This window comes from Pleurodeles waltl, chromosome 4_2 (genome assembly GCF_031143425.1).
Source record: "Pleurodeles waltl isolate 20211129_DDA chromosome 4_2, aPleWal1.hap1.20221129, whole genome shotgun sequence".
Lineage (NCBI taxonomy): Eukaryota > Metazoa > Chordata > Amphibia > Caudata > Salamandridae > Pleurodeles > Pleurodeles waltl.
In genome coordinates this window covers 998278801-998422979 of record NC_090443.1, presented here as the reverse complement: position 1 = coordinate 998422979, position 144179 = coordinate 998278801, and positions in this window count along the sequence as shown.

The following is a 144179-nucleotide window of genomic DNA, read 5'->3' as shown; positions in this document are numbered from 1 at the left end:
GAAACAGAGGTGCTGCTGGCACACTGGACTGCTCTGAGTGGCCAGTGCCAGCAGGTGACGTCAGAGACTCCTTCTGATAGGCTCCTTCAGGTGTTGCTAGCCTATCCTCTCTCCTAGGTAGCCAACCTCCTTTTCTGGCTATTTAGGTTCTCTGCTTTGGGGAATTCCCTAGATAATGAATGCAAGAGCTCATCAGAGTTCCTCTGCATCTCTCTCTTCACCTTCTGCCAAGGAATCGACTGCTGACCGCGCTGGAAGCCTGCAAAACTGCAACAAAGTAGCAAAGACGACTACTGTGACATTGTAACGCTGATCCTGCCGCCCTCTCGACTGTTTTCCTGGTGGTGCATGCTGTGGGGGTAGTCTGCCTCCTCTCTGCACTAGAAGCTCCAAAGAAATCTCCTGTGGGTCGACGGAATCTTCCTCCTGCAAACGCAGGCATCACCGGTCCTCTGGGTCTCCTCTCAGCACGACGAGCGAGGTCCCTTGAACTCAGCAACTCTGTCCAAGTGACTCCCACAGTCCAGTGACTCTTCAGTCCAAGTTTGGTGGAGGTAAGTCCTTGCCTCCCCACGCCAGACTGCATTGCTGGGAACCGCGTGGTTTGCAGCTACTCCAGCTCCTGTGCACTCACCGAGGTTTTCCTTTGTGCACAGCCAAGCCTGGGTCCCCGGCACTCTAACCTGCATTGCACGACCTCCTGAGTTGTCCTCCGGCGGCGTGGAACTCTCTTGTGCAACTTCGGGTGAGCACTGACTCACTCCACTTTGTAGTGCCTGTTCCGGCACTTCTGCAGGTGCTGCTTGCTTCTGAGTGGGCTCCTTCTCTTGCTGGGCGCCCCCTCTGTCTCTTCACACAATTGGCGACATCCTGGTCCCTCCTGGGCCACAGCAGCATCCAAAAACCCTAACCGCGACCCTTGCAGCTAGCAAGGCTTGCTTGCGGTCTTTCTGCGGGAAAACCCTTCTGGACGACTCTTCATGACGTGGGACATCCATCTTCCAAAGGGGAAATTTCTAGCCCTTGTCGTTTGTGCAGAATCCTCAGCTTCTACCATCCGGTGGCAGCTTTTTTGCACCCACAGCTGGCATTTCCTGGGCATCTGCCCTCTCCCGACTTGATCGTGACTTTTGGACTTTGTCCCCTTGTTCCACAGGTACTCTCGTCTGGAAATCCATCATTGTTGCATTGCTGGTGTTGGTCTTTCCTGCAGAATTCCCCTATCACGACTTCTGTGCTCTTTGGGGAACTTAGGTGCTCTTTGCATCCACTTTTCAGGGTCTTGGGGTGGGCTATTTTTCTAACCCTCACTGTTTTCTTACAGTCCCAGCGACCCTCTACGAGGTCACATAGGTTTGGGGTCCATTCGTAGTTCGCATTCCACTTCTAGAGTATATGGTTTGTGTTGCCCCTATCCCTATGTGCCCCCATTGCATTCTATTGTGACTATACATTGTTTGCACTGTTTTCTATTGCTATTACTGCATATTTTGGTATTGTGTACATATATCTTGTGTATATTTGCTATCCTCATACTGAGGGTACTCACTGAGATACTTTTGGCATATTGTCATAAAAATAAAGTACCTTTATTTTTTGTATATCTGTGTATTGTGTTTTCATATGATATTGTGCATATGACACTAGTGGTACTGTAGGAGCTTCACTCGTCTCCTAGTTCAGCCTAAGCTGCTCTGCTAAGCTACCTTTTCTATCAGCCTAAGCTGCTAGACACCCCTCTACACTAATAAGGGATACCTGGGCCTGGTGCAAGGTGTAAGTACCCCTTGGTACTCACTACAAGCCAGTCCAGCCTCCTACACCTGCCCCCTGCCTGGATCATGAGCGGCAAGAAATGTGTAACCAGCCAGATGAAGCCTCCCAACTCCTCTTCCCCCATCCTGCCAAGACGTGGCCTACCAGACATACTTATAGAAGAAGATAAGGAATAGGGGTAAAAGAAAAAGAAAGGGGAAATGGGTGAAAGTAGGGGTAAAAAGACAGAAAAAAGGTAAACCTAAACACTAAAAGAGCCCAACTATCGCCAAATTAACACTACCCAGAACAGACTCCCACAAACAAGAAATACACAAGATAAATGGACAAATGTAGACAAAAAACAGTACTACAGTATACACAAACAAAATTTATTTCACAAAAAGACTTTGCAGATAGCACAAAGGACAAATACAGCACAAAATCTCTGGACAACACTCTCTACACAGCCACACAGTCTAGAAGGATCATAGACTGCAAAGTGAAAGTGAAAGTACATGATCTGTAAACAGGATATCCTATTACATCACTTCCTGAATGAAAAGTCCCGCCTTTTTCGAGTTATGCGTAATTTTTTGTTGCACAAAACTGTATTTGCGTAATTTTTTTGTTAAGCACAGACGTGAATATTAACCCGCATCCATATAATGATACATGGACTGTACAAATATCTGGATGCGGGCTATATTTCACTCCTGTGCGTCAAAAAAAACGACGCAAAAACAGTTTTGTGCAACAAAAAATGACGCACTCTGCTAGGGACGTCAAAATCACAGTGCATTAACTGGTTTGGGGCATTTGTACATTTTTTTTGGTTATTTTACTTTTGGAACACATCAGAGATTGGCTAATTGAAGACAGTATCGTGTTGATGGTGTATGCTCACATGTGTGACATCATACTGCAGCGGAACATCATCCACTACACCCTTCACAGTATGTTTACAGTTGGCTGACGTCATAGATGGTCATATGTGTGGCCCACTTATATGTATGGCACAAATTGTGCATGTTTGCTATAAGGATAGGATAGCAATGTGACGCACATTTGTACAATACCTAATTGCCTTTGGCTCAAAGTGTGTGCTTTGACAACTAATTTGTTGGTTGACCAGGTGTGTGTGTACATCACATGCAGCATTATTGTACATTTGGTTGTATGAATGTGACGTCCATGTGTCCAACCCTGAGATGCAAGTAAATATTGGAATGAGCAAGGGCATGTGTTAGTCATACATGGAACAACACCCACAAAGTATACTTCCAAGTTTTAGGGTCACGTAGACACCACATGTGACATAGCATGCACCAGATGGATGGCAGACACATGTTCATGTCAAAGGTCCACAATTTCTACATCCTATGTCCTAGACTATTGGTAAGAGCTTCCTAGGCACTAGTTGATGAATCCCACAGTGAGTCATACACATGCATTGATGAAGTGGGTACCATGTTGTTTGCACAGACAGACAAGGGTCAATCTCATATGTATGATGACACCACAGTTGAGGCCATAGAAGTAAGCCCCAACTATCAAGTGGCTGTGGTGGACCAGCATACAAGACAGCACGTGTCCACATATTTCCAGTGATCAATTGCACATAGGTGTCTTGTTCATGTGTGTGGTCCAATGATGATCCTGTAGATTGTTTGAGATTTAATTTGTCACAGTTCGGACCAGGACTCATCATGTGTCAGTGGCAGCTATTCCTGTAACTACTGAGTATCCTTTGTTGATCAATGTGAGTATAGTAGATGTGGACATGTGAACCAACATGTGGATGGTCCCACCCTGTCAGTAAAGACGTGTAATGAGACAGTCAACAGGGCAACCTTGGTGTGCTGAGTGAGATAATGTCTCAATTGTCATGTTCCAGCAGGTGTCAATACAAAATTTGTACACAGGTTGGCCTCTGCACTTCCCACTGCATCTGGGAACATCATAGCCTCTGTGCTGTTTATTCTCGCAGCTATTCAGCACACACGGCCCATCACTATGTTGTGCGCACTGTGATGCTGTGTGTGAAGTGTCATGGTCCTGACATTTGTGTATTAGTCATGTACATTATCAGAGGTTGCTGGTTGTGCTGAAAGCCCCGTACCCAAGCCCTGCCTATGACCCTGGGACACTGTCACACTTTGTCATTCATGCATAAATGCAACCCAGAAATGGGATGGGCCATGAATTTTGCATTTCCAAGAGGATTGAACTCAAATGGTACAGTTAGAAGGCAGATGATGCTATATAATGTATTTGTTTATGCATGGTAGAAGCCCATGCCACATGCCCCCTGATGAATGGCAGGTTTGACAACGCAAGTGTGGTACATATGTAGACACAGGGATACTTTAGTGTGACGCACTGACAGTTGACAGAATGCAAGATGATTCAGGAGCCAGCTACTGGACAAGTTACATAATCAGTGGTCTGACTGAGACTGTTTGGAGGACAAACCAGACAGTTGACATGTCCATCTGTGTATGTCCTGTGTTTTTGAAGGTGACAAATGAACCCAGTGGCTGTGTTACATGGCTTAATTACTATAAATGGTTGACAATGTATTCGACATCATGGCTACTACTATGCTATTCCAGGCATCATCAGGGGCAGTGCTTTTTGTAATGGGTGGGGTGCATGGAGGTATTCACAGGTGTGGGCTGCATCTATTTCTCACCAGTCGTGTAGGTGAGACTTGCATTCTAAAGGCCAACAGATATTTTCACAAGGGGAAGCAATCTACATGTGCTAAAAGGGCTTTGAAACTAGGAGACAGTGTATAAATTAACCTGACGTCCATGCAGTCAGATGTTCTTTGACAATGGCATACCTTAGGAAAGGGTGTAGCACCCTGGTTTGCTAATCTTGGTCTGTGTTTGTAGAGGAGGTATTATCAGGGTACACATCTTAGTATTCCAGGGACCTCTTCTGACAGGTGGGTTGTGACCGGGTGCATGGGTGTGTGATGAGTTAGGAAATGGGCTGACATGTACATGGAATGTCATGTGCGCAATGCATGTCATATGTGTGGCACTTGTGCTGTCTATGTTCTGCTTCTATGGAACTCTAGTCACAGATATTCCTTGCAAATATTGGATGCAGTTGGACTAAGTGCTGTCAAGGGTCTTGTCAGACATTCCTGTTAGTGATGCCAAAGCACATTGACTGCCTCATGTATGAGGCTTGTATTCCCCTTATTGAGTGATAGTGCCATAGTTGTGTGCCATATGCTGCGTTGGACCTTGCTTTCAACATGTATGTGTGAAATAGTTGTGGTCCTCTGCTATAGGCCTTCAAAGGAGATATGTACATGATATATGTCATTAAGAGTGTGTGTGTAGGTGACCATTGTATGTTAGGCATCACATAAGCTCTGGGATGTTCCGTGTCCTACTTAGTATCTCAGCAATGCTGCATGAGGCAACACTCCTATTCTGATAAGTAGAGATGAAGCTGTGTAAAAAGGAATAGCCAGACCATGATATGGTGATTATAATAGGTATTTATTTAAAATAGTTAACTAAAGTGGTGAAGGTGATCATATTCAGAAGAAATTATTTACAATCTGTTGCCGCCTGCGTATACCAGCAGCTGTGTTCTGTAGTTCCCCCTCCTGTTGCAGGCCATCATCCTCCTCTTCAGGCATGTGTGGCTCTGGTTCCAGGAGGGGAATGTTTCTTCTGACACAAATGTGCAATATTGCACATGTGAGGATGATCCTACAGAACATCTCAGGGGAATATAGGAGGCTACCACCAGTGATGTCGAGGCAGCGGAACCTTGACTTGAGGATGCCGAAGGTCCGCTCGACAATGCTGCGTGTCCTCCTATGGGCCTCGTTGTATGCACGCTCTGCAGCTGTACTCGGGTTGCCAAATGGTGTCATAATCCATGGCTGGATGCCATACCCCTGATCAGCTGCAATAGAAAATGAATGAGATCATGTTGCTGTAGCTGGCACTATTGAAAATACCTTTAATGGCAGTAGTTGTCTTGTGTTGTCTGTGTCTCTTTTGTGTACTAATGTGACATCCTATGCTTGTAGGCTATACCATCTGCATTGTGTTGTTTCCTTGGCTGAACAAGTGTTTGTCTGCTAACCGTTTGTCAGAAATATGTTTTGGGATTTTCAGTACAGTGTGCCCTCCCTAGCATTGTGACTTGTGATACAGGTGTCCGTGTGTCTTCACTGGGGGTGAGATGATAGTTCCATGCAGAGTTAAAATTGAAAGTGTTGTTAGCACGTTCATATGAAAGTACCCTGGACATCCCATACCTTTAGACTTAGGCAATGTATTAATGTAAAGGTCATTGGGACACTTACAATTTGCAAGGTGACATTTAGGCAACCACACTCATTGACGTATTCACATTAGGCTGTACAGTAATTTCCGATGTGTGACAGGTTCAATGGTGAGTTAAGAAACATGGCTAGCGATGTCCCGACCTCAGTGTGTTCCTGTTGACATGTTGCTGTTGTGGTGTATGTGTTGTGTGTCCTAGTGGGTTGCTGTGCAGTGTATAAATATGTAGGTTTTTGTACTTACCAACAAGTAGTCCATTGCCATACCGTCCATCCTGGAAGTGTTGATTGATGGTGCAGTGACGGAAGATGTATGAGTCATGTACACTCCCAGGATATTTATCCACGATGTTGGTGATCAGTCCTTGGTGATCGACAATGGCCTGCATGTTGATGGAATGTGTGTGCTTCCTGTTGCGGTAGAGGTGTTCAGTTGAAGCAGGTGGCACAAGGCGTACATGTGTGCAGTCAAGTGCACCAAGGACGTGTGGGAAGCCACTGATTGCGTAGAACCCCTGTTTAGTTTCCTTTTGCTTCTGCAGTGTGTTAGGGAAGCAGATGTGGAGGGGTGTCAGTCGAATGATGGCATCCAGTACTTCGGGCAAAAAGGCGGAGAATGATGGTTGTGATATTCCGGCAACCAGGGCACCAGTTGTTTGAAAAGAGCCACTTGCCAGCATATGAAGTACGGCAAGCAGCTTGGTTTCTGTTGGGATGGTGCGGGGTGTCACCAAAGTGGGGGCCAACTGCTGTTCAATGTTTCGCAGCATCTGCTGAATGGCCTGCCAGTTCAACCGGTACCTCTGTATGATGTTGTGTTCCCTGAGGCCCTGAAGGGTTGTTCTTGGGTGGAATATCCTCTCCTGCCTTCTGCTCTGCCTTTGGGGTCCCTGCTGGTGTTGTTGTAGCTGCTGCTGTTGTTGCTGGGCTCTGCGTCTGCGTGCATGCTGGATTAGAATTACCTCCATGGCTCCCTGTTGCTTCTCTGCTGCTCTGCTGCTCTGCTGCTCTGCTGTTTGTTCTTTGTGTTCTGATTAAATACAGGTGTGTTTGCCCCATTTTAACGCCTGCCCTGACCCAGGCGTGAATTTTTTACGCAAATCAGGCTGCAGTCATTTTCTGGCTCCGCCTCCCGACCATCCGTCATTTTTGCCCGAAAGCATAAATACGACGCGCGGCCGCTTAAGCCATTTTTTGTCTGGGAACGCCTACCTTGCATATAATTAATGCAAGGCGGGTTGCCGCATCCAAAAAATGACACACACAGCAGAACTTTGTCGTCCGCCGGCTCGGGCGTCAAAGTTTAAATACGGGGCAATGTTTGCGCTGATTGTGCGTCAACATTTTTTACGCACAATCGGCGCAGACGCAGTATAAATATGCCCCTAAATGGCAAAGGCAGGAAAATGCCAACTTTCTAAAAGTCTCGTAAACTACAACAAAGGCTGCCCTGCCATCTAAGAACCTGGGCTAAATTACTATATTCAAAACAATGGTTCTTATCTGTGATGCATATATAATATTAATAGAAAACGCACAATGGCTCCGATTAGCTTTGAAACAGAACATACAGCCAGAAGGGCACCTCTCTTATTTAAATGCAAGGAGTGATCTTGACATCTCAAAATAAATGTGAACACATATGTTTATATAAAGTGCATACACGAACATATAATAGAATACATCCCAACACAATTCTGATAATCTAAGGTATCCTAACACATTTTAAAATGTCTCAACACCTCAAACCTGAAACATACAATGGGGTACATATAAAATATATGGCACAACAGGTTTTCAACATGTGGCCGTACAAATCTCAACATGAAATAATGTCCATTCCTATGTCATGAATCACAAAGGTAATTTTCTTGAGTTTGTTACGGCTTAGTCAACGACATTTCAACCCTCTTTGCAATGTGGGGTCTCATCAGGACAAAGCAAAGGTAAAAGGGACACTTAAAAAGAATGCAAACCTTTATAAACCATGAACCAATAATACACAGTGTAAGTGACCTTACATAAAAAAGTTTTTTCGATGCTCCCACCTCCTAATAAATGAAAAAACACGTTCACCAAGTGCATCCACCAAAGTGCATAGAAGTAAAGGTTTACTTATAGGAGAGGCCTTTGCACTGTTTCTAATAGACACAAACATATATATCATTATAAATGCAGATCCACTCCATGACAGATCACCACAATAAGGAATTATGACAAGGGAAAATAGAGAAGTAGGGAATTGGAACTACCCCCCTTGATAAAAATAAATCTGAGTCGGCGGTCATTTGAGATCAGGAAGCTTGAAAAAACTCCAAAATCATGCTGTCTCTAGATGATGTAAAAATAGATGTTAACAAAAATAAAATTAAAATACATGGAGGTACTTGCCAGGAGTCTGTTCTCAAAGTATGGGTCCTCCAGCCTTCTTCAGGGCAAAAACGTATTCTAAACCATACTGTTTGGTGCATGCCAGTTGCATGCCTGTTATATCTAGCACGCATATAGGTAAGACAAATTCCTGCCTGTTTCCTCTATGTGTCTCCATGTGAGTGTCAGGGAAGTTTCCCCTGTTGTCATACTTTCATCAAAGGGAATCCTCTGTTCCAACACCTATCGTGGGAAGTTCCATAGGACTGCTGCTGCAATCAGGGAAACTCCCCCACCTAGAGATTGATGAGGCCCTTCCATTACAGTCACAGGGAGATGCATAGAGGACACAGGTCCTAGTTAGTTTTATCTATATGCATGCTAGATATGACAGGCACGCAACAGACAGTAGGGATTAGAAGACTTTTTCACCAAAACATGTTGGCAGTGTGAAGGCAACATGGAAAGGGTTTAGAGATCCATTACAGATCCTCAGACACCTGGATCCCCCATCGATCAGGAAGGGGAGAACTGGTTTTACTCCTACCAATTATCATCCTGAATCAAGATAACATTTGGAAAGATATTGATATAGTTTTAACTTGAATGCTCATTTACCACAATGGTACCCTTCTGACCAGCAGACAATTTAACTACCTCTCCCTACTCCAAGTGGAGCTGGCTCTCCCCTAGAGTTACGTTTCAGATCGCTGAATTAGTATATTTTGAACCCGGTGGATTGGACTAGCCAATGATGAAGCATGCCACGATTATGTGAGTGCAACTTTTCCAACCATAAAGGGAATGCCCCCTAAAGGACGGAAGGATTGAAGGTGGCATACGAGGTATCAGACAAAAATATGACAGTGAATGAATTTCCTGATCCTTTTTTGTGAACCTGTGCTATGAATTGAGAGTGAGTGGGGTTGGTTTGTTTCTCCTACCTCTCTGTAGTGATCCTTTTCGAGGAGTTCCCTGGATGTTGCTCTTGATGGGGACAACGCTGTTGGTGCAATTGGTGATCCAGGTGTTGAAGTTTTTCACTCCCTGTTCAAGGTTGGCAGCAGTAGCGGGGATGGGGGTGTTGAGGGCATCCGCCCAGTTGGTCGCTGAGATTTTGTTCCACCTCCAGTGGGGGATACTGGTCATCATGGGGGTGGAGGTGTAGGGCCTGGAGATGCTGAAGATGGAGTGATCGCTCCATGTGAGTTCTGTGACTTGACTGTATTTGATGCGGTTTCTGGTGGTGACAATGGAGTCCAGCATGTGTCCTGTGGTGTGTTTAGGGTCGTGGATGATCTGGGTCAATCCGAGGCTGTTCATACTGTCAAGGAGGTGTGCAGTGTTAAAAGGGGGCATACCATTATTTGTAATGGGCCCCTATATACACTGCAGGAGTAGCGTCAAAATTGTGGTGCTACTCCAGCAGAGTACATCAATAGCATAAAACAATTACGCTATTGCACCCTACCTAGCTCCATGGTGCGCTGTATTTTAAATATGGCACACACATCGTGGCGGTAAGGGGATGCAATGAAAGTGGCGCTGCACAAGGTGCAGCGCCACTTTCCTCAAATCTGCTCCTAATTTTATTGCTTTTTGGTATTCACAAAGGTAAAGTTAAACCAAAAGTCTGACTTTAGCACTAAAACATATGTAAAACAGCACATGACCCTGCATCAGTCCTAGAGACCTCTGAATGCATGATTCCCTGGGAACAAACCATAATTACTGAGTTTGTGGTTTTGCATGTTGTGAGTATCAAGGTACCAAGCGCCGAACTTAGGGCCCAAAGCAGCAGAGGTGGTAGGACGTCTCATCTGCAGTGCATCCTCTTGTACAGGGCTTCGACCGGTTGAGCCTTCTTGCATGCACAAAGGCTCTCACTGGCAGGCTTCCTTGGATGACTATCCAGGTGATGACTTTGAGTTTGTTGGTCAGGTGATTAGAGACAGCATTCTTCCACATGTCATTCGCTGTTGCAGAGGAAAAGGTGCCAATCTGGATGCTCCACTGAAGATCTTCATGAAATTCTGCTTGATGGGGAATGGCAGTGGGTCGCTAACTTGCGCTCTGCCATCACATTTTTCACATTAATAATTTAATTGCAAATGTTGTAGTGATATTATAGAAGATGTCATGTAATATGTTGGGCACATAGCAGGGCAGAACAAAATTGTGTATTATAGTTACCTTAGGGCTAAAATTGTAGGTACTTGAAATAACTATAACTTGTGAATTTCACTGGTTTTGTATGTTTCAAATGTTATGTTGTCACTGAAATTGTCTCCAAAATATAACGTTAGATGTGTGTGGTAGGAGTTGGCCAGAGGGCCAGGCCCGACTCCTCACAGCTAGCCAACCCTATGCCACGAACAGCCTTTGGCAGTGTGCAGCGTGGGATTGGCCTCAGCGTTAGGCACTGCGTCAGGCCCTGTGTACATTAGCACAGCCCCCTCCCAAGTCACTTCGGGTCTCTGGGTCACCATCGCTGAGGCCTGTTATTTTAAAGGGAAGGGAGAGTACAACCCCCTCCCCGAGACACCTAAGGCCCCAAGGTCCCTATCCCACAAGGCCAAAAGATATTTGTACAGAGCAAGGGGATGCATGCCTCCCCTCTGAGAGCCACCAAGAGACCCGGGTGACCCCAACCTCCAGGATTTTTAAGGGAAGGGGCGAACATACCCCCTCCCTGGCCAATAATGACCCCCAGGACCCCACTCTCCTGGGGATGAGGGGTGGCGTAGGGGCTAGGGACTCCATCCCTAGGCCTGAACTGCATTAAAAAAGATATGGGGGCTGCCCACGCCCCCTCACCAAGCCTTAATAGGCACCGTGGACCCCATCCCTGGGGCCTTTATTTCTTTTAGGTGGGCACCCCAGTGCCCAGCCAGGGAACATAGCAAACAGCCAGTTGAGGGACTCGGGGGAGCTGCCATTGCTCTTACCTGGCGGGAGCAACTGTTCTTGATTGAGGGAGCGAAGGCATGGAAACAGAAGTCTGCTCCCATCTGGTGGTAGCATTTTTAAAGCACCCATTGAGTGAGAGCGGATATGCCTTCCCTACCTGTGCTTCTGCAAGCAGGGAAGGCATGTTTGTTCCCACCTGGCGGTAGATTTAAATCCCAGGTCCCTACAATGCAATGTCTTCTAAATAATAAAAAATGACATCGATTTTTACAACTTTTTAAAAAACTGCCTTGTGGGGACCTGTGTTTCATAAAGTGTGTTTATATTTTTCCTCAGCTCTGGCCCTGTAGACAGGAGGCGGTAAAGCAGCAAATGCTGATGCGGGCAGGGAAACTACTGTGTCCCATGGGTGGGCTCCCCAGCACTCAGTCCCAGGAGTTGGTGTCCCTATGGCCTTAATAGATCAGGGAGAGGGGATATGCTGTCCCACTCCCATTTAAGTTCTGTTTGGCGCCTGGGAGATGAGGTTCCCAGGGACTTTTGAGTGGGCAATTGTGCATTTTCATATTGAAAAAACTGCCTTGTGAGGACCTGTGTTTCATTAAGTGTGTTTATATTTTTGCTCAGCTCTGGCCCTGTAGACAGGAGGCAGTAAAGCAGCCTTAAGCACACTTTGTATTTAAACACAGTTTGCTCACCAGAAACATACACTAGCAATGGAAAGGACATCCATTTCAAAGGAAAGCTGCATAACCTGATGTTTATAAAGATATTTTTCATCAAATTAACATTAAATGAAAAGGCAGGGGGCAATAGCCAAGCCCCTCTGCCTATTCGCTGCTGGATTCAGGGGCGGGAGCAGCCCCTTTAAAGGACTTTCGCGCGCCCGCTGCTGCGGGACGCGCTTTTCATTCACGTTGAGGCAGGGGGCAGGAGCCAAGCCCCTCTGCCTATTCGCTGCTTGAGTCGGGGGCGGGAGCAGCCCCTTTAAAGGACTTTCGCGTGCCCGCTTCCGCGGGACGCGCTTTTCATTCACATTGAGGCAGGGGGCAGGAGCCAAGCCCCTCTGCCTATTCCCTGCTTGAGTTGGGGGCGGGAGCAGCCTCTTTAAAGGACTTTCGCGTGCCCGCTGCCACGGGACGCGCCCTGGCAAAGCCGGGCCATGGGCGGGCCCGTCCTGCGCCCATCAGCGACCGGAAGAGGCCGGGCCGGGGTTCGCCTTACACTCGCCAGCAGCAGGGACTGAGGAGTTCACAAGTGAGGTGAGGGATTGTTAGCAGACCTATAGCAGGTGGGGCCCGTAGGCCAAGCACGCCACGAACCTAGGGCCTGCTGGAGGTTCCCGGATTTAAGAAGGCAAGATGGGCAGACGGCGAGGGGGGGGCTGAAGAAAAGCACGGGTCTAACAAAACCCTAGATGTTTTTTTACAAAAGGCCGTCGAGGCACTCGAAAAAGAAATAGAGTTGGTGCAGCGTCGCCTAGCTGTTCCCTCCTCTCCAGTCACCAGTCTAGCCCACGCTGATGATGCCCTACAGACCCCTTTGCGAATGGAATCACAGACTGTGTTGTCCACTGCTCTCTCCTCTCCCACTAGAATCCCCCAGGAGCACCTGGGTAAAATGTTTAATGAATTTAACGCCCTCCCCGTGCCATCCAGGCCAACTCGGAGCCCCTCTATAGGAGGACCCTCAATTATTGTAGATCCCAACACTAAAGGAAAAAGGAAACGAAGGGAGCCTGTCATCAAAAACAAACGATCTAGGACTTCAAGTCCCCCTAATCCGGCCCTGCCCTTTAACAAGGATGTGATTCTAACCCCCTCAGAAAACATCAATGGTCAACAGGCAAATGAGTATACCAGGGATCTCATAAGAGAAGAGCTTTCCAAGCTGCTTCTTCCCATCGCAGCCCGCCTCCAAACGATAGAGGACAAACTGGAAGGTTTCATTAAGAGCCAACAGCCAGCACCTCTCCCTAATGTAGATATCCATTCCTATCCCCACCACTCTCACCTTAACCAAGAGCACATTGATGACAGCAGACCATCTGCTCAAATGGGCAAGAGTCTTCTTTTCCCCAAAAACCAAGAATGGATCAGTTCTGTTAAAGCAGTCAACATCTCAAAGAACACGCCTTCCAAGGTCTCAGCCCCTCTTTTAGAAGGTACTGCTTCCTCCAACAACACAGCATCCAACATCGGTGATCCCAATTCAACCCTTGACTATTTACCAATAGGCCCCCAGAAGAGGGCCCAGATCAATGGTTCGATTGGATTGAGAGTATTGCACCTTCCACCGGAGTCATGCCCATATGTTCTCGTAATTACCAATGTACCTGTACTTAAAACCAAGACCCCGGAATCTTTCACTGAACTCATAAATAAGGTCATACATTGGTTGCATATCAATGCGGGGCTTGCATTTTCCATGATACCTTCGATACTCATGGTGAGAAGGGTAGGGTGGGTGTTTTCTCTAGAAAAAACTGGCACAGGGGACTGTATTGTTATCAACTTTAATTCTCCTGATCTTGTACAGCTGTTTTTTTCAAATGCTAACAGACCTTATCCTTTAGCAAATAAAGTCTCCCTGTGCAGACTACAAGTGTTCTACGCTCCCTCTCTGCCATCCGAGAACAGGCAATTGCAAAGAGTTTCCTCCGATACTCAGATTCAGCCTATCCCCGAGTTTGGCCTCAGACACTCTCCGGTGTCTCTCTCTGAGATAGATTGATTAAGTGAAGGACCTCAGGAGGTGGTTTTGAGTAGTCTTGAAACTGAGCACATCAGCCATCCTGCCCTTAGTGATTTCACCTCTGTAATCTCAGCGATTTTGACAACCCGTCCCTGCAACCCTGGGCCTACCTTCCCGGATACCTTACCAGACAGGAATATGACTGGTGTAATATCTAGTGAGGTGAACAACCTACAGGGTGAGAAAGACATAGATTACTGTATGTTTGTGGGGAATAGCATGGCTTCTAGCCGTACCTCTCCCAGTAGGAAACACTCCCTGAAAGAAGCTGGGTATACTAAAACAATTGACTCTGATTTGGTTCTTAGCTGGAACATAGCAGGGCTGGAAAGTAAATTGCAGAGCCTGGGATGGGGCCAATTTATTGATGAGCATCAAATTTGTCTTTTTCAAGAAACATGGGCACTGGGACCCAAATATAGACTAGGCTTCAAAAGCTACTGGGTTGCAGCACGCAAGACACCCTGTGGGAGATCATCGGGAGGGCTTCTTATATGGCTAAGTAGTTCTTTTAGGTGCAATGCTGAAGCAATAGACATGGGCTGCCCAGATTTACAGGCCTTATTAGTAACGATTTCTGAGGAGAGATCTTTATTAATAATTAACATCTACAATAGGAGCGTGGGCAGCCACTATGACTCTGATGCTCTGTCCTTATTGGACAACTTCCTTAAAAACAATTCATCCTATTTCATCTTGTTTGGAGGGGATTTTAATGTTACATTTGAGCCCAATCCCCTGGTCCAAGAGATATGTAAAGAAGAGGATGCCTATTGGGGTATCCCCCAACTAGTTTCCAACAAAAGACCAAGACTAAATAAAATAGCTCGCCTAGTGGCTGACATCACATTATCGCATGTTCTTCGAGCTTGTAATGGTCGCTCCCGCTCGATACTAACTTGCACCCTACCTTTAGGCGTGGAGGGCACAGGAGTCAGATTGATTATATACTCCTCGACATCCGTCTGTGGGGCCATATGTCTGACATGAGGGTACAAGAACATGATGAGAGTGACCACGATCCGTTGATTTTATTGACTAGAGGCCTCTTCCCTTCGCTTGAAGCACCCCATTCTAAGGCCATTGCTCAGCAGCTTACCCTAACAAATAATAGACGCAATATCAAATGGGAGTCTGTTATTTCATCACCCGAACATCTTACAACAATATATAACCTGTTAGCTAACCAAATGGAGTGTATGCTTCGATACAATGAGTCCAGTGATGGTGATAGGCTTTTAGCAGCCCACGCAGCACTATTTAATTCTTTAAAATATCTCTTCACGAAAGAGATTATTAGCAACCCCAACCCCAAGAAAAAGTGCAGTGCACGTTGGTTCAGCAACTCATGCAGGGAAGCGCAGCTCAACCTATTGAAAGCTTTAAAAGAAGGCCATGTTCTGCCCATAAGAAAAACTAGGAAGGATTACAAGAAGGAATGCTCTAAGGCACGTAGAAGCTGGGAAGAGGCTAGATGGGACGCTATCCTAGAGACTGCCAAATCCAACGATACTTCCAGGTTCTGGAAATTAATAGCTGGTGACTGTAGAGATTCTGCCTTTGTTCCCTGTACCTCAATTCTCTCTGCAGCATGGGTTGACCACTTCAGTCTACTATAGGAAGGCCCATCTGAAATATCTCCCAGGACCCTCGATGTTCCCATATTACTAGGGGCCACATCGATCAAATTCACTCTATCTGAAACAAGATCCGCAATAGACTCATCGAAGTGGGGAAAGGCCCCTGGTCCAGATAAGATTCCAGGCGATTTATATAAGTCAAGACCGGATGTATGGGCACCTTATCTTAACCTAATCTGCAATGCAATCGCAGCGGGAGCCCCTGCCCCATCCTCTTGGAAAGCAGCTGAGATAGTTCCCAACTTCAAAAAAGTTAGCCCCAATAACCCTGCTAATTATCGACCTACATGTCTTCTTGACAATTCCCAAAAAATCTATGCAAAACATCTTCTGTTCCATCTTGATGAATGGATTCTGGAGACTGAAGCTCTGTCTAATTTACAAGCAGGGTTCAGACCAGCTGTGAGCACCATAGACCAAGCACTGAGATTCCTGGCAATCAAATGGAAGAACGTGGACCTGGGGGGGGGAATCTGTATGTGGTCTTTATAGACCTCAGAGCTGCATTCCCCAGGAATATGTTATGGTCAACACTCTCTAACATGGGGGTTCCATCTGGCCTTCTGAAACTCATTACCCGATTGCACGACAACACCTATGCTCAAATTAGATGCGGTAAGGAGGGTGAGCTGACAGATCCTGTAGCCATCAAAAGAGGAGTCAGACAGGGTTGTGTCCTGGCCCCCACTCTTTTCTTACTCTACATAAACAACTGTATCCATTATTTAGAGAACTGCATAAACGACTCGCCCAAATCAGCTGGAAAGAAAATCCCGTGTCTGCTATATGCGGACGACACAATCTTGTTAGCTAAATCTCCAATGGGAATGCAAAATCTGGTAAACCAATTCTGCGTTTTTGGCAGAGACAATGGGCTGGACATCAATGCCAAAAAAATGAAACTCTTGATATACAGTACCTCAAGGAAACTTCCTTGTGCCAGAATAGAAATGAATTCAACCCCGTTAGAGAAAGTGGAAGAATTTGATTACCTAGGTATTAGACTCTCGAACACAGGTAATTGGAAGGCAGCTATTGACAAAGGGGCACTTATTATAAGTCAAAGAGGTGGGTCCCTAGTACGCAGGTCTAGAAAGGCCCGAGTCCCCCTCTGAATACAATCGCAGAGATTTATAATGTCCAAATCCGTGCGGCGGCCCTGTATGGAGCGGAACTTTGGGGTTTGCACAGAAAATTGGACATTCTACAAACCAAAGAAAATCAATTCCTCAGACAGATTTCTTGGCTGGGGATGTGCACACCAATTATCCCTCTCAGGCTCGACCTAGGTCTTAATAGTATTAAAACTATAGCGGGCCTGAGACCACTCTCCTACTGGATCCATCTATGGAAAACAACTGAACTTCAGCCGTTCAGGGAGGTGATAAGAGATCTCATAGCTTCTCCCCAGGGCCCGGAAAAAATCCTCTGGCTGAAGGAGATGAAATCTGCCTGGGACGAAATAGGATTTCCCCACTATTGGAAACACCCGGAACTGATTCCCAATAATGCAAGGCAACTTGTTAAACAAAGATACTGGGAGAAAATCAATGAAGATTCCATGCACAATAATGGGGTGGGCAGGCTAACAACAGAATTTCTCCTACTCAAGCATGAACCCTGGCCTGAGAACTTTATGAATCTCTCTATCCCTCCACATGCCCGTGCCCTATATCTCCAGTTAAGATATGATACCTTGCCTATCAACAGCTACACAGCTTGCTGGTCACCAAGCAACTTTCCAACTGACAAATTTATATTTTGCCATTATTGTAAAGAAACAATTGACCATTTGCTGTTTTTCTGCCCTTTATACAGGAGACCTAGAGGGAGGTGGATTATTCCCCTCTGTAAAAATCTATCACTGCAGGATAGAGCCAACGCCACTAGAATTTGTAAATATGATACATCTACACTGGTACCGAGTTCAGTCACAAAGGCCCATATTTATACTTTTTGACGCTAAACTGCGCTAACGCAGTTTAGCGCAAAAAAATTTTGCGCCGTCTAACGCCATTCTGAAGCGCCATGCGGGCGCCGTATTTATGGAATGGCGTTAGCCGGCGCTAGCAGACCGGCGCTGCCTGGTGTACGTGGAAAAAAAACACGTACACCAGGCAGCGCCGGCGTAGGGGGAAAATGGCGTTAGGGCGTCTTAAAATGGGGCAAGTCAGGATGAGGCAAAAAAATCGCCTCAACCCGATTTGCGCCATTATTTTCGACGCCCAGACGCCATTTAAATGACTCCTGTCTTAGTAAAGACAGGAGTCATGCCCCCTTGCCCAATGGCCATGCCCAGGGGACTTATGTCCCCTGGGCATGGTCATTGGGCATAGTGGCATGTAGGGGGGCACAAATAAGGCCCCCCTATGCCACCCCAAAAAAATTAAAAAATATAAAAAATTATACTTACCTGAACTTACCTGAATGTCCCTGGGGTGGGTCCCTCCATCCTTGGGTGTCCTCCTGGGGTGGGCAGGGGTGGCAGGGGGGGTCCCTGGGGGCAGGGGAGGGCACCTGTGGGCTCATTTTGAGCCCACAGGCCCCTTAACGCCTACCCTGACTCAGGCGTTAAATAGTGGCGCAAATGCGGGGTTTTTTGACCCGCCACCTCCCGGGCGTGATTTTTGCCCGGGAGTATAAATAGGACGCATTTGCGTCGCCGTCATTTTTTTAGACGGGAACGCCTTCCTTGCATCTCATTAACGCAAGGAAGGCGTTCACGCAAAAAAATGACGCTATTTGCCCATACTTTGGCGCTAGACGCGTCTAACGCCAAAGTATAAATATGGCGTTAGTTTTGCGCCTAATTTGCGTCGAAAAAAACAACGCTAATTCGGCGCAAACGGAGTATAAATACAGGCCAAAATATCTATCTGGGGCTTGGTCTATCCGTCGCAGGTTCATTTCAGCCAAGGGTTCTTGAGTCGGTTGGGCACCTGCCCACAGAAGGAGATTTTACCAAGTCATACTTTTCTCAGTTTTTTTATTTTTAGAGGTGGCCTGAACTCTGATATTGACGTGTATAGCCTTAACTTTTATATGGTATTTCTAGGAATCTTACTAGGAACTCGTGGCACCTCATACGAGTAGCAGAGACTCCACAAGTTTATGGAGATGATCTTCCACTCGCAATTTGCCACGCTACCCGATAAAGCATTTCATATACGACAATGAATTTTATTACTCATAAAATGACCAAGATACTGAGTAAAAATTCCATGGAAGGCAACAGCTGCATATATTTGCATGATAGACATAAGTTTTTATCAAAGTTCTTTTTATCTTATGTACGTCTAATTTATTGTATTTTAAGCATGATTATAGCCTCAGTTCCGAGGATTTTACCGTAACATTTTTACTTGACTGTTGGCCACCAGCTCCTATTAATACTATGTATGACTGCTATTTTGAATTTTAACGGTATTAACCTACTGTGTAAGACTGTTACTTTCTCGAATTTTAATGGTCTAAATTTTTAGACCGAATGAATTTAAATAAATAAATAAATAGCATTTTCTCTGTTTATTAAAATAAAACTTTATTGACATGAAGCTATTGAATTTAGACTTTTTGGGTCTTAAAATTGCTAGTTGTTTTACAACATATCTAAAAGCAATTTGGGTCAGTTTTGAATCCCAGAATACTATGCTATTGCCATTTGATCCTTATCTGCAATTAAAGAATTATGGTGCAATACAATGCGATACAATGTAATCGATTTAATCATTTTTGGCAAGTAACCTAGAGGTATTAATGCCTATTGTTATATTTAAATGCTTGTACCAGAAATACAGAGTGTCAGATTTATACTTTTTGACGCAAAACTGCGCAAACCCAGTTTTGCGTCGAAAACTTAATGCTGGCTATACCCTTTAAACCATGACGCTAGACAGCGCAAAAAAAGGGTTAGAGTCAATTTTTTATGTTAACCATTGCACCTTGTGGTAAGGCAAAATGACGTTAATGCCGCAAAAATTACTCTAGCCTGTTTTATGACATGTAAATTTATTTGAAAACAAAAATGCACCATTTTTAACCGCATTAGCGTCAACTTCAGAAACAAATGCAGAAAACAGTGCAAAGGAGAAGCAAAATGGACCCAGAAAGCTAGGAGAGACCCCAGGGTGACCCCAATTAACCAGGAACCAGCCAGGAGGACACACACAAGTCCCAGGGGAGGGAGAAGAAAAAGAGAAAGTGTTGTTTCAGTGCGGAGGAGCAATACTTGTGAGAGAGGTGACGGAGCACCAACATCAACTCTTCATCGCCTCAAAATTGGCAGTAGAGTGGCAATCTGGCAGCAGATAGTTGACACGATCAACATTGTGGCAAAGGTGAGGAGAACCGTAACTGAGTGCAAGAAATGCTGGCATGATTGCAAGCGAAGGACAAAGAAAAAAATGGAAAGGAACAGGAAGGCATCACTGAAAACTGGAGGTGGTAGTCCAGCATCACAAGAGGACCTGGACCAGATGGAGGAGATGGTTGCAGCAGTCATCCCAGAGGAACTGGTCACTGGATTCACAGGACAGGACAGCGCAGAATACCAGGAAACACCACAAATGCAGGATAAGTTGCATGGGGGAAATTAATACTAAATTGCCAAGTGCAAGAAGAGGGAGGCACATAGGACACACACAATGCAGGTCAAAGGAGCGCAGAGGGACACATTGCACATGAAGCAAGTTGCGCCTTGCAGACATAAGCTACACATGTACCTACGCCTTGGTTGTGTCATGCACCACAACACATACACAACCTGGACATAGGTCAATCACCAGGCCTAGATACCTACATGTACATATGCAGCACATAGGATAGATGGCATTGTCTAATGATTGTGCCTCTGGTTGTTTCATCACAACATCCCTTGCATATAGTCAAATAAACCCAATTAACATGACCAAGACATCAGAGACTCGGAAGTCAGTCAATACCATTTCTGGGGTTACGTCATGGTGGTGTCCCTTGCAGTAGCACCTTGCAACTGCCTTCCCTCATTGCCCAAACATGTGTGCTGCATCTTAGAGCACACAATTCATTGCAGCCGTTCCCATCAGTACCCAGACATGTCCCGGTAACACCACCACCCCACACATTAACAACACATTCACATAAGGCAGCCACCACTCCATCATGCAGTAAGGATGCCCCCTGGTGCAGGGAAAAATAATCTGAGCAGGCGCTGGGGGAATAGTCGGTGGTCCAGTATCACTGGAAACATGCCATTACCCAGAGCAGCTAAACTGGTTTAGTGTGAAGCCACACATCTTGATGCTGATCAGAACTTTGCCACTACAGAAAATATGTACCACTGATAGCAAACTGTAGGTCACAACAGATACAGGCTTAGCCCACAGCTACTCTGACACAACCATGTGAGACAAATAGGAATGGGGAAAGAAACACACACATACAACACATTGGCCCTCATTATGAACATAGCGGTCCGTACCGCCGGTGGTGGCGGCAGAAACCGCCAACAGAGGAGTGGGCCGGACCGCCAAATAATGACGCAAACGAGACACACGCATCCCGCGCACCACCCACGCCAGGAAAGGAGTCCCGCTGACTACAGCAGAGTCCGCCCACAGCCCATCAGAAAGACCCAACCCGCCGATCAAATAATGAACCATCATTCCGCCGCCAGTTCCGGGGCGGAAACCACCGCCACACAAAGTCAGGCAGAAAAGAAACACATAGAAGGAAACACTCACCAGAGTTCCACAAAACGTGCAGCGGCAGCCATGGACAGAGAGCTGCAGATCATGCCAGCATTGCTCCTTGCCATATTTCTATACGACGAGACTGCTGACGAAGATGACGACGGTAAGTACCGCAACCTACGACAAAAGGAAGGAAAGGGCAAAGTTACATAACCACCCACTCCACCCACTCTGTAACGCACCCACAACCCTTCCCAGCAGCACAAGTCAGATACCCCACACCAAGAGGGACGTACCCGACCGAAGGCCACTGCAACTTGACCATAGTACATACAATAGCCCAACACCCATAAATAAGGTAAACAAACACCAGGGTGGAACTGCGTGCAGCCCAAACACGGGCCACACATGAAACTTTAATGTGTAGCTCACTGAGCAAAACAGTGCCAACAGGGCTAATGGCTAGTCCATAAAAAGTCCTTAGTCCTCGGCCATAACTGGCCCCACCTGACTCCCACAAGTGCTGGGTACTCCACTGAACAGGGCACCATATGGGGATCCAGGCACCTCATGGAAAAGGGTGGGGATTTAAGATGGGGGTGGGACTTTGACTTGTGTGAGGAGGGAGTGGGGTGCTGGAAGGGGTAGAAGAGGTTGGAGGGGGGACGGAATGGCCAAGGAAACTGGCTGCAGTCCAAGAGGAGGCCAGAGCCTGAAAAGATCTCTGTATGACAGACACAGCATCGTAAATGCCATCCAGATAGGCATTGGTCTGCTGCACCTCAGAAGCCAGACCCTGGATGGCATTGATGATGGTTGTCTGCCCCACAGAGATGGTTCTCAGGAGGTCAATAGCCTCCTCTGTGAGGGCAGCAGGGCTGACAGGGGCAGGGGAGGAGGTGCCTGGGGCGAAGAAGATGCCCACCTTCCTGGGTAGGTGGGCACGGGCAACTCAGTGGGGAACAGAAGGGAGGGCGCTGATGGTATGGGGGTGGCGAAAGATGTTACGGTAAAGGTGTGTGCACTAGGGTCCGCCACAGCCGGAGGACCACCATCGGAGGAGGTCTCAGAGTCACTACCCCCTGTGGTAGTAGCCTCCCCAGTGGAAGTCTCCTCGCCCTCCCACTCACTGGTCCTCTGGGCATCCGTTGTCTCCGCCTCGGAGGATCCGTGGGCTGCTGCCTCCCCACTTGCCGGTGCCTCAGCTCCCTCGCCTGATGTTGATGCTGTACCAGACAAACACGAGAGGACAGGGATGGGGAGACAAAACAGGAGAGACACTTGTAAGTAGCTGAATGCTGATACACAATTGCCAGACATACACCTACCCAGCAGACACACCGAACAGGCACCACCGTGCACCATCCCCATGGCCAGGGCCCTGACTACTGAGCAGTATACTGAACTACACCCATCCCCTGAAATTGTATCTGAGCTGAGGTAGGTGAAACCTGACATGGACACCCCTACACCCTTTGGGGAGCAGACAGTAGCTGGACACCAGTCAAATTCCTTGCTCTAAGCACCATTAGCCCTATCGCACACACACTCTTCCTTCCAGGCTGAAGTATGGGCTGTGAGTACTCACCCCCTTGTGACTGCTGTGCAGCCTTCAAGCGCCCATCCAGGTCTGGGTAAGCCACCGCCAGGATCCTTTGCATGAGGGGGGTCAGTGCCCGACAGGCACCCCTACCATGTTGGGAGGACTTCCCTAGATGGGCCTCAATGATCTTCCTCGCCCAGTGCCGCAGGTCCTCCCACCTCTTTCGACAGTGGGTGCTCCGCTGGTTGTAGACCCCCAGGGTCCGTACCTCCTTGGTGATGGAATGCCAATGTGCCCTCTTCTGGTGGGCTCTGACCTAGTAGGATGACACAGGAATAGAACACAGAGGTCAGGCACATGCACGATGCCAACAGCTGGCAGATTGTCAGACATAGGACATACAGTACTCCCAGACAGCAAGGACAGTGGCACGCAGCATTCCATGCACCAGGGCCCATCCTGGCTCACAGGAGCACACATCTGTGCCATCCACTCCATCCATTACTTACCCAGTGCCCCCCAAACCCAGACTCACCTGTTCCTCTGGCCGTCCGTAGAGTCTTCCGTAGAAGGGCAGGACCCCTTCCACCAGTTTCTCCAGTTCTTCCTGCACCACGTGGAAACTCCATAGCCAGAGGCAGGCCACAGCAGTACACAGAGTGGAGTACCTGTCCGTACAAGATGAGGGAGTCAAGTGTGCAGACGATGATGAACGCGCAGACGTTCCGCGGCGGTATGTACCGTAACCACCGGCGCCGATCATGATACGCCAGGATTCCCCATTGGCATCCATGTTAGCCAATGAGGGTGCCAACAGCGGTCAACACTGCCGTCTGCTGTGACGTCAACCGCTAGCGGTGTTAGGTCACTTCCACAACGAAGGGGCAGAACTACAGTGGGCAGACATTTTGCCATTACCTACGCATCTTGAAATTCATATTACTCACAATGCTGGGCCTACTAGCCATAAGAAGCACCTAGGCCTCTATACATTGAGTATATAATCACACATGATTTACTCTGTTCCCTCCTAGTGATGCACATGTACATCTGTCAGGTTTCAGTTGTTGTACAGATACTCCTATGAACAATGCACTGCATGTATTTAGCATATCTGCCAATGTATGTGTGCCCATCACTCCTTTCTCTTACCCCTCACAGATACCGATCCTTGTGGCGAGGAAGGGCACCCTCTGTGTACAGACCACTTGTGGATATGGGGACCATGGTGGAGCGTCAGATCATAATCATCTACAGACTCACACGTGTTACTATTCAGGACCTATGTGCATTACTGGATCCTGCACTGACTCCCGGAAATGGTTATCAGCATGCCATTCCAACCGAGGTCCAGGTGCTCTCCGCACTTCATTTCCTGGCCACAGGCTCATTTCAAGTGACAGTGGGCATGGGTGCTGGTTTCTCACAGCCAATGTTCAGCCAGGTACTGGCAAGATTTCTGAATGCATTTGTACTACATCTGCAATCCTATGTGCGATTCCACCAAAGTGCTGACCTCCCTGCCATCAAGTCTGACTTCTATGCCTTTTCAAACATTCCCCATGTCATAGGTGCCATCGATGGCACCCACATACCCATCATCCCCCCAAGAGTGAGTGAACAGGTATACAGAAACAGGAAGAGCTTTCACTCCATGAACATCCAATTGGTATGTACTACAGATCAGTACATTTCCCATGTGAATGCCATGTTTCTGGGTTCTGTCCATGATTCATTTGTTTTGAGGAACAGTAGTGTGCCACAGAAGATGGAACAACTACAAGAGGGCAGAGGGTGGATCATAGGTAAGTTTGCATGTCAATAACTGATGCATTGCAGAACACCAGCCTGTCTGACTAAGGACATTTCAATGACGGCTCTGTATTGACCATTTCCCTAGGTGATTCTGGCTATCCAAACTTGCGTTGGCTCCTGACACCAATGAGGAATTCCAGGACGGATGCAGAGAGGAAATACAATGAGGCCCATGGACGTACTAGGAGGGAGATAGACCGTACTATAGGTCTCCTGAAGGCTCTATTCTGGTGCCTACATATCTCTGGGAGTTCCCTGGCCTATGGGTCTGATAAGGTGTGTAGAATAGTGGTTGCATACTGCATGCTGCACAACGTGGCTGTGAGACATTCAATCCCCTTTTTGGAGGTGGAGGGTGCTATAGGTCCTGATCAGTTACCTCAGAGAGGTGAGGAGAGTGATAGTGAGGATGAGGAAGGGGAAGATGTCAATTCCAGGAACCAACTGATACAACTCTACTTCCAATAACTGTGTGGGACTAAAGCCTGTCATTGGGGTTAGTGACTGATACTGTAAGTGTGCCATGTCATATAGGGGGAATTGGTCATGATAGGCAAGACATGGACCTCTTCAGGATGGAACTGACAGACAATATATGCATTCCCTCCTTGCATTATTTGAAACACACATTACCACCACCAAGCACAAATTGACAATAAAGTTGTTCCCTTCCAGGTGCATCCATACTCCACTTTGTTCAACATTGAAGACAGGGGACAGTGTTACAGGTGAGAAATGTTGTTTTTTTGGTGGAATACAGTGAAATGTACAGTGATGGAAGTCATAAGGGTTGGGTGTCCTCAGAACCGACTTGGTGGCAGCCCTGTTGGATGTCATAGGTGGGTCCTATTTGTAGTATAGTACTTTTTTAGCCCTTAGCTAAGTATAGTTGGTGAATGGGTGGGATGGTTGCCTTTCAGTAGTAGCAGTGTCAATTGTTGGAGTGGGGCTTGTTCTTAGTTGGGTTTCCAGTGCCTTATCTTGGCCTAAGGCTACATTTGGGTGCCTGCTGTGGAGCTTCTTGAGGTGGCATGGTTGGCCCTTGGGAGGGTATTTCCAGTGCTGTTTCTGCAGCTTGGGTCATGTGTTGCTGGTTGTCCGGGGCTGTTGTGGGGGCCTCTTGTCCGGTTTGGGTGTCTGACTGTTTGTTGACCAACTGCAGCAGTGCTCCAGCAATGGTGGCCATTGTGGCATTGTATTCTTTCCACTGCTCCATGGCCTGTTGGTGTTGTTCCAGCTGCATCCCCTGACTTTGCTCCAAGGTGGATACAATCTGTTCCAACCTGTCTTGGGTATGTTGGTAGGCCCCCAAAACCTCTGCAATGACGTCCTGGGCTGCTGCATCCATCCGGTGCCCTACCCCCTGACCCACTGGGGCACTTGACCTTGGCCTGGCCCCCTGTGCCTGTGTCCTCTGCGCAGGTCTTGACGTGCCACTTGTACTGGGGCCCTCGCCTTCCTGCATGTTGGGAGTAGGCGACTGTGGCCTCTGTAGCTGTGTTCCACCTGTCTGTGCCCTGGGTCCACTGGTGTGGGTACGCCTCCCCTGGCCTGCTGGTCTTGACTGGGTGTTAGGGGTTACAGTGTTTTCCTGGGTAGGGCTGCTGCATGGTGAGCATCCAGGGCTGTGTGAGGGGCCTGCCTGCTCATCAGTGTCCAGGGGTCCTTCGCCAGGGTCTTGTGATGTGCCTCTGTCTCCCTGGAGTGCTGTGGCACTCCTTGTCCCCTCCATTAGGATTGCATGGGTGGTGGTGCCTGTTGGGGGGACATAGACATGTCTGTTACAAATGCATGAGGGATTGAGGTGTACTGAACTGTGCAATTTTGTGCTGGTGTGCCTTTCAGTGGCCTTCCAGGGTGACTTTGTGATGTGGTCATTGCATTTAGAGACAGTGGTGGGGTTACATTGTGGTGGGGGTTATTATTCCATTGTGGGTACGTGCAGGGGTGGGTGGCTGTGCACAGCCGGAGTGATGTGGGCCTGGTAGTGAATTGTGGGTGATGCAGGGTGGTGGATGTGGTGGGTAATGAGTGGGTGGAGTGTGGGTCTAGGTGGGCGGGGTGGAGTGGGGTGGTGCATGCATTACAGGTATGGTGTATAGGGGGTAATTGTAGATGACTTGCCCGAGTCCATTCCTCCAGTGAGTCCAGTGAGTCCCTCTGGGTGCAGGATGGCGAGTACCTTTTCATCCCAGTCGGTGTAGTCGGGTGGTGTTGGTAGTGGTCCTCCCTCAGTCTTCTTCACGGCGATGTGGTGCCTGGATGCCATGGCCCTGACCTTCCTCCGCAGGTCGTTCCATCTGTTCCGGCTGTCGTCCCTGGTGCATGGATGGTGTCCCACTGCATTCACCCTGTTAACAATGGTCTGCCACAGCTCCATTTTCCGCACAATGGGTGTGTGATGCACCTCGGACCCAAAAATTTGTGGCTCCACCTTTAGGATCTCGTCCACCATGGTCCTTAGCTCCCTTTTGGTGAAGCATGGATTTTTGGGGGGGGACATGGTGAGGGTGGTGGATGGCGTCGGGACTGGGGACGGGGTTTGGGTGCTCTGCATGGCCTGTCTGCTGCCGTTCTCTCTGTCTGGCTCTGGTGCTCTCCGTCTTCTGGTCCTGGTTTCATTGCAAGGGATTGTGGGGTGTTTTATGGTGTTGTGGATGTTTGTCAGGTGTGTGGGTGCTAAGCCTAGCCAATGTGTGCACTGGTTGCTGTTGGGCCCACTTGCCACCCATGGCCGTCGCAGCCGCCAATGGTTGTCCGGCCTCCACTGTCCGCTGAGCTGATTTGTACATCATTATTTGGAGGGCAGGATGTGGGTGTGCTTGGCGGTGGTGGGGTGGGCAGGAATTCCTGCCGACAGGGTCCTAGCGGGGAGTGGTGGTCTTTGAATGTTTGGCGGGGTTGGGTTTTTCTATCATTATATGGCGGGTTTCCATTCGCCTCCGGCGGTGGGATTCTGTTTACCGCCACCACGGCGATCGGCGGTCTTTCCCGCCATGTTCATAATGACCACTGTTGCAAAGTCCTCTTTTTGCCCTGTTCATCCCCATTTTTTTTGTTGCTGACTGGTGCTGATGATAACTGACTCTGACTGTGCCCTGGACTCTGTTAGCCAGACCCAGGCCAGTGCTATGTTAAAACACACACTTGTAGTAGAGTACACTAGGTATTAGTGTACCCTTTCATTTGTCCTGACAGACCCTGTAAGTCCCTAGTATATAATGGGCAAGGCTGTACAATCTGCCTATAAGCCCCTATATAATAGGGCATGGAGATTAGAGGCCCAGCAGAATTTCTGCACTTGCATGTGGGCACTGCTGAAGGTTTTCTGTCATTTTAAAATGCAGCCTGACTCTGCAGACTGCATTTACATGGAAATGGTGTCCCAATTCGACTTTGGTGCTTTGGGCACTTTAGATGTGATGATCTACCTTATTTTCACATATTAGGTACCCCCAGGATCTCCCCTAGGTATCCCAGGGGCGGGGGTCATGTAACCATAAGCAAGGGTCTTATAAAAGAAGTTTTATAAACCCAGGTAAGGGAAAACTGACCATTTCATTTCCCCCCACTATAGATACTTGCCTTCATAAGCTATCATTGCTATATGGTATTTTCATGGTAAAAATAGTAAGGAAAAGCGCAGAAAAGTAGTTCAAGGACTTAAAAGATTTATTTTGATAAATCCAGCAATTGGACATTGGTGAATTTATCACAACTTGTACAGAAAATAAGTTATAAGGCTTTTCTTTCTGTAAGCCAAAATCCAGCCTTCTGACTGTCCCTTTGATTGGTCAGTGCTAACAGGATTAGCAGAGCTGCTTGATTAAGTGATAAGTGGCTGTCCAGAGGAGAGCATATCTGGTGAAGGGCGGCTCAGGGGCTACACAGGAATGCATGAGCAGGGGGAGGGGTAATAAAACATACAAACTCAAAGGAGAGCAAGACAGGAGAGAATGCCAGATCACCTAACCCCCACCTTCTGGACCCCCTCAGTCAGATACTAGGCTTAAGGAAGGAATTTGCAGATGTTAGAAGGGGGAGAGCTATGGAAATGAGCCACACTAGAGGATGGTTTAGTCAGCTCTTAGTTTCAGACATCATGGATTTTGGAAAAATTGTGCTTTCTGGGGCAGGAATATGCCATACTTTGCAGGAAGTGGTCATGCATCTGGGCGTCAGGCTGCATTCTATTGGCTGGGCGCCCCCCTTCCTGCTGCCCAGGAGCTGGGAATAAATATCTGAGAGGTGCATAGCCTCTCAGATCTGCTGCCTGAAACTACAAGAGAAAGAAAGACTGCCCTGCTGGAATCTGGATCTGCACCCTTGGCCTGCAGTGAACTGCGCCTGCTGCACAATCTGGTACTACAGCCCTAGGGACAGTGCCTTGCTTCAAGAAGGACTCAGGAGTGGACTCCCTGCAGCTACAGGTTAACAGAGCTTCACCTGCATCATCCCCAGCAAAAGTCCCCAGCCTGGAGTGCATCCAGTGGACTTTTAAGGATTTGGCCAGGTGCATTGCGGGAATTGTGGTCCACCTTTCCAAGGACCATCTAGGAGATTCCGGACCCTTGGATTTGTGTTTTGGACCCTCTGTACCTGCAAGGAGGACTTCAGGAAACGCCTCCTGAAGATTGGAGAAGTTTGGAGAATTTTAGTAAAATTGGCGCTTTGTGTTTCTAAGCACTAGGAAGTGTTTATTCTTTTAAAAATTCATATCACTGGTTCCAAGGACCCACCCGGAGATTCCAGACTCTTGGGTGTGTGTTTTGGACCTTTTGTACCTGCAAGGAAGACTTCAGGAAACACCTCCTGAAGTTTGGAGAATTTTGGTAAAGTTGGCACTTTGGGCCTGATTCTAACTCGCCCGCCCGCCGAAGTTCCCCCCGCTGAGGGTATTTTGGGATTTGCCCTGGGCTGGCGAGCGGCCGCCAAAAGGCCACCCGCCAGCCCAGGGCAAATCAACCTTCCCACGAGGACGCTGGCTCAGAATTGAGCCGGCGTAGTGGGAAGGTGCGACTGGTGCAGTGGCACCCGTCGCGTATTTCAGTGTCTGCATAGCAGACACTGAAATACTTTGTGGGGCCCTCTTACGGGGGCCCCTACAGTGCCCATGCCATGGGCATGGGCACTGCAGGGGCCCCCAGGGGCCCCGCGGCACCCCCTACCGCAATCCTGTTCCTGGCGGGAGACCCGCCAGGAACAGGATGGCGGTAGGGGGTGTCAGAATCCCCATGGCTGCGGAGCGCGCTCCGCAGCCATGGAGGATTCTGTAGGGCAGCGGAAAACCGGTGGGAGACCGCCGGTTTTCCTTGTCTGACCGCGGCCGAACCGCCGCGGTCAGAATGCCCTGCGGGGCACCGCCGGTCTGTCGGCGGTGCTCCCGCCGACCCTGGCCCCGGCGGTCTGAGACCGCCGGGGTCAGAATGACCCCCTTTGTGTTTCTAAGCGCTAGAAAGTGTTTATTCTTTTAAAATTCATATCTCTGGTTCCCTACATTGGATTTTTGTCGTTTTGGTGTCTATTTACTCATAAAAATATAACCTATTTTTATAAATTGGTGTGGGATTTTTATTGTGTGTTCTGTCTCACTTATTTACTGTATTGGTGTTTTTGAATGCTTTACACTCTTGTCTCCTAAGTTAGGCCTGCCTGCTCGGTTATAGCTACCAAGGGTTGAGCAAGGGGCTAATTTACTGGGACCTTTACTGAACCTGTATTTGGTTAGTGGCCTTGGTGCCAGTGGTAGGTTCATAGTTACCACTGCCAGTAACCCACTTTCCAACAACCACCCATGGTGTATGACTGTGAACATAATGATGTACAATTTCACATTGGTGGGCGGGGGATGGTGCATGGACAAGTCTGATGTTGGTAACACTGCCCTTTACTGTACCCTTTGTGGTTGGCAGTATGAGTCACACGGATGGCGGGTGAAAATATGTCTGCTCATGGTAGCTCTGTGGTGCACTTAGCACAACAATGTTGATGGATGAAATAGAGTCAGTGCCAGTCTTGAGGTGCATTGGGTGTGACAGGATACGCTGCTCTGAGCCGTGAAAATCAGACAGTGGAAAGGGCAAAGGGGCAGAGCATGGGACCCCCTGCACTGCCCATGCCAGGTTCATGGGCTGTGCAGGGGCACCCAGGGACACACCACACCACATCACTGCCAACCTTTGCATGTGGGTTTCACTACCATACAAAGGCTAGTGGAAAAGCGGGAACATACCTGGAGGGAAGCGCTGATCGTAATACTGGTCTGGTGTCACAAGACAGGTGGCATTGTCAGTCTGTAAGCTGCCAGAAACCTGCCAGTGCCAGGCCATTGGCCCATGGGGCATTCCCCATTGACAACATGTGCCACTACCACCTGCGCTGTTGGGGGTTGGTTATTTAGACAATGGCAGTCAGGTGGTCATAGGACTGGCAGACTTGTAATGGGGGTCCATGTATGCACCAGTATTACTACCTGCAAAATCACCATCAAACTAGCTTGAGGCCCTGACCTAAGTTTAACTCCAGTTAACTGGCTATGTCCATAAATTATTTTACTATCAGGCACTGTCATATACAAAATGATGTACACAGCAACAAATGATACCCATGCTGGCCATCCCTGGGTCCACCCCTGTGCCTGTGTCAATTTAGATGCACTGCCACTATGCTGCATCTCTTGCATCATAGTGCAAGGATGGCTGCATTGAGGGGGAGATCATAGTTGTGTAGGAAGGCGCCCCTTCCAGCACAGACAGAAAATGAAATGGAAATCTGCTCGGTCCATGTGTGCTGTGCAATGTAGCACACCTACACATACATCAACATGAGGAGCAATCAAAGGAAACAACAGCATAGTGTCTTGGCAATGCCATCCCTGGGGTGATGCAAGGTTTCAGTACCGCCTGGGTGTATGTGAAATATGTAAGACTGTGGCAGGGGCATAGTGCCATGTGTGTTGCTGTGGCTTGACCACTGCAACAACCATTACAAGGCCCTACTATGCAAATGGATGCATAGGGAGGGTTGACAATAACAAGATGGGATAATGATCTAGTAAATGTTTTGCATGTCGCAAACAGCTAATTTTGCTGTTTGCGACGTGCAAAAAGCACATTGCGATTCCCAAACCCCGTTTTACAATTCAGAAACCTGGTTACCGAATCGCAAAATGGGACTGCAAGTCGCAATTAGGAAGGGGTGTTCTCTTCCTAATTGTGAGTCGCAGCGCGATGTTGTATTGTTTTGTGACCACGAATGAGGTCGCAAAACAATCGCAGTTAGCACCCATTTCAAATGAGTGCTAACCCATTCGCAAAAGGGAAGGGGTTCCCATGGGACCCCTTCCCCTTTGTGAATGGCATTAAAAACATTTTTCCAGAGCAGGCAGTGGTCCTAATGACCACTGCCTGCTCTGAAAAAATGAAACAAAAACGTTTCATTTTTTAGTTTTGTAATGCATCTTGTTTTCCTTTAAGGAAAACGGGCTGCATTACAAAAAAAAAGCTGCTTTATTTAAAAGCAGTCACAGACATGGTGGTCTGCTGTCTCCAGCAGGCCACCATCCCTGTGAGTGCCGCGATTCTCAAGGGGGTCGCAAATTGCGACCCACCTCATGAACATTCATGAGGTGGGCCTTTGCAACCCCCCGCGAATCGCAGATGGTGTCAGGGACACCATCCAACATTCTGAATTGCGACTCGCAAATTGCGAGTCAGTCTGACTCGCAATTTGCGGGTCGCAATTCAGAATGCACCTACATCTGGCCCCAAGCCACAAAAAGGATATACATCACTCCTAGTAGATATGACGCAGGCAATTGCGCCACTTGAGCTTCCCCTTATGTGACACTCAGATGGGGCAAAGGGCTGATAGACTGCATCCATGATGCACAGGAACAATGTTTGGGAAGTAAGATGACAATGAGCCTCCAATAGCAAGTCAGTGACGTGATATGTCAACTGCCACAACACAGAAAGATTGATTTTACACCATCTCATTGCAGAGGATGATGGCTCTCCTGCTGATCTGCCTGTCCTGGAGTGTCCCGATGACCTTGATGACCAGCTGACAACCATCAGTTAAGAGGCCCTCCATGAAGTCCTGGTATCCCTCCAGTCGCAAGGAGGACAACTAATGTGGCAGCCATCCCGATGCCCCACCTAACATCCCAATAGTACAACCAGCTTTGAGGGGACAGTGGTAGGAGTCCAGCAGGAGCTGGCCAAGGAGTTTCGGGTGGGGATGGAGACTGTGGCAGCCGGCCTAGAAGGTATGCACATGTACCTCGTTACGGCCAATGAACATACTGCAGCCAAACGAGGCATACACGCTCCACTGTATGGAATCCAGCAGTGTCTGAGGGACATAGCTGCTGCCATGAGGGAGAGGCCACAACAACTGCCCTTCCAAACTGGCAGCAGCGTGATTGAGAACAAGCTGGACTCCATGCACCAGTAAGTGGCCTCCCTCAGGGCAGACATGGATGCCTACTACCGGGATGTTGCTGCTATCCTGAAAAATCCGCAGCTCCTTCTTGCTGCAGGGATGCCATATGTTGTTCCACAGATCGCAGCTGCTGGGAATTGGGATTCCACATCTCCAACCACTGAAGTGTGTGTGGCACCCTCTACCTCCCCACCACCACCGTAAAGGGCAGAGGAAACACTACACACATCGGAGGAAGAAGATGTGGAACAGATCATCTTCACTCATAAGAGTTCCCAGTAGCACCAGCCCATGCACATGGGCAGTGTTCTCCTTTGTCCTGTGCTTGAGATCATGCCAGTGTTAGCACAGTTAGATATGTGCACTCTTCACCCACACACTGCTGACCTGTCTGCTGTGGAGTGTCATTGTCTTTTACTTACCAATTGGCAATTATTGTTCCACCGCACTTAACAACACTTCACCTAAGCATGTCCCATGACATGTCCCTCAACCCTGGACTTGCGGTGTGTCACAATTGTGTGGATTTCAAAAATGGGGTAACTGACCTGGACATTGTTAATATTGCAAAAATGTTTATTAAGTATTAAACTAAACTAAAAACATTAATAAAACCTACCCTATCCTAACCAAACCTATTCTAACTATAGTCTAACCAACAACTAAAGCTAACTACCCTATGCTAAACGTAACTTACACATTTAACACTGCACTCTAAACATTGGCCCCCTTAAGTTACAAGACACATGCAGGACAACATATACGAATACTACACATATACTAGCTAAATCTAAACAAAAATATATATATATATATATAAATATATATATATTTATTTTTTAAATATTTTAGTTTTTAGATTTTTATTATAGAAAACACAAAGATACCTCAACATGACCCCCCCACCCACCAATTAACACATAATAAGTAAAAATCCACGCCCCCAAGTCAACTTATCCTATCTAATCTACATACCTACACTAACCTAACACTACCCCCCTAAAACCCAAAATAAAACATAATTTAAAATCAGAAGGGAGGGGGCAGAACTCGGAGGTGCCAGTTGAGCGATCACTCAAAGCTTGGCCTTTAGTTTTTGCTTAATGAATTTCAGCCTCTTGGTATTTGTGGCCACCTCCTCCTCCAAGATGCCAGGCGTTTTAGCACCAGGGAAACATCCCTCTGCAGATCCTGCAGCAATTGTGTGTCCATGGCAGCAGGTGGTGTGGGCTCTTGCACTTATGTTGAAGCTGTTGCAGCCGATGTTGTGGATGTGGTGCCAGCTGTGCCCCCCTGCACTGCTGGGGAGCTGGGTGTCTTCTGTGCCCTCTCAGCCAGTGTGGAGACCCCCTGTGGGAATGCCTGCCATTCTCCAGTTGCCCTCTCTGTACAATAGTGGCGAGCTATTCTTCTGAACCCAGACTCCACTGCCAGGATATGGTGGTACCTCACTGCCCTCCTCTGTAACACACACAGCTCATCATTGATCATGTTGGCAGCTATAAAATGGAAACAGGCAACCATCAGCGTCAGATTAGTAGCTTATACTGCTAAATCTAATTACACATGCACTCCGACTCACATTCTAGTATAGACAATGGCCCTGATAAATGTAACAGCAACAGTGCCTTAGCATCATATTATTGATACTAAAGCGACACAGAACGAGAAAATAAACCAAACATTTTGAAGTGTGAATTGCTTTTGCGTAGTAAAGAATAAGGCAAAGATAACGCTAAGTTTACATTAAGATCAAGCCCAACTTCCTCATCATCTGTGTCTATTTCCAACCATGCATCACCTATACTTGGGGCATGTTACTGGGAGAATGGGATGCTGTTGGTACCTATAAGGAGTCAGAGCTGATAGGTGCACATGCAAGCCTGATGAATATGGCTGTCAACTAAACTGTGAGCATCACATCTACCTACACATTTGGCATTCCTCTCCCCTGAGCCTAAGGCTAATGGCCATGCAATCCGTCATCTCAACTGTCCTGGTCATCCACCAAGGCATGCCCACTCACACATGGAGGCATATGTTAGGAGGGCTGACAACTAGGAAGTTGGTATCCATAAGTCTATCACATCTACATTCATGTGTCCATGTGTAGACACCCATCATTGCCTGATTTGCCACTATTCCTTTCACACACATTTCCATGCCAGCACAAGTTTGGCCTTGACCTGCATGCACGCCAATTACTTTCCACATAAGTGTAGCATACATCGAGTATAAAAGATGGAGCGCCATGCTGGGGAACAATTGCCAGCCCAGTCCTCCATCTTCATGACAATACAGGGATGCACCAAATTGTGTTAAATATGGTGCATCCCTGTGGTGCGAGAATGATGGAGGGCGCCACAGCCAATATTCTCACAGCGTTGCACTCTGTCATTCTTAGCCACATATGGCCTTACATGTGGCTTGTCACCACCTTCTGTACACGATGCTGGTCATTGTGCACCACGAGCCTCACAAGATGTGACCCTCTTGTGGTGCATGGGGCTCCTTTAAATGGGCCATAACATCACCATCCAGCCTACTTTGATAGCTGATCATTGGACAGCTTATCACATCTGGCATTGTATTCAACACACATGACTCACTTACACCAAACCCTGCATTACTTCCACAGGTCACACATTATCACACTTACTGGAAACATCTGGCTCCTCGAATCGATCCACTTTGCCAATCGTGTAGGGGGGAGGTCCACCTGTAAGACATGAATGGAAAACCATGCTTAGGGGGTTATTCTAACTTTGGAGGAGGTGTTAATCCGTCCCAAAAGTGACGGAAAAGTGACGGATTTACCACCAGCCGTATTACGAGTCCATTATATCCTATGGAACTCGTAATATGGCTGGTGGTATATCCGTCACTTTACCGTCACTTTTGGGACGGATTAACACTCCTCCAAAGTTAGAATAACCCCCTTAATGTCAAATTATAGTCACTGCGAGTGGACAACAAATTTCAGTGTGAACTAGTTGCGAGGAGTGAGCTAGTTATCCTAGTGGAAAACAGTGCAACAGACACATCACTACGCTCACTCAATGACACAGTGTAGGAGGCTGGACTGGCTTGTAGTGAGTACCAAGGGGTACTTACACCTTGCACCAGGCCCAGGTATCCCTTATTAGTGTAGAGGGGTGTCTAGCAGCTTAGGCTGATAGAAAAGGTAGCTTAGCAGAGCAGCTTAGGCTGAACTAGGAGACGAGTGAAGCTCCTACAGTACCACTAGTGTCACATGCACAATATCATAAGAAAACACAATACACAGATATACTAAAAATAAAGGTATGTTATTTTTATGACAATATGCCAAAGTATCTCAGTGAGTACCCTCAGTATGAGGATAGCAAATATACACAAGATATATGTACACAATACCAAAATATGCGGTAATAGCAATAGAAAACAGTGCAAACAATGTATAGTCACAATAGAATGCAATGGGGGCACATAGGGATAGGGGCAACACAAACCATATACTCTAGAAGTGGAATGCGAACCACGAATGGACCCCAAACCTATGTGACCTTGTAGAGGGTCGCTGGGACTGTAAGAAAACAGTGAGGGTTAGAAAAATAGCTCACCCCAAGACCCTGAAAAGTGGGTGCAAAGTGCACCTAAGTTCCCCAAAGAGCACAGAAGTCGTGATAGGTGAATTCTGCCAGAAACAACAACACCAGCAATGCAACAATTATGTATTTCCTGACGAGGGTACCTGTGGAACAAGGGGACCAAGTCCAAGAGTCACGATCAAGTCGGGAGTGGGCAGATGCCCAGGAAATGCCAGCTGTAGGTGCAAAGAAGCTGCCACCGGATGGTAGAAGCTGAGGATTCTGCAGGAACAACAAGGGCTAGAAACTTCCCCTTTGGAGGATGGATGTCACACGTCGTGAAGAGTTGTGCAGAAGTGTTTTCGTGTAGAAAGACCGCAAACAAGCCTTGCTAGCTGCAAGGGTCGCGGTTAGGGTTTTTGGATGCTGCTGTGGCCCAGGAGGGACAGGCTGTTGCCAATTGCGTGAGGAGACAGAGGGGGCGCCCAGCAAGAGAAGGAGCCCACTCAGAAGCAAGCAGCACCCGCAGAAGTGCCGGAACAGGCACTACGAAGTGGAGTGAACCGGAGCTCACCCGAAGTTGCACAAGAGGGTCCCACGAAGCCGGAGGACAACTCAGGAGGTCATGCAATGCAGGTTAGAGTGCCGGGGACCCAGGCTTGGCTGTGCACAAAGGAAATCCTCGGTGAGTGCACAGGAGCCGGAGTAGCTGCAAAACACGCGGTTCCCAGCAATGCAGTCTAGCGTGGGGAGGCAAGGACTTACCTCCACCAGACTTGGACTGAAGAGTCACTGGACTGTGGGAGTCACTTGGACAGAGTTGCTGAGTTCAAGGGACCTCGCTCGTCGTGCTGAGAGGAGACCCAGAGGACCGGTGATGCAGTTCTTTGGTGCCTGCGGTTGCAGGGGGAAGATTCCGTCGGCCCACGGAGATTTCTTTGGAGCTTCTAGTACAGAGAGGAGGCAGACTACCCCCACAGCATGCACCACCAGGAAAACAGTCGAGAAGGCGGCAGGATCAGCGTTACAAGGTCGCAGTAGTCGTCTTTACTACTTTGTTGCAGTTTTGCAGGCTTCCAGCGCGGTCAGCAGTCGATTCCTTGGCAGAAGGTGAAGAGAGAGATGCAGAGGAACTCTGATGAGCTCTTGCATTCGTTATCTAAGGAATTCCCCAAAGCAGAGACCCTAAATAGCCAGAAAAGGAGGTTTGGCTACCTAGGAGAGAGGATAGGCTAGCAACACCTGAAGGAGCCTATCAGAAGGAGTCTCTGACGTTACCTGCTGGCCCTGGCCACTCAGAGCAGTCCAGTGTGCCAGCAGCACCTCTGTTTCCAAGATGGCAGAGGTCTGGAGCACACTGGAGGAGCTCTGGGCACCTCCCAGGGGAGGAGCAGGTCAGGGGAGTGGTCACTCCCCTTTCCTTTGTCCAGTTTCACGCCAGAGCAGGGCTGAGGGATCCCTGAACCGGTGTAGACTGGCTTATGCAGAGATGGGCACCATCTGTGCCCATCAAAGCATTTCCAGAGGCTGGGGGAGGCTACTCCTCCCCAGCCCTGACACCTTATTCCAAAGGGAGGGGGTGTAACACCCTCTCTCTGAGGAAGTCCTTTGTTCTGACGTCCTGGGCCAAGCCTGGCTGGACCCCAGGAGGGCAGAAACCTGTCTGAGGGGTTGGCAGCAGCAGCAGCTGCAGTGAAAACCCGGGAAAGGCAGTTTGGCAGTACCCGGGTTTGTGCTAGAGACCCGGGGAATCATGGGATTGTCTCCCCAATACCAGGATGGCATTGGTGGGGCAATTCCATGATCTTAGACATGTTACATGGCCATATTCGGAGTTACCATTGTGAAGCTATACATAGGTAGTGACCTATGTATAGTGCACTCGTGTAATGGTGTCCCCGCACTCACAAAGTCCGGGGAATTGGCCCTGAACAATGTGGGGGCACCTTGGCTAGTGCCAGGGTGCCCACACACTAAGTAACTTAGCACCCAACCTTTACCAGGTAAAGGTTAGACATATAGGTGACTTATAAGTTACTTAAGTGCAGTGTAAAATGGCTGTGAAATAACGTGGACGTTATTTTACTCAGGCTGCAGTGGCAGGCCTGTGTAAGAATTGTCAGAGCTCCCTATGGGTGGCAAAAGAAATGCTGCAGTCCATAGGGATCTCCTGGAACCCCGATACCCTGGGTACCTTAGTACCATATACTAGGGAATTATAAGGGTGTTCCAGTATGCCAATGTTAATTGGTAAAATTGGTCACTAGCCTGTTAGTGACAATTTAGAAAGAAATGAGAGAGCATAACCACTGAGGTTCTGATTAGCAGAGCCTCAGTGAGACAGTTAGTCATAACACAGGTAACACATACAGGGCACACTTATGAGCACTGGGGCCCTGGCTGGCAGGGTCCCAGTGACACATACAACTAAAACAACATATATACAGTGAAATATGGGGGTAACATGCCAGGCAAGATGGTACTTTCCTACACATAGACACTCAGGTTAGTTAGAACCACACATCTGAACACTAACACTGGACCGGAGACCCATGTACTGCTACACCCTGCAACAGCCCTATGTGAGCCATCTATAGAAGACGGAACAACATGGTATAAGGGGGAGTTGTGTAAAAAACATGACACTACCCTGGTGTTTTCCAAGCCATATAACTGAGGTACTCAAGCTTGTCCTGCAAGGCACCCAGAGGTGCTTTATGATACATATGCCGCTCAATTTAAAGTATGCAATGATCATACGTTGATTAATCCATGACTGATGTGGCAAAGTTGTCTATTGGTTTCAAATGCCCCATATTCATTGCCCCCTAAAGCGGGTAAACCCCTGTTGCTAAAATGATGGCAGGGGTCATGTGCATGAAATTATGCCAAAGTTGCACTATACATGCATTGCCCAACTTTGTTGACACAATCCAGGTAAAATATAGTAGGCTAGCAGTGCCTTGGCATTTCAAACATGACAATATGCCGGGGCACATGTGTCGCTATGGCCTCTAAAATGTGTGCCTTTGTGATGGTGGGGCAGGACTCATCAGACATCTGACCTGCATTGGCATCATAGTTGGACATGTGAACTCCAGGCCTAGACTGGCGCAGATACACTTCATTCTGGTTGCCTACAACATGTCCACAAGCATTGCATGCAGCACTCAATCTCATCTGCTACTGTCAAACAAGAGCAGTGAACAGTCAATAGTATGCCAATGGGAGACTCACCAATAGGGCTGCCGATCTCAATACCAAGGTGATGGGGCAGATTCTGGTCACTGGCCACCAGATCTGCCCAGCGATGCTTGAGCTGGTGCTCATTCCTGCCGATCCTGTATATTCTCTTCAGGTGGTAGAGCACCTTGCCCCATCGCAGACGCCTGACCTTGGTTCAGTATCCGAAGATGACCTGGCCACCCATCTCAAGCATCATAGGCAGGTAGTGGGATACCAGCCACACAAATCCACCAAGCTCATCCTCGGACATCCTTGTTATCCTCCCCTTCCAGACATGTTGAATTATGGACAGAGTTGACCCCAAATACAAAGAAAGGAAAAAAAGAACGGAAACTTAATCCCACTAAATGATCCCAACTATCCCAAATTAGTAAAAACCCTGGACAGACACCGCACAGTACAAATACAAATCTAGACAAAAACAACACAAGACCACAACTACTGGGACAAAATGCACACAAAATACAAGAGGACACGACAGAAGAGATACCACAAACTCCAAGACACAACCAAGACTCAACCACCAGCTCCAAAACACAACCACACAGTCAGAAAGGCACAGACTGTAAAGAGAAAGTGACACTACACTCACTGTACCATGCTTGTAGACAGGATTTCCTATAACATCACTTCTTGTCCATGTGCGCCATGTTTTTCAGTTATATGTGCATTAATTTGACGCATTTGACATTTGTGTAGGTTTTTTGAGACACATAATGCACATGCGTAGTTTACATTGATGCATGACGGTTATGCGTTGATTTCACAGAAGTCTGCTTTAAAAAGAGTAAGAAGGTAGAATTCACACAAAGGGTCCATGTGTCATTTTGTTTGCTTTACGGATGTTTTAGACGCATTTGTGTAATTTTGTTTACTCATTTCCTGATTGCGTGTTTTTGTGCATTGTCCTTAGATGCACCCTGAATCAACCTACATATGACATAGGCTGTGCTGCAGTGTGGCATATTGGGTATGGCCACATGTGGTAGTCCATGCAACAATATGGTAAGGGTGTAATTAGTCTGTTTCACCAATGGGTGTGTTACAAAGTCAACAGCATGCAAAATGTTGCACGTCGTGCATATATGTGCATGTGTGACAACAGTGCTTCTACATATGTTTGGCATTCAGTGCAATGCAATACTTCTGATATTTGATTGTGTATTGTGAATTAGTATGTGATGTGTGATGTTGTCATACAGAGCATACTATTTTGGAGGTGCATACACAGGTCAGGCATTGTTGATGAAGGGCAAACTATTGCTACCTAGGAAATGTGACCTGACAGCTGTCTCTATATTTGTATTTAGGGTTTACGGAGAGCTGTGTGAAGACAGCACATTTGCCTGACATGTGTACATCTTTGGTACATAGTGTGTGTGACACACTCTGCTTACATTCCACCCAGAATATGGTATGATCACATATTTTGGATTTCAATCATTGCATTTATCAATGGTTGTTGTTTTTTGTAAGGTGGACCTGCAGCCCTAGATGCATATGTTCTCATCCATATTAATGTGCATACCACAGATGTGTCCGTGCAATTAGTGGGGTCATGTTTCCCCTGTGTCAAGCTTGTGCCCCATGGCAGGGGCGGGACAGATTACCATGGATGGAATGCACAGGCTCAACCTCTTCCATTGGTTACAATCCCTGGGCAAGTCATGAAGACCATAGTTACCAATGATGCCCCCCCCCCTCGCCACACATGTCCCATGCAGCCATTGCCACTCTCACACTGAGTTGTGACAGTGTTAAGTTCCAACATGACTTAATTCCTATTTTTCAACATCCCCAACCTCAGGTGTGGGCCCCTTGCATACATCCTAATGGGACATGATGTGGTTGGGTGTGATGAGCTATTGATTAGCAAGTTGATGACGTGAATGTACAATATGTGTTGTGGTCCATGGATTGTGTCCTTCTGTTGTCACATACCAGTGATCAGGCTGTAAGTGATGTGTGTGATGGTGGCAGTACAATGTTTCACATCACATATGATGTCACAACATCACTTGTCAGATTAGTAACTGTTACATGATCCCTGAGGTGAGACTCACATTCCTATAGTATATGTAGTGGAGATTGAATAGACCAAAATAGGATTGGTTGTATATGTGAAGTGTTTATTTACATATGGAACATGGTGATTTCAGTGATTTTTATGTCAAAAGGTTCTCAACAATTTGCGGTCTCCAGCGTACTCCAGCAGCTGTGTTGTGCTGTTCCACCTCCATATCGTCAGCACCATCCTCCTCCTCCTCAGGCAGGTCAGTAACCTGGTCATACATTGGAAAGTTCATTCACATACATATGTTGTGCAGGATGGCACATGTCAGGATGTTTTTACAGACAATGTGTGGGGCATAAAGGAGGCTGCCTCCTGTCAGGTCCAGGCTCCTGAATCTTGATTTCAGTATGCCAAATGTTCTTTCCACAACACTGCATGTCTGACGGTGTCCCTCAATGTATGCATGCTCTGCTACTGTGTTTGGGTTTGCATATGGGGTCATCAGCCACAGCTGTATGCCATAACCCTGATGCGTTGCAAAAGATTAAAGATGTAAGTTGTTGTTAAGGCTTGCAACAGGTTTGTCTTGTAGCGTGGCAGTTGTTATTTGGAGTTGGTTGTGACTCATACATGTTTGTGGTATGGTGTGAGTTCCTGGCCTTGTGCTATGTTTTTCTGGCACTGTGTTGTTGGACATGACAATCTTCGGTATTGGCTCAAGGACCTGGGACATATCATTAGAATTCCTGGCTGGTACTCAGTATGTATGTACCATGTGTTGTGTAGGGCACCTTTGTATCAGTGTGCTATCACTAGAGGGGACATGACACATCCTCACAACACAATGGGGTCAGCTGTAGTGACAACATGGTGGCCCTACAGAGCCTGGACATCCCAGCCAATTTGACATGTTTCATTACAGATGAAGTGCAACACTTAAGCCCATTTTAATGAGTAATTGACAATGCACAACACAGCTCCTACATTGGCAGCGCTCGTTGCTGTATAATTTTCACTATGCAGGAATGCACCATGTGTGACATGTCACTAGACAACCCTATGTCGTCCCCTGCACCAGCGCCTAATATGCAGCCGTGCACCAACACTGGCAACCTTGCACCAGGGTGCTTGGCTAGCTGCCCTGTGGAGGTGCATGTATTTGTGATGGAAGGGACACCTTCCTATACATATACTGTTTTGATGGACAATTGGCTCTTTCTGTGTGTGCACCAGTATGCAGCATGCATAGTGGGCATATTCATATGAGGTCATATCACAGTCTATTTTCCAAACTGCACCCCTGGGGTGGTGTTTGACATGGGCACTGCCTTAGCTTTTGGGTGACACCAACATCTGAGTCATCGTCATCATGCTATGTATCTTGTGGTGTCAGACCTACAGCAACACACATTGCACGCCCCTTCCACGCTAAGTGCTGCATGGAAGGGTGCCCGATTTCCAATGTGGCTTCAATTCACAAAAGAGTGTTCATCCACTAACTTGTACATACAGTGCAGGCCATGACAATGGCACTGGGGGCTCTTACATAGGTCCCTTAGTGATCTTGAGTGGCAGCTGATGTTTGTGCCAGCCATCAGGTGTCCAAGGGTGTGTACCCCATTGTTTCAGGATGGTCAGCATTCCTACCAGTGTCCCTCCTGTCTTCCAATACCGATATCAGCATTCATACTGTCAACATATGCACAGTGCAGGCTATGAGATGGAATCCAGCTAGTTAGTAAATGTGTCCTTTAGCACAGTGCATGTGAGGTCAGTGATGTCCTCTATACTCCGACTGGGTCCCACTATGGCATCCATGATCTGCACTGTCAAACAGTGACTCTGCCCCATGGTGGGCCATTTATTGTTTACGGTACAGACATGATGGTGTTGTGGGTCAGTGATTGGTGCATGTGAGGTGGAACTACAGTACAGTACTCACTAATCTGGCACATGGTATGTGATGACCATTGATGTTGTGTTCCAATGTGTGTGACCCAATGCATCAGGCAGATGTATATGCACACTATAGGTAAGTCAGGTATGTGTTGATGAGATGTAGTTGGTGTTGGCACCAGTTGTCTGGCATTTGATGTTTGTTCTGCTAGAGACTTTTACAGCATGATTTAAGGGGTCTGTGTGTCTGTGTGACTTACATTAAATGAGCATTGAATATGCCATTAACATTGCTCTGTTATTCTTTGATTGGTGTACTGTGTGTGTGAAGTGTATGTAGGAAAGTACAATTTTTCTTCGCATGTTATCCCCATTTTTACCTGTATGTCAGTATGTTTTTGCCTGTCTCCCTGGGATCTAGCTGGTCAGGACCCCAGTGCTCATAGTTTATGGCCTAATGTGTGTGTGTGTATAGTGTTTAACTGTGTCATTGAGGCTCTGCTAACCAGAACCTCAGTGCTTATTATCTCTCTCTGCTTTAAAAAATTTCACTATAGGCTTGTGAATTCAGTTACCAATTCCAGTTGGTACACTGGACCCCCTTATAAGTCCCTAGTACATGGTACCTAGGTACCCAGGGCATTGGGGTTCCAGGAGATCCTTATGGGCTGCAGCATTTCTTTTGCCACCCATAAGGAGCTCAGACAAACCCTTTGACAGGACTGCCATTTCAGCCTGCGTGAAATAATGCACACATTATTTCCAAGCCATTTTCACTGCACTTAAGTAACTTATAAGTCACCTATATTTCTAACCTTCATTTAATGAAGGCTAGGTGCAAAGGTACTAAGTGTGAGGGCACCCTTGCACTAGCAAAGATGCCCCCACATAGTTCAGGGCCAATTCCCAGGACTTTGTGACTGCGGGGACGCCATTAAACGTGTGCACTACATAGGGGTCAATACCTATATGTAGCTCCACATTGGTAACTCCGAATATGGCCATGTAAGGTGTCTAAGATCATGGAATTGGCCCTCTCATTCCAAATCTGGTATTGGGGAGCCAATTCCATGCATCCTGGGGACTCCACCATGGACCCCCAGTCCTGCCAAACCAGATCTCTGAGGCTTGCAATCCAGCTACAGCTGCTGCCACCTCACAGGGAGGGTTCTGCCCTCCTTGGGTCTGAGCAGCTCAGTCCCAGGAACGCAGAACAAAGCATTTCCTTTGGGAGCAGGGTGTTACACCCTCTCCCTTTGGAAATAGGTGTTACAAGCTGGGGAGGGTAGCCTCCCTCAGCCTCTGGAACTGCTTTGAAGGGCACAGATGGTGCCCTCCTTGCATAAGCCAGTCTACACCGGTTCAGGGACCCCTTGTCCCAGCTCTGGCACGAAACTGGACAAAGAAAAGGGGAGTGACCACTCCCCTGTCCATCACAACCCCAGGGGCGGTTCCCAGAGCTCCTCCAGTGTGTTCCAGACTTCAGCCATCTTGTTTTCCAAGGTGTGGGGACACTCTGGATGCCGCTGAGTGGCCAGTGCCAGCAGGTGACCCCTCCTGATAGGTCCATACCTGATAAAGTAGCCAATCCCCCTCTCAGGGCTATTTAGGGTCTCTCCTGTGGGTTTCTCTTCAGATTCTTCTTGCAAGTTTCCAGCAGGAATCGTCTGCAACTACTACTTCATCCTCTGACCTCCGATCAACCGCAGACTGCTCCAGGAACCACTGTAACAGCAACAAAGTATCCAGAAGGGCTACTTTTCCTCTGCAACTTTAGCTCCAGCCAACAACTGCAACAGTTTCCACGGTGTGCACGCTCTGAGGACTCCCTATTTCCACCCTGTACCAGAAGGACCGAAGAAATCTCCCGTGGAGTGATGGAGTCACTCCCCTACTCAAGCAGGTACCTTCTAAGTCGACGACCGGTTCTCTTGGACTCCTCTCCTGGCGAAGTTTTTTGCTCCCTGGAACACAGAGGGCAGACCCCATTGACACAGACTGTCCTGAGGTCCTACTCTCCCAATTTGGAGGAGGTAAGACCTTGCCTTCCCTGAGAACGACAGTACCCCTCTGCACTGTGTCTTCTTCACCTCTTGAGGCCTCTGTGCACCATTTGCAAAATTCCTTTGTGCAGCCTGGCCCAGGTCCCCAGCACTCTATCCTACGATGGTCAACTCGCTGAGTTGACCTCCAGCGGTGTGGAACCGTCCTTTGTAGTGCTGCACCAAGCGCATTTTGCACCTCCTTTGCCCCCTTGTCCTGGGGCTCCCATGGGTGCTGTCTTATCTTCTGAGGGCTCTCTGAAGTGCTGAGAGCCCCCTCTTCCTCCTCACACAGAGTTGAGGACCCAGGTCCCTCCTGGGTCCAGCCAGCACCACTTTGACACATAATGCGACTTTGCCGGAACCAAGGCTTGTTGGAGGAATCCAGCATCACAACTCGCCTGCATCCAACTTTTCGTCGTGGTACATCCAGTACATCACACAGGAACCCGCTGGCATCTTCCTTGGGTGCATTTCTGCAGTCTTCGTCCAACCAGGGACTCTTCTTTTGCACCCTCTTCTGGGTTGGCAGGGGCTCCTGTTCTTCCTTGAACTTCTTCTGACTTCTGGACTTGGGTGGTCATTCCGACTGTGGCGGTCGGCGGTGAAGCGGCGGTAAGACCGCCAACAGGCTGGCGGTCTTTTTTCATGAATTCTGACCATGGCGGTTACCGCCATGGCCAGCAGCCGCTTCACCGTTCCGACCGCCACGGCGGTAATGACCGCCAGGCTGGAGACCTGGGTCTCCAGCCCGGCGGTCGTCACATACCGCCGGCGGTATTCTAACCCGCCTGACCCCGGCTTACCGCCATGGATTTTATGCGGTTTGGGACCGCCATGAAATCCATGGCGGTAAGCACTATCAGTGTCAGGGAATCCCTTCAATGGCACTGATAGAGGTCTCCCCCACCCCCAACCCCCACCCCGAATCCCTCCCCTACCCCCCCCACCACCCCTGCCACCCCCAAAAGGTTGCAGGACCCCCCTCCCCAACCCGATCCCCAACATATACACACACATACACACACGCATTCATGCACGCACTCATGCACATACACACACACCCCCGCATTCATGGACGCACTCACACGCCCCCTCAACATACACACACGCACACCCCCATGCACGCACACAACTCACAACGCCCCCCCACCCCCCTTCCCTAACGGACAATCACCTTACCTGTTCCGGTGATCCTCCGGGAGGGAACGGGACCCATGGGGGCAGCTCCGCCGACACCGCCACGCCAACAGAACACCGCCACAGCGAATCACAGGTCGTGATTCGCTGGGCGGTGTTCTGTTGGCGTGGCGGTGGAGGTGGAGCTACCTCCACTTCCCCGCCTGCCGCCAGTATGGCTGTTGGCGGCTCTTCGTCCGGAAATGGGCGGAGCGCTGCCAACGGTCATAATGGCCCGTGCGGAAGGCCGCCAGCACTGGCGGTCTTCCGTACGGCGGTCCCTCAGCGGTCTATTGAAAAGACAGCCGAGGTCGGAATGACCACCTTGGTCTCCTTCCTTTGCAGGTCTTCAGGTCCAGGAATCCACCATTTATTGTTTTCAGTCTTGCTTGGTTCTTGCAATAACTCTAATCAAGACTTGTAGTGTGTCCTAAGGAAACTTGCAGTACTTTACTCCTGCTTTTCTGTTCTCTGGGGTATGGTAATTTACTTACTTTTTCTGTATTCTTACTATCCCAGCGATTCTCTACACACTACACTTGTCTAGGGGGGAATTCATGATTCACATTCCACTTTCTTAGTATATGGTTTGTGTTGCCCCTAGACCTATTTTCTCCCATTGCATTCTATGGCATTTCCTATTGTTTGCACTATCCTATGCCTAATTACGTACCTTTTATTGGTGTCTAGTGTATATATTGTATATAATACTTACCTCCAGAAGGAGTATTGCCTCTAAGACATTTTTGGCCTTGTGTCACCCAAATAAACTACCTTTATTTTTGGTAACACTGAGGATTGCCTTTACTTGTGTATAAGTACTGTGTAACTATAAGTGGTATTGCAGGAGCTTTGCATGTCTCCTAGTTCAGCCTAAGCTGGTCTGCTATAGCTACCTCTATCAGCCTAAGGCCCGTATTTATACTCCGTTTGCGCCGAATTAGCGTCGTTTTTTTCGACGCAAATTCGGCGCAAAACTAACGCCATATTTATACTTTGGCGTTAGACGCGTCTAGCGCCAAAGTATGGGCAAATAGCGTCATTTTTTTGCGTGAACGCCTTCCTTGCGTTAATGAGATGCAAGGAAGGCGTTCCCGTCTAAAAAAATGACGGCGACGCAAATGCGTCGTATTTATACTCCCGGGCAAAAATCACGCCCGCATTTGCGCCACTTTTTAACGCCTGGGTCAGGGTAGGCGTTAAGGGGCCTGTGGGCTCAAAATGAGCCCACAGGTGCCCTCCCCTGCCCCCAGGGACCCCCCCTGCCACCCTTGCCCACCCCAGGAGGACACCCAAGGATGGAGGGACCCATCCCAGGGACATTCAGGTAAGTTCAGGTAGGTATAATTTTTTATTTTTTTAAATATTTTTTGGTGGCATAGGGGGGCCTTATTTGTGCCCCCCTACATGCCACTATGCCAAATGACCAAGCCCAGGGGACATAAGTCCCCTGGGCATGGCCATTGGGCAAGGGGGCATGACTCCTGTCTTTACTAAGACAGGAGTCATTTAAATGGCATCTGGGCGTCGAAAAAAATGGCGCAAATCGGGTTGAGGCGATTTTTTTGCCTCAACCTGACTTGCCCCATTTTAAGACGCCCTAACGCCATTTTCCCCCTACGCCGGCGCTGCCTGGTCTACGTGGTTTTTTTCCACGCACGCCAGGCAGCGCCGGTCTGCTAGCGCCGGCTAACGCCATTCCATAAATACGGCGCCCGCATGGCGCTTCAGAATGGCGTTAGACGGCGCTAATTTTTTTGACGCTAAACTGCGTTAGCGCAGTTTAGCGTCAAAAAGTATAAATATGGGCCTAAGTTGCTAGAACACTACTACATTTCACTAATAAGGCATAACTGGATCTGGTGTAAGGTGTAAGTACCCAGGGTACCCACTACAAGCCAGGCCAGCCTCCTACTGCATGCTTTAGTGATAGGTGTCCATGCAGGTCTGTGAGTGGTGTCCATGCATTGGTGGTGCATGCAGGGCTTGGAATAGGGATGAGTGAGATGTGATGGTGGGGTGTGTAGGTAGTGGTGGAGTGATGGGAGTGAGGGTGGGGATATGTGATGGCATGCTGGTAAAGGGGTGATAGAAATAGAAAGTTGACTTACCAGAATCCATTCCTCGTGCTACTCCTGCCAGGCCCTCCGGATGCATGATTGCCAAGACTTGCTCCTCCCATGTTGTTAGTTGTGGGGAAGGAGGTGGGGATCCACCACCAGTCCTCTGTACAGCGAGTTGGTGTCTTGCTGCTATGGAACTCACCTTCCCCCGTAGGTTCCACCTCTTCCTGATGTCATCCCTTGTTCTGGGGTACTGTACCCCTGGCGTAGACCCTGTCCACGATCCTCCGCCATAGCTCCACCTTAAGAGGTAAGTAAAATACACAAAATATACACACAAACCAAAATCAGGTAAGTAAACAGTTAGAAAAGTGGTGCAAACATTGTAGAATACAATAGGATGCAATAGGCCTAGGGGCAACAAAAACCATGTACTCTGAAAGTGGAATGCGAACCACGAAGGGACCCCAGGACTAGTGTAGTGTGTAGAGGGTCACTGGGAGTGTAAGAAAACACTAAGGGTGTCCAAGATACCCCACCCCAAGACCCTGAAAAGTAGGAGTAAAGTTACCCTACTTCCCCAGAAACACACTATAGTCGTGATAAGAGATTCTGCAAAGACAACAACTGACTGCAAAGCACTGAAGACGGATTCCTGGACCTGAGGACCTGTAAAGGAAGGGGACCAAGTCCAAGAGTCAAGAAAGTGTCCAGGGGGGCAGGAGCCCACTAAACCCCGGATGAAGGTGCAAAAGGGCTGCCTCTGGGTGAAAGAAGCCAAAGATTCTGCAACAACGAAAGGTGCCAGGAACTTCTCCTTTGAACCGAAGATGTCCCAAGGTGTGCTGGAGGATGCAGAGTGGTTTCCAAGCAGAAAGACTGCAAACAAGCCTTGCTAGCTGCAAAGGTTGCGGTTGAAGAAAAAGGGTGCTGCCCGGGCCCACGAAGGACCAGGAGGTCGCCACTTAGATGAAGAGACAGAGGGGGCGCTCAGCAACACAGAGAGCCCACACAAAAGCAGACAGCTCCCGCAGAAGCACTTTAACAGGGGTTTGTAGGAGGCTGGACTGGCTTGTAGTGAGTACCAAGGGGTACTTACACCTTGCACCAGGCCCAGGTATCCCTTATTAGTGTATAGGGTGTCTAGCAGCTTAGGCTGATAGATAATGGTAGCTTAGCAGAGCAGCTTAGGCTGAACTAGGAGACGAGTGAAGCTCCTACAGTACCACTAGTGTCATATGCACAATATCATAAGAAAACACAATACACAGATATACTAAAAATAAAGGTACTTTATTTTTATGACCATATGCCAAAGTATCTCAGTGAGTACCCTCAGTATGAAGATAGCAAATATACACAAGATATATGTACACAATACCAAAAATATGCAGTATAGTATTAGAAAACAATGCAAACAATGTATAGTTATAATAGGATGCAATGGGGACACATAGGGATAGGGGCAACACAAACCATATACTCCAAAAGTGGAATGCGAACCACAAATGGACCTCAAACCTATGTGACCTTGTAGAGGGTCGCTGGGACTGTAAGAAAACAGTGAGGGTTAGAAAAATAGCCCTGAAAAGTGGGTGCAAAGTGCACTAAAGTTCCCCAAAGAGCACAGAAGTCGTGATAGGGGAATTCTGCAGGAAAGACCAAAACCAGCAATGCAACAACGATGGATTTCCAGACGAGGGTGCCGGTGGAACAAGGAGACCAAGTCCAAAAGTCACGACCAAGTCGAGAGTGGGCAGATGCCCAGGAAATGCCAGCTGTGGGTGCAAAGAAGCTGCTACTGGACAGTAGAAGCTGAGGATTCTGCAGGAACGACAAGGGCTAGAAACTTCCCCTTTGGAGGATGGATGTCCCACGCTAGCTGCAAGTCGTGCGGTTAGGGTTTTTGGATGCTGCTGTGGCCCAGGAGGGACCAGGATGTCGCCAATTGCATCAGGGGACAGAGGGGGCGCCCAGCAAGACAAGAAGCCCTCTCAGAAGCAGGCAGCACCCGCAGAAGTGCTGGAACAGGCACTACAAAGAGGAGTGAAATGGTGCTCACCCGAAGTTGCACAAAGGAGTCCCACGCCGCCGGAGGACAACTCAGGAGGTCGTGCAATGCAGGTTAGAGTGCCGTGGACCCAGGCTTGGCTGTGCACAAAGGATTCCCTCGAAAAGTGCACAGGAGCCGGATTAGCTGCAAAAAACGCGGTTCCCAGCAATGCAGTCTGGCGTGGGGAGGCAAGGACTTACCTCCACCAAACTTGGACTGAAGAGTCACTGGACTGTGGGAGTCACTTGGACAGAGTTGCTGGATTCAAGGGACCTCGCTCGTTCTGCTGAGAGGAGACCCAGGGGACCGGTGATGCAGTTCTTTGGTGCCTGCGGTTGCAGGGGGATGATTCCGTCGACCCACGGGAGATTTCTTCGGAGCTTCCAGTGCAGAGAGGAGGCAGACTACCCCCACAGCATGCACCACCCGGAAAACAGTCGAGAAGGCGGCAGGATCAGCGTTACAGAGTTGCAGTAGTCGTCTTCGCTACTTTGTTGCAGTTTTGCAGGCTTCCAGCGCGGTCAGCAGTCGATTCCTTGGCAGAAGGTGAAGAGAGAGATGCAGAGGAACTCGGATGAGCTCTTGCATTCGTTATCTAAGGAAATCCCCAAAGCAGAGACCCTAAATAGCCAGAAAAGAGGGTTTGGCTACTTAGGAGAGAAGATAGGCTAGCAACACCTGAAGGAGCCTATCAGAAGGAGTCTCTGACGTCACCTGCTGGCACTGGCCACTCAGAGCAGTCCAGTGTGCCAGCAGCACCTCTGTTTCCAAGATGGCAGAGGTCTGGAGCACACTGGAGGAGCTCTGGGCACCTCCCAGGGGAGGTGCAGGTCAGGGGAGTGGTCACTCCCCTTTCCTTTGTCCAGTTTCGCACCAGAGCAGGGCTGAGGGGTCCCTGAACCGGTGTAGACTGGCTTATGCAGAAATGGGCACCATCTGTGCCCATGAAAGCATTTCCAGAGGCTGGGGAAGGCTACTCCTCCCCTGCCTTAACACCTTTTTTCCAAAGGGAGAGGGTGTAACACCCTCTCTCTGAGGAAGTCCTTTGTTCTGCCATCCTGGGCCAAGCCTGGCTGGGCCCCAGGAGGGCAGATACCTGTCTGAGGGGTTGGCAGCAGCAGCAGCTGCAGTGAAACCCCTGAAAAGGCAGTTTGGCAGTACCCGGGTCTGTGCTACAGACCCATGGGATCATGGGATTGTGCCAACAATGCCAGGATGGCATAGAGGGGGCAATTCCATGATCATAGACATGTTACATGGCCATATTCGGAGTTGTGAAGCTACACATAGGTATTGACCTATGTGTAGTGCACGCGTGTAATGGTGTCCCCGCACTCACAAAGTCCGGGGAATTTGCCCTGAACAATGTGGGGGCACCTTGGCTAGTGCCAGGGTGCCCACACACTAAGTAACTGTGCACCTAACCTTTACCAGGTAAAGGTTAGACATATAGGTGACTTATAAGTTACTTAAGTGCAGTGGTAAATGGCTGTGAAATAACGTGGACGTTATTTCACTCAGGCTGCAGTGGCAGGCCTGTGTAAGAATTGTCAGAGCTCCCTATGGGTGGCAAAAGAAATGCTGCAGCCCATAGGGATCTCCTGGAACCCCAATACCCTGGGTACCTCAGTACCATATACTAGGGAATTATAAGGGTGTTCCAGTATGCCAATGTGAATTGGTGAAATTGGTCACTAGCCTGTTAGTGACAATTTGTACAAAGAGAGCATAACCACTGAGGTTCTGGTTAGCAGAGCCTCAGTGAGACAGTTAGGCACCACACAGGGAACACATACATATAGGTCACAAACTTATGAGCACTGGGGTCCTGGCTAGCAGGGTCCCAGTGACACATAACAAACATACTGAAAACATAGGGTTTTCACTATGAGCACTGGGCCCTGGCTGGCAGGATCCCAGTGAGATAGTGAAAACACCCTGACATACACTCACAAACAGGCCAAAAGTGGGGGTAACAAGGCTAGAAAGAGGCTACTTTCTCACAGGGTTCAAGAAATCTGAGCACGGCGGTAGTCTCAGCACTACAAAGAAGGGTCCCACGAAGCCGGAGATCAACTCAGCGAGTTCAGCAATGCAGGACGAAGTGCTTGGGACCTGGGCTGTGCTGTGCACGAAGGAATCCTTGCAAGAGTGCACAGAAGCCCTAGCAGCTGCAGTTCACGCAGTACACAGGATTACTGTCTGGCGTAGGGAGGCAAGGACTTACCTCCACCAAATTTGGACAGAAGGACCACGGGACTGTCGGGGTCACTTGGATCCAGCTCCTGTGTTCCAGGGACCACACTCGTCACGATAAGAGGGCACCCAGAGGACCAGTTAAGCAGAAGCTTGGTGCCTGTGGTAGCAGGGAGAAGACTCCGTCAACCCACAGGAGATTTCTTCTTGGCTTCTAGTAGAGGGTGAAGGCAGACAGCCCTCAGAGCATGCACCACCTGGAAACAGTCGGGAAAGCCGGCAGGATTAGGCGCTACAATGTCGCTGGTAGTCTTCTTGCTACTTTGTTGCAGTTTTTCAGGCGTCCTGGAGCAGTCAGCGGTCGATCCTTGGCATAAGTCGAAGAGGGAGATGCAGAGGAACTCTGGTGAATTCTTGCAGGTCGTTATCTGAAGAGGAGCCCACAGGAGAGACCCTAAATACCCCTCAGAAGAGGATTGGCTACCTAGAGAGGTAAGCACCTATTAGGAGGGGTCTCTGATGTCACCTGCTGGCACTGGCCACTCAGAGGTCTCCATTGTGCCCTCACACCCCTGCATTCAAGATGGCACCTATGTAGTGCACACGTGTAATGGCATCCCCGCACTCACAAAGTCCCGGGAAATGGCCTTGAACTATGTGGGGGCACCTTTGCTAGTGCAAGGGTGCCCTCACACTCAGTAACTTTGCACCTAACCTTCACCAAGTGAAGGTTAGACATATAGGTGACTTATAACTTACTTAAGCGCAGTGAAAATGGCTGTGAAATAACACGTGAGTTGTTTCACGCAGGCTGCACAGCAGGCCTGTGGAAGGGTTTGTCTGAGCTCCCTATGGGTGGCAAAAGAAATGCTGCAGCACATATGGGTCTCCTGGAACCCCAATACCCTGGGTACCTAGGTACCATATACTAGGGACTTATAAGGGGGGTCCAGTGTGCCAATTGAAATTGGTAAATGAAGTCACTAGCCTACAGTGACAAATTTAAAAGCAGAGAGAGCATAAGCACTGAGGTTCTGGTTAACAGAGCCTCAGTGACACAGTCAAGCACTATACAGACCCACACATTAGGCCATAAACTATGAGCACTGACCAGCAGGATCCCAGTGAAACAGGCAAAAACAAACTGACATACAGGTAAAAACGGGGGTAACATGCCAAGGAAGATGGTACTTCCCTACACATGCTCACTAGACAGAACTAATCATCCCACCATACACTAACATACACAAGTGAAAGCTTCCAGAGCAAATAGACTGGAACTATACCCTGTACTTTCCTCCATCATCATCCCCAGACCATTGCACCTTCCCCTTTTCTTCTTAGCACTGCAATAAACACAATTTGCATAAACACAATGCTGCAGGGGGACAAATTCCAGGCACATGGAAGGGGGCCGAAATCATACCAATCTATAAAAAAGGCAATGCAAATCTTCCAGCCAACTATAGGCCAATAAGCTTTATGGATAATCTACAAAAGATTTTTGGCAAACAAATTTTACAGACGCTAATTAGTTGGGTTGAGGACCATCAAATTCTTTCTTCTCTTCAGGCAGGATTCCATGCGAAAACCAGCCTGGTTGACCAGGTCTTTAGGTTGGCTATACTGTATTGGAAATATGTACTCATTGCCAAACAGTGCTTCTATGTAGTATTTATAGATCTGCGATCTGCCTTTGATCTGGTCCAAGAGCTGAGTTGTGGGAGGTGTTGGGTAAATTGGTAGTTCCAGGGGATTTATTACTCTTGTTAAAACGACTAAATGAAAACACCTATGCGTAAGTGAGGTGGGGCAATCATGGTGAACTGACTGATCAGATTCCAACTAGAAAGGGAGTTCACCATGGTTGTGTGTTAGCCCCTTTATTATTCACTTTATTCATTAATGAAGTGGTGAAGGCTGTGACCATATGCCAGAATGATGCCCCTTCTTTGAACGCACAAAAATGTCCCATTCTCCTCTTCGCAGATGATTCGCTTCTCATTTTAAAGACACCAATGGGGCTGCAAATTCTAGTTGATCGATTCAACTTATTCTGTAGTGAATATGGGTTGGAGGTCAACATCAATACAACCAAATTGATGGTGCTCTCCAAAGGCCCAAGCAAAATATGCTCCATTCATATTGATGGAGTCCCTTTGAAGAAAGTCAGCTCTATAGATTATCTGGCGGTCAGGCTAACTAATAAATTAACATGGGAAGACCAGATCATAAAGAGTGCAGGGTTGTTACAACATAGAGCTTCATCTATATTGCGTTTTTATCAAAGTTCTTGTACAAAAATTGTATCCCCAGCAATCAAAGTCTATAGAGCTAAGGTGCAAGGAGCAGCCTTGTACGGGGATTTTCTAATTGCAACAAGATAACAGTGGGTGAAAATAATTTTGTAAGGGCTTTGATTGTGTGTCCACGTTCCACACCCTTGTTTCCATTATTTTCTGACCTGGGTTTTAGTCGAGTAGCTGACCTAGTCATTTTAAGACTGCTTCTTTACTGGATTAGGGTATGGACCACTCCTGAACTAGATATATATAAGACCTTATTACTTGATTTATTGAAACACCAAAATGCTAAAACACTCCCCTGGATTCAGGACGTGTCCCACTGGTTTCATTTGTTAGGTTTGGTAGATTTATGGGAAAATCCTCACAACTTAGAGAGATATCATAAAAATGTTTTAACGTCAACATATTGGTCCTATGTTAGGGATAATTACGTAACCTGCATAACACATGGCCGTTTAACCAATTCTTTTATTGATTTTAAATGGACTCCGCAGTTTGAACTCTACTTGGATATTATACCAGATTTGCAAAGCAAAAGCTTGTACGCAAGGTTCCGGTTTGGATCCCTGCCCCTGATGTCATTGACCCACAGCTGGGGGCAGAACAATCTTTCTGATACATGTCCTGCCTGTGGTGGCATTTCAGAAACCGTTGAACACTTTGGGGGTCATTACGACCTCGGCGGTCTTTTTGCAAGACCGCAGAGGGACCGCTGCGCGGAAGACCGCCTGTGCAGGCGGTTTGCCGTTTGGCGTATTATGACTGTTGGCTGCTCTCCGTCGTTATTCCGATGGAGAGCCACCAACAGCCATACTTGCGGGTGGCGGGGAAGTGGAGGTTGCTCCACCTCCACCGCCACGCCAACAGAACACCGCCCAGCGAATCACATCCTGTGATTCGCTGTGGCGGTGTTCTGTTGGCGTGGCGGTGTCGGCGGAGCTGCCCCCATGGCTCCCGTCCCCTCCCGGAGGATCGGAGGATCGACGGAACAGGTAAGTCGATCGTCCGTTAGGGGAAGGGGGTGCGGGGTGTTGTGTGTTGTGTGCATGCATGGGGATGTGCGTGTGTGTATGTAGAGGGGGTGTGTGAGTGCGTGTATGCTTGCGGGGGTGTTGTGTGTATGGGAATGAGTGCATGTATGGCTGTGGGTATGTCTGTATGGATGTGTGCGTGTATGTTTGAATGTGGGTGTGCGTGCCTGACTATGTGTGTTGCTGTGGGCATGTATGTCGGCGTGTGTGCGTGTGTGTGTTGGTGGTGCCTGCATGCGTGTCGGGTGTGTGTCAGTAATGTTATGTTGGGGGTCGGGGTGGGGAGGGGAGCCCTGCCACCTTTGGGGAGTGGCATGGGTGGTGGGGGGTGTAGGGGAGGGAGTCGGGGTTGGGGAGACCCGTATCAGTGCCAGGGAAGGAATTCCCTGGCACTGATAGTGCTTACCGCCATGGATTTCATGGCGGTTCAAACCGCTGGAAATCCACGGCGGTAAGCTGGGTCCAAATACCGCCGGCGGTATAATGACGGCCACAGGGCTAGAGACCCTGTGATTCGCCGTGGCGGTGTTCTGTTGGCGTGGCGGTGGCGGCGGAGCTGCCCCCATGGCTCCCATCCCCTCCCGGAGGATCGACGGAACAGGTAAGTCGATCGTCCGTTAGGGGAGGGGGGTGTTGTGTGTTGTGTGCGTGCATGGGGATGTGCGTGTGTGTATGTAGAGGGGGTGTGTGAGTGCGTGTATGCTTGCGGGGGTGTTGTGTGTATGGGAATGAGTGCTTGTATGGCTGTGGGTATGTCTGTATGGAAGTGTGCGTATATGTTTGAATGTGGGTGTGTGTGCCTGACTGTGTGTGTGGCTGTGGGCATGTATTTCAGGGTGTGTGCGTGTGTGTGTTGGTGGTGCCTGCATGCGTGTCGGGTGTGTGTCAGTAATGTTATGTTGGGGGTCGGGTGGGGAGGGGGGCCCTGCCACCTTTGGGGAGTGGCAGGGGTGGTGGGGGGTGTAGGGGAGGGAGTCAGTGGGGGTGGGGCGTGGGGGAGACCCCTATCAGTGGCAGGGAAGGAATTCCCTGGCACTGATAGTGCTTACCGCCATGGATTTCATGGCAGTTCAAACCGCTGGAAATCCACGGCGGTAAGCTGGGTCCAAATACCGCCGGCGGTATACTGACGGCCACAGGGCTGGAGACCCAGGTCTCCAGCCCAGCGGGCGGGACGGAGAACCGGCGGATGACCATGGCGGTAACCAACATGGTCATAATTCACCAAGGTAAGACCACCAGCCTGTTGGCGGTCTTACCACTGGTTCTCCGCCATCCGCCAGGGTTGTAATGACCCCCTTTATGTTTTTCTGCCCAGCATTTGTGATCCAGCGGTCAAAATGGATCCGTAAAATTTGTAGGGTCTTGGGATTAAAAAACTGTTTCTCGTCTATACGGGTTCTAAAAAGCCATAATTCAACTGATGTAATTCTTGCAGTAAGCAAGTTCTTAGTGGCTGCATGGCACATACGTTGTCATTTTAAAAAGTAAACAAGGATCTATATCACTGTTTTAGACAGGACCTTTTAGATTTCTATGTGCAAAAATTGATCTTATCTTATATTTTATGTTTATACTAACTTATAGATGTTGTATTTAAATGTGATTTCCTATTTTATCTACTATTTATTGTTCTTGCTGCTTTCATGGTCAATTGATCGAATAAAGCTGATGAAGTGAGAAGAGAACACAATTTGAAAAAATATGGTATGGAGTATGTCAAATGATTGAAGCATTTGTTTAACACGGTTTAAACATTGCAATTCAATTGTACAGTAATGTTCACATAGGATAGACCTGTAGTTGGCTGCAGTGACAACACCAGGAGCGATAGTGGGACCCTAACATCTGCAAAAAGAGTTGCCAAAGGGTACACTAAGTGGGCATAGAAGTGGGAAATCATAGCCTGCCAGTGACAATGTGAAACAAAAAACTGATAATGAAACGTGAAGTAACACTGTCTTACCTGTGTGTCATTGGAAGAATTATCTAATTATTTCAGATCTGTTGTCCTCATTCTCATCCTCTGCCTCCTCATCTTCACTGTCCACCTGGTCCACTGCTGCCACATGGCCATCTCCATCCTCCTCCTCCTGCAGAAAAGGTACATGGCTTCTCAAGGCAATGTTATGCAACATGCAGCATGCCACGATTATCTGGCAGACCTTCTTGGGTGAGTAGCACAGGGATCCACCAGTCTGATGGCCAAAGGTACGTTCAATAATCCTTCTTGTTTGCCCGTGTGCCTCATTGTAACATTCCTCAGCCCTTGTCCTAAGATTCCTTACAGGGGTCCATAGCCATGATAGGTTGGGGTAACCTGAGTCACCTGCAAATATCAAGGGACAACTGTTAGCATACACTATCCCTTATGGCCCACACCATACCCATATACCAACATCCACTGGGTGGGAACCAGGGCTCACCTATTAGCCACACACTCTGCAGCTGGGCCATCACATTTGGGATGCTGCTATTCCTCAGGATAAAGGCATCATGCACTGACCCAGGATACTTCGCATTGAAGTGGGAGATGTATTAGTCCACCAAACACACCATCTGCACATTCATCAAGTGATTTTTTTTTCGATTTCTGAAGTCCTGTTCGTTTTGCCGGGGGGATGACAAACACAATATGTGTTCCATCAATCACCCCAATTATGTTAGGGATATGTCCCATTGCATAGAAGTCAGCCTTCACCGTGGGCCAATCCTCCACCTGGGGGAAAACAATGTAGCTGCACATGTGTTTAATCAGGGCACCCAACACTCTTGTCAGCACTATTGAGAACATTGGCTGTGACATTCCTGCTGCTAAGCCCACTGTCACTTGGAAAGAACCAGTTTCCAAGAAATGGAGCACAGATAGCACTTGCACAAGAGGGAGTATCAAAGTGTGGTGACGGATAACAGATATCAGGTCAGGCTCCAATTGGGCACACAGCCTCGTGATAGTAGCCCTGTCAAGTCTGTAGGCGAGTATAATGTGCCTGTCCTCCATTGTTGCTAAGTCCACCAGGGGTCCGTACATGGGAAGATGTCTCCATCTCCTGTTCATCTGCAGCGGTTGCAATATATGGGGCAAAAGAGTGAGGAGCCGGTCATAAAATGTACATTGTAGCAACTACAGTTCAATGCATGATGTGAATTTTAAATGTATTACTGGCATATGTCCTGTATGTACAATTTGATCTGTGACGCAGTCATGTTACATGCACTGCACCCCCCTGAAATGGCGTCTGCCTGTCCTATATGGAGGGACAGGTGGAAGTGAGGTAAATCCGCTGACGTTGGGCGCCATTGCGGGAGGCAGTTGAGAACCGCCGTGCAACTCCTCATTGGTTACAATTGGGCCTTCTGGGTTACAGCGGGCAATGGTGACGCCGGCGGTGACGGTATGCACCGCCACTGACGTTTCCGCCATTTTCTATCTGTTCACTCACTTGCTACCTGACCTTCAACAGGAGAGGACCTACACTGCATGTGCTGCTGTGACCTGTATCTGGAACCTACCATGGCCCGTGTGACTGGGGAAAGGGCCCCTGCCTTCACCTCGGCGCAGCTGGAGAGACTAGTGGATGGGGGTCCTACCGCAATACAAACTGATGTATGGGCCTTCAGACCAACAGGTGAGTACACTGTGAGCACGATGCATGGGTCATGAATGCATGGAGTGCTGTGTGTGAAGCCTTGTGTAGGGGGGGTTGGTGGATGGGCCCTGGGCAGCGTGCAGCATATATGCTGGCCCATGTCTGTGCGAAAGGGGATGGGAAGGGCTATGGTGGGCCATGAGTGTAACAGGCAGGACGGTCTAACTAACAACTTTCCCTGTGTATGTTTCTTCTGCAGGTCAGCACCCATCAAAAGAAGGGTATATGGCGTGCCATCGCCAAGGACTTGTGGACCCTGGGGGTCTACAACAGGTGGAGCACCCACTGTCGGAAATGGTGGGAGGACCTGAGATGCTGGGCATGGAAGCCGGTGGAGGCCCAGCTGGGGATAGCATTCCAGTGAGGAAGGGATGCCCATCGAACTCTGACCCCCCTGATGGCCCGCATTCTGGTGGTGGCCCATCAGGAGCTGGATGGGCACTTGAGGGCATCACAGCAGCCACAAGGGGGTGAGTACAGTGCCCATCATTACAACTTACACCTGGTGGGGTGGTATCCGGGTGGGGAATGTCTGTGGGTGCCCCTAGACAAGGCCTAACATAGCAGAGTAGGTCCCACGTTGGCCAGGGTTCTGATGGGAATATTCTCCAACCAAGCTAGTAGGCATACACTACTGGGCAGGGCTGTGTGGGTCCCAAGTATGCTGCAGTTGTCGGTATGTGTCCCTCCCCTTGCCCTGGTGACTATCATTGGTACTGGTAGTGCATTGCATAGTACATAGGGCTGTTCCCTGTGTGTGAGGGTGGTATGTACGCCAACGGTGGTGTTGGTGCAGCCACTGACCAAGTGTATCCTTTGCATCTCCTCCCCTTTTTGTTTTGTCACCCTGTCCTTATGTGCATTAGCATCATCTGGCAGAGGAACAGAGGCACGGGTGATGGAGGAAGCTGCATCGCACAGGACCCAGGAGGCAGAGTCCACCGACGCTGAGGGCACCAGTGGGACGGAGGGTGAGGGGAGCACCACGGTGGGGACTAGAGGGGACAGTTCAGACACCGATACCTCCTCCGAATGAAGATCCCTGGTGGTGGTGGACACCTCTGTGACCACCCCAGCTACAGGTACAGCCGCCACCCCCGATACCAGCACCACCCTCCCAGAAGCCCCTCAGCTCAGCTCCTCAGACTTGGGTCCCTTGCTCACTGTGCCATTGGATTCAAGCTAGCCTGGATGATGAAGGGTAATACCCTAAAACCGGTCCTAGGATGCTTGTTTCCGGTCAAGGGAGGACCTGGCTTGGCAGCTCGGACTGGACTGTTCCCATGGGGAGCAGGGTCAAGACTGATTTGCATATGGCTGGGTCCAAACTGGGGTGGCATGGTGAGCAAAAGAATTGATGGATTAAACCCAGATCTGTGACTGGGGGTGAGTGGTTGAAAAGTTTTGGCACTTCATCAATCATTTTATTTTGTGATGTTGCCTTGGGTGCCCTAAGTGGCAAAGGTATGCCCAGACATGGGTCCCTTGCTCACTGTGCCATTGGATTCAAGCTAGCCTGGCTGATGAAGGGTAATACCCTGAAACCAGTCCTAGGATGCTTTTTTCTGGTCCAAGGAGGACCTGGCCTGGCAGTTCGGGCTGGACTGTTCCCATGGGGAGCAGGGTCAAGACTGAGTTGCATATGGCTGGGTCCAAACTGGGGTGGCATGGTGAGCAAAAGAATTGATGGATTAAACCCAGATCTGTGACTGGGGGTGAGTGGTTAAAAAAGTTAGCACTCTGTCCATCATTTTAATTTGTGATGTTGCCTTGTGAACCCACTCACGCCATCCTCCCCAGGATGAAGATCACAGGGCATGATGCCCCCTCCAGAACTAGTGGGTAAGCCACCCACCAACCCTAGCCTCCCCAGGACCAAGCACAGGGCATGTTGCCCCCTCCAGAGAATGTGAGCAAGTGTCAACATCAGGACAATGCACGCTCTACAGTCGACGTAATGCAACAAGCCAATCCTTATGTAATGTAATAATGTATGCATTGTGTGTTGATGCAGTATGTTAACCTTTTGCATTGCAGAGAATTATCCTGAAATGTCTTTAATACTGTTTGCAATGTATTGCTCGTTTCCAAGGCTTTGCTGCTGGACTTTATTCTGAGCCCTTCTTGAATCCCTTCCTGCAGTCAGACTAGGTGTGGCACATGGGTGGGGCTTGGGTCTATTTAAGTGAGCCAGCCGAGCTCCACGTGCTCACTATTCAGAGGTCCCGGTGCAGAGCAGCAGCATTTTCCTGAGCTCCTGTGCCAAAGGCCTACCTTGCATTTTCCAGGCCCTGTCTTCATTATCTTGGTGATCCTCCAGCAGGGCAGTAAGACGGAGGTCGGGTTAGGCCCCCGACTCCGTTTCCAGGCATCTTTGAGTTTTGGGCCTTTTGGGTTGATCGCGTGTGCGATCCATTTCTTGCATTTAACTCTTGCAGTTCAGATCGGCAAAACGCGCGATCGTAATCTTTGGCATTTAAACTTTGATGTTCGAATCGGCAGCAGTGTGCGCGATTCATTCCTGGCATTTAACTCTTGCAGTTCAGATTGGCAAAACGCACGATCGTAATCTTGGCATTTGAACGTTGATGTGCGAATCGTCAGCAGTGTGCGCAATTCATTCATGGCATTTAACTCTTGCAGTTCAGATCGGCATTGTGTGCAATCATTTCAAGGCACTGAAAACTTGATGCACAGTTTTGTATTGCAGTGATTACTGATTTCTAGTTAAATGAATCCTGACATTCTAGACAGAGTGTGATCTTGCAGTATCATTCATGAGTCATCGCAATTCATTTATGACAACTAATGTGGTCATTCATGTTGGTTATAATGTGATCTTCACTCCAAGTACAAACTTGAGACAATTGAATGTTCAAAGCATAATATGATATTCTAAGAACTCTCACATGAAAGTTTGCATAATCCTCCTTTATTTTTCAGGTGTTCAGAGCTATTAATGTCATGTTATAGAAAGGCTCCTGATCATTCATGTTATCCGTATATAAACATTAGGAACAAAGGGCCAGATGTACGAAACAAAAAACATTGCGAGTCGCATTTTGCGAGTCAATGCGACTCGCAAAATGCGACTCGCAAATTGGTATGCCAGGAAAGAAACCGGTCCGATTTAGCGACTCACATCCGGACTCGCAACGCTGTGTGCGAGGCCGCAGATTGCGAGGTCGCTGTTTGCGAGTGTGCAAAAAACGAACTCGCAATTAGCGAGTTGGTGTCGCAAATTGCGAGTTCCCTCAAAATTGCTTGCAGGTGCAGCAGAACACTCCAGAAAGCACACCAAAACACTCTGGAAACACTTCCTGGCACATGATGATGACATCACAGCCAGGAAGTTAACAAATACACCTGGGAGGAGGCTGGACCACACCCTTTTACAACTGCCAGTCTGCACACTGAGCTAGCTGCAGCAGCCATGGAGGGAACCCCCCGAAAAAGGAAAATTAAATTCTCAGAGAGGGAGCTTGAGGTGCTGACCGAAGAATGTTGTCAGCACCATGATGAGCTCTTTGGGAGAGCTGCCCTCACTGTTCCAGAGGCCACCAAAAGAAAAATCTGGCAGGAAATGCAGGAGAAAATCAATGCCCTGGGGGTGAGCCACAGGACAATTGAGGACATAAGGAAGAGGTGGTATGACCTCCGCTCCCGGACCAAGGAGAGGGTGGCAGAAAGGCTCCGGGAGATGAGAGGCACTGGAGGGGGACCATCATCTGTGCCACCACCCACACCCCTTGAAGACAGGATTGAGCAAACCTTTGAGCCGGAGGCAGTTTGTGGATTTGGGGACCTGGACACTTCAGAGCGCAGCACATCAACCGGTGAGTACCATGTGATAAGCCTGTACCCCTATCAATGTCATACCCCACCCACCATGTACACATGTGCATGCACAACCAACTTAGCTCCATTTCAGGGTAGAAAAAGCCAGAATGATGCATTATGGGAAATGTAGTCCAATAGGCAGTGCATAGGCAAATGTTTATTAGGAATTGTGCAACAGATACTAGACACTGACAGTGTGTTCCCCATGTCCCACAGGTCTCCAGCAAGACACCCCCTACACCCCAAGCACCCAGGCCCAGGAGGACACCCCAGGACCCTCCAGCACCCCCACATGCACAGTCAGCAGCATTCCTGCAGTTGTAACGCATGCTGCAACAGCAACGCCAGGAGCTGCCCCAGCAACAGCCAGGGAGGATACAGGTGCGAGGACAGGGCAGCCACCACTGCGCAGGCGTCGCAGGGCAAGAGCGTCTGATATCCGGAATCATCCTCCAACCAGCAGTGAGGCACATCTGCTGCGGGGTCAGAGCCTGCAAAACACAACATTGGGCAGGATCAGTGGGGTGCTGCACCGCATTGAAAGACAAAACCAGGCAAGCATGCGGCACCTCAACAGGCGGATGGACCTGATGTGCCAGAACACTGGGGACATTGCCTCTGCCATCAGGGAACTGGCGGCCGGACTGCTGGGTCAGGCAGAGGCTGGGCGGCGCAGGGATAGGCAGATTATGTTAAGACTGGACAGGATGGCCACATCAATCGGCAGGCTAGCCATCAACACAACAGGCCTGTCGAGGAGGACAGTTGGCCTGCAAATTGAGATGGGCCATTTTGCTGGGGATGTTGCCAGGGGCCTGGGACGTCTCACACATATCATTGAACTAATGGAGACACGTGAGATGTCGAGGGCCACCGGGGAAACACCCCAAGATAGTGAAGAGGGCTCCACAGTGAGCAGTGTATCTGCCACTGACAGTAGGGTGCTAAGGAGTGGGAGGCAGAGCACCATAGATGCGGCTGGGACCAGCCAGGCTGGCAGGAGGGGCAGGAGAAGTTAGCCAACAGCCCGGACAAACAAATGTGGCACATGGCTTTAATGTGCCACATGAGTGGTTGGCATTTCCCTGCCCATGGACAATTGAATCATGTATATAGTTCATCCATTACATTATTAAAACTGTTATTTCTCTTCCACTTAACAAAAGGAGTGTCTGGTTAATGGGTGAGTATGGTGGGAGTTTACACGTACCGTCCAAAATATTGCGTTGCGATGTGTTCCCGTCTCAGTCTGCCTTGATTAGCTAGACTCCTATCCCCATGATGGCGGTGTGGTTGTTCTTGCTCTTCCTCATCAGGATCTGGGTCTGCAGGGGTGAGAGGTAGCCCACGTCTGGTGGCTATGTTGTGGAGGATGGCGCATGCAACCACAATTTTGAAGGCGGTAATGGGGGTGTATTGGAGGGCGCCTCCGCTGCGGTGGAGGCATCGGAATCTTGCCTTCAGGAGTCCGAAGGTGCGCTCGATCAGGTTCCTGGTCCTCTTATGCGCACTGTTGTATTGCCTCTCTGATTCATTGCTGGGTGTTAAAAATGGAGTCATGATCCATGGCCTTAGAGCATATGCACTGTCACCTGTTGGGCACAAAAGTACACTGTTAGTAAGTCCAGATAGTCGTGCACAGTGACCTGTGTGTGTGTCTGCAAGGTGTATGCAGCTCTACCTAGGAGGTATCCGTCTCCAAACTCCCCACGTTCCAGGCGTTGATGGATCCCACTATTTCTAAAAATGTAGGAGTCATGGGTACTGCCTGGAAACTTAGCTACGATGTCCGTGATGACGTAATGGGCATCACAAACAACCTGTATGTTGAGTGAGTGGGTACACTTTCTGTTGCGAAAAATATGTTCCAGATTAGCGGGGGGGCATATTTGAATGTGTGTCCCATCTACACATCCAATGACCTGGGGGAAGTGGGCAATGCGGTAAAAGTCCAGCTTCGTGCTGTTAATTTCTGCCTCATTCCTTGGTAAGTATATGAACTGAGACCTGTGCGCTACTAAGGCATCTAGGAATGCCCTGAGGAACCTTGACACTGCACTTTGGGATACCCCACCTGCCACGGCAATGACCCCCTGATAGCTCCCTGATGCCAAGAGGTGCAGTGCGCATAGTACTTGCACATGCGTAGGGATGGCGCAGCCACGCAGGGTCTTGTGTTCTAGCTGTGGTTTTAGTAAATCTATTAATTCTAGAATGGCAGCGCTGCTAAGGCGGTATTTAGCATAGATCTCCTCTTCAGTTTGCTGGAAAAGGGTCTGCCTTGTTCTATATATCTTCTCCTGTCTGTGGCCCCTCCTCCTCCTCTGCTGGGCTGCGTAGACTCTCCTCCTCACTGCTATCAGGTATATGTCCGCCATCTTGAGTGACCCAGATGCCTTCTGGGTCTCCTTTTATACTTTGGTAATGGTTACCACCTGCTCTGAGTTAGTGGTAAATGCGACTTGCAAACTGGGTTTTTTGCGACTAGTCGCAATTTGCGAGTTGCAATTGCATAAGCTTTGCGAGTCGCAAATTGCGACACGCACCTTGCGGGTCGCAAAAGGGGGTCGCAACGGGTACGACTCGCAAACGGGGCACATCGCTTTTTGCGAGTCGGAAATGGGCTTTTTGCATCCCATTTCTGATTTTGCACTGTCGCAAATTGCGATTCGGCCCGTTTGCGAGTCGCAAACCTTTGCTACATCTGGCCCAAAGTTTAGGAAATGCAATATGCATACTCTTGCAGACCGAGAAATGTTAGAATTGAGACAAGGCAATAAAGACCTAAGGCCATATTTATACTTTTTGATGCAAAACAGCCGACGCAGTTTTGAGTCAAAAATATTACCGTCGGCTAACGCCATTTCTGTGCGCAGTGCCGGCGTCAAATTTATACTTTGACGCACGGCGGCGCAAACCACAGGTGTGAGTCATTTTCTTTGACACACACCACAGCGTCACGTCCTAAAGGAAAACGACATTAACGTGGCAAAAATTACTGTGAGCCGATTTACAACACCACAAACCGGATATGCAGCGTTTTTTGACGCAATAGCATCAAAACTTGCCACAAACACAGCAATTTGTGCAGAGGAGAGCCAAAATGGATCACAGATGCCTGTACAGACCTCAGGAAGATGACAACAGACCAGGAACTAGCCAGGAAGACCCACACAAGACCCAGGACAGAGAGAAGAAGAAAAGAAAGTGTTGCTTCACTGCAGAGCAGCAGGAAATTCTGGTTAAAGAGGTGACGGAACACCAGCACCAACTGTTTGTCACCTCAAAGTTGCCAATCAGTAGGAGAGAGGAAATATGGCAACAAATTGTTGACAAGATTAACAGTGTGGCAGAAGTACGCAGAACAGTCATCGAGTGCAAAAAACGCTGGCATGACTGCAAGCGCAGGACCAAGGAAAAGATGGGCAGGAACAGGAAGGCAGCACTGCAGACTGGATGTGGGAGTTCAGCACCACAGGAGGCCCTGGACCACATGGAGAAGGTGGTTGCAGCCATCATCCCTGAGGAGATCGTCACAGGGATCCAAGGACAGGACAGCACAGACTACCAGGAGACAACGCACATGCAGGGTAAGTCGCATGGGGAATTAAAATGCACTAATGTTACCTGCCAGCGGGGGGGAATACCTACTACACAATGCATGTAAATCATAAATATGGAGTGGCATGGGTAAGCGGGCACGGCACAGTGGCATGGTAAACCTGGGGCACACCACTACACAACACCAACAACCTTTCCATGGGGGTATGCTGCGATGCCAACTATGTTGCAAAGGTAAAGCCACGCCAGGAGGGAAGGGCACAACGTCAAACTGGCATCCTGTCACACATCAGCCACTATACTCCCTACATTAACTAGGGCCCAATTAACAACCTCTAGCCATACCGACAACTGGAATGTAACATTGACAACAGTTGCCACTACCACCTCTGCTGTGTGTGCTGGTCAAGTAGTCAATGGCAGTGACGTCCCTATGGATCATACACACCCAAATTAGAGGGTTTAAGATGACTACGTTAACAATCCCCTGAAGCAAGACAAATGTTCCAGTCCTGTCAAATGTGAATGTCCATAGTTGCCGTAAAACATCAGCCAATGTCATCCACATTAGGAGGTACACAGCAGTAATGTCACACCCATGCTGCATATGTCAGGGTCCATCCTGTGCCTGGGTCACAATGCAACATCCCAAATGTCATACTGCTCAGACAACAGCATTCAGGGGGAGGACACATGTAACTGGTCACAGAAATACACCTGCACAGTCAGAGGAAGAAATAGGACACTGCTACGACTATCAGGGCAATCCAATGTACCACACATTCCCCTACATCAGCAATACACATTACCAATGCTGACATACATATTGTGCTATAGCAATGCTATACATAGTATACACCACATTTCAACTATATATAGGTAGATGTGAAAGATCAGAGACTGTGGCAGGTCCACATTGTTAAGTGTGGTGCTAGTGCCACCAGAGCACCCACAGCCAGTGAAAGGCCTCACCATGAGAATGGAAGAAGACGGAGGGTTGAGTAGGACAAGAAGGTGCAAATTCACTATTTGGCAAGAACAAACACCTAGAGGAGATGATGCTGACAAGTCCACAAACTGACCACAATACATGTGACATGCAGGTGGGGCATATGCCTGGGAGAATGCCCATCCGAAGGACTGGAGCAATGAACAGGAACCAAGGTCACAATGTGAAAATCATCACATCATCAAGGCAGGCATGTCACATTACAAAGCCTACAACACTGACACACTAATTATACCGTATTTCATTGCAGAGGACGATGGATCTCCTGCGGATATGCCTGTATAGGACTACCCTGATGATATGGATGACGAGCTGACAAACATCAGCCACCAGACCTTCCAAGAGGTCCTTGGAACCCTCCAGACCGCACCTTCAGTCACAAGGAGGAGCACAGATACAGCAGCCATCGCAGAGGACCCACCCACCACCCCAATTGTAGGACCTGCCAGCTCCAATACAGCTGAGGACTCTGACAACACTGGCACCAGCTTTGAGAGAACTGAGTACAGCGGGAGCTGGCCACGGAGGTGCAGTGGGGATGCAAACTATGGCAGCCAGACTAGAGGGGGTGCGTTCATGCATGATGTCAACTGAAGAACAGGCAGCAGCTATGCAAGGGCGAACAACTATCTTGCAGGAAGTAGAAAAAAGGCTGAAGGAAATCAGCACAGCTGTAATACAGTTGACCCAAGACCTACAACAGCAATCCTGTCAACGCGTGCACGAATGCAACATTGAACACCTCAGGGCTGACCTGGCTGCCTACCATCGTAATGTGACTGTTATGCTGAAGAACCAGCAGATCCTCCTTGCAGCAGTACTGCCCTTAAGACCCCCACAGGTATCAGCTACCGGGATGCCTGACACCACGTCTACACACACTGAGGTGTGTGTTGCACCTTCACAACCACCACCAACACGGGCAGAGGAGGCAACACACACATCAGAAGATGAAGACCAGGAACAGATCACCTTCACACATAAAAGCACCTGGTACCACCTATTACCAAGGTCCTGTGCTTTGTAACATGCCAGTCTTGCAACAACTTTACTCAAGCACTGTTCTGCAAACCACTGTTTATCTTGTCAGCCTGCCCAGTGATTGTCTCTCACTAACTCATTGGCAAGTCCTGTCCCTCTGCACTGTCTGACACTTCACCCCAGCATGTCCAATGACATGTCCGTTGGCACTTGTGTAGGATCACAATGGAAGATGTCACTATAATGGACTCACAATCATGGACAATGTAAATATAGCACTACAGCACTTTTAAATAAATAGCACTTACACCAGCACTTTGTCTCTGTATAATGTGATACATCAACCGTGCAGTAGATCAGTGAATTTGGCCTCCTGTCAATTATCATAGATTGTCAATACAACTGTCCAGAAATAATGTGGGCTGATAACTATGCACAGTGGCCTGGATTCTACCATACTCTGCCCTTCCTGAGGGTAATTTCTGAGGAAAAGAGAAACTATACACCATATTGATGTGTTGGACAGATTAACGCTTCCTCAAGGGATGTCAAAACCAGAAAATAGTGCCTTCAAAATGTTGGTTCAAAGCAAAACTAACGTATGTAACATTGCCCACAAATATAAGCTAACACACACCAAACTGCATGAATGGAGGTGTATGAGTTCACATCCAAATAAGTAATCATGCTGAACATTGTAACAAATGATCTATGTGAGTTATGTACACTATACTACAAGAGAGCTTACTACCACTCACCTTATAAGGATTTCCTTGGACATCAGACTGCAGTCAGACATAACAGAGTGTCCCCAATACTAAATCTGGAAGCACAGTATGTGACATTGAAACCATACATCACGAAAAAAAACACTTTGGGATCCATAGTAACTGTGATTGGTGGTTGCAATGAATGGCCGAATCTTAGCTAAGTAGCTTGGGGTAGCTGCCAATGTTACAGCTCTGTTGGGATTTGTTTGCAGCATAGGACACAAAATGTAATACAAAAGAGACACTGTATGCTCATGCCAAGGCCCTGATCTACAAGCATGTGACACATACTGTAAAGGGTTACCTACATATTTATTAAACAGTAAAAACAGAAGTGAAAACTCGGGGAAAGACCTTACCTACCCTAATCTACTGTAACTACTCATTACCCACAACTGTCCCTAACTAACCTATGCTAAGCTTACTTATCACATTTAATTAAACGTTCTAAACATCAACCCACCACCCCCCTTATGAGACGGGACACATGGAGGATAACAGATACTAACCGAAACACATTCTATCCTATACTAAACAAATATATATATTTTTTGTTTTATTTTCATTTTATTTTTTTGTTGTTGTAAAAACACAAGAACCCCAACATTGCACCCACCCACACACATAAAAATAAACAGTAGAAATATTCAGGAACCCCCACCCCCCACCCACTAACACTAACTAAACTAACAGCCTATACTAACCTAACACTAAGGGGGTCATTACAACCCTGGCGGTCCAAGACCGCCAGGGCTGTTCTGACGGAAGCTCCGCCAACAGGCTGGCGGTGCTTCATAAGGCATTGTGACCCCACCACAATGGCGGTTTCCCGCCAACTTGGCCCCGGCGGTTGTAATCGCCAGGGCAGCACTGCTTGCAGCGCTGCCCAGGGGATTACGAGTCCCCGTACTGCCAGCCTTTTCCTGGCGGTTTAAACCGCCAGGAAAAGGCTGGCGGTACGGGGAGTCGCGGGCCCCTGGGGCCCCAAAGGCATGGGCAGTGCAGGGGCCCCCTGGCAGGGCCCCGTGCAGCTTTTCACTGTCTGCATAGCAGACAGTAAAAAGCGCGATGGGTGCAACTGCACCCGTCGCACGGCCGCAACACCGCTGGCTCCATTTGGAGCCGGCTCCTGTGTTGCGGCTGAGATCCCCGCTGGGCCGGCGGGCGGAAACCAGCGGGGATCTCCAAATGGTCGCAGCAGGAGTGCGGCTGTATTGGCGCCCGCCCGGCGGTCCGATCTTGGCTGGCGGCTTCAGCTGCCCGCCAAGGTCGTAATGTGGGCCTAAGCCTCCTAAACCCAAAAGTATAAGAACCAGGAAAGATGAGGTGGGGGACGGAATCATGTCTGTCCCATTATCTACAGGTTGGCCCTCCGGAGGGTCCTCTTGATGGAACGCACCCGCCGGTTGACCTGTCACACCTTCTGCCGCAGCCTAATCATCTTTCTAAGGACACGGTCCAATTTCCGTTGCATTTGAGCAAAAGCAGCAGGGTCAATGGCTGCAGCAGAGGTAGTCTGGGTGCCAGCCAAGGAAGTATAGGCCGGTGTTGTGTCAATGGCTGTTGGCTGCCCTGCAGGTGGTGCCTTGCTTGGTCCAGAAACAGTTGCTGTGGATGGTCCTGCAACGGTCCCAGCTGCTGGTGGTGCCACTTGGGTGGTAGTGGTGGTGGTGCTGGTGGTGATTGTGGTAGGCAAAGAAGGGCCGCCTTGTGCAAATGCCCTCCAGGCTCCGGAGGCTCATTCATGGCGATATCTGTAGGCCATTTTTCGGTACCCAGACTCGACATCAAGGATGTGGCAGTATCTCATTGCCCGCCATTGAAACTCCCTGACCTGGATGGGAGTCACATTTGCAGCTGTTAAAATACTGTAGAAAATCTATCATTAGGTACTGCATTGTGTGAAATGTCACAAGAAGTAAATCAGACAATACATCTATTGTACTAGTAACAGCACATATCATCATACAGATCATTGATTGTCCCTGTGGAAGTACATGGCAAGCCAGCCTACAAAGGTCCTATCACACATAGCACATCCAAACCCTACAAGATGGGTAGCAACTGGAATGATTTTGGTATCATAGTTCTGCCAGTTGTCAGCTAACAATCATGCTGCACATCCTCCACCACTGCCAGGGCTACAAATGTAATTGTACGGGATGGAGATCTAGGGCCACATAATCTGCAAGTTGTAAATGGACTTGCCAGTATAGTAAGCATGTGCTAAACATGTGTGTGTATACTAGGTTCAGACAAGTGATTCGCTGATTCACATTTCTGTGTACCATACTTGTATCATCAGTCCTAGGTACACTATTCACAACCCTATTCCTGTGTCTGAGGGGGGGGTGGACTATCAACTAATAATTTCTAACAACAAGGACACCCAGGAAGCTTAGGAAAGCTGGACATGTGTTTGGCCCAGTACACACACCACAGGTAAGGAGGATCTCCAAATAGGAGACAGCTAACCCTTGACCAATCCCATCGACATTCATGTTTGGAAATGCAGACCCTTGTCCACATCATTTAGTACCAGTAAGCCATGACTTACAACAAACACAGAGATGCAAGAACACCTCTGGCCATGAGTTGCATGCACAGCTAGGCCATTGCACTCAAGTGCCACATACTCGTAGCACTACATGTGGAGCTACATGCTGCTAGGAAGTTTAACCTACAGTTCAATAAGTACATTAGTGAATAGAGAAGCAGAAGTCTGTGGGTAAGCATTTGGCATCCCTATTCAGGGAGAGTTCAGGTCTGACTGGCTGACTAATTCACTAATATGGTCCAGTGCAACTTTTTCTGAATCAAGTTTTATCCACATGACTCATCCCTATTCACAATACCGTGCCTACAGGACTGACCTAGAATACCAAAATATGACAATACGGTAAGGATTGGCCAACTCAAAGATGGTGATAAAATGATATTCCACTCATGGAACAAAACAAATGATTGGCCAGCGCATCACACCTTGCTATGTGTCCAACACACAGGAGTCCATCACACATCACCAGCAAACACAACACATAACAGACATATAAAAACTTACTGGAGTTGTCTGGGTCCTCGAATCGAGCCACCTCACCAACAGTGTAGGGTGCCGGACCACTTGTAAGGCATGGAAGGGAGCAATGTGCTCAATGTCTGTGCACTGTAGAACAATTCCAAAGACAAATACTATGTGTAAGATTACATCAGAAAGTAAAGCCTCTCAGACATGATGATACTACATCCTACAGAGCACGGCCAACATGTACAGACCCAGGGTCTCCAGTGAGTGATACACCCATATCTGCACACATGCAGTTGCCCTAACTATCATGTGGTGGCAAACATGCTCCTTCATTAGTGAGCAGACATAATCAGGGAGTGTATTCGTCTCATCATGTGCATCCATGAGAGATATCCAAAGCCACTTTCCGTGAGGACTGCATTACCAGTCAGCCAGCCATTGTGACTATGACAAATTTATGACACACAGGTACAATGTACAGAAGACCAGGGACAGTTGTTAGCCCTCATTTTGTTACAGTTTCTTCATTTGATGTGGCACAGCTATGATGAGTTGCACCAACCATAGAGATATGAACCCATGTGCATATCTTTGGCCAGCCATCCCTAATGGAAATGTGGCACTACAAACTCCAAATACCAGTCTAAGATGTTAGCTGAGCGCAGCTAGAACTTGTTACCTGTGTGTCCAAATCCAGATCAGACATGTATCCGAAATGAAGGAGGGGCACAATAATCCCTAAGATTTTTGGAATTTCCATGATCGGATTCCTTACGCACTCACCAAACACACATGAGACATCTGTAAGCGCCACATTGCTATCATAAATTGACGTGAAGCCTGCACTAATTTACAGCCTCATGTTGTGTTTAGAAAGTCAGTTAGCTGTTGCGTCAACAAATGACGGTAATGAGTTGGAAATGTCTATACCTCACAGGCAACCGTGGCCTATATCTATACATAATTGGCTCCTGATTTCTGTTGCTGTTTGACACAAAGGCGGCATTAAGTTGCAAATGTATTCAGTAAATTTGCGGAGCTCTTGCTTCCTAACAGCTAGCAATTGTGGTCCTTAACAAAGTAGAAACATGACCCTGTATGTTTCAGTAGCATTCCACACACTCAACAACATTGCCGGCAGATATTGTAAAAATCAGCTGATGTCACTACAGAGCATTTAAACGTGCACATTAACAGGATTTGTACTCACCAACAGGGCCACCCATGACAATCCCCAGGTAGTCCAGCAGATCTTGCTCCCTGGAGACAAGGTCAGCCCAGCAGTGCTTCAGCTGGTGCTCGTTTCTGGGTGTCTTGTAAATCCTTTGCAGATGATGCAACACCTTTGCCCACTGGAACCTCCGTGCCTCATTGTGATAACCCTGTATTACACGACCACCTGCCTCAATCATTAGGGGTAGGGAATGGCACACCAGCCAAATGAACCCACCCAGCTCCTCCTCTCCCATCCTGCCAAGGCGAGGCCTACCCAACATATTTGTGCAAAAAGAGAAATAGGGGATAAAGGGGAACAAAGGAGAATAGGGGGAAAGTAGGACAGGAAAAATTCAAATAAACTACTAACACAGCCCAACTATACCCAAACTAACACTAACCACAACAGACTCCCAACCAAACAAAGACAATAGTTTAAAACACAAATGACCACAAAAAACACTCAGACAGGATACTACAACAATTTTTTTATCACAAAAAGACAATAAAAAGACCACACAGGAGACAAATTCACTAAATACACAGAGACAAATTGAGACACAGCCACACAGTCAGGAAATATCACAGACTGCAAAGTGAAAGTGAAAGTACACCCACTGTACCTATTCTGTAAACAGGATATCCTATTACATCACTTCCTGCCTAAAATGGCAGGCGTTTCTATTGTCATGCGTCAAAATATTTTGACGCATACAGTCTGCGCATCATTTTTATCGACGCATAGGAGTAGGATTGAGCCCGCATCCATATGTTTCTAAATAATTTTAACTTAACCAGTTTTTGGAGGTACAGTGTGGGCTCAGGGCCAATGGTTCTTTCAGGGCATTATGCGTCGTTTTTTGTCCATAAGCGTCATTTTTAGACGCATGTGCATCATTTTTTGACGCTTATGCGGCAAAATTTCAGCCATTAACTGGGTTTGGGTCATTTTACCATTTTAATGGAATATTACAGTTGTGACAATACTGAGATAGGCTGATTGCACCCACTTTGGGCATGACGGTGTATGGGTACATGTGACACATCATACTACTGCAGACCATGATCCGCTACTTCATGTACAGGGGTTTCACTCTTGACTGACGCAATAGCTGGCTAAACGTGTGGCCTACATATATGTATTGCACAAATTGGGCATGTTTGGCATCAGGAGAGAATAGCAACGTGATGCACATAAGTACAATACCTCAATGCCTAGGGCTCAATGTGTGTGCATTGGCTACTAATATTGTTGTTGACTCACTGTGTGACCATCACAAGATGCATTATTGCAAATATGCTTGTATGCATGTGGAGTCAATGTGTCCAACCCTCAGATGCAAGTCAGCGTGGAAATGAGAGAGGACATGTGTTAGTCATACATGTAGCAACAACTGCTGTGTGAACTTTCTAGTTTTTGGATAGCATAAACACTACAAATGACAAAGCATGCACCGGATAGATAGCAGACGGTTGTTCATGTCAATGGTCCAAAACGTGGCCATCACATGTCCTGGAATTTTGGATACTGCGTCCTAGACACTTATTGGTGAACCCACCATAAGTCAGGCACATGTACATACTCAGTGGGTACCGTGTTTTTGACACGGAGAGCCAAAGATAAGCCACATTTGTAATGTCACGCCACAGTTGAGGTCATATGATAGAGCCACAACTCTCCTGTGGCAGTGGAGGACCAGCAGACCAAGCAGCACGTGGCCACATATTTCCAGTGATCAATTGCACAGAGGTGCCTGGTTCATGTGTGTGGGCCAATGTTAATCCTGTATGTTTTTAGGGGTCTATGTTGTCACAGTTACGCTCAGGTCTAGTCATGAGTCTGTGGCGGCTATTTCTGTACCTACTGAGTATCCTTCGGAGATCAATGAAAGTAAATCCAATGAGGACTTGAGAACCCACATGGGGATGGTCCTACCCTGTCACTGCAGACGTGTTATGAGACTGTCAACAGGGCAACCTTGGTGTGCTTAGTAAGATCAAATCTCAGGATTCTTGTACCGGCAGGTGTCATTACAACATTTGTACACAGGTTGGCCTCTAACGTTCCCACTGCATCTGGGCTGTGCTTATTAATCTTGCAGCTATTCACCATGCACGGCCCATCAATATGTTGTGAGCAATGTGAATCAGCGTGTGAACTGTCAGGGTCCTAACATGTGTGGACTTTTCATGCACATCATCTCACGTTGCTGGTTCTGCTGGAGGCACATTACCCAACCCCTGCATACGGCCCTGGTACACTGTCACACTTTGTCGCTCATGCATACATGAGACCCAGACAAGGGATAGGCCATGATTTGGGTATTTGGAGACAAGTTCCCACCGATGGTACGATAAATAAGCAGATTATGCTATACAATGTATTTGAGTATGGATTGAAGAACCACCTGACAAAATACCCCTGGAGGAATGTGAGGGATGGGAAAGCAACTATGATACATATGTAGCCACAAGGAACCTTTAGGTTAATGTATAGACAGGTGCCAGTCAGGCTAACAGGATGCAGGGTCAATCAGGATCCAGCAATTTCACAAGGTACAGTGGTCTGACTGAGACTGGTCGGAGGAAGAACAAAACAGTTTACATGGAAAACTGTGTTTGTCCTGTGTTTTGGAAGGTGACACATAATCCCAAGGGCTGTGTTACACAGCTGATTTTTATGGCAATGCATAACAGTGTAATCAATAAAATGGCAGCTTCTATGCTGTTCCAAGCATCTGCAAGGGCAGTGCATGTTCAAATGGCTGGTCTGCATGGAGGTGCTCACAGGTGTGTGCTGCATCAGTTTCTCACAAGTCCTATAGGTGAGATTCGAGTTCAAATGGCCAACAGTACCTTTCACATGGGAAGCAATCTACAGGTGATAACAGGGCTTAGAGACTACAAGCCAGTGCATTATTTAACCTCACGTCCATGCAGACAGATGTTCAGTGACTATGGCATACCATACTAAAGGGTGAAGCACAATGGATTAATATTGTTAGTCTGTGTGTGTGTAGAGGAGGGAATATCTGGGTACACATATTACCATTCCAGGGACATCTTAAGATGAGTGGGATGAGACCGGGAACATGGGTGTGTCAGGACTTAGGACATGGGCTGACATGTACATGGAATGTCATGTATGCAATGCTTGTCATAGGTGTGGCACTTGTGCTATCTATGTTCTGCTTATATGGAATTCTAGTCACACATGGTCCTTGCAAAGATAGGTGATGTAACAGTTACTGCTTTCAAGGGTGTGGCCATACATTAATGTTACTGTTGCAATTGCACATCCACTGTCTCATGTATGTTGCTTTTTGTTCCTTCATTGACTGATGGTGTCTTAGTTGTTTGCCATATGCTGCAAAGAATCATGTTGCCAACATGTATGTGTGAAATAGGTGTGGTCCTCTGCTGTTGCCCTTCAAAGGTGAAATGTACAGGATATATGTCATTTACAGTGTGTGTGAATGTGACTGTTGAATAATACGCATCACAATTGCTTTGGAAATTTCTGTGTCCTGATTGGTATATCAGCAATGTTCCATGAGGCTACACTCTTATTCTGATAGTTAGAGATAAAGGTGAGCAAAATTGATTACCCAGACCATGATATGGTGATTATTATAAGTGTTTATTTACACATGTTAATACAGTGGTGATGGTGAGTTGATTCAAAAGAAATTGTTGACAATATGTTGGCGCCTATGCAATCCTGCAGCTGTGTTTGCTTGGTCCCCCTCATGTGCATGGCCAGCATCCTCCTCTTCCTCCTCTTCAGGCATTTGTGGCTCTGGTTCTAATAGGGTAATATTCCTTCGCATACAAATGTTGTGCAGGATGGCACAGGTTAAAATGATCTTGCAGACCATTTCTGGTGAGTATAGGAGGCTGCCACCAGTGATGTCGAGGCACCTGAATCTCAACTTCAGGATGCCATAGGTCCTCTCGACTATGGTGCGTGCCCTCCTATGTGCCTCATTGTAGGAATGCTCTGCTGCAGTGCTTGGGTTGCCAAATGTGGTCATAATCCATGGCTGGATCCCATACCCCTGATCAGCTGAAAGAAAAAACGATTGAGATCATGGTGTTGTAGCTTGCCCCAATAATATCACCTTGCATGGCAGTAGTTCTCTTGTGTTGTCCGTGACTCATTTGTGTTTGTGTTATTGTGTCGATTCCTAGGCTCCTAGGATGTACCATCAGCATTGGGTTGTTTCCTTGGCTGAACAAGTGTTTGGCTGCTGACCGGTTGTCAGCAGTATATTTTGAGAGTTGCAGTACAGTGTGTACTCCCTAGCATTGTGACTTGTGATACAGGTGTCCCTGTGTCTTAACTGGGGGTGAGATGATAGTTTCATACACAGAATCAATTCAACAGTGATGGTAACACGTTTGCATCTATGTACCCTGGACATCCCATACCTTTTGACATATGCAATGGATTAATTTAAACATCAGTGAGATGCTTACATTTTGCAAGGTGACAATTAGCCAAACTTCTCCATACGTTGTGATCATTGACGTCTTAACATTTGACTGTACACTAATTTCACATGTGTGACAAGTTCACTGCAGACCTATTTCTCTGCCCTTGGCAAGTTGACTCAGGTTTTAACATCTACCTAGACTACTGCACATGGTCTAATTCAGCTGGGTAACTTGGTTGTGAGGTTGTCGTTTTGAGTTTCTGAAGGTCCGTATGGCAGTACATCTGTTGTGTGTGTGTTAATTTGTCACAATGCATATGTGTAGGAATGTGCACCTTCCATATAGTACCATCAAGATGTGTTCTTCGCACAGTCCACGTGCCTCTTGGTAGTGGGCAATGTGAGAGCAGGAGTGATGTGAGATATTGGAATGGCCTCAATGATTGCGTGTGACCTTTATTGTAGTCATCATAATGCTATGTGCGTCACGGTGTTTGACCTGCAGCAACTTACATTCCACACCCCTTACACAGTACATATTGGCTGGAAGGGTGTTTGTTTGGGTGTTATTGATGTGTTATTGGAGTTTTATCTTCACAGATGTCATGCCATTTGGCACCATGTGTTTGTCATTGTGTTGTATAACATTTTCCCCTTGTGTCTGTGGAGTAGCATCAGTTTTTATTTGGAACAGTACTTTGTCCCTAGGTGTGTCTCCCATTGGGTGAGGATATCAAACATGCCTAGCTGTGTCACAACCTCAGTGTGTTCCTGTTCACATGTCGCTGTCGTGGTGTATTTGTTGTTTGTCCTAGAGGGTTGCTGTGCAGTGTGTATATAAGTAAGTTTCTCTACTTACCAACAAGTAGTCCATTTCCATATCATAAGTGTTGATTGATGGTACAGTGATGGAAGATGAATGGATCATGTACACTCCCAGGATACTTTGCCACAATGTTGGTGATCAATCCCTGGTGATCCACAATGGCCTGCACATTGATGGAGTGTGTGTGCTTCCTGTTGCGGTATAGATGTTCAGTTGCAGCAGGTGGCACAAGGCGTACATGTGTGCAGCCAATGGCACCAAGGACGTGTGGAAATCCATTAATGAGGTAAAACCCCTGTTTGGTCTCCTGCTGCTTCTGCTGTGTATCTGGAAAGCAGATGTGGCGGGGTGTGAGTGTGATGATGGCATCCAGTACCTTGGGCAGGAAGGCGGAGAATGATGGCTGTGAGATCCCAGCAACCAGGGCGCCAGTGGTTTGAAAGGAGCCACTTGCCAACATGTGTAGTAGAGCTAGCAGCTTGGTTTCTGGTGGGATGGTGCGGGGTGTCTGCAAGCTGGGTCCCAACTGTGGCTCAATGTTGCGCAGCAGCTGCTGAATGGCTTGCCAGTTCAACCTGTACCTCTGGAGGATGTCATGTTCCCTGAGGCCATGAAGGGTTGTCCTGGTGCGGAATATCCTCTCTTGCCTTCTGCGTTGCCTTTGGGGTCCCTGCTGGTGTTGTGAAAGCTGCTGTTGTTGCTCCTGTGCCCTGCGTCTGCATGCACGCTGGATGAGAAGCATCTCCATGTCTTCCTTTTGGAGCTCTGCTGTTGCTTCTGTGTGGTTTCATTAAATACAGGTGTGTTTGCCCCATTTTAACGCCTGCCCTGACCCAGGCGTTAATTTTTGATGCAAATTGGGCTGTGCGTCATTTTCTGACACCGCCTCCCAGCCGTGCGGGATTTTTGCGCGGTAACATAAATAAGGCGCACGGGTGTTTGTGGCATTTTTTGGACGGGAACGTCTACCTTGCATATCATTAACGCAAAGCGGTTTCCCGCATCCCAAAAAATGACGCACACAGCGGGATTTTGACGTCCTCGGGCTCAGGCGTCAAAGTTTAAATGTGGTGCGCGGTTTGCGCCGAATGTGCGTCAAAGTGTTTGACGCACATTTGGCGCAGATGGACTATAAATATGCCCCCTAGTTTCTTACTTGGCTAGTTTTCATCGGCTAATAGCAGAAAAATCCTGGCCTGAAGAAAAACAGGCAGCCCTGTTTTATCAAGGACTCAAAGATGAGCTAAAAGACATTCTTGCCCAGATCAATCCTCAAACCACGGATTGTCAAGATTTGATAAATCTTGTTCTGAGACTAGATCATCATCTTGCTGAAAGACAAGGAAGACACAAAAAGACTGAGAAAAGTTCCTGGCATGTGCATGATCGCAGAGAATCACAAGTGCAGAAAGAGGATAATCATGAACCAATGGAAATTGGAACTATTAGACGCCCCTTGACGAAGTAAAAGAAAGATCTACGTAGAAAGAATGGACAATGCCTGTACTGTGGTCGAAAGGGCCATTTCGTCAAGGAATGTACAATAAAACCTAAAGGTAAACAAAGTCTCACCAAGAAAGTGGCAGCAAATAACCAAATCAAACAGGGAAACTAGAACACACAAGATGTAAAGAAGGGTTGCTCTTGGGTGTAACCATAGACCCTTCACTGTCATGACACTTAAAGATGGACTTAGAAGTGTTAGTGCAAGAGAAGAGTTATCAGAAGAAAGCCTTAGTAGACTCCGGAGCTACTGGAAACTTTAGCGGTGCACAATTGGTTCAAACATGGGGGATCCCATGCAAAAAGAAGAAAACACCAGAAATTATACAAGCTGTAGATGGAAAACTTCTAGCTGGAGGTCCAGTAATTCTACAGACGCTCCCCTTGTCGGTGATCTGTAAAGGGAGGAATCAAGATATCAAACACATAGAAAAATTGATCTTTGATGTTCTCCAAGCTCCTCAGTATGGAATCATCCTTGGAATGCCTTGGCTAAGCTAACATAACCCTGCAATAGACTGGCAAGAAAGAACAATCATGTTTTCTTTAGTCATATGTAAAGAAAAATGTCTCCAGGCAGCAAGTGTCACAGTTCCTCACAGATCTAACATAGTCACAGCCGCTGAAAAAGATGTAGAGCTGCCCTGCAGTACTCATCATTCTCAGATGTTTTTGACAAAAAAGAAGCAGAAACCTTGCCTCCTCACAGACCCTATGACTGTCAAATTGATTTGACTCCTGGTGCTATACTCCCTAGTTGTCGTGTGTATGCCTTGTCAGAACATGAAAACCAACACCTGCGAAAATACTTAGACCAATTTCTAGCTAATGGTTTTATTCATTCCTCCAAGTCTCCTGCAGCATCTCCTCTTTTGTTTGTGTCCAAGGATAATGGGGATCTCCGAGCCTGTATAGACTATAGAGGTTTGAATAAGATCATAGTAAAGAACAAATACCCATTGCCCCTGATTCCTGTCTTGTTGGATCAAGTTAAAAAGATCAGAATCTACACCAAGTTAGACCTAAGAGGTGCTTACCACTTAGTCAGAATGAGAGAGGGTGACGAATGGAGGCTGCTTTTAAAACCCGGTATGGTCTATTTGAATACACAGTCATGCCCTTTGGACTTTGTAATGCCCCAGCAGCATTCCAGTGTTTTTTTATTATGTTCTCAAAGAATTCCTAGACATATTTGCAATAGTCAATATCGATGACATTCTAATCTACTCTGATATCGAAGTCGAACATGTACAATATGTCAAGAAGATTCTCACAGCTCTTCGAAAACATCATCTCTATTGCAAATTAACCAAATGTGAATTTCATGTTACCACTGTTGAATTCTTAGGGGTCATCCTCACCCCTAAAGGCATGGTCATGGCAGAAAGAAAAGTACAAGCAGTAGCTGATTGGCCCAGTCCAAAGACTGTTCGAGATGTTCAATGCTTCTTGGGCTTTGCAAACTTCTATCGCAGGTTCATAGATCACTTCACACAGACAGTGTCACCAATCACCAAGCTACTACAAAAGAAAGAATCATTTGTATGGTCTCCAGAAGTTGACAAAGCTTTTTCAACCTTAAAAGAAGCTTTTTCCACAGCCCCAGTTTTGACTCACCCAGATACTGACCGTCCGTTCGTAGTAGAAGCAGATGCTTCAGATGTGGCAATTGATGCGGTGTTATCACAATGCAGTAAAGACACTGGTCAGCTTCACCCTGTAGCTTACATGTCTCGAAAACTGAACGAGGCTGAACAAAATTATGTCATTGCTGAGAAAGAGCTTCTAGCAATCCGTGATGCCTTCAAAGAGTGGAGACACTATTTACTGGGCACCAAGTACACTATCAAAGCATACACGGATCATCCTAATCTCCAGTTCATGAGTTCAGCTAGACCTTTGACTCCTCAACTGTTGCGATGGATGCTGTTTTTTGCCGAGTTTGATTTTGTGGTAACCTTCCGTCCAGGTAAAGACAATCGCAAAGCAGATGCCTTGTCCAGACAGGATTCTGCCATGTTACCCGCAATCCAACCCCCGTGAGCTATCATCGCTCCAGATAAAATTCTTTGTATCATCAAGACAGAAGATTTTTCTGAAGAGATTCGTAATTCTTTCACCATTGTAAAATGGCAGAAATGGGCTCAAGCAGGTCCCAAAAGATTAATGAAACAAGGCATGCCGTTTCATGATAGATGGTGCGCAAACTAGTGTTTCATTGGTTACATGTGATACCTACGGCAGGTCATCCACGTATTCCTAAGACTCTTGAACTAATACAACAATACTTTTGGTGGCCTACTTTGACAAAAGAGGTTAAACAAATGGTTGAGAACTGCAAAGGTTGTGCTCGCATCAAGACAAGTCATTCAAAACCAAAAGGTCTGCTACAACCTCTCCCAACTCCACTTCGAACTTGGTAACATATATCATTAGAATTTATTACAGGACTGCCAATTGTTCAATCTGACAGCAAGTCACCCACTTGAGAGACAGTGGCCTTGCACTCCCCAGGACCAAGCACAGGGCATGTTGTCCCCTCCAGAGATTGTGGTGTTGTACCATCTGCCGGCTGAGGTGTCCCCCCATTCCCCATCCCTCTGAGGTGCCTGCCTATTTTCAAACTGATGCCCCTGCAGTGTTCTCTCCATGTTGTTGCAGGAGTCAAATGGGGTCTTGGACTTTGTAATGTGGCTCTGTGGCCCACGCAGATTGAGGACTGGGCAGTGTCCCTTGTTCGTACATATGTATATACCTTTAGATTGAATTTTCGTATTTCTACTATATTTATATTATTACACTCACTTTCATGTATTCCTGTGGTCCTTGCATTAATACTGAGGGGTACTGGGTAAATATGTTTTATTACTCCATCTGCTTGTGTGTATGGTGTTGAGGGTGGGGGTGTTGCGTGTTGCATGTGTGTGCCACTCTCTTTTTCCTCCCCCCTCCACTGTGTGCTAGGCAACTGTACTCACCGTGGTTGTCTTCGCCGTCGTTGGTGTTCGTGGTGAAGCAAGATGTAAATATTGCATTGGGAAGATCTGCAGTTTGGGCTCTATGGCAGTGTGTTTTTTCCCTGAGTCTCCAACGGTGAGTCAGTTCCCTTCTGTTTATTGTTCCCGCCAAGCTCTTGATGTCATTGAAATAAGGTGGCGGATTGGCCTGTCATAATACAGTGGGCGGAACATTGGCTTCTGCCTGGCTGTTGGCAGCTACCGCCGTGGTGCTTGTCGATTCCGCCCTGGTGGTTGGTGTGGCTGTCTGTCTGAGCTCTTTCCGTCATGGTCATAATTTGGCGGTATTTACCGCTGGCCTATTTGGCGGTATTACTGCCGCTTTATCACCGACCGCCAGGGTTGTAATGAGGGCCAGAGTCTTTATATTACTTTGCCTTTGGGTACATATTAATATGCACCATGGAATATTTTCTTTTAGATTATGGCTAGATGGGTGAGATACTATAGTTGCTTTGCAGTAAGGGCTACATTCTCACAAGCAGCAAACTGAAGCAATGTTATGCTCACAGCATCGGGACATTTTTTTTTAATCAGAAAAGGCCTGTTTTTATCATAATAGTGAACTTCTTAGAAGATGTATTCAAATATTGCCATAATATGTAAGTACATTTGAAAAACCGAACTGCTTAATGTAAAACATTTTTCATAAGCTTTCCGAATTAAAACGGTTTGTTGAAGTTCCCAAGCGTGGGTGAAGAGCAATCATAACAAGCATTGGCAAAGCCAATAGGTCTCATCTATAGAAGAGCTAGTGACTTTGCCAAAGTATTTCAGTTGTTTTGTACACAGCATGACTGGTTTCCACCATGGCTAAAAGTTAGTGGTGTAGCAGAGAGTGGCGTGGAGTGTCATAGATTGGCGTACAGAGTGGTAAAGTGGAGTGGAGCTGTGTTGAGTGGAGTAGAATAGGGGGATGTGGAGTGGTGTAGAGTGAAGAGGAATGTTGTGGAGTGGCATAGAGTGGAGTGCTGTAGGGTGGAGTATCATGGAGTTAAGTGTCATGGAGTAGAGTAGAGAAGAGAAGAGTAGAGTAGAGTATAGTGGAGCAGAGTAGAGTAGAGTGGCTTAGAGTGGTTCAGAGTGGAGTGGCATAGAGTGGAGTAGAGTGCAATAGTGTGTCATAGAATACAGTGTGGTAGAGTGGAGTGGCCTAGAGTAATGTGGTGTGGAGTACATAGAGGGAGATGCCTAGAGTAGAGTGGAGTGCCGTGGAGTACACAGAGGAAGTTGCGTAGAGTAGAATGGAGAAGAGTGTCCTACCGTGTTGTAGACTGGGGGTGTGTAGAGTGTAGAATTGTAGAGTGGAGGGGCAAAGAGTTATGGGGCATAGAGTGTTGTGGCATAAAGTAGAGAGTCGTAATGTAGAGTGGCATAGCGTGTCATAAAATGGAGTGTCATATAGTGGAGTGTCATCAAGTGGAGTGGGATATAGTGGAGCGTTGTGGAGTGGAGTGTCATAGGGTGGAATGTCATAGAGTGTAGTGTCATAGAGTGGAGTAACATGCCGGAGACTCGAGTAAAGTGTCATAGAGAAGGGTACAGTGGTAAACAGTTGAACAGAGTGGCACAGGGTGGAATGGTGTGAACACACGCGCAGTAAAGTGGCATAGAGTGCAGTGGCACATAGTGGCATAGAGTAGGGGTGTAGAATGGAGAGGCATAGAGTATAGTGGAGTAAAGTCTTGCAAAGTGAAGGGGCATAGAGTGAAGTAGAGTGTCATAGAGAGGGGTAGGGTGTTGTAGAGTGGGATGGCATAGAGTGGAGTATAGTGTTTTAAAGTGGAGTATTGTAAAGTTTTGTGGAGTGACGTAGATTTGACTTTCATAGAGTAGAGTGGTATACAGTGGAGTGGGATCAAGTGGAGTGTCGTGGAGTGGAGTGTCATGGAGCCTTGTAGAGTGGAGGAGAGTGGAGCACCATAGAGTGAAGTAGTATAGCGTAGAAGTATAGTGTTGTATTTTGGAGTAGAGCAGAGTGGTGTAGAGTAGCATAGAGTAGTCTAGAGTGGTGTGGAGTGCAGGGTCATAGGCTGAAGGGGCATAGAGTGTCACTGAGTAGAGTGGAGTGAGGTGTCCTAGAGTGGAGTGTCAGAGAGACGTATCACAGTGTGGAGTGTCATTGGGTAGACTGGGATAGAGCAGTAGTTCCCAACCTGTGGTCCGGAGACCCCTGGGGGTCCGCAACTTCTTAGAAAATGAAATAATATTTACAGATTAGGTCCCCAGCTTTCAGTAATGACTCAGTGGGTGGTCCCCGGATTCAAATTATGATTCAGTGGGGGGTCCCTGGGTTCCAGTAATGATAAAGTGGGGGTCCACAGATGTCAAAAGGTTGTGAACCACTGGGATAGAGTATAATGTCATAGAGTGGAGTAACATGTTGTAGAGTGGAGTAAACAATCAGTGTGGCATTGAGTAGAGTGGCATAAAGCTGAGTAGAGTGGAAAACAGCTGAGTAGAGTGGAGTGGGAGTGGGGCAAAGTGGCTTACAGTAGAGGGGTGTGGAGTGGTGTGCTTGTAGGAGGTTGACTCTCGATATATTGTACAAAAATGATGTGCACTGTGTAGAGTATCCAAGCAGCCCCACCTTGGTCAATAGAGGTAAAAACTAGACCACCTAATGCTCTAATTTTATGGCAACTTGGTTGAGTAGTTAGGCCAATCTTCCAGATGTGCTAAGCACTTGTTGCACTCACAGTATCAATAAAACAAGACACACACCCGAAAGAATAATTCAAGACCAATTTCCAATAATACTTCAGATTTTTTATAAAACTTTTAAGACCAAGATCATCAAAATCAGGTAAGTACTTTTTAAGTTATGATTTTTCAAAGTTTAGCAAAACTAGTCTTTTTATGCGTAATTAAGCACCAAAGGAGTCAGTGGGAGAAAACTTTTAAAATGCACATACAATCAGGCAATGCATTTACCAATGTCTCTTCCTGTTTTTAGGTCAAGGTCATCGATGGGTCCTGTGGACCAGCCAGAGAAGTTCAGGCGGTTTCCGGTTTGAGTGGGAGCAGCTGCAGAAGTCTTGAAGTTGGCCTAGGACAATGGAGGGGGACCACTTGGAATAGCACAGCACAGGTGGACTGCAAGGTGAGTCTGGTGGGTCCCCTTGGAGTGTAGATCTTGCACAGGGTGGGGGACCCTTAGAGCACCACTAGTTCTCTGACGAAGGGGCAGGGAAACTGGGTGCAGAGCAATTAGCCAAGAGCTGTGCATGAATGTGTCCTTGGAAGCACTAGGCAGGTCACTTTGAGGGTAGTTTGCAGGTCACCAGGGCAACTCTGGATGGTGGTTCTTATGTGTCCTATCCCTCGAGTGGGACTTGATCCTGGTCCATTGAAAAGTCCGGAGTGGACCTTTCTTCTGGGTGTCCGACATTAGGATTCCAGTAGCACTGGCTGTTGCACGGTTCAGCCACTGGAGGTTGCTGTGCCACCAATACTTGCAGGGTTTGTTATCAAGGTCCATCAGATGGAATTTGGTCCAGCTGCATTGTCCAGTTCCTTGGTCAGCAGCTGGTCAGTGATCTGGACTTCACTGGTCTTTGCTTCTTGTTTGCAGGGAGTGATGCCTTCACTCTGGAGGGAGGTCCTTGGCACTTTTCAGAAGGTTGGAGTTCATCTGGGGTTTCTTAGAGTCCTTACAATGTCAGTCGACCCTTCAGTGGCGATCGTCCAGTCCTAGGTGCAGCAGGCAGGGTTTGGCACCTTTTTCTTGGTGCAGCAGGACTTCAGTTCTCAAGCCTGGAGTCTTCTTTTCACTTTCCTTCTTCTGTCCATCAAATCTGATCTGCAGGTCTAGGGATGCCCACTAAATACTGTATTTAGCAGGTGTTTTGGGGAGTACATAGTAGTGACCAATGGGTCATCCACCTTAGGGTGACTAAACCCACTAAGTGACCACTTCCTGTGGGCAGAGGTCACTTCCCAATCCCTGATTGGCTATGTTCCTACCATGAAAGATGGAGGAAAATGAAATGGAGGGATCAGCTCCCATGCAACACCTTAGAAGTGGTACAAGCTGGGGGTGGCCACTCCTCCTGACCTTTGTGCAGTTTTCCACTGTTGCGCCTATCAAAAGTGGGGATTTGCAATAGGGAAGCTATCTGCTGCTAACAGTAGGGCTGGGGGTCAATGTTTAAGGGTGGCAAGTCCTTCGAAGCTTGAAGGCAGGGCTGTGCACATTCCTGGGGGAGGAGGTGTAAGACCTCTGCCCAGGAAGGGCTTTGTTTCTGGACCCAGAGAGCAGAGACTCTCACCCCAGGATTTCAGAATCTATTCTGGTGGTGGCAGGCTCTTTGTGACTGGCCCGCAACCATGCTAGGGGTAGTTAGCTTTGCAGGGGTCACCTGTAAATTGGCCCCAGATTTCATTTAGCAATAAATCCAATACAGGTACCAGTTTGGATTTATCATTCTGAATTGTTTGATACCAAACAACCTAGGGTTCAGAGTGGCCATCCTGTAGCTGTGAAACTCGTACAGACCAGTGTCCAGCACATGGTTTAAAAATGGCTGCTCTGTTTACTTACCATGTCCCAGGTTTGAAAGGACAGAGTAGGGGCATATTGCTCATGCACCTATGCCCACGCATGCAGACTAGTGTACCCTGCCTTAGGCCTGGAAGGCCTGCCAGAGGGGTGGCTTACCTATATGGCATGCATTGTATAGTGGGCAGGTCACACAGGCTGTGTGCCATGTTGAGTTTGCATTTTAGGATTGCACCAGGACACTGAGCCTGCAATGACAGTGCTGGGTGCTTCTGGATGCCTGGTCCCTGGGGGTGGCACAATCTGTGCTGCTGCCCTCAGTGACATACCCTTAGTACCCCATGCCCTGGGTACCATTTACTAGGGACTTATAGTTGCAACTAAGGGGGTTGTGCCAATGCATCACAAACATTTTGGCAAAAAGATCTGGCTCAGGGAGCCTGGTTTGCAGGGGCCCAGGGTGCTTACAGTTTTTAAACCACATCAAATACCAAGCACAAAATGGGGGCTAACCGCAACAAAAGAGGTCTTTCCTCACAGCACTGTACAGTGAAGGGGCATAGAGTCAAGTTGAGTAAAGTGTTGTAGAAAATAGGGACATAGAGTGGAGTAGGGGGTCGCAGAGCTCAGTAATGTAGACTGAAGTGGGGTAGAGTGGATTGGGATAAAGTGAAGTGGGTTAGAGTGGAGTGTCGTGGAGTGCCGTGGAATAGCATGTCATGAACATCATAGAGTGGAGTGTTGTAGAGCAGAGTGCCATAGAGTAGAGTGGTATGGGTCATAGAATGGAGGTGCATAGAGTGGAGGGTTTAGAGTGAAATGACGTAAAGTGTCATAGATTGGAGGGGAGTAGAGTGCCATAGAGTGGAGTGTCGTAGAAGGGCATTCAGTGGAAGGGCTTAGAGTAGAGTGCCGTAGAGTGGAGGGCCGCAGAGTGGAGGAGTGTTGAGTGGTGGGGTGTAGAGTGGCATAGAGTATCCTGGAGTGGCATAAAGTGGATTGCCATAGTCGTAAAGTGGGGGGCATTTAGTGGAGGGGTGTAGAGTGGGGTAAAGTACCTTAGAGTGGAATAGAGTGGAGTGAAGTGACATATAGTGCAGTCACCCAGAATGGCATAGAGTGGAGTGTCAGAGTGGAGTGTCACAGTGGAGTGTCAGAGTAGAACGCGATAGAGTAGGTGATACATTAGTGTGGTGTAGAGCAGAGTTAAGTGGCATAGAGTTAAGTGGCATAGATTAGCATAGAGTGTTGTTGAGTTTTCTAGAATGGAGTGGAGTAGAGTGGCATAGAATGGAGTAGAGTGGCATAGAGTAGAGTGGAGTAGATTGCCATAGAGGGGAGTGACGTGGAGAAAGGGGCATACAGTGGAGGGGCATAGAGTGTCATAGGTTCTTGTGGCGTCAAGTGGAGTAACGTGTCATAGAGTGGAGTTCCAGAGAGTGGATTTGTGTAAAGTGTCGTAGAGTGTCATGGCTCAGAGAAGAGTTGAGTATAGTCGAGTTGCACAGTGTTGTACAGTAGAGTGTCACAGACTGGCGTATTATGGAGTGGGGTGTCAGAATGCAATGTCGCAGATTGGAGTGGGATAGAGTGAAGTGGGATAAAGAGAAGTAGGATAGAGTGAAGGGATAGAGTGGAGTGGTATATAGTGGGGTGTCATGGTGTGTCATGGGATGGAGTATCATAGAGTAGAGTGGCACATCATTAAGTAGTTTAATCTGTTGTAAGGTGTTGTGGAGTAGAGTTGAGTAGAGTAGAGTGGTGTGTCATAGAGTGGTTTAAAGAGGAGGGGCATAAAGTATAGTGGAATAGAGTAGAGTGGTGTAGAGTGGGGTGGCGCAGAGTGTAGTAGAGTGGTGTGGCATAGAGTGGCATGGAGTGTCGTAGAGTAGTGTGGAGTGATGTGGAGGGTAGTAAAGTGGAGGGTCATAGAGTAGAGGTCAAAGAATGGAAGGGCATAGAGTGTGGGGGCTTGGAGTGTTACAGAGTGAAGTGTCGTAGAGTGGAATGTTTTGTAGAGTGGAGGGGCATAGAGTAGTGCACAGTGTCATAGAATTCTGTGGACTGGAATAGAGTGTGGTTCTGTTGAGTGGCTGGGCATAGAGCATTGGGGTGTAGAGTGGAGGGGCATTGAGTGGAGTAAATTGTCATACAGTGGAGTAAAATGGAGTGTTGTAGAGTGGAGTGGCATAGAGTGTCGTAGAGTGTCAGAGTGAAATAGAGTTGCAGAATGACTTAGAGCAGAGTATCTTAGAGTTAAGTGGCACAGAGTAGTGTAGACTAGTATAGTGTAGAGAGGTGTAGAGTGGAATACAATGGAGTGGAGTAGAGTTTCATAGAGTGAAGTGACAGAGTGGAGGGGGTGCAAGGAGTGTCATAGAGCAGCTTAGCTTAGAGTTGAGTAAGTGTTGTACAGTGGAATAAAGTGTTGTAGAGTGGAGTAGAGTAAAGTGGAGTGCTGTAACGGGGAGTGTAGTGGAGTGGAGCAGATAGTTGTAGCATAGAGTGGAGTTAAATGTCATAAAGAGGAGTGGCATGGAGTGTCATAGAGAGAACTAAGGTGGCATGGAGTGTAGTAGAGTGGAGAGGAATAGTGTAGCATACAGTGGTGTACAGTGGCATATAGTGTTGTGGAGTGTCAAGGAGTGCAATAGAGTGGAATGGTACAGAGCGTTGTAAAGGAGACTGTCATAGAGAGGAATGGCATAGAGTTTAGTGTAGTAGTGTGGAGTGTAGTAGAGTAGAGAGAGGTAGAGTGGAGTGACAGAGAGTGATGTAAAGTGGCATGGAGTATAGTAGAGTGAAGTGGCATGGAGTGTTGTAGAGTGGAGTGTCAGAGTGGCATAGAGTGATGTAGAGTGGACTGTCATAGAGTGCAGTGTCATGAAGTATCATAGAGTGGAGTGTTGTAGAGTGGCATAGAGTGTCGTAGAGTGGAGTGGCACAATTATCCAACGAAGTTAAAAACCTAGGATTCACCATGGATTCCAAGGTAACTATGAATGCCCAAGTGGACAAATTAGCACGAACAAGCTTCATCACCTTGAAGACTTTACGACGCATCTTCCCCCACCTCGGATTTCCACACAAGGTGCAAGCTACTATCTCACTTGTACTATCCAAACTGGATTATGCCAATGGCCTCTACCATGGATCATCTCTATCTATTATGAAAAAACTACAACGTATCCAGAATTCCACAGCCAGGCTACTATTACATGTAAAGTCGCAAGCCCACATCTCCACTGCCTTGAGAGCACTACACTGGTTTCAAGCTGTTTTGTATCACCCACAAAGCTATACATGGAACATCAGAAACAAAATAACCAAATACATCCAACAAAGAAACCTCCGCTCAAGATTGGCACCCCGCCTTAGAACACCACCATACAAGAAAAAGACTATAGATGGTACATCCTTCTCCGTTCAAGCAGCCAAACTATGGAATTCATTACCCCCAACTATAAGAGCTACAGATAACTTTCTTGTCTTCAGAAAACTACTCAAGAGTTGTCTCCTTCCTTCATAACCACCATATTCAAACAACTATGGACTGCATATGTCTATGTTGATAAATATTTTTCAGATTATGTGTATATTTCTAGTTATGTATAGTTCTTTAGAAAATATGTATCGCTACTATGTCATAACAATAAAATACACACACACTCTTTAAACCTGTTTGACTAAGTATATTTTACCCATGGTTCTAATAATGTATTGTATGTGCATATGTGTGTGTGTTCATGTGTGTATGTGTGTATGTATATATATATATATATATATATATATATATATATATATATATGTATGTGTATATGTTGTTTCTGTGCTTGGCATGTTTGTGGGTCATTGCATGGATCCTGGGTGGGTTGTTATACTAGATATCTATGAATTCCTGCTCTCATCTTATCACACTTATCTACCCATCATCATATGTCATGTCTCTATCAAACTATCCTCCATTCTCACTCTGACTCATCCCAAATCCTTTCTACTACTTTCATCTCATAAATAACTCTGCCTAAGCTCTTCCCTCCGCTTCCACATCTAACTCACCAAACCTCACTCTACTACCGTGACCTCCCACACAACCCTACTAAATTCTCCCGCTTTTATCTCACCCTGCTACTATGCTCTCCCTAACACTTCCACATACTCTTTCCTCTTCCATCCCCCTTTACTCATCCCAAGCCTTTGGGTTGAGTAAATGAAGGATATACTCCCAATTAACACTTCTGGATTTCTTTCCTCCTCCACCCCTCCATTAATCCAGTCAATCTAACTAACAAACTCTCATATCCGCAGCTCAAATTAACTCATAATAATACTAAAACTGTACTCATTATTTCCCGATACTAATCCATCACTAATTCTTGTTGGGTTCCAGAGTAGCGTGCTACTCACGAAAAGCGCTTCAACGCCTCGTCAGGAGTAGTCAGCGCTATATAAATACGATTACAATACAATACAATACAATAGTGAAGAGTCGAGTAAAGTGTCAGAGTGGAGTGGTATACTGTGGAGTGTGATAGAATGGAGTGGCATAGAATGGCATACATCATAGAGTGGCATAGAGTATGTTAGAGTAGGGTGTCGGATTGGAGTGCCTTAGAGTACGGTAGAGTGGCATATGGTAGAGTAGAGTGTCATAAAGTGGCCTAGAGTGAAGAGGTATAGAGTGCCATAGATCAGAGTGGCGTAGAGTGGCATTGAGTAGAGTGGCTTAGAGTGCCGTAAAGGGTTGTGGAATGGATTGGAGTGGAGTGTCTTTTAGTGGAGTGGCATAGAGTAGAGTAGTGTGCCATGCAGTGGAGTAGAGTTGTAGAGTGGGTTATAATGCAGTGGCATCGACTGTATTAGAATGGCCTAGAGTTAAGTGGCATAGAGTGGTGTTGAGTGGTGTGACGTAGAGTGGCATAGAATGGAGTAGAGTGTCAGAGTTGATTGTTGTAGAGTGGCAAAGCATAGAGTGAATTAAAAGTGTAGTAGAGTGGAGTAGTGTGCAGTGGTGTGTAGTGCCGTAGAGTGGGGTGGAACGGAGTAGAGTGGCGCAGCGTAGAGTGGAATAAAGTGTTATAGAGAGGAGTGGCATAGCATGGAGTGCATTTGAGTGAAGTAAAGTGGTGTGGTGTTAAGTGCCATAGAGTGGTGTAGAGTGTAATAGGTGGCATAAAATGTCATAAAGTAGAGTGTCATAGAGTGGCATAGAATTCAATGGTGTAGAGTGCTTTGGAGTGTCGTAGAGTGGCATAGAATGGAGTGTTATCGAGTAGAGTGGCATGGAGTAAGGTGGAGTATAGTCTCATAGAGTGGCGCAGAGTAGAGTGGAGTCGTGTAGAGTGGAGTAACATGGCATGGAGTATAGTAAAGTGGAGTGGCATAGAATGGAGTGTCTTAGAGTGGCATGGAGTGGTGTAGAGTGGAGTGTCATAGAGTTTAATGGTGTAGAGTGCTGTAGAGAGGAGTGTTGTAGAGTGGCATAGAATGGAATGTCATTGAGTAGAGTGGTATGGAGTAGCGTGGAGTATAGTTTCATGGAGTGGAGTAGAGTGAAGTCGTGTAGAGTGGAGTAAAATGGCATGGAGAATAGTAGAGTAGAGTATCATAGAATATTGTAGAGCGGCATAAAATGGAGGTGCATATTTATACTCCATTTGCGCCGAATTTGCATCATTTTTTTTACGCAAATTCGGCACAAAATGAACTCCATATTTATATTTTGATGTTAGGCTCATCTAAACATCAAAATATTGGAGCTTGCACCATTTGTTAGATGTGTGAAGCTACCTTGCGTCAATGAGATGCAAGGTAGGCGTTCCCATCTAAAAAATGGTGCTAACCCCATAGCCCCATATTTTATCTCTGGCTAAAATGACACATAGGTGGGAGGAGGGGCTAAATAAGGGTGCAAAGCTTGCGTTGCACCATTATTTAACACCTGGGTCAGACCAGGCGTTAGGGAACCTGTGGACCCATTCCATGGATGAAAACCATGTAATGGGTCCACAGGGGCCATCCTCAAGCCCCAAGAACACTCCCACCCACACCAGAGGGCACGGGAGGGTGGAGGATCCCATCCCAGGTAAGTAGGCTAAGTATAGGTAAGTACTTTTTTTTAAATTAAAGTGCCATTGGGGGCCCAACTTGGGGCCCCCTGCATGGCACAGGGTGCAATGGCCATGCCGAGGGGACACTGGTCCCCTGGGCTGGCCATTGGGGTGGTGGGCATGGCTCCTGTCTTTTCTAAGACAGTAGTCATGTGGTATGGATGTTTTTGAGTCAGAAAATGACGCTAGGCTGGTTAGAAGCACTTTTTTTTTACTCTAACCAGCCCAAAGTAATTTTTGGGTGCAAAAACCCCCTTCTCCCATACCGCCACCCCCACCCGGCTAACGTCATTTTTTTAATGCTAGCCCACCCTTTGCGCCGGCTTGGTGCTCTAAAATGCCACAAGCCGGCAAGTATAAATATGGGCCGGACACGTCTTAGAATGACATTGAGTGGCATAGAGTGGAGTGTCATAGAGTGGCATAGAGAGTCGTAGAGTGGAGTGGTGTAGCACAGAGTGGAGTAAAGTGCCAGAGTGGAGTAGTGTAGAGTGGAGTAAAGTGGCATGGAGTGGAGTAGAATGGAGTGCCATAGATTGTTGTAGAGTGGAGTTGAGTGTTGTAAAGTGGCATGTAGTAAAGTGGAGTGTCATACAGTTGAGTAGAGTGGTGTGGCAGAGAGTAGCCTAGACTGTTATAGAGTGGAGTAGCATAGAGTGTTTTAGAGTGAAGTGGCATTGAGTGGTGTGGAGTAAAGTGTTGTAGAGTGGCATGGGACACAGTAGAATGGGATAGAGTAGAGAGCCATAAAGTTACGTAAAGTGCCAAAAAATGAATTGGCACAGAGTAGAGCAAAGTAGAGCAGAGTGAAGTGGCACATAGTGGAGTAGAGTATTGTAGAATGTTGTAGAGTGGAGTGTCATAGAGTAGTGTGTCGTGGAGTGGCAAAGAGTGAAGTGGCAGTGGAGTGCCAGAGAGTAGAGTGGAGTAGAGTGGTCTAGAGTGTAGGAAAATAGAGTGGGGTATAATGTCATAGAGTGGAGAGGTGTAGAGTGTGGAGGAGTAGCATGAGGTAGAGTGAAGTATTGTACAGTGGCCTAGAGTGAAGTGGAGTGGTGGCTTAGAGTGCCATAGAGTAAAGTGGCGTAGAGTGTAGTAGAGTGGAGTGGCACAGAGTGGCATAAAGTGTCCTACAGTGTCCTAGAGTGGAGTGTCATAGAGTGATGTAGTGTGTTATGTTCTAGAGTGTTGTAGAGTGTAGTGTTGTAGAGAGGCTTATAGTGGAGTGTCATTGAGTAGAGTGGCATAGAGTAAAGTGGAATGTAGTAGAGTGAAGTGTCATGGAGAGGAGAGGCATAGGGTGGAGTGGCATGTAGTGGAGTAAAGTGGCTTGAATTGTAGAGTGTCTTGGAGTGGCATGCATTGACATAGGGTGGAGTGTCGTAAAGTGGCATAGATTGAGGTGCCAAAGCATGGAGTGTCATAGAGTGTTGTAGAGTGGAGTGGTGTAACCTAGAACAGAGTAAAGTTTCAAAGTGGAGTGGTGTAGCATGGAGTGTTGTAGAGTGTTGTAGTGGAGTGGAGTAAAGTGGCATGGAATGTAGTGAAGTGAAATGGCATAGATTGTCGTAGTGTGGCATACAGTGTGGTCGAGTAGAGTGTCACGAAGTGGAGTGGCATAGAGTGGAGAGGTATAGAGTTGCTTGTGGAGAGTGGATATTTGTATGATGGAGTAGAGTGGTCTAGTGTGAAGTGATGTAGAGTGTTGTAGAGCAGAGTGGCATAGAATGACCTAGAGTGTAGTAGAGTGTAGTTGAGTGTTCTAGAGTTGAGTAGTGCCAAGTGACATGGGTTACAGTGTTGTAGAGTGTTGTGTAATGGAGTGGAGTGGGATAGAGCGGGGTAGAGTGAAGTGACAGAGTAGAACAGAGTGAAGTGGGGTAGAGTTCAGTAGAGTGTTGAAGCATGTCGTAAAGTGGAAAAGAGTAGTGTGTCAGAGAGTGGAGTGTCATAGAGAGCAGTGGCAATGGAGTGTCAGAGTGGAGTAGAGTAGATGGCATAGAATGGAGGACAGCTGCGTGGATTGGAGTAGAGTGAAGTACAATGGGGTATAGTGGCATAGAATGGGGTAGAGTGGAGTGTGTGAAAGCTAAACTAAGTAATAATAGATTTGCATTGCTAAGTAGTTAAGAATTTATATGAATTGGCTAATATGGAGAAATCAAGTGTTTTGGAAAATGGGCCCACCTAAGTTGCCATCATAAAGTTTACAACATTAATAAAGAATTAACATTAACTGTTTAAAATAATGTCCACATATAGGAATAACATGTATTAGTGATCATGCTAATGTATAAGTGACATGTATTTGCTTAAACTTACTATGCATAGTAGTAATTCGGAAATTTGGGGTCTAGTCGATAAAGCTTTTTGTTAAGTTTTATGGCATTAATAAATGTTCGTGAATGTTTTTTTCTTCTTCAAGAAATAAGCTTAATTTGTTCATTGTTCACTGTACGCACGGTGTTGAGCAAATAGGTAAGTAATGTTGCAACATTAAACTTGATGATGTCTTAAACTTTCTTGTGAGAAAGATGCTCAGTTTTTAAGATTCAGCTGAACTCAACACACACAGGGGGTCATTTTGACCCCAGCAGTAAAAAACGCCTACCCCCGTGACGATGGCCGCCAAAAGACCGTCGCTGAGGCTACCAGCCGTCAGCCGGATTATGACCACAGCTGGATTTCAGCCAGAAGAATGGCGGAAATACAGCTGTGGCCATGCCGGCGGATGGTGGTAAGGTGGCACTGCTGCCAGCAACAGTGCCAAGTCAGTAGACCGCCGCCGATCATATCATGACACATGATACAGCCTGGCGGTGTTCTGCTGGTGGTCGTTGCTGCTGGCAGCAGCGTCCCATCTCCTGCGAGAGGACCCCTGACAACAGGTAAGTCAGGTGCTCTGACAGGGGAGGAAGGCGGGGGTGTTGTGTGTGTGGGAGTGTATGTCTGTGCATGCGTGTCTGCGGGTGTGTGGTACGTGTTGTATGTGTGTGCATGTATGGATGTGTGAGTGCGTGTATGTTGTGTTGTATGAATGAGTGTGTGCTTGTATGTATGTAAGTGTGTGTGGATGTGTGTATGAATGGATGTATGCATGCATGGATGAATGTGGGCATGAGTGTGTGTATGTGTGTGTTCGTGTGTGAATGAAGGTGCATGTATGAAGGGGGTGTCTGGAGGGGAAGGGGGGTGGATGGGAAACCTGGGGAGGGTGAAGGGGGGTGGGGAAGACCCCAATCAGTGACAGGGAAGGCATTCCCTGTCACTGACCCTATCAGTGACAGGGAAGGTATTCCCTGTCACTGATAGTGTCTACCGCCATGGTTTACATGGCGGTAAGGTTGCCACAAAAACCATGGCAGTAGGTGGGGTCATAATCCCGCAGACGGGCAAGTGACGGCTGCCGGGCTGGAGAGTGAAGTCTCCAGCCCGACGGTCGTTACCGCTGTGGCGGTCGGTGTGGTACATTGGCAGTTTGGCTTTAGCCAAACGGTCAATGTCTTAATATGGAGAAAAGTACCACCAGCCTGTTGCCAGTGCTTTCCTCCATATTAATGCCATCCGCCTGGGACATAATGACCCCCATATTCTTCACATCAGGGAAGTGGATGTGCAGAACTCATTTTCCTTAACAGAATTTAGTGTAAACTAGTTTGTATTATGAAAATGCTGTTTTTATTTAAATGCAATATCCATGTACATACAGTTTATGAGGACTGAGGCCCTCATTTTGAGTCTGGCGGTCCTTGGACCACCAGACTCGCAATGGTGGTCTCAGTGACGCCGGGTCTGCGGTAAATACCGCCATATTACGACTTTGGAGGTTTGACCAAAACTCCGCCTGTACCGCCATTGGCATTACGACTCGGCAGACTGCCAGAATTTCGCACCGCCACGTAAATGCTGGCGGTCATGCAGAAAGCGATAGGAATCTCCGTTCCTGTCGCCATCAGATGCACCTGAACACAACCACACTCCTACATTCAAGCATCTCCACTCCACTTACCCATGCATTCACTTTCAAACACCCCCACTCACTCGCACCCAAACACTCACTCAGATACACCCATTCACACACGCACTCGAAAATACACATCCACTCGCATTCACCCACTCATACATACACATCCACTCGCATGCATGTACTCAGACATATGCATTCACTTGCATGCATTCACTCAGACATACACCACCTTCCCCCCGCATTCACACAAATATACATGCACTCACACACATGCACACACCAACACCCCCTCCCTCCCTCGGCATACACACACTTACACACACACAGACACCCCCCTCCCCACCCGTACTCACACAAACATACATTCACTCACACACACAACACCCCCCGCCCCCTCTGCATTCATACACACACGCAGACACCACTCACATTCACACAACACCACCCATCTTCCCCCACCTTTCAGACGATCAACCTACCTGCTTCGGCAAGGTGGTCATCCAGGATGGGATGGGTCCCTGTGCTTTCCACCGCCAGCACCGCACCGACGGGCCGGAAACTGTCATGCCATATTACGGGTCGTAATACGGTAGGCAGAGTCCTGTTGGCGTGGCGGTGCCAGCGGTGGAAAACACTTTTATCACGATCTCGGCCAGGCCAACGGTGTTGGATTAGGGTGGAAATCGGCACAACGTCGTAATATGGCAGTCTTCAGACACTGGCAGTCTTTTGGCGCTCGGGGCTTTGGCGTTCTTATGAAAAAGCTGTACTATTTAAGCCCTAATGGTAAATTCAAGCACATTCTTATATCATGCAATAGTTAAAAAATTGTTAACTAATCAGTGGTGACATTTATATATTTATACGGGCACATTTAAGAGCCCCTAGCGCCACCGGAGCGTCATTTTTCATGATGCACCGGTGGCACTAAGCACTTCTACATATTTACAAGGAGGTGTAATGGGCATATTTTTGTGGAGTTATGCATCCTTGTAAATATGGGCCCCCGACACAGTTTTCTGCATCAAAGGGGTGTGCAATGGGTATTGCAGAGGGCGTTCCACAGCAACACCCTTTGCTTTTGATGCTCCTCAGATTCATAAGTTGTTGTAAACCTGAGGCAGCGCCAGAAACTAACGCCAACCCAGGGGTGGCATTAGCATGGCAAAACGAGGAGGAATGATTTTAGTCCGCCTCGTTTTTTGCTTTCTCTATGTGTGCGCCATATTGCTCCAAATACTGCGCACCTCAGCCTTTCTAAAGTGGTGCAGTGCGGCGCTGCTATTTTTGCCGCATCACCATGCTGCGCACTTTAACATAAATCTGGGCCATGGTTTTTGCAAGCATTTAAGCACATGTGGAAATGTTTTTAGTGTTTGCTGGATGAGATGCCACAATAATTAAGGGGATTCTTTACACAGTAAACAGCAAATTGTAACCTTCTTTACCATGTTCAGGTGAAAACCTGCCATAGCACAAGACTCTCTATGAAGTTTTTTCGATCAAGGAAACTGTCTCCTTTGCAAGACCCTCAAGAAAGCTGATTTGTTTCCTCTGTACCTCGCTGAAGTTGTTACAGATACAATTGCCCCTTCCCCCTCTGCAGCAGGAATGCCAAGGAAAGAGTATGGTATTAGCATACCTATAGGCAGGCACACACAGTCCATCCCCCAACAACTTGCTTGGTCTTTCATCAGCTATCCAGCTGAAGTTCACTGTGCAGGTGTAGTGAATCCTAGTTTGTTTTAATGGGATTACAGGAGTTATCTTAGCCTTTGGCTTGCAGACTTGTGCCCCCATCACCTAGTGACTTTTAACCTACTTAGCTTGCTCTGTCTTAGTCCTTTTAATTATTTAATTCTTCTAAGATGGCTGCCTTGTTTATGGTTCGGCCATTTGGTTTGAGTTACATTATCAGTGCGACCGCGCTAAGGCGTCAAAATCAAGTGACAAAGACAAACAAACTGTAGGTGTTCACAGTTAGGGACTTTCCCTCTGCATGCTTTCGAGGGAATTGTTTATATTAATTACCGCCCCAAGCATGCCTGTTATCTATTGTTTGGGAACACACCTACGTCAGGGGTCCAAGTAGATCTGTATGAATACATCACACTTTAGACAGATAATCAGAGGGATTCCGACCAGAGGGCATCGCCACCATCGATGATATTGATGCTGCACGTCGTCTTGATCCAGACCCAGTCTTCATGTCCCTGCGGAGTCTGAGATAGAGACCTCATTCCAAGGTAACGAGGGTTGAGGGCTCCTCTCATGGACATGGCACTGGCGGATTAGGTTTAACATATCCAGCTCTCCTTTAGGTAGGAGGTTAGGCCCATCACGATAGGGTATTAGGGCATAATACACTCTTTATGTCTTTTTCATATGATTGCAAGATGGTGGGGTCTTTCTAATAATGACTCTTGTCTTTACAATTTTGTCTCTTGCATTATTGATTATCCTAATCATTGCAGCTCATGTAACTTATCGCAGAATGCAGTTGTATTAAATAAAAAGTATTGAAACTTTACTGTATCTTTTATTACTGCCTGTGTTTGGTTGAGACATGATATATCTGTGAGAAAGGGGTAATCTCCGCTTAACCACGACGCTCCCTGAGATGTCTTGAGTCCATGCGTAAAGGCTCCCACAAATCACCTTTTACTATTTGGGTTTTTGGTGAGGTGCTGCTAGTGATTCAGTAAGATTGGGACAACAGTTGCAACTTGTAGGACAGGCATAGTTGCCTACGAACATAAGTACTGTCATCCCTAATCCAGCAGTCTTGCCCAGACCAAGAGTCCAAACTACGACATAGCGCCACCAACTGTGGTGTTTAGGCACTAATATACGGATACCCCGACTATCACTGTCTCACAGACAACAGGTACCCTAAGTACCATTATACGGAGACGTCTGTGGTCTTTGGGAAAATCCTACTCAGTTAAACAGGTAACACCTAATTAGGCTGTAGGTTGTTCGAACTCAAACTCATAAAAGGACTGTACTCCCCATTTGGTGTTCCTTTTTTCTAAACAAATATGGCTAACGCCATTGACTTCCTGAAAATGCTAGACAAGCACTAACACAACACTTATTAGCGCATGGCCTTAGAGATGAGGGTGGGGATGTTACTCTTAGAAGCAAATGAAGCATACCAGACAGAAACATTTTGTTGTTGGGTCACCTTTCCTGAGGTGGACCAAAGAACACATACATTTCACACATATGAAATTGCGAATGTACCTCAACGGTACTGAGCATACCAGTATCATGAAATATCGCTCACATACAAAGAGCACCAGAACTGGTTTGAAGGCGCCCTACCACATGTATTACAAAGAGTGAGGCTAGGTCCCTTAAATAATGATGGACCAATGTGGCCTATATTTGCCACAAACACACCTCACCCAGGCCCACCAAATATGCAAATAGCAGATCTGCAAGATTTATATAATGAAGTAGTGACATTATATAGACGACTAGTTCAGTTCGTAATGCGAACTTTGAACACCACACCAGGGCGCCCAGCACCGCCAGCACCTGGTGGTTACCAATTGGCTATTGGGATTAATTCACAAACACTGTATACTACCCTGGGTAAAGTACACACAGAACGGGAAAAAATACCGTTCTGGATTGCCCAGAAAAAGAATCAGCTGGAAGCTGTGTTTCCCCATACGGGACCACAGGAAAAACATAGACTGCTCACTATGTGCTTGCCCTTTGGGATGGTTCCTTCGGTGGATGACTGCGCCACATGGGGTACAGTCTTCACTGCTTTATATACTACCACACATGGTACCACAACACTGGCCAATTTACTGGAAGTGTTAAAACATATACAGAATGAGCATGGGGCTGCACCAGCGCTAGATTTGGGGATGAAATTAATGCGTAACTTTGATGCAGTTTCCTCAATAATACTCAGTAAATTAAAGGGGAAGCAGTAGCACTGGCTATACGCCAGTGTCTCCGAGAAACTCCACACTTGGAACAGGAGAGACAGCTAGCAAAAATATTTTCTGACACCTATACTAGTATAGGACGGGATAGTTTGGGAGCCAAACCAAAGAAATTGGAATTACAAAGAACCACCCCTAAGGAGGGTAGAAGCAGGCACAAGAGGGTTCCAAAAAGCTATGGGAAAAACATAAAGAATTTAAAGATAGACAAAATAAGAGAGCTGACTCTCCACACCCGGAGAACTCCAAAAGGAGATACAATCTCAGAAATAGGGGAAGTATAAGAACTCCTGACAGATATACTGATTCATGTCCCTCTCGTTCCTTTCAGGACGCACCAGACAGACGTAGTGAGAGAGGGGGCCGTCCTGATCGACGTCCTGAATACGTGAAACAAAAGAAAGACTCACCACAGTCTACAATTAAAAAAGAAGAAAAGACTCCTCAGCAAAAGCCACAGTTTAAAAAGAAAAAGGTGGCAGCACTGACAGTTAAAAATGCCAGTACACTTGAGAACATTGCTGAAGAACAAGACGTGGGCAGTGACACTGTTAGACAGCGCAGCAGAGGTCATGATATGTCGCCAGAGTCTGAGAGATCATCTGGATGCGTCAGCAACTAGCAATTTTATCGCAGTTGAGACTGGGGGCGGCCCCGTTCTCCCATCCGACAGGGTTTATGATTTAAAAATTCAGATAGAGGGAGACGCAGAGCGCACCATTGGTGTGATATTCTGGGATGAACTTACTAGTGATATCCTATTGGCCAAAAGAGACTGGCCACCTGAGCAGGTCTGTAAGCTCCCACATGGGGAAGATGTCATTTTGCCTTCTTTCTCTAATCTTGTTCCAGAAGCAGAAAAACAAGCCTATGCTGTTGAATGGGCTTTAGCGCAGGCACCTGCCTTATATCGCAATCATGTAGGTTGGGACAAGGACTCTCCTTGTCATGTAAATCCTATTAGGTCTACACCCCAACCTCAGCCACAATATCCTGTTAAACATGAAGCAAAAGCTCCGGTGAGGGAGATCCTCACTCAGCTTGAGTACCAGGGAGTAATTGAGCCCTGTACATCTGCAATGAATAACCCGTTATTCCCCGTAGCAAAGCCAGACCATTCATATCGAATAGTTTTAGATTACAGACATTTAAATAGTCATACGCGCACATATGCTATACAAAACTCCCATAGCATGGGACTAATAAATAATATAGTGTGCAAAAAAAATAAAACAACATTAGAGATATCTAATGGCTTTTTCTGCCAGAATTTAGCACATGAAAGTCAGGACCTGAGTGCATTCACATATGGCTCACAAAAACGCATTTGTCGTTTGCCCCAAGTCTATAAGAGCAGCCCAGGGTTGTTCTCAGCCTGTGTAACATCAATATTACATGATATTGATCCCGAGGTGTTATCCTACATGGATGACATATATCTCATGAACGACGACCTCAACATTCATCTTGTAAGGGTCGATCGGATCAGTTTGGGATTTGCAGACCTCGGTTACAAATTCAACTTTAGGAAAAGTAAGATTGCCTTTCTCAGTGTACTGTTCCTGTGATATGAGCTATCGAACGAGGGGAAGAGCCTGGCCCTGCACTTTCTGGAGAAATGTGCACAGCTGCACCCTCCTAACACTCTCAAGAAACTACAGTCACTACTAGGTTTTCTTTAACTTTGGCAGAACATACATTCCAGACTATGCACAATGAATAAAACCACTTTATGACTTAGTTCAGCCAAATTGTTCTAGCAGACGCATGGACAGTTGAACTCTCACGCATCCTTAGGGAATTGCAACAGGACATGCTAGAAAGTAAACACTTGCACACACGCGACAATAAAACAAATTTGGTCATCAGAATAATTGCTGGTGCCATTGGATTTACTAATGTCACCTTCAACGAAGGTGACACAGTACCCATATCAGATAAATCACATTTATACTCTAATGCAGAACAGCATTTTGCGCCTACAGAAAAGATTCTGACGGCAGTTCAGATGGCCGTCATAAAGGAGAGGCCACTTGCCCAAGGGAAACGCATCATTGTCGTTTCCCCGGTACCAGCCTTAGAGGCCGTCACCAAAGCAAGCGTTCCTAACGCTAAAGCATTACATCCACGTTGGTACTCTCACTGCCACTGATGTCGATTACATTTTTTGATCCAAAACTTCACACACAAGAGTTTCTACAGTATGAACAGGAGTACCCCGCTCCTCTAAATATCTTGCCATTAGACAGATACAATACTGTCATATACACTGATGGTTCAGCACAACCGGCTGTAGGTACTAAGGCCCATATTTATACTTTTTGACGCTAAACTGCGCTAACGCAGTTTAGCGTCAAAAAGTTTTGCGCCGGCTAACGCCATTCTGAAGCGCCATGCGGGCGCCGTATTTATTGAATGGCGTTAGCCGGCGCAAGCAGACCGGCGCTGCCTGGTGTGCGCGAGAAAAACCACGTACACCAGGCAGCGCCGGCGTAGGGGGAAAATGGCGCATGGGCGTCTTAAAATGGGGCAAGTCAGGTTACGTCGAAAAAATCGTCGTAACCCGACTTGCGCCATTTATTTTCGACGCCCATCCCCCATCAACATGACTCCTATCATTGTAAAGATAGGAGTCATGCCCCCTTGCCCAATGGCCATGCCCAGGGGACTTCTGTCCCCTGGGCATGGTCATTGGGCATAGTGGCATGTAGGGGGGCACAAATCAGGCCCCCCTATGCCAAAAAAAATTATTAAAAAAAAATAAAAAAATACTTACCTGAATGTCCCTGGGGTGGGTCCCTCCAGCCTTGGGTGTCCTCCTGGGGTGGGCAAGGGTGGCAGGGGGGGTCCCTGGGGGCAGGGGAGGGCACTCTGGGCTCATTTTGAGCCCACTTGTCCCTTAACGCCATGCCTGACCCAGGCGTTAAAAAGCGGCGCAAATGCGCCGTTTTTAGCCACGCCCACTCCCGGGCGTCTCTTTTGCCCGGGAGTATAAATACCACGTAAAGGCCTGGGAGTCATTTTTTAGACGGGAACGCCTCCCTTGCATATCATTAACGCAAGGAAGGGGTTCACGCTAAAAAATGACGCACATTCCGGGAACTTTGGCGCTATTCGCCTCTAACGCCATAGTATAAATATGGCGTTAGTTGGCGTTAGTTTAGCGTCGAATTTGCGTCGAAAAAAACGACGCAAATTCGGCGCAACCAGAGTATAAATACGGCCCTAAACATCAATACTCAGCCGCTTGCGCAGAGGTGAGGGGAGCGATGGTAGATAGAGTCTTCCACCCTCACAATACCTACACGCAGACCCTAGGGGACTGCACAGCTCAGTTGGCTGAAACTCTTATACTAGCGCTAGAAAACACAGACCCAGGAAGCCTGACTTTAATAGTCTGCGACTCATACTACAGCGTTCAGTCATACAATGATTATCTTAATCATTGGAAGCTGAAAAGGTTTGGAGATACGAAAGGGAACACCATGAAACACAAGACATTGTGGGGAGGGTGGCTGATCTTAAGGATAAGCTACGGTGTGTCCATGTAGTACATACATTGGGCCACCAACGTGTAGGAATACAGGTTACTGGCAATTCATTGGCTGATGAAGCAGCCAAAGCAGCAGTAGCTACGGCTTCTGTGGCTGCAGTGACTCATTCACAAACGAGATTGGATAATCAAATTCTGGCTGCAGTGAAAGCTTTGGCTAAAGGCAAGCCCCTCCCAAAGGGAAACCCTACAAGCTATTCTTACCATATCAGTGCACAGAGTATTGCCTACGCAACAATTTCTGGGGTAGGAGATCGAGTGATCCCCAACGAAGACCAGAGATTAGATCTAGTAAAAGCAGCGCACGAGGGTGTCGCATCTGCACATGTTGGTATTTCGGCCACAATAACACTCTTACAGAAACACTTCTGGTGGCCTGGTCTATGCATGCAGACAAAGAAATATGTCCTTTGCTGTGACATTTGCCAGCAGATAAAGGGCTCTAATATCAAACGCCCACCGCAGACATCCCTCTTAGTGTCCAGTAGGGCACTACTGTGTGTGTACCTGGATCATTGCGGTCCACTACAGCCTGATGGTGCATACAAATACATCTTAGTCGCTGTAGATTCTTGTTCTAGATTCCTGTGGGTATGGCCTCAGCGGTCGGCTGATGCTCGAATAGTTATAAAAGACTTGCTGATCTTTATCGGTACATATGTGGTTGCAGCACTCCATTCGGACCAGGGCCCTGCATTTGCCTCTAAGGCATTCAGGGACACCCTCACCATACCATCCCGAGGGAAATTCGGTCATGGAGAGGTGGAATCGTGATCTAAAGCAGTCCTTAACAGCTCGAGTATTAGGTTCAGGCCGCAGTTGGCTTCATTACCTATATGGGGTCCAGAGAGCACTGAATAATCTGCCAAGACGGTCCTTGGGGGGGCGCACTCCATATGAGGTTCTCTTTGGGATACCTATGTATGTCCCAGATCTTGATGCCTCTGGTTTGGTGGCAGCAGAAACACCATTTGACATAAATGAACGCCTCACTGTCTTACAGGAGCTTCAGCAATTTCGTGATGATAAATCATCCACCAGTGCTGCCACTTTAGGAATAAGGGATTTACCAAAAACTTCGACTGGCTGGATTCCTAAAGTTGGGGGTCTGGTTTGTGAGAAGATCGCTATGAAGAAGGAGTTCGGTCCATCATACAGAGCACCTGCCCCGGTCCTGGGAATTCAAGGTACCAGAACTGTTATCTTACCACCACTGCCTGGTTCCAGAACAAACAGATTAATTTCCATTGATGACGTCAAGTTACACCATGTGGCCGATCCTTCACAGTAGACCAAGAGGTCCCTTGGGTGGTTCCTGATTACGCGTCCGAACCTTGATAAGTATACTTACAAGGAGACACGTCTAGGCCAATGAACCTTTTGACAGCGTTTGGAGAACAAGATATCCTTTGGCATCACAATCAATAGGTCAATAACCCCATCAATATTCAGAATAACTAACCAATCAAGTTAATCAATAACATTTAATATAGATCAATACAACAAACGCACCATGACCTTTCAGCCATGAATAACCACGCAAATCTAGTAAGTGTTAGGATATTTATTCCCTATTAGTTACAATCTAATATCATATTAATATATTCATATAACTTGACAGTCAGAGCAAAACTTAATCAAAGCATAGATCATGAACATTTAGGATGAAACACAACATTAATATGAATCAACTTTAGCAGAGTATCATTAGTACATTATTCAACAAAGCAAGAATTCAGTCATTTGTCTATTTGCATCCAATATTAGTGAACTCCTTCACTAACCTCGAATTAGCATCCGCATGTTGGGCTTCATGCAAAACCATTTATTTTATTTACCATTTATTTATTTAATTGTTATTAGCCTATCCGGCCTTAACAATAATCACACAATAGATATTAATCCCTCGAACTCAATAAAAATCACATTAAATAAAACATCTCAATAAAAGGAACTATGCTTGAATTTGATTTAACATGTGCCAAAATGTATCCAATTTACCATGCATTATCGTAAAACCTGATTTGACCATAATTTACATAAAAACTTAACTTATTCTAGAAAAACATAATGAGTCTAATATTTAAAATGTCTTATTATGGGACGAGTCATTTGGGGCCTTGCGTTGCCTTCCAGCCATTTAATAAAAGCCCGAGGCCTAACCCAGTTTACACTACCCTGCACCGATTTCCCAAGCTAAATAGGTACGGGATAACATAGGCTATTGTGCCTGTGCCAACTGTAGGTGCATTGATAGACGTAATTTCCATGCTTCCAAGATATAGGTTGAGACCTTTGTCACAATGTATTTCTCATCTGAACGCATACATAGCGCTTCCGCCTCCTTGCACTTCCTAACTCCGGAAGTTCTGAAAAGTGGGCGAAGGTACAATTTACGGAGTCTGAGCGTAAAGTGGCATAGTAAAAGGAAGTGGGAAAGTGTTTCCGGACCACCATGAAGGCATGGACAACATTCTAAACTACTCGGAGGAGCGGATTGCCATCTGTTGACCACCGCTGTCACTGGTAGTGTGCCCATACGGAATTTAAAGTAGAGAGCCCTTTTTTCCTCCGGATAAATACTGTCTATGAATGATGCTGGTTTAAGCTCTTGGTTAAACAAAATATACCGCTTGAATAAAGGGCTAAATGACTCGCACATAATCTCTGTCTTTCGCTCCCAATATGCCTTTTTTATGACAGCTAGACTAGGCCTTCCGATTTTTTCTGGATGGAGCCAAAAGTCATCCTGGCCGATAGCAGCCAGGATAGTTGAGATATGTTTGAACCAGGGCAGTTTCCGATGGTTTTGCAGCTTCATGATATCCCTAAGTACATCTCTGAATGGTTTAAGAGCCTCTTTTGTCCAAATACGGATCCAGTATCTTACTGGAGCCAGAGCGATGTAGTCCTCAACCTTTCTCATCTGTAGATCAATTCTTATTGCGTTCATTGGTGTAGCATTACCTAGACAAAGTAATTGGCGTAAAAATTTGTTCTCGGTTACTTGTATTGATGGAATCTTTCTGAATCCCCAGATCTCTGCGCTGTAAAGTGCTGCGGCTCTTGCTTTTGTTTTGTATGCAAGCAGTGCAGAGCTCACGGAGTGATTGCCTGTAGCCTTGGCAAATCTGAGTACTGCTCCGGCTTGTTGGGCCAAGGAAATTCTGCTTTTGTAGATTTGTGGTTTCCATGTCTGTTTTTCATCTAATCTGCAGCCCAGGTAATCATAGGTGGCCACTCGGGCCAGAGGCTTATTATTTACCCTAAAAGTCGATTGCAACGTCTGTTTTTGGTTGAGAATCATAAACTTTGTTTTCCCCTCATTGATTACCATGCTCCTTGAGGTACAGAAAGATTCAAAGCCCCTAAGTAGACCATGCATTGCTATCTCTGTTCTTGCCAGTAATACGGCGTCATCAGCAAAGAGCAAGATAGGTATACTTTAATTGGCTAGTTTTGGCGCGTCCAGATTTAATTCCTTCAAAACTTGACTTACTTTATTTATATAACAATTGAATAAGGTTGGGGCCAAAACACAGCCTTGTTTTACACCTCGCTCAATTGGAATTTTGGCCGTATAATCATTTCTCGTAGAGTATCTGACCCTGGCAGTGTTTCCTGTATGCAATAGAATTAACAGCCTTAAGATTTTTCCCTGTATGCCCATGTCCGACAATAGCTGCCATAATGTTTGGCGATTTACGCTGTCGAAGGCTGTTTGGAGATCCACAAAGACCAGGTATAATGGACTGTTTTTAAGGGTGGTGTATTTAGCACAGATCATGTTTAGCTTAAAAAGTTGATCTGTTGTACTTTGGCCTCTCCTAAAACCAGCTTGGTGTGTTGATATTAAATCTCCGTCCTCTAGCCATTGGTCTAGACGCGACTGAATCAATTTGGCAAAGATCTTTCCAACACTATCAAGCAGTGAGATAGGTCTATAATTGCTCACCATGTCCCGAGGCCCTTTTTTGTGAATTGGAACGATTATTGATTCCTTCCAAGAAGGAGGGATTGCCTCATAATGCCAAACACTGTTGAATAGACGGGCTAGAGCAGGTAACCATAACGTTAGCTGGTTACGGTAAGCATCTGAAGGGATGCCATCTGGGCCTGCAGCCTTATGCGGCTTTTGAAGGAGGATGACTTGTTTAATCTCTTTTTCACTGAATTCCGGTATTAACTTCATTGCACGTGGAATGACGTGGGCTACTTGCGTGGAATTTGTGCTTGAAAATTCGTTAGAGACTAGTGCATTCTGGATTCCGTTTACCGATCTAAAAAGACAATTTGAAGATGCTGCGTGGGTCTTTTGAAGAGGAAATACTTTGCTTAATCTTTGATTTCTGCCTCCCAGCCCTTGAGTGAGGATGTTTGGGTTAGTGGCCATCCCTGGTTCTGTTTTGGCCACTTCCTGATACAAGGCAGTAAAGTGCTTTACCCAAAGTTGAGGGTTAATATTCAGTTCTAGGTTTTTCGGGGGGCCTTCGCATCCCCACCTGACTATCTCCCAAAACTTTTTGGGGTTCCCTGCCGTTATTGCTTGCAGTAAAGTTTTCCAAAGTTTATGTGGAAATATCTTCCTTTTGTATCTTAATAATTTTTTGTACTGTTGCCTACATCCATGAAAATGTTGCTCGTTGGAATCATTCAAGTGCCGGTTCTTCAGTGCTTGTGATAAGGTCTTTTTTAGCTTTAAACACTCTTCATCGAACCAGCCCTCCATCATTTTAGGATTGATTTGAGGATGCTTGATCTTTTCCTTTTTTGTTTGCAGTAGCAGATTATTAAAGTTATGCAGGAGGGGTATAGCGTCATTATCTGATGGGTTTAAGAACGTGCTAAGTAATGACAACCAGGTTTGGCTGGGAACACTCATATAAGGTTCATCCTCATTTGACCTTAATATGTTTTTCCTGTTTGGTCTCATAGTTATTGTTAGGCTATTTCCGTTGAATGGAGACTCCGCCTTCCCTGGGCTCGCGTCCGGATGGACTATCTCCATTAGCAGTGGGTCGTGATCACTCTCGATTCTGTCCCTTATTTCCATATCGATGACATAATGCCAGGCTTCGATGTTTATTGCCATATAGTCAATTATGCTTTGCCTTTTTCCAGTTCGAAAGGTAGATTTAAAGGTTTTATCTGACTTTGTTCTCCCATTTAATGTGCGAAGTCCTCCTTCTATTAATGCTTCAAAGATTAATTCTCCTTTCTTGGAGTCATTACAGCGTTGGATAAGAGGCGTTGGGATATTCCAAGCATAATCTTCCTCTGCTACTTGTTCGTCCCAGAGGATAGAATGAGGTTTAGTGTTGAAGTCACCACATATCAATAAAAAGGTTTTACAAGGTTGGAGAGAGCGATTGTTCGTGTGGCCTGGTACTGGGTTCCTTCGATCCATGGTTCTTTTGTTTAGGATATGTTCTTTAAGGAGCCGCACCCCTGGCATAACTTGAGCCCGGCTGATAGGTGGGAAGTACACATTTACTATTTCGAGTGACCATTCCTCGTATTTGACTGCGAGCGTCTGGATTCCCTTGCTTTGTACGGTGTGAGTTACTACGGAGTTCCTCAGTAATGAAGTTCTAATCCAAATACTCAGACCTCCCGAGGGTCTTCCTTTTTTTTGCTTGATTGCAGGTGAGTGGAAGGTGACGAACCCGTCTAGGTCAATAGCATGAGTAGACCAAGTTTCTTGGAAGCAGCTGATGTCTTGTTTTTTAATAAATTCAACCCAGTCTTTATCTTCCATTTTGTTCTTTAAACCTGCTATGTTCCAGCTTAGAATTTTTAATATGGGACTGATTTTATTTTTTATGTTCGAGTTATCCATTTTTTGCTACGAGCTTTTAAATGATTGCTCTTTGCAATTCTGTAACTGTGGGGGATTACCCCTACTGTTTCTAGGGGAATTAGCTACCAGGCGGAACCTCATATTACTCAAGTTTGTTCGTTCAGGGAGTTGTTGTTTGGAGCTGATTGCTCCCTGAAGTATCGAGCCAGAATTGCCTTTTGCCTCTTGCCTACGCATCATGTTTCGGTCTGTAGCTTTTTCAAGAAGTATTGTTGGATATGGTTCTATTTGCGGAGTAGCAATGGATATTCCCCAGGTCTTCATCGTGTTTGAACATTTTAAGATCTGTTCTGCTATCCAAGGTGAGGCCCAGACTGTTTCTGTTGATTCCCCGTTCTCTAATTCTTTTTTTGGTATGAATCTTACTGAAAGGAGATCTTTAGTTGTTACATTCTGTAAGGCTGGCAGGGAGTTGACAAGACATAAGATGTTGGACCTGTTCAGGATGTCGTGACTTCCTCTTGAGGAGTACTCAGGCATGAACAAGATCGTGGCTTCGGGCTTTTTAGTTGTTTCAGACCGGATCACAGTGTGCCCGCCACCTTCCTGCGACAGTCTTTCTTGGAGTTGGGTGTTCTCATTTTGTCTGTCTTGAGTGGTAGCTGCACGACTAGTAGGTGTTCGATTTACCTGGCCTTTTTCCCTCCCCAGTTTCACTTCTTTGTTCCTTTGTTCTTCGTAGGGTTCCCTTTTTGGAGGCCAATTGTCCCTTTTTCCTTTGATTTCATTGGTTTCCAGGTCCAGAGCTGGGCGCGATGGTGCAAGCGAATCAGTGATCCACCCAGGCTGGTTGCTGAGATTATAATTTCCAGGGCTGCCCTGAGAACAATATTTTGCCTTTGTCCGGGGTGCGGGAACTGGAGCTGTTGTGTTGTCCACGCACATGGTTGTTCTTATACTTTGCTCGTTTCGTATATACTCTGGGGTCTCTGCCCTACTATTTTCGCCTTTGCTATTATCTTGTTCTGCCCCCTCACTAATGGAGTTCGGAGGCTGCTGGCATTTTCCGTAGTGGTCTTCTACTATGTTTGAGTAGTGTACCTGAACTAAATGTTCAGTTTTTGTAGCTGGGAGGTGCTTATCGATACAAATGCTAGGTTTGAGTGTTCCTGGGCTCCATTTGGGTTGTTCGGTGGCTGGAGGATCATTTACCTCGTTTATCCCATGATTTGTTCCAGGGTCTTTTCCGGACCACCTTTCTTTGTCTAAGTCATGCCCAGATGCTTGGTGTCCCCTGGGGCCAGTGGGTATGCGGTTTATATGGGAATGGTGAGTGCAACTTTTGTCGCACAATAATCCGGGATTTTTATTTATAAAGTTAAAGACTTTATCAGTGGGTTTCTCAAAACTCTCCGACTTAATGCTTTTATCTTTATACTGACGTTGGGCGCTCTCATCACCTGTGTTCCTGATTTCTCCTATTAGGCCTATCTGTTGTAACATGTTTAAGGCCTTTCCTGCTGGTGCTTTTTTTTTTCCTCTAGCTTTCTTCCATGTGTTTTTCCATCTGCCTGTTAGTTGAGGCCTTTTACCCGGTGGCCTTTTTTCTACTGTGTTTGGGACTTTGCTTCCAAATTCAGGACTTCCATTTGTTCTCTCCCTCTTAGGTGTCTGTTTTTTTGCATCTGGATAGTTCTCTCTTCCTGGGCCGAAGTGCCTTTCTATATTTTCTTTGTCTGCTGGCCCTTCAATTAAACTAGATTCTGTTTTTCCTAGCTCGTGAATGCACCCCTTTGTGCTTTTAAGGTTGTGTTTGCAGTCTTCGATTATGTCTTTGATTACTTTTGGGACTTCCAATAGTTTTTCCAGCAGCAGTCCACAAACTTGTCCATCCAACTTGTCCATTTTATCGGCCACTGCTTGATGCAACAGGTTTTCCCTAATTACGCCCTCTACTAGGGCCATCCTGTAATCTATAGACTGTATTGAGGATGTAAGTTGTTTGGTCAGTTCAAGTTGATCATCAAATTTTTGAGACTGGGCCATGATCGTTGCTGCGATTGAGCCCAGTGTTGCACATATAACTTTCATGATACTAAGAATTGGTTGGTCTAGTGAGAGGTCATCTCCGTTTCCACTTTGTTCGTTGGTTATCTGACCTTCTGAATTTTTACCTTCCTTTCCTCTGTGGCCTATGATTATACTACCTTCCAGGAAGTTTAGGTCTTCTGATGTTATGCTGTTTAGTTGAGGGTCTGTGTTGCCAATAACGGAGTTGTCGAGTGAGGACAGCTCCAGACTGAGAGAACTACTGTTGAGTCTGCCCAGCATTAAATTAGTTTTAACAATTTGTCTTCCGCAGTGAAGCTGTGGCGCTGGGGTTTTATGGGTCTGTTTAGATGGTGAGCAGTCTGTTTCTGGACCCATTACATTTTGGAGCGCTGTGAATTCTGCTTGGGCACATTGTGGAGAGGATGTTAGTGAAAAATTCCCGGAGTTCAATAGTCCCGTATGGGGGTCAGGATAAGGTGAATCGTTACCTTTTCTTTGCTCTCCCGAAAAGTTGCTCCACTTTGGGGGGTTATTTAACTCCACTTCACCATCCCCAAGAGGATTACTCATTGGGCAGAATAATTGCGATAAACCAAACGGTTGCTGTTGCTGCTGAAGTGGGCGAGTATCCTGGAGCCCGGTCGCTGGTAGCTCCAGTTCACCCCCCCCCCATGTTGTAGCCACCCACTCCCCCCGATGGCTGTGATCGGAGGCCAGTGGCTTTAGGACTTTGCGTTTGCGGCTGTTCTGAGGTCAGGTTCACTTGGTTGTAATAGTTAGTGATAGTGTTTGTTTTTGGTCTAGTTTTCCTTGCTCCCGTAGATCCACCCGGGCCCGGGTGCGTCGGTGTATACTTATGTCCCCTGCACAGAGGAATTAGAAGGCCCCCCACAGTTTCGCCTACAGTCTCTCCTGCATTCGGTAGGGCACCCCCTATATCGTCAGAGTCAGTATGGGCTGGCAAGCAAGGCAGTGTCACCACATCTAATGTCCCGCCTGACTCTTCTCCTGGCTTGGAATCGCTTTTGTTGGTGGGAGACCCGAATTGGACACCCTCTGCTGTGTCTGCTGTGTCTGCTGTGTCCTCACCTAGGTTTGCGAATCCCCCCTGGGATTGCTGGATGGTTCTGGGGTCCTGGTCCTGATCCTGGTCTAACCCAAGGCTTTGTAGACTTTTGAGCTCCTGCTCTGATCTTTGGGAATCCGCTAGGTGAGTGAGCGCCTTGTTGGCCTCCCTAGCCTTCTTTGTTTTTCCTCTTGTCCCAACCATCCTCTGGTTACCGTTCGCCACTCCCACGTACCCCTCCCCTTGGCTCCTTGGTTCCTTACTGGGTTCCTTCCTTGCTTGGTCTTTAGAAGAGACCACCAACATCAACGACAAGTCCAAGTCCAAGGCCAAAGGCCAGCTAGGGCCAGCTAGGGCCAACTAGGGCTATGGCTAGAGCTGTTGCTGTGGCTGCGGCTGGGTGAGGCTGGGTGAGGCGGGTGAGGCGACGTGGCGCGGTTGGGTACCGATGCCGGAGCTGAGGGCAGGGGCAGGAGCCGGGGAGGGAGGCAGGAGAGGGGTTCAACGGCCAGGATGGACTCCCTCCCCCCCACGAAGTCTGCTTACCCGGTCCCGGACAGTCCCGGTCAGTCCTCACCCGGTCTGCTCTTCCGCTCAGCGTCTTTTCCAGGAGGGGCTGCAGGAGGTCACAGGGGTCCACAGGGGATGGCTCCTTCTCCTTCTCCTTCTGGCTCCCTTTGGCTCCCTTTGACTCTGGCTTCTGGCTTCCCGGCTCCTCCAGCGCCCAGGTTACGCCTGGTCCTGCCGGAATGCCAACCTACAGCCGGGGCGCACAGAGATCCTCTGACCCCCAAAGGCCGCGACAACGCCGTGCTCCGCGCTCCGTGCGTGAGCCGACCGGCAAGAGCTCTCCTTGGCCCCCAAAGCAGCAATAGTGGTTGTGGCAGTTGCGGCCGCGCTCGTGCTCCGCACTGCACTCGGCGTCGTGAACCACCCGGAGCCTACGTGAATACGTGCGTCTGTTTTCCAATCCGTTCAGAGCATCAGTTTCTTTCCCAGAGGTGTTTCATGCAAAACAATTTGGCAAACACGAATTTGGAAAACATCTAGCTATGGCCTCTATCAAAAGAGCAGTTGGTACCTAGAAAGAAAAGGCAAGCAGACAATTACAATTGTCATCATATAGTTACCCATCCGAATGAGTCAGCAAACAGCGTCAGTCTTCGTCCTCAGGACATCAGTCGATTCGCCATCAGCAAGGATAGAACAGGGCAAGTCTCAGTAGGGCATAGCTAAAGAATAAGGCTCTCCCCTTATACTGAGGAGAAGAAAGTATTAGGTAAGGAATAAGATGAGGATGGTTCAGAATATCAGACGAAGTCTCTCAGCATAGCAAGAAATGATGAAGAAGAATGATGAGGAATGTTTAAAGTAATGGCTCATAAGGGCAAGGATTGGTGAGGAAGAATGGCTGATTTCTCCTTGAGTCACACCGTTATATCAAAACTGTCTAACAAGTCTCTAATTTCCCATTGGGCAATATTTGGTGCATCATTATCTCTGTCCGATAATCCTTCACACACCTTACTAGAATTTTCACCTAACACAGTTCTCGATTTTAGTGAACACCTTAACTAACTTCGAATTAGCATCAGCATGTTGGGCTTCATGCAAAACAATTTAGCAAACACAAATTTGGAAAACGTCTAGCTATGGCCTCTATCAAAAGAGCGGTTGGTACCAAGAAAGAAAAGGCAAACAGACAATTACAATTATCATCAGATAGTTACCCCTCCAACGAATCAGCAAGCAGCATCAGTCTTCGTCCTCAGGACATCAGTCGATTCGGCATCAGCAAAGATAGGACAGGGCAAAGTCTCAGCATTGCATAGCTAAGAATAAGGCTCTTCCCTCATAAGGAGGAGAAGTAAGTATTCAATAGAGGATGGTTAAGGTATCAGAAGAATAAACAGCAAAGTCTCAAAGAATAATGGCAGAGTACGGCTCGGTGGAATGTCCAGTAATGGCTGATTTCTCCTCGGGTCATGCGGTTGTATCAAAACAGTCGAACTAGCCCTTAATTCCCCATTGCATCATTATCTCTGTCCAATAATTCTCCATGCACCTTATTAGAATTTTCCACAAATCATGCAGTCAATTGGCTCCTGTGATTGACGTCTTCATCGGGTGGAATGTCAGGTAAGAAAAGTTACATTTTACGTTCCAGTCAGTAGTTCCATTGTCTTCTCCTAGTCCAGGCGACCTTGCACCTGTTGCGAATTGCACTGTTGCGTTCGGCAAGAATGTGTCCTTGAGCAAGTCGGGTCCCTTGAGAAAGAATTTACTATGGCTACACACACATCTCAAGCTTCGGGAAAAGTACAGCTTCGTGTCCTTCAGGAAAGCAGCACATTGCACGTTGGAAAAACACAGTTAATATGACACCAGGCCGCTAGGCCCAGACCTTTGCTAACTAAGGCCTAGTGATTAATTTACCAAAACCTAATACATAACTCTTAATGCTAATACAAAGTCATACATTAGTACATTATCAATTCATCATTGATCAGTTTCATTAGTCATCGTATACATTGGTGGCCACTCCCCGTGGGCACATTTCAAACATGTGTATTATTTTCTACGTTAACACATTTTCTATACAGCTTCATGATACTTAATATTGCAAGCTTTTCATGTTAATATCATTTTTAAAGTCACACTCCAACAATCCCTCCTCTGCTGACTCTTGCCATCACACAAACCTTTCCCCTTACATTCATTTTAGAATTCCTTCATTTCAATTTCTTCTCTCAATCGTTTCCCCTGTGATTTTGCCCTAAACAATTTTTCCTTTTGTTTTTCTTCCATCCTCTTATACTTTTTTGCCATTTTCAATTTAATTCTTTTACTAATTTTACATGACAGCCATAATCAAAATAAGCAAGCTATAACAATCAATAATCCCTGAATTATTTTTGCCAATATCCCATGCCAAATACTACCAAACCAACTTCCCACTGAATCAAGTCCTTTTCCAACCTTTTCCCATACACCTGGCTCTTTCAGTTCCTTCAAATCTGTACTACCTCTAGTTAAGTTATTAAGCATACTTCTAATCTCATTACTATTGTCAGGTATATATGCACAGCCGTGATGCTCATTAAGCATCTTACAGACAGTTTGAACCACCAGGAAAAGGCTGGCGGTACGGGGAGTCGTGGGGCCCCCTGACAGGGCCCCGTGCATCTTTTCAGTGTCTGCATAGCAGACAGTGAAAAGCGCGACGGGTGCAACTGCACCCGTCGCATTGCCGCAACACCGCCGGCTCCATTTGGAGCCGGCTCCTGTGTTGCGGCCGAGATCCCCGCCGGCCCAGCGGGGATCTCCAAATGGCCGCGGCGGCGGTGTGGCTGCATTGGCGGCCGCCCGGCGGTCCGATCTTGGCGAGCTGCTTCAGCCGTCCGCCAAGGTCGTAATGAGGGCCTAAGTCCACATATATAATAGACCCCAGGGATCGCTGGATCCTGTCCCATTAACATGAACGTCCATTTGCTCTGAAACAAAAACACATGCTTACATTCACTTGTTCCCACAAACACATTGTCATAATATGACTTTGGTCTGGATATGCAAAGCTTGCCTACGTGTAATGCATCTAAAGCTAGCTTCCCTTGTTCCCTAATTGTACTGTAACTCTCACTACTAGCAAAAGCTTGCTGCTGCAATCCTTTCTCCAATTTACCTTCCAATGCCCTCCTTCTATCTTCCGTGTGATCTAAAAAGCTTTTCTCTACAGGTGTAAGCAAACATGTCAAATTATTTCGGTGAGCATAGGATGTACTAATTGTTAATGTCGCCTCAAAGAATCCTTTGACTAACTTTATGCTATAGTACTTAGCTACACTACTCAAGTCCTCTATAATAGGTACATAAGAAAACACAAGGTCGTGATTGGAATACAAATATTGAATCTCCTCCTGGTTATAGAATCTGGTTAGTAACTGACTGCAGCTTATCCCATATGTTAAAGGCAAACTAAGATAGGTAATCCCCTCTTGCACCGAAACAGGAATCTGTGTACACACATAACAATCTTTCGAATCCATAGTGTCAACATACTCACTCAGCAAGCGATAGAAAACATTAGTTGATAATTCCCATTTAGCATTAGTTCCCTCATGCAAAAACTTTGTATCTTGCTCAAACCTCTCCCAAGCTGTTAGTGCAATGGCGGTCTCAGGAATTGTAGCATTGTTAGTCCAACTCTTATCTACCAAATCATTTCCACAATCAGAACTATGATGAATATCACACATACAACACCCAAACCAACACCCAAAGATTTGCAACGCCTACTTCCCCTATTGTCCCCTCTAGTGTTAGCCATGATCTATAAAGAATCAGAAAGTGAAGTGTTATTAGTTCAAACAACAACCAACAGAGGATGGTTGAAACTTATCATTAATATATTTTTTATTCAGCAAATTTAAGCAAGCAAAAGTCTTTCTTCAGCAATTATTTACATCTTTCACAGTCACTCCAAGGATCCTTGTCAATTCAGCTTAGCAGCTTGTCAAAATCAGTTCTCAAAAGTCAACTCAGGTTAACAGTGTCAAATCCGGTAAGTTATCAGTCTCTCTTCTTAATTTTCTTTAACTCAATTGTCATGCCCACATGCCCACTCAGTCTCTCTCTCTGGCCAGACTCAGGTACCAAAGTACTGACCTGTGACTTCTCGATCAAAACAGAATGCCAAGAACTTTTTTTGCCACACAGCTGACGTCGCATACGCCCATTCAGGACCTGCGTATCTTCGGTTTGCCACTCTCTTTCTTTTCAACTTGCAATCACCTTGCAACTCTCCTTCACTCAGATCTTCTCTCCTTGTTGTATCAACCTCTTCCTCTATTGCATCTTCGACAACCACCTTTCCCTTAGTCACTTGCAATTCTGGCCACTTATCTCCTTTCAGTGTCTCTCTGGTCTTTGATCTTTCCTGGGGCAACCCCTCGCCCTCCTCTGACTCTATGGTGTTTTCGCTTAATGGACCTGCAATTTGCTCAGGAGGAGTCTGGACACTCTGACTCTCTTCTGCCTCAACTCCTTTGCCTTCTGGGTCTGTCAGGGGCTCTAGCTCATTTCCATACTCGTCTGCTTCTGGGAGAACCTCCTTCTGACTTGGCTCTCCTGGTGCCTCAGTTGAGATAGGCTCACCGTCACCCCTCTGGGTCTCTTCTCCTTTGTCTCTTACTGGAGTGACTAAGCTGCCCTCAACGGGCTCTCCTTCTGTCTCAGTTCCCCTTTGATCACTCTCCGGCCCTGAGACTTCCTTCTCTGTTGTTGGTACTTTCAACAACTCAACTTCCTCATCAGTTTGACACGTCACCTTTTTCATGTGACTGGCATGGATCCAGTTCTGAATTCCCGCATACTTCACAACAGTAGTAGTTGTTAGTATTACTTGATATGGCCCCTTCCAACGTGACTCCAAACACGACTTCCTTATGTGTTTCTTGATGACAACCCAGTGTAATAAAGTACCATCTTGCCTGGCATGTTACCCCCATTTTTCACTGTATGTATGTTGTTTTAGTTGTATGTGTCACTGGGACCCTGGTAACCCAGGGCCCCAGTGCTCATAAGTGTGCCTGAATGTGTTACCTGTGTAGTGACTAACTGTCTCACTGAGGCTCTGCTAATCAGAACCTCAGTGGTTATGCTCTCTCATTTCTTTCCAAATTGTCACTAACAGGCTAGTGACCATTTTTACCAATTTACATTGGCTTACTGGAACACCCTTATAATTCCCTAGTATATGGTACTGAGGTACCCAGGGTATTGGGGTTCCAGGAGATCCCTATGGGCTGCAGCATTTCTTTTGCCACCCATAGGGAGCTCTGACAATTCTTACACAGGCCTGCCACTGCAGCCTGAGTGAAATAACGTCCACGTTATTTCACAGCCATTTTACACTGCACTTAAGTAACTTATAAGTCACCTATATGTCTAACCTTTACCTGGTAAAGGTTAGGTGCAAAGTTACTTAGTGTGAGGGCACCCTGGCACTAGCCAAGGTGCCCCCACATTGTTCAGAGCCAATTCCCTGAACTTTGTGAGTGCAGGGACACCATTACACGTGTGCACTACATATAGGTCACTACCTATATGTAGCTTCACAATGGTAACTCCGAATATGGCCATGTAACATGTCTATGATCATGGAATTGCCCCCTCTATGCCATCCTGGCATAGTTGGCACAATCCCATGATCCCAGTGGTCTGTAGCACAGACCCTGGTACTGCCAAACTGCCCTTCCTGGGGTTTCACTGCAGCTGCTGCTGCTGCCAACCCCTCAGACAGGCATCTGCCCTCCTGGGGTCCAGCCAGGCCTGGCCCAGGATGGCAGAACAAAGGACTTCCTCTGAGAGAGGGTGTTACACCCTCTCCCGTTGGAAAATGGTGTGAAGGCAGGGGAGGAGTAGCCTCCCCAGCCTCTGGAAATGCTTTGTTGGGCACAGAGGTGCCCAATTCTGCATAAGCCAGTCTATACCGGTTCAGGGGACCCCTTAGCCTTGCTCTGGCGCGAAACTGGACAAAGGAAAGGGGAGTGACCACTCCCCTGACCTGCACCTCCCCTGGGAGGTGTCCAGAGCTCCTCCAGTGTGCTCCAGACCTCTGCCATCTTGGAAACAGAGGTGCTGCTGGCACACTGGACTGCTCTGAGTGGCCAGTGCCACCAGGTGACGTCAGAGACTCCTTCTGATAGGCTCCTTCAGGTGTTAGTAGCCTATCCTCTCTCCTAGGTAGCCAAACCCTCTTTTCTGGCTATTTAGGGTCTCTGTCTCTGGGGAAACTTTAGATAACGAATGCAAGAGCTCATCCGAGTTCCTCTGCATCTCTCTCTTCACCTTCTGCCAAGGAATCGACTGCTGACCGTGCTGGAAGCCTGCAAACCTGCAACAAAGTAGCTAAGACGACTACTGCAACTCTGTAACGCTGATCCTGCCGCCTTCTCGACTGTTTTCCTGTCTGTGCATTCTGTGGGGGTAGTCTGCCTCCTCTCTGCACCAGAAGCTCCGAAGAAATCTCCCGTGGGTCGACGGAATCTTCCCCCTGCAACCGCAGGCACCAAAAAGCTGCATCACCGGTCCCTTGGGTCTCCTCTCAGCACAACAAGCGAGGTCCCTCTAATCCAGCGACTCTGTCCAAGTGACCCCCACAGTCCAGTGACTCTTCAGTCCAAGTTTGGTGGAGGTAAGTCCTTGCCTCACCTCGCTGGGCTGCATTGCTGGGAACCGCGACTTTTGCAGCTACTCCGGCCCCTGTGCACTTCCGGCGGAAATCCTTTGTGCACAGCCAAGCCTGGGTCCACGGCACTCTAACCTGCATTGCACGACTTTCTAAGTTGGTCTCCGGCGACGTGGGACTCCTTTGTGCGACTTCGGGTGAGCACCGTTTCACGCATCCTTGTAGTGCCTGTTTCTGGCACTTCTTTGGGTGCTACCTGCTGCTGAGAGGGCTCCTTGTCTTGCTCGACGTCCCCTCTCTCTCTTGGTCCAATTTGCGACCTCCTGGTCCCTCCAGGGCCACAGCAGCGTCCAAAAACGCTAACCGCACAATTTGCAGCTAGCAAGGCTTGTTGGCATTCTTTCGGCGGGAAAACACTTCTGCACGACTCTCCACGGCGAGAGGGATCCGTCCACCAAAGGGGAAGTCTCTAGCCCTTTTCGTTCCTGCAGAAACCTCAGCTTCTTCTGTCCAGTAGAAGCTTCTTTGCACCCACAGCTGGCATTTCCTGGGCATTTGCCCATCTCCGACTTGCTTGTGACTTTTGGACTTGGTCCCCTTGTTCCACAGGTACCCTAGATTGGAAATCCACAGTTGTTGCATTGTTGGTTTGTGTCTTTCCTGCATTATTCCTCTAACACGACTTCTTTGTCCTTAGGGGAACTTTAGTGCACTTTGCACTCACTTTTCAGGGTCTTGGGGAGGGTTATTTTTCTAACTCTCACTATTTTCTAATAGTCCCAGCGACCCTCTACAAGGTCACATAGGTTTGGGGTCCATTCGTGGTTCGCATTCCACTTTTGGAGTATATGGTTTGTGTTGCCCCTATCCCTATGTTTCCCCATTGCATCCTATTGTAACTATACATTGTTTGCACTGTTTTCTATTGCTATTACTGCATATTTTGGTATTGTGTACATATATCTTGTGTATATTTGCTATCCTCATACTGAGGGTACTCACTGAGATACTTTTGGCATATTGTCATAAAAATAAAGTACCTTTATTTTTTGTATATCTGTGTATTGTGTTTTCATATGATATTGTGCATATGACACTAGTGGTACTGTAGGAGCTTCACTCGTCTCCTAGTTCAGCCTAAGCTGCTCTGCTAAGCTACCTTTTCTATCAGCCTAAGCTGCTAGACACCCTATACACTAATAAGGGATAACTGGGCCTGGTGCAAGGTGCAAGTACCCCTTGGTACTCACTACAAGCCAGTCCAGCCTCCTACATTGGTTGTGCAGCGGTGGGATAAGTGCTTTGAGACTACTTACCACTCTTGTCATTGTACTTTTCATAAGAGAAAAATATACAAAACAAGGTCAGTGTATACACACATAGCCAAAAAGTTTTGCATTTCCTCTTTTCACTCTTTTCTAAGTGCTGAAAAGTACTCCTAACTTTCTAAAAAGTTCTAAAAAGTTTAAAAAGTTTTTTTTTCTCTGTCTTTCTAAAAGCTCTGACAAACTTTTTATCTTTTACTATCACTTTAACTCTCTCTAAAAATGTCTGGCACAGGCCAAAATGTTGATCTGTCCAAACTTGCATATGACCACCTTAGCTGGAAAGGAGCAAGGAGTCTCTGTGTAGAGAGAGGTTTGAGTGTAGGGAAGAATCCTTCCTTAGAACTGTTACTTAACATGCTTAGAGAACAGGATAAGGCTAGAAGTGCCCCATCTGTTGAAAAAGTAGCTAATGGTTCTCAATCTGATCCAGGGACTCCCCCAGGAAAAGATTCAGGAAAGAAACTTCCTAGCCTGCCCATTACTAGACAGTCTAGCATAGTTGGTAATGATGATGAGCCACACCATATAAATAGTGTTGTCTTACATCATAGCAAAAGCATTTATTCTCACCATACTGGTAGTGATGTTTCTGTTAGCCAAGCTGTTAGGGTGGCTTCTGTAAGGGACAGGTCTCATTCTGTCCATTCGCACCATACTTCTGTTTCAAGGCATGTCCCTCCCACCCACACTGATGACAGATTGTTAGAAAGGGAGCTCAATAGATTGAGAGTGGAACAAACCAGACTGAAGCTCAAGAAGCAACAGCTGGATTTGGATAGACAGACTTTAGAAGTAGAGAAGGAGAGACAGAAACTGGGTTTAGAAACCCATGGTGGCAGCAGCAGTATTCCCCATAGTCATCCTGCAAAAGAGCATGATTCCAGGAATCTGCATAAGATAGTTCCCCCTTATAAGGAGGGGGATGACATTAACAAGTGGTTTGCTGCACTTGAGAGGGCCTGTGTTGTACAGGATGTACCTCAAAGGCAGTGGGCTGCTATCCTATGGCTATCATTTAGTGGAAAAGGTAGGGATAGGCTCCTTACTGTGAAAGAAAATTATGCTAATAATTTCCAAGTTCTTAAGAATGCACTCCTGGATGGTTATGGCTTAACCACTGAACAGTACAGGATAAAGTTCAGAGAGACCAAAAAGGAGTCTTCACAAGACTGGGTTGATTTCATTGACCATTCAGTGAAGGCCTTGGAGGGGTGGTTACATGGCAGTAAAGTTACTGATTATGACAGCCTGTATAACTTGATCCTGAGAGAGCATATTCTTAATAATTGTGTGTCTGATTTGTTGCACCAGTACTTGGTGGACTCTGATCTGACCTCTCCCCAAGAATTGGGAAAGAAGGCAGACAAATGGGTCAGAACAAGGGTGAACAGAAAAGTTCATACAGGGGGTGACAAAGATGGCAACAAAAAGAAGGATGGTAAGTCTTCTGACAAGGGTGGGGACAAATCTAAAAATGAGTCTTCATCAGGCCCACAAAAACACTCTGGTGGGGGTGGTGGGCCTAAATCCTCTTTTAATCAGAACAAGGAAAAGAAACCATGGTGCTATTTATGTAAAATAAAAGGCCATTGGACAACAGATCCCAGTTGTCCAAAGAAAGGCACCAAGCCTCCTACCACTACAACCCCTACTGCTACACCTAGTGTCCCTACTAATAGCAGTGGTGGTGGGAGCAAACCTACTAATAGCCAATCCAAGGGAGTAGCTGGGCTCACTATTGGTAACTTAGTTGGGGTTGGCCTTGTTAGGGAGGCCACAGAGGCTGTGTTAGTCTCTGAGGGGGCTATTGATTTAGCCACCTTAGTTGCTTGTCCCCTTAATATGGATAAGTACAAGCAGCTACCCCTAATAAATGGTGTTGAGGTTCAGGCCTACAGGGACACTGGTGCCAGTGTGACTATGGTCATAGAGAAACTGGTCCACCCTGAACAACACCTACTTGGTCACCAGTACCAAGTAACCGATGCTCACAACAACACACTTAGCCACCCCATGGCTGTTGTAAATCTCAACTGGGGGGGGTTACTGGTCCAAAGAAAGTTGTGGTAGCTTCAGATTTACCTGTAGACTGTCTATTAGGGAATGATTTGGAGACATCAGCTTGGTCAGATGTGGAGTTGGAGGCCCATGCAGCAATGCTGGGCATCCCAGGGCATATTTTTGCTTTGACAAGGGCTCAGGCCAAAAAGCAAAAAGGACAGGGAATCTTGGATCCTGGAACAATGGACCAAGTGCTCCCTAAAGCTAGGGCTAGTAGAAGCAAACCACTTCCTACTATCCCTCCCTCTACAGTGGATTCAACTTCTGAGGAAGAAGAATTCCCTCCCTGTGCAGAACCTACACCAGAGGAGCTGGAAGCAGACACTGCTGAGCTTTTGGGTGAAGGGGGGCCTGCCAGAGAGGAGCTGAGTGTGGCACAGCAAACCTGTCCCACATTAGAGGGTCTCAGACAGCAAGCTGTCAAACAGGCTAATGGGGATGTCAGTGACTCTCACAGAGTTTACTTGGAGGACAACCTCTTGTACACTGAGCATAGGGATCCTAAACCTGGAGCTGCCAGGAGATTAGTGATTCCTCAGGAGTACAGAAAGTTCCTCCTAACACTGGCACATGACATTCCCCTAGCTGGGCATCTAGGACAAATGAAAACTTGGGACAGGCTTGTTCCCCTGTTTCATTGGCCTAGAATGTCTGAGGACACAAAGGAATTTTGTAAGTCCTGTGAAACCTGTCAAGCCAGTGGCAAGACAGGTGGCACCCCAAAGGCACCCCTTATCCCACTGCCTGTGGTTGGGGTTCCCTTTGAAAGGGTAGGGGTTGACATAGTTGGCCCCCTTGACCCTCCTACTGCTTCAGGCAATAGGTTTATCTTGGTGGTAGTGGACCATGCCACAAGATATCCTGAAGCAATTCCTTTAAGGACCACTACAGCACCTGCAGTGGCAAAGGCCCTCCTGGGAATATTTTCTAGGGTGGGCTTCCCAAAGGAAGTGGTATCAGAGAGGGGAAGCAATTTCATGTCTGCATACTTAAAGGCCATGTGGAAGGAGTGTGGTGTAACGTACAAGTTCACAACACCCTATCATCCACAAACAAATGGACTGGTGGAGAGATTTAATAAAACTCTCAAAGGCATGATTATGGGTCTCCCTGAAAAACTCCGCAGGAGATGGGATATCCTTCTACCATGCCTCCTTTTTGCCTACAGGGAGGTACCCCAGAAAGGAGTGGGCTTCAGCCCCTTTGAACTTCTTTTTGGACACCCTGTTAGGGGTCCACTCACACTTGTAAAGGAGGGTTGGGAACAACCTTTAAAAGCTCCTAAGCAGGATATTGTGGATTATGTACTTGGCCTCAGATCAAGGATGGCTGAGTACATGAAAAAGGCCAGTAAAAACCTCCAGGCCAGCCAAGAGCTCCAGAAGCAATGGCATGATCAGAAGGCTGTTTTGGTTCAGTACCAACCAGGGCAGAAAGTGTGGGTCTTGGAGCCTGTGGCCCCAAGAGCACTCCAAGATAAATGGAGTGGTCCCCACACAATTGTTGAAAAGAAGGGAGAAGTCACCTATTTAGTTGACTTAGGCACTGCCAGGAGTCCCCTTAGGGTGCTCCATGTCAACCGCCTGAAACCCTACTATGACAGGGCTGATCTCACCCTGCTCATGGCAACTGATGAGGGACAGGAAGAAGACAGTGATCCTCTACCTGATCTCTTCTCTTCCACAGAACAAGATGCTCTGGTGGAAGGTGTAGTTTTGGCTGACTGTCTTACTGCTGAGCAGAAAGACAATTGCATAAATCTCCTAGATCAATTCTCTGAACTCTTCTCTACTGTGCCAGGTACCACTTCTTGGTGTGAGCACACTATAGATACTGGAGACAGCTTGCCTGTCAAAAGTAAGATCTATAGACAGCCTGACCATGTCAGGGACTGCATAAAGCAAGAGGTACAGAAAATGTTAGAACTAGGAGTGGTTGAGCACTCTGACAGTCCATGGGCTTCTCCTGTGGTACTGGTACCAAAACCCCATTCCAAAGATGGAAAGAAGGAAATGCGGTTTTGTGTAGACTATAGAGGTCTCAACTTGGTAACCAAAACTGATGCTCACCCTATACCCAGGGCAGATGAGCTCATAGATACACTGGCATCTGCCAAGTATCTAAGCACTTTTGACTTGACTGCAGGGTATTGGCAGATCAAATTGTCAGAAGATGCTAAACCTAAGACTGCATTTTCAACCATTGGAGGACATTACCAGTTTACTGTAATGCCTTTTGGTTTGAAAAATGCACCTGCCACTTTTCAGAGGTTGGTGAACACAGTCCTGCAAGGGCTGGAAGCTTTCAGTGCAGCATATTTGGACGATATAGCTGTCTTTAGCTCCAGCTGGGATGATCACCTGGTCCACCTATGGAAAGTTTTGGAGGCCCTGCAAAAGGCAGGCCTCACTATCAAGGCTTCAAAGTGCCAGATAGGGCAGGGTAAAGTGGTTTATCTGGGACACCTTGTTGGTGGGGAACAGATTGCACCACTTCAGGGGAAAATCCAAACAATTATTGATTGGGTTCCCCCTACCACTCAGACTCAGGTGAGAGCCTTCCTAGGCCTCACTGGGTATTACAGGAGGTTCATTAAGAACTATGGCTCCATTGCAGCCCCTCTTAATGACCTCACATCCAAGAAAATGCCTAAAAAGGTATTATGGACAGCAAACTGTCAGAAAGCTTTTGAGGAGCTGAAGCAGGCCATGTGCTCTGCACCTGTCCTGAAAAGCCCTTGTTACTCTAAAAAATTCTATGTCCAAACTGATGCATCTGAATTAGGAGTAGGGGCAGTCCTATCACAACTTAATTCTGAGGGCCAGGATCAACCTGTTGCTTTTATTAGTAGGAGGTTGACCCCTAGAGAAAAGCGTTGGTCTGCCATTGAGAGGGAGGCCTTTGCTGTGGTCTGGGCACTGAAGAAGTTGAGGCCATACCTGTTTGGCACTCACTTCATTGTTCAGACAGACCACAAACCTCTACTTTGGCTAAAACAAATGAAAGGTGAAAATCCTAAATTGTTGAGGTGGTCCATATCCCTACAGGGAATGGACTATACAGTGGAACATAGACCTGGGAGTAGCCACTCCAATGCAGATGGACTCTCCAGATATTTCCACTTAGACAATGAAGACTCATCAGGTCATGGCTAGTCTTATTGTCCTTCGTTTGGGGGGGGGTTGTGTAGGAAAGTACCATCTTGCCTGGCATGTTACCCCTATTTTTCACTGTATATATGTTGTTTTAGTTGTATGTGTCACTGAGACCCTGGTAACCCAGGGCCCCAGTGCTCATAAGTGTGCCTGAATGTGTTACCTGTGTAGTGACTAACTGTCTCACTGAGGCTCTGCTAATCAGAACCTCAGTGGTTATGCTCTCTCATTTCTTTCCAAATTGTCACTAACAGGCAAGTGACCATTTTTACCAATTTACATTGGCTTACTGGAACACCCTTATAATTCCCTAGTATATGGTACAGAGGTACCCAGGGTATTGGGGTTCCAGGAGATCCCTATGGGCTGCAGCATTTCTTTTGCCACCCATAGGGAGCTCTGACAATTCTTACACAGGCCTGCCACTGCAGCCTGAGTGAAATAACGTCCACGTTATTTCACAGCCATTTTACACTGCACTTAAGTAACTTATAAGTCACCTATATGTCTAACCTTTACCTGGTAAAGGTTAGGTGCAAAGGGCCTGATTCTAACTTTGGAGGACGGTGTTAAACCGTCCCAAAAGTGGCGGATATACCACCTACCGTATTACGAGTCCATTATATCCTATGGAACTCGTAATACGGTAGGTGGTATATCCGCCACTTTTGGGACGGTTTAACACCGTCCTCCAAAGTTAGAATCAGGCCCAAAGTTACTTAGGCCCTCATTCTGACCTTGGCGGGCGGCGGAGGCCGCCCGCCAAAGTCCCGCCGTCAGGTTACCGTTCCGCGGTCGAAAGACCGCGGCGGTAATTCTGACTTTCCCGCTGGGCTGGCGGGCGGTCGCCTTCAGACCGCCCGCCAGCCCAGCGGGAAAGAGGCTTCCACGATGAAGCCGGCTCGGAATCGAGCCGGCGGAGTGGAAGCTGTGCGACGGGTGCAGTTGCACCCGTCGCGTATTTCACTGTCTGCGCAGCAGACAGTGAAATACATGTAGGGGCCCTCTTACGGGGGCCCCTGCAATGCCCATGCCAGTGGCATGGGCACTGCAGGGGCCCCCAGGGGCCCCGCGCCCCCCCCTACCGCCATCCGGATCCCGGCGGTCGGACCGCCGGGATCTGGATGGCGGTAGGGGGGGTCGGAATCCCCGCGGCGGTGCAGCAAGCTGCGCCGCCGTGGAGGATTCAATGGGGTGGCGGTACACTGGCGGGAGCCCGCCAGTGGTGCCGGTCCGACCGCGGCTTTACCGCCGCGGTCGGAATCCCCATTGGAGCACCGCCGGCCTGTCGGCGGTGCTCCCGCGGTCCTCCGCCCTGGCGGTCTTTGACCGCCAGGGTCAGAATGAGGGCCTTAGTGTGAGGGCACCCTGGCACTAGCCAAGGTGCCCCCACATTGTTCAGAGCCAATTCCCTGAACTTTGTGAGTGCGGGGACACCATTACACGCGTGCACTACATATAGGTCACTACCTATATGTAGCTTCACAATGGTAACTCCGAATATGGCCATGTAACATGTCTATGATCATGGAATTGCCCCCTCTATGCCATCCTGGCATAGTTGGCACAATCCCATGATCCCAGTGGTCTGTAGCACAGACCCTGGTACTGCCAAACTGCCCTTCCTGGGGTTTCACTGCAGCTGCTGCTGCTGCCAACCCCTCAGACAGGCATCTGCCCTCCTGGGGTCCAGCCAGGCCTGGCCCAGGATGGCAGAACAAAGGACTTCCTCTGAGAGAGGGTGTTACACCCTCTCCCTTTGGAAAATGGTGTGAAGGCAGGGGAGGAGTAGCCTCCCCCAGCCTCTGGAAATGCTTTGTTGGGCACAGAGGTGCCCAATTCTGCATAAGCCAGTCTACACCGGTTCAGGGGACCCCTTAGCCCTGCTCTGGCGCGAAACTGGACAAAGGAAAGGGGAGTGACCACTCCCCTGACCTGCACCTCCCCTGGGAGGTGTCCAGAGCTCCTCCAGTGTGCTCCAGACCTCTGCCATCTTGGAAACAGAGGTGCTGCTGGCACACTGGACTGCTCTGAGTGGCCAGTGCCACCAGGTGACGTCAGAGACTCCTTCTGATAGGCTCCTTCAGGTGTTAGTAGCCTATCCTCTCTCCTAGGTAGCCAATCCCTCTTTTCTGGCTATTTAGGGTCTCTGTCTCTGGGGAAACTTTAGATAACGAATGCAAGAGCTCATCCGAGTTCCTCTGCATCTCTCTCTTCACCTTCTGCCAAGGAATCGACTGCTGACCGCGCTGGAAGCCTGCAAACCTGCAACAAAGTAGCTAAGACGACTACTGCAACTCTGTAACGCTGATCCTGCCGCCTTCTCGACTGTTTTCCTGTCTGTGCATGCTGTGGGGGTAGTCTGCCTCCTCTCTGCACCAGAAGCTCCGAAGAAATCTCCTGTGGGTCGACGGAATCTTCCCCCTGCAACCGCAGGCACCAAAAAGCTGCATCACCAGTCCCTTGGGTCTCCTCTCAGCACGACGAGCGAGGTCCCTCGAATCCAGCGACTCTGTCCAAGTGACCCCCACAGTCCAGTGACTCTTCAGTCCAAGTTTGGTGGAGGTAAGTCCTTGCCTCACCTCGCTGGGCTGCATTGCTGGGAACCGCGACTTTTGCACCTACTCCGGCCCCTGTGCACTTCCGGCGGAAATCCTTTGTGCACAGCCAAGCCTGGGTCCACGGCACTCTAACCTGCATTGCACGACTTTCTAAGTTGGTCTCCGGTGACGTGGGACTCCTTTGTGCGACTTCGGGTGAGCACTGTTTCACGCATCCTCGTAGTGCCTGTTTCTGGCACTTCTCCGGGTGCTACCTGCTGTTGAGAGGGCTCCTTGTCTTGCTCGACGTCCCCTTTCTCTCCTGGTCCAATTTGCAATCTCCTGGTCCCTCCAGGGCCACAGCAGCGTCCAAAAACGCTAACCGCACGATTTGCAGCTAGCAAGGCTTGTTGGCGTTCTTTCGGCGGGAAAACACTTCTGCACGACTCTCCACGGCGAGAGGGATCCGTCCACCAAAGGGGAAATCTCTAGCCCTTTTCGTTCCTGCAGAAACCTCAGCTTCTTCTGTCCAGTAGAAGCTTCTTTGCACCCACAGCTGGCATTTCCTGGGCATTTGCCCATCTCCGACTTGCTTGTGACTTTTGGACTTGGTCCCCTTGTTCCACAGGTACCCTAGATTGGAAATCCACAGTTGTTGCATTGTTGGTTTGTGTCTTTCCTGCATTATTCCTCTAACACGACTTCTTTGTCCTTAGGGTAACTTTAGTGCACTTTGCACTCACTTTTCAGGGTCTTGGGGAGGGTTATTTTTCTAACTCTCACTATTTTCTAATAGTCCCAGCGACCCTCTACAAGGTCACATAGGTTTGGGGTCCATTCGTGGTTCGCATTCCACTTTTGGAGTATATGGTTTGTGTTGCCCCTATCCCTATGTTTCCCCATTGCATTCTATTGTAACTATACATTGTTTGCACTGTTTTCTAAGACTATACTGCATATTTTTGCTATTGTGTATATATATCTTGCGTATATTTGCTATCCTCTCACTGAGGGTACACTCTAAGATACTTTGGCATATTGTCATAAAAATAAAGTACCTTTATTTTTAGTATAACTGTGTATTGTGTTTTCTTATGATATTGTGCATATGACACTAAGTGGTACTGTAGTAGCTTCACACGTCTCCTAGTTCAGCCTAAGCTGCTCTGCTAAGCTACCATTATCTATCAGCCTAAGCTGTTAGACACCCTATACACTAATAAGGGATAACTGGGCCTGGTGCAAGGTGCAAGTACCCCTTGGTACTCACTACAAGCCAGTCCAGCTTCCTAAACCCAGTCACCAGCTTTCAGGTTGTGTCCTGGACCATTTATCGGTGGCAGTGTGGTAGCTACCACCTGGTGAGAAAAAGAGTGGACCACGTCAGCCAGACCCTTGCAGCAGTTCAACACCATATCATCCGTGATATTCACAAGAGCATTTGCAGGCACTGCGGGCAGTCTCATAGCTCGGCCCATGAGAATCTCATGAGGAGATAGTCCTGTTTTCTTGTTAGGTGTGTTTCTCATTGACATTAGCTCCAAAGGCAATGCATCAGGCCATTTCAAATTCGTTGCTGCACATATTTTTGCCATTCTCAACTTCAGTGTACCATTCATCTGTTCCACTAGTCCTGATGCTTCAGGGCGGTGGCTACAATGCAACTTCTGTTCAATGTTCAATGCTGCACACAATAGCTTAACCACCTCGTTGTTGAAGTGACTTCCCCTGTCTGATTCTAAAGAGATCGGAAACCCGAAACGTGGTATCAATGCCCTAAACAGCAGCTTCGCTACTGTGAGACTGTCATTCCTGGGTGTAGGGTATGCTTCAATCCAGTGTCTAAAGATACACACAATCACCAACACGTATCTCAAACCTCCACACACAGCCCTCTCAATAAAATCCAATTGCATTCTGCTAAATGGACCTCCTGCTCTCCTGATGTGGCTCAAATTTACCACGGTCCCTTTCCCCACATTCATCTGTTGACAGATGATGCACCTGTGACAAATCGCTTCTGCAGCTTGTCTGAACTTCGGGTTAAAACAGTCAATTTTGAACAACCTGATCATGGCATCCCTCCCAATATGTGCTTGACCATGGTAAAACCTAGCAAACTGTGACAGGAGGCTGTTTGGCAAAACCATTTTCCCTTCATCTGAAACCCACAAATCATCTGGTCTTTGTACACATTGCATCCTAACCCAAGAACGCTTCTCATCTTTGCTGGCACGTCCCTGCAACAATCTTAATTCCTCTAATGTGTCAATGACTCTTAATGCGTAACCTGTACATGTCTCAATTTCTGTTTCAGGTAACAATTTCCACTGAACCTTAAACGATATACAGTTCAATGCGCAAAACCTTGCGACTTGATCCGCATATCATTTCCCATTGAAACAAAGTCTTATGATTTCAGATGAGCGCTGCATTTCACCACGGCAATTTCATGAGGTAACTGAATCACGTGCAACAACTCCTTAATTCTTTCACCATTTTTCACTGGAGAACCAGAAGAGGTCAGGAAACCCCTCTGTGATGATAGTTGGCCAAAATCATGAACAATTCCGAATCCGTACCTGCTATTGGTATAGATAGTCACTCTCAACTGGGCGGCGGCATGGGAAGCTCTAGTAAGAGCAACCAATTCAGCCACTTGAGCAGAATATACTCTCTCAAGCCAAGACGCTTCCAGGATACCAGAGATCGTACATACAGCGTATCTGGCTCTCAGCACTCCTACTGAGTCTCTTAAACAGGAGCCATTGACAAAGATAAATTGGTCATTTTCTTCCAATTGGGTATCTGTAATATCAGACAATCATGTTCTACATCTTTGACATCTTCAATTTCTGTGTTTTCATTTGGCAGCAAAGTTGCCGGGTTCAGCACTGTACATCTTTTCAACGTTACATTTGGTGACCCCAATAAAATCGTTTCATATTTCATCAGTCTTGCATTTGTCATGTGTTGCGTTTTGGTACGGGTCAACAGGATCTCAACTGAGTGTGGGACCATGACTGTTAAAGGATGTCCCATCACTATGCCTTCACACTGTGTGAGGCTTTGACCAACTTCTGCTACTGCACGCAGACAACCCGGTAAGGCTGCTGCGACTGGGTCCAAAGTAGCTGAAAAATATTCTACTGGTCTGTTTACACATCCATCGAGCTGTGTCAGGACAGACAAAGAACATGCATCACGTTCATGACAAAACAGAACAAAAGGCTTCGTGTAATCAGGCATACCTAAAGCTGGAGCCTGCACATGCACTCCCTTAGCTCAGTAAATGCCTTCATTTCTTTCTCTGACAGTACTATGACATCTGGCCCATCCTTAACCGTCAGTCTCACCAATGCCTTGGAGATGACTGAAAAATTCGGGATCCACTGACAACAGTAGCCCACAATTCCCATAAACATCCTAACATCTCTCCGTGTCGTTGGGGGATTAATTTGTAACAGGGCAGTCACCCTCTCCCTGGATAACTTCCTCAACCCTTTCTCAATTTGATTATCCAAGTATTTCACCTCTTTCTGACAATATTGCAACTTCTTTGGGGACACCTTTTGCCCGTTCTTTACCAAGTGGTTCAGTAAGGCAATCGAGTCATACTTGCACTCATCCTTCGTTTTGGATGCAATCAACAGATCATCAATGTACTGCACTAGAGTCGATTGAAAAGGCAATTCCAATGACTCCAAATCTTTCTTCAGTATCTGATTGAAGATGGAAGGTGATTCCGAAAACCCTTGAGGAATTCGACACCAATTGTAAACCTTGTCTAAGAATTTGATACTGAAGAGAAATTGGCTGTCCTTATAAAGAGGCACAGAAAAGAAAGCTTGGGACAAATCAATTACTGTGAACCACTCTGCATCACATGGGACCTGGAACATAATCACAGCTGGATTTGGCACCACTGGGCAACATTTCACCACTATGTCATTAATCTTTCTCAAGTCTTGGGCAATACGAACCTTCCCACAAGGCTTTCTCAATCCCATTATCGGTGAATTACATGGGCTGCTCATGACCTCTTTCAAGACTCCCTGTTTCATAAAGTCTGCAATCAATTCCGCCACCTTTATAAAGACATCTTGCACCATGTGGTACTGCGGCACCTGGGGAAACACAGCATTTGGCTTCACACTGAGTTTAACTGGTTCTACCTTTTATCAGTCCTACTTCTTTCCCTGTCAAGTCCCACACCTTCTCTTGGACCGTCCCCTGCAAATCTGCTGTCAGATCAGTCACTGTGAACATTGGGAAGAAGTTAATCAGACGATACTCCTCATCTGTGGTCTCCGTTTCAGGCTCTGAAACCTGCTCCTCGTCTCCTTCATCATCACTGTTTGTCTGAACCTCTATTCCCTCATTGGAACAGGTGATCGAACACCTTGTCTTGCACAGCAAGTCTCTTCCCAGTAGGGACACAGGACTCGAATCGCAAACCACAAACCTGTGCAATCCCTGGAAAGTGCCAAGCTCAACCTGAACCGGATCTGTGATCAGGTTAGTCAGGAGTTGATTTGCCACTCCTACTACCTTGACTGTATGTCCCGAAAGAGGCAGCTTCGGAACCTCTGCACTTCTGACCATAGAGCGTGTAGCTCCTGTGTCAACCAAGAATGAAACCTTGTGACCAATTACCTTCCCCTGAACATAGAGCCCCTTCTGATCTACTTCTAGGGATGCTGCAAGCCTACACTCCTCATTATCTGAACTCCCATCCGACCATTCATCGTTTATTCCATTCTCACCACGCAATGGGAACTGTGGACTGCGTTACTTTGGCTCATTCTTTGATCTGTGACCTGTTGAGGAAGCATTACCTGTTGCTGTTCCATTGGCGCTAAGGGCAATTGCATTTGCTGTCCAGGTACCATGGGAACCTGCTGTTGCATTTTCTGCATCTGCATCGGCTGTACACGGGGCATCTGCACTTGTTGCATGGGTTGAAGACCCTGCATCTGAACCATGTTATTCTGAAAGTTCGGATTAGGACCTCTCAACTTTGGTCGCTTCACGTTTTGAAATGCACTGCCATCATTGCTTTGTTGAACAACACCCTCCTGCACCATCTTCGGGCACTCCCGCTTCCAATGTCCAACGCCCCTGCAAGCATGACAAGGTAACACCTTCTTCATCCCCTGTACATCGTTCTGAACTACTATAGTATTCAAGTCTGTACTTCTGTTCACAAACCCTCCTCGACCTCTGCCTCTCACTTGCGCCTGAAACATTCTGTTTCCTTGCAGCTGTTGCACCATCTGTTGTAGACAACCTCCCTGCATACCTGACTGTGCTGCCTTAATTTGCATTACCATCGCTTTCTCCTTCAACTTTCTCTGTTTCAACTCAATCTCATCACTACAGTACTTCGCATACTGCAACACCTCGTCAATCGGCTTTGCTTGCCAACAAATCAAGTGGTTCTTTATCATCTGACTAATTTCCGGTCTCAATCCCTCAACGAATCTGAACACAAGGTGATTCATGTCCTTCGCCTCAACAACCTCTGTACTGCTGTAGTTCTTGAATGCTTTCAACAACCTTTCATAATAGGCATGTATCGACTCTTTGGGTTCCTGTGCTGTCCGGTCAATCTTTTGCCAATCAACATTCTGCGGCGAAACTCTCTGTTTCAAGAACTCAATCACCTTATAATAGTATCTCATCACCTCAGGAGATGGTGCTGCGGTGACTCCATCCCTTGCCGGTTCCGCGGTCGGCCAATCCACACTCCTCTTGCACTCAAGCCACAAATCAGCTGGAACCATGATCTCAAAAAGACTATTCAGATCTTCCCAGAGACATTTCGCAAGCTTCACAAACCTGTCCGTCTGCTGATACCATTCTATTGGTTTCTCCTTTAGCCTGGGAAAGTCATTTGTAAATGACAGGATGTCACCTCTGGTCCATGGCACATGGACAAGAGCCCCTCCGGCTGTTTCTCTCATCGGTAACATCTTTACCGCACCCACATCCTGTGAGGCTTTTGCTGGCTGCTCTATGCAGTCACTCTTCTTCTTGTCTCTTTTCTTTGCCTATCTACCTTCCCATTTCTCTAAGGCTCCCCAAACTTGTGCACTCTGCAATATCTCTTTAAGGTGTGCCTTCATCCCAGTAGACCTCATGTGTTCAAAATCCTTAGGCTCAAAGTCTAACCTGTAACTTCTCTTCAGATGTTTAGTACTTTCTAAATCTATTCCATATTTATCTGCCAAATTTGCCAACCTCTGGTGCACCCTGCTCACTTCCTTGGTTATTTTTGGACACAAGTATCTCAATTCTGCTTCCGTGTATGATTCTAGCCGTTCACTCCTATGCTTCCTTCTACTAGTTCATTTGCCTCCATACCCAATCTCACAAAATTCAGATACTCTTCTCCTTCTGGCCTTCCTGCTACTGCAGGAGTAGTCTGTGGTGAATTTAACTTGTCTAACCAATAGTTCAGCTGTTGCCCAGTTAATCCTTGTAAGGAGATATTCGATCCTGCACAATCAGTGTTTGTGGTATATTCGCACTTGAGATCTGTGGTGTCAGCAGTCCCAAACCTGACTGTCTCATGGCATCTAGAGGAGCCCCAATCGGACTGAAGTCTAATAAAGACCTAGATCTTTTGATTGTCGGTTCCACTGGAGTCATCCCTTGAGAGCTCCCTACGAACCCTCCTCTTGTCATCTCCTGAGTCATTATCCCTTGATCGCATACAGTAGGCTTCGACTGTGCATACAATGGTACTGGTGGACCAAACGTAATGGGCAGAGACATGGCGGCTGGCGGCTGCCTATTTCCCAAAACTTGTGGAGCATTAACTCCCATATTCTGTTTTATTACTGGTGCTATGGCTGACTGCGGTCCTGTGACCGAAGTGTAATTCAGAACCATCTGTTGTTGTGGCTGGGGCAGCAAAGGTAGAGTTGGCTCGGTCTGTATCAGCTTTAGTCTTGTATATGCCAGAACTGACGGCACCATCAAATTTGTGGTAGTCTCTAGTATTGAGACATCAGGGTAAAGTCTCTGAACCTGTGGTGGCTGTAACTGAGGTTGCATCTCTGGAGCAGTGGACATACTAATACTACTCTGCACCGGGACTGGTGTTGAGACAGGACTAACCTGTACCGGATTTGCTGTCGCCTTGTTCTGAGTTAAACTTACAGGGCCTGTACTAGCACTCGGTCTGTTGTCATCTATTGCATATGGTGGTGGTCGATCATTCAATAACTGATTTAGGAACTCATCATCATCTGAGTCATCCATCTCTGACCAAGGCTTCTTAGCCTCTTTGTCTTTAGAAGAGCTTTTGTCAGTCTTACAAGTAGCTTTCCCTCCTTTGTCTTCACCTTCTTGAGCTATTGCTGGAAACATCCTAACTCCATCCATTGTTTCTCTCCCCCAAACCGTCTGTGCACTATCACAGCTAGCCTCCGCTAGTGTCTTTTCTGCTTTCCTCATCCTCCTCTCAAATTTCGGTTGCTGCTGTCATATTGCCATCAGTTCCCAAATTGCTAGCGCCTCAAACTGTGCTGGCCTTGGAGGTGGCTTTAGCTCATTTAACACCCTCCGCAAATTTTCCAAAATCTTTATATTGAACATTCCATGCTCCGGAAACGCCAAACACCCTTCTTTCTCTGTAGCTTTGCACCATTGCTTTAGCCAAAGACATGGCGCGACCCCCCTCTCCTCCATTACGGCATAAGCCGGTGTATCTTCTGGCAGTGTAACCTCCCCTACACTCGCTGTAATATATGTATCTCCCCTCAAAGCACTCTTTAAAACCTTGAAAAATTTCATTTTTGCGTCTTTCATTTTGTTTACAATCGAATCAGGAAGTGACTTTAGTTCCCAGAACTCTCTTCGCCTACTTTCTCAACCAATTGCCTCTCACGGACGGCTGCAAAATCCGTGCGCGACCCTTCTCACTAACCGACCTATCCCAGCACGGCTCCAATGACATCACACTCACACACACTGTGGCTAACGAAGTCTTGCGGCTTGTCTTCCTCACTCTCTATTCACACAAAACTAATGCAATATATTTGGATCACCAACAAAACTTAAATTTGCCGTTTTACTACAGGAAAGGGTAACACAATCGCTTCAGAACTTTACAGAGATTTTGCTTAGCCTCGGCCGCTACTCTCTCCTCCTCAGATCTCGCACTCGCAAGCAAAATTTGACCCGCAAATTCTACTCTCGACTTGTCAATGGGTTGTCCTAGTGCACTTTAGGACTCACCAAATCTCCATCTAGGTTTTCATCCACTCACGTTGACTCAAACTCGACTCGTCAACCACGCCCGATTGACTTATTAAACCGCGCAAATCTACAACATAAACCAAGTGTCTCATACACTTATCAATATACTCTGGAGTCTTAGACCATGCAGGGTCCGTACATCACCAACAACCACGTGGACAATGTTTTATCACAAAGCGCCACACTCACATGAAGTTCGCCGACTTCCCTGCTCTCATACTGCGGAGTACGCACACTCCTACTAAAACATCATAATTTGGCCTAAAATCCTCACAGACTTCACACTTCACCTGCGGTATGCATAAGCTGTGCAAGCGCAAAACCTACTTCATTGACACTATCACTGGAATGCAGAGAACATACTCAACTCACTTCGGCAGGATCCGAGATTCCGGGAAAGTCATTCGTAACTTAGGGGCACATCATCTCTCTAATTTGCATCATTTAAAGGAATAACTTTTCCCAAAACCCAATTTTCCCAGTACACTTCGCTTACTTCCAAACTATGCTCATCAATTTCTACCAGACCTTTGGACCTTTTGAACTAACGATCTTATCAAACAATGGTCCCTCGTCCTGGGGGCCCAAGGGCCAAACCATTACATCTGCTACCAAGAACTGATAGCGCATCAGAACCTTGTTAAGTAAACTTACAAAGAGACACGCCTAGGCCGATTAACCTTTTGACCACGTTCAGAGACTTCCCAGTACGAGGTATCTTTCTGGCATCACAAGATCAATATCTCAATAGCCCAATCAATCTCTTAGTAAGTAATCAACAAGATAATCAATAACATTTAATAAGAATCAATAATGAAATCACCATGACCTTTTGGTCTTGAATAACCGCACAAATCTAGTTAAGTGTTAGGATGTTTATTCCCTATTGATTACAATCTACTAGTCATCTTCGTTAATCTCATTAGCACTCAATCTCCTTAGTAACTCTTCAGATACATAATTTGAACACAGTTAATCAACGCATATAGAATATTCATTAAGCATTAACACATCATTAATAAGAAGTAGTTTAGCAGATTCTCGGAGTCCCAGGTTCAACAAAGCAAGAACTCAGTCATTTGTCTATTTGCGTCAGATTTTAGTGAACACCTTAACTAACTTCGAATTAGCATCAGCATGTTGGGCTTCATGCAAAACAATTTAGCAAACACAAATTTGGAAAACGTCTAGCTATGGCCTCTATCAAAAGAGCGGTTGGTACCAAGAAAGAAAAGGCAAACAGACAATTACAATTATCATCAGATAGTTACCCCTCCAACGAATCAGCAAGCAGCATCAGTCTTCGTCCTCAGGACATCAGTCGATTCGGCATCAGCAAAGATAGGACAGGGCAAAGTCTCAGCATTGCATAGCTAAGAATAAGGCTCTTCCCTCATAAGGAGGAGAAGTAAGTATTCAATAGAGGATGGTTAAGGTATCAGAAGAATAAACAGCAAAGTTTCAAAGAATAATGGCAGAGTACGGCTCGGTGGAATGTCCAGTAATGGCTGATTTCTCCTCGGGTCATGCGGTTATATCAAAACAGTCGAACTAGCCCTTAATTCCCCATTGCATCATTATCTCTGTCCAATAATTCTCCACGCACCTTATTAGAATTTTCCATAAATCATGCAGTTGATTGGCTCCTGTAATTGACGTCTTCATCAGGTGGAATGTCAGGTAAGAAAAGTTACACTTTGCGCTCCAGTCAGTAGTCCCATTGTCTTCTCCTAGTCTAAGCAGCCTTGCCTTGCAGAATTACACTGTTGCATTCGAGAAGAATGTCTCCTTGAGCAAGTCGGGTCCCATGAGAAAGAATTTACTACGGCTACACACACATATCTCTGGCTTCTGGAAAAGTACAGCTTTGTGTCCTTCAGAAAAGCAGCACATTGCACATTAGAAAAACACAGTTTAATATGAGACCAGGTAGCTAGGCCCAGAACCTCGCTAACTAAGGCCTAGTGATTAATTTAGCGAAACCCCAATGCATGACTCTAAATATAATATGCTAATACAAAATCCATACTTTAGTACATCATTAATTAATCATTAGTAAGTTTCATTAGTCATCGTATACATTGGTGGCCACTCCCCGTGGGCACATTTCAAACGTGTTTATTATTTTCTACGGTAACACATTTTCTATGCAGCTTCATGATACATTATATTGCAAGCATTTCATGTTAATATTAATTTTAAAATCACACTCCAACAGGAGTCTTTAGTTCCCCGTGTACAGTGCGGAGTTAGACAGGAGTGGGTCTTCTAGTGAGGATCCGTAGTACAGCACCCTCCGGTGTATATACAGTGTGGTGTCCGGCTGAGTTGATTAGAAACCCATGCTATTGCACACTCCCGAGAATAACCAGTGTGATGCCTGACTCAGTTGATTAAGGACCCCTAGTGATTACCTGTGGTACTGCTCCTGATGTGTGTATATAGTGTGGAGCCTGGCCGACTTGTTACGGACCCCTAGTGACGACCTGTGCTACTGCACCCTGGTGTAATTACAGTCTGGTGCTTGGCTGACCTGATTATGGACCCTAAGTGACCACTCGTGGTACTGCACCCTGATGTATTCTGGGAGCCCCTACAGGGCCTTACCTATTGCTGGAACACATCATTCAGGCTCATCAAGGTTTAGAATAAGCACTTCCTTCAAATTACACCATAGCTGACAAGTTTTCATGTTGCTTATGTGTGACATTTCCATGTGTTCTGTGTACTTGTTAGAAATGGGGTCTCTACAGTGCTTAATTTGTGCTTGTTGAAACTGGTGCTAAGCACCAGCACTTATTTTTGAGGGCCAGCGCTTATTGTTCTGCCTCAAGCATTTACTGCGAGCAAAAGGCACATTTGGGAAAGACGTAGGAAGAGAAACACAAAAAAGCTTCACAATGAGAGAGAGCAGAAAGCTGCAAGAGTGAGCTGAAGGGCCAGGGAGGGGCTTTAAATGGATTGAAGAGGCCCAAGATGGCTTCGAGATTCCACGTTAGCACATTTTATTGCAGCAGACGCATGTTTAAGAGAAGAGCTTTGAGCACCGGCACATTTTTATTTACAAATCAAGCACTGGGTCTCTAGTTGGCAGTCGGTCTGCACCCTGCCCAAGTAGTGACCCTCACTCTAGGCAGCATAAGGGAGATACCCACTCAGATAACACCTGCTCACTCCTTGGTAGTTTGGCAGGAGCAGTCAGGCTTAGCTCAGAAGCAATGTGTAAAGCATTTGCACATAACACACAGTAGCACAGTGAAAACACTACAAAAGGACACCACACCAGATTTAGAAAAATAACCAATATTTATCTACATAAAACAAGGCCAAATCCAATACAAAATCTAACATAGAGTGATAGAAATATGAATTCTGCAAGATTTAATTTAAAAATACAGTTTCTTGAAGTTGATATCTCCACCTGGGGATATCATGGCGTCATGATCAACAAAACCAACAGTTCAGGCCGGTCATTGCGACACGGGCCAGCTACGGTGTTGAGAAGACCCGGAAACAGTACCTTGGATTTGGAGGGCATCGTGATCCTCGTGGTGAGCTCCGGAGAGCGGTGTCGCTGGCGTCACGGTGTCGGTTCCGGAGTCGGTTCCGGAGTCGTCAGGCTTTTGAAGTCACACATGTTGCAGATCGAACTCCGGGCTGATGAAGTCAGGAGCGCTGGCGTGGATGGCGTTGGGGATGCGGTGCGAAGCGAGATGATGCGACGTGTGATGCCCACAGGGCACGGTGCAGGCAGTTGCTCGGTGACAATGTCCAGCGGCGTGGGTGAGACCAGGGCTGCGGTGTGAAGCGGGGCAGTGCGGCGTGCCGTGTCACCAGGTCACGGTGCAGGCAGTGTTGTTGTTGCTGAAGCAATGTCGTCGGTACGCCCAAGTCGGCAGTGCAGCGTGGGAAGGCTCCAGGTGGCATCTACGGGTTGCGTGCAGACAGGGACACCTGTTGCTGACACTGGAGTC